This window comes from Lactuca sativa, chromosome 1 (assembly GCF_002870075.4).
Source record: "Lactuca sativa cultivar Salinas chromosome 1, Lsat_Salinas_v11, whole genome shotgun sequence".
NCBI lineage: Eukaryota > Viridiplantae > Streptophyta > Magnoliopsida > Asterales > Asteraceae > Lactuca > Lactuca sativa.
In genome coordinates, this window is record NC_056623.2 from 31,309,537 (window position 1) to 31,453,715 (window position 144,179).

At 35.9% G+C, this 144,179-nt stretch overlaps 12 protein-coding genes and 2 non-coding genes across 18 annotated transcripts; 8 read left to right on the plus strand and 6 right to left on the minus strand.

The window, feature by feature from the left end:
- Positions 1-7,791: 7,791 nt before the first annotated feature.
- Positions 7,792-10,701, plus strand: LOC111913478 (protein EIN6 ENHANCER). Of its 4 annotated transcripts, none has more exons than XM_042899775.2 (4): positions 7,792-8,265; positions 9,365-9,479; positions 9,926-9,993; positions 10,307-10,701. In XM_042899775.2, the coding sequence occupies exons 2-4, from the start codon at positions 9,371-9,373 to the stop codon at positions 10,436-10,438; spliced, it is 309 nt and encodes a 102-aa protein (XP_042755709.1). In that variant the 5' UTR covers positions 7,792-8,265; positions 9,365-9,370; the 3' UTR covers positions 10,439-10,701. The 4 variants fall into 4 exon arrangements, with proteins under 4 accessions (XP_042755709.1, XP_052625273.1, XP_023764947.1 ...); XM_052769313.1 differs by having other exon boundaries at positions 7,799-8,265; positions 9,289-9,479; XM_023909179.3 differs by having other exon boundaries at positions 7,848-8,265; positions 9,305-9,479.
- A 3,936-nt stretch (positions 10,702-14,637) lies between these two features.
- Positions 14,638-18,200, minus strand: LOC111913479 (pentatricopeptide repeat-containing protein At1g71490). 2 transcript variants are annotated; one of them, XM_052769316.1, is made up of 3 exons: positions 17,949-18,085; positions 15,800-17,824; positions 14,638-15,017 (listed from the first exon to the last, which is right to left on the minus strand). In XM_052769316.1, the coding sequence occupies exon 2, from the start codon at positions 17,728-17,730 to the stop codon at positions 16,108-16,110; it is 1,623 nt and encodes a 540-aa protein (XP_052625276.1). In that variant the 5' UTR covers positions 17,731-17,824; positions 17,949-18,085; the 3' UTR covers positions 14,638-15,017; positions 15,800-16,107. The 2 variants fall into 2 exon arrangements, with proteins under 2 accessions (XP_052625276.1, XP_023764949.1); XM_023909181.3 differs by having other exon boundaries at positions 15,800-18,200.
- A 3,884-nt stretch (positions 18,201-22,084) lies between these two features.
- Positions 22,085-25,579, minus strand: LOC111886658 (ferrochelatase-2, chloroplastic). The gene is made up of 9 exons (XM_023882912.3): positions 25,345-25,579; positions 24,549-24,846; positions 24,294-24,437; positions 24,079-24,180; positions 23,833-23,936; positions 23,616-23,742; positions 23,273-23,425; positions 23,067-23,167; positions 22,085-22,704 (listed from the first exon to the last, which is right to left on the minus strand). The coding sequence occupies exons 1-9, from the start codon at positions 25,428-25,430 to the stop codon at positions 22,371-22,373; spliced, it is 1,449 nt and encodes a 482-aa protein (XP_023738680.2). The 5' UTR covers positions 25,431-25,579; the 3' UTR covers positions 22,085-22,370.
- A 23,064-nt stretch (positions 25,580-48,643) lies between these two features.
- On the minus strand, positions 48,644-50,159 carry LOC111913437 (inactive protein RESTRICTED TEV MOVEMENT 2). The gene is made up of 2 exons (XM_023909139.3): positions 49,874-50,159; positions 48,644-49,292 (listed from the first exon to the last, which is right to left on the minus strand). The coding sequence occupies exons 1-2, from the start codon at positions 50,010-50,012 to the stop codon at positions 48,778-48,780; spliced, it is 654 nt and encodes a 217-aa protein (XP_023764907.1). The 5' UTR covers positions 50,013-50,159; the 3' UTR covers positions 48,644-48,777.
- Positions 50,160-64,637: 14,478 nt separating this feature from the next.
- On the plus strand, positions 64,638-66,121 carry LOC111913481 (uncharacterized). The gene is made up of 2 exons (XM_023909183.2): positions 64,638-65,430; positions 65,964-66,121. The coding sequence occupies exon 1, from the start codon at positions 64,739-64,741 to the stop codon at positions 65,408-65,410; it is 672 nt and encodes a 223-aa protein (XP_023764951.1). The 5' UTR covers positions 64,638-64,738; the 3' UTR covers positions 65,411-65,430; positions 65,964-66,121.
- A 20,534-nt stretch (positions 66,122-86,655) lies between these two features.
- On the plus strand, positions 86,656-87,951 carry LOC111913483 (uncharacterized). Its single transcript, XM_023909185.3, has 3 exons — positions 86,656-87,152; positions 87,273-87,533; positions 87,614-87,951. The coding sequence occupies exons 1-3, from the start codon at positions 86,772-86,774 to the stop codon at positions 87,791-87,793; spliced, it is 822 nt and encodes a 273-aa protein (XP_023764953.1). The 5' UTR covers positions 86,656-86,771; the 3' UTR covers positions 87,794-87,951.
- Positions 87,952-88,148: 197 nt separating this feature from the next.
- On the minus strand, positions 88,149-92,599 carry LOC111913482 (11-beta-hydroxysteroid dehydrogenase B). The gene is made up of 6 exons (XM_023909184.3): positions 92,109-92,599; positions 90,197-90,389; positions 89,990-90,075; positions 89,763-89,894; positions 89,492-89,656; positions 88,149-88,592 (listed from the first exon to the last, which is right to left on the minus strand). Exons 1-6 carry the CDS (start codon positions 92,301-92,303, stop codon positions 88,290-88,292), a joined length of 1,074 nt encoding a protein of 357 aa, XP_023764952.1. The 5' UTR covers positions 92,304-92,599; the 3' UTR covers positions 88,149-88,289.
- On the plus strand, positions 91,611-91,683 carry TRNAK-UUU (transfer RNA lysine (anticodon UUU)). Its single transcript has one exon. It is a non-coding gene; the product is annotated as a tRNA-Lys (tRNA).
- On the plus strand, positions 91,784-91,856 carry TRNAK-UUU (transfer RNA lysine (anticodon UUU)). The gene has a single exon. It is a non-coding gene; the product is annotated as a tRNA-Lys (tRNA).
- Positions 92,600-93,377: 778 nt separating the features above from the next.
- LOC111913484 (probable serine/threonine-protein kinase At1g09600) lies at positions 93,378-96,263 on the plus strand. Its single transcript, XM_023909186.3, has 5 exons — positions 93,378-94,295; positions 94,367-94,654; positions 94,721-95,370; positions 95,432-95,750; positions 95,827-96,263. Exons 1-5 carry the CDS (start codon positions 93,963-93,965, stop codon positions 95,971-95,973), a joined length of 1,737 nt encoding a protein of 578 aa, XP_023764954.1. The 5' UTR covers positions 93,378-93,962; the 3' UTR covers positions 95,974-96,263.
- A 301-nt stretch (positions 96,264-96,564) lies between these two features.
- Positions 96,565-99,868, minus strand: LOC111913485 (uncharacterized). The gene is made up of 3 exons (XM_023909187.3): positions 99,362-99,868; positions 97,475-97,611; positions 96,565-97,387 (listed from the first exon to the last, which is right to left on the minus strand). Exons 1-3 carry the CDS (start codon positions 99,600-99,602, stop codon positions 96,713-96,715), a joined length of 1,053 nt encoding a protein of 350 aa, XP_023764955.1. The 5' UTR covers positions 99,603-99,868; the 3' UTR covers positions 96,565-96,712.
- Positions 99,869-102,727: 2,859 nt separating this feature from the next.
- Positions 102,728-104,759, plus strand: LOC111913589 (immune-associated nucleotide-binding protein 9-like). The gene is given in 7 exon segments (XM_023909317.1): positions 102,728-102,944; positions 103,070-103,308; positions 103,310-103,351; positions 103,430-103,594; positions 103,919-104,047; positions 104,177-104,305; positions 104,463-104,759. Coding segments are annotated over 7 exon segments (1,218 nt in total).
- A 573-nt stretch (positions 104,760-105,332) lies between these two features.
- Positions 105,333-108,155, minus strand: LOC111913486 (uncharacterized). Its single transcript, XM_023909188.3, has 11 exons — positions 107,715-108,155; positions 107,371-107,545; positions 107,119-107,277; positions 106,950-107,043; positions 106,750-106,820; positions 106,536-106,587; positions 106,360-106,408; positions 106,156-106,293; positions 105,944-106,063; positions 105,698-105,859; positions 105,333-105,567 (listed from the first exon to the last, which is right to left on the minus strand). The coding sequence occupies exons 1-11, from the start codon at positions 108,023-108,025 to the stop codon at positions 105,561-105,563; spliced, it is 1,338 nt and encodes a 445-aa protein (XP_023764956.1). The 5' UTR covers positions 108,026-108,155; the 3' UTR covers positions 105,333-105,560.
- Positions 108,156-115,301: 7,146 nt separating this feature from the next.
- On the plus strand, positions 115,302-119,027 carry LOC111913438 (purple acid phosphatase 2). The gene is made up of 8 exons (XM_023909140.2): positions 115,302-115,506; positions 115,704-115,904; positions 116,524-116,635; positions 116,733-116,962; positions 117,428-117,566; positions 117,723-117,943; positions 118,515-118,636; positions 118,765-119,027. The coding sequence occupies exons 1-8, from the start codon at positions 115,321-115,323 to the stop codon at positions 118,958-118,960; spliced, it is 1,407 nt and encodes a 468-aa protein (XP_023764908.1). The 5' UTR covers positions 115,302-115,320; the 3' UTR covers positions 118,961-119,027.
- Positions 119,028-144,179: the final 25,152 nt, after the last annotated feature.

Genomic DNA, 144,179 nt, shown 5'->3' on the forward strand with positions numbered 1-144,179 from the left:
CTTTGCACTGAGAGATTAAAGGAGATGTAAATCACTAGAGTAATGAATGTATGTTCTGTTTATGCTTATGTATCTGTATCGGAACATGACATCCCGATGTTTTATTATTTAATGAAAATACATTCTATTTGAGAAATGTTTTGATAAGTTTTTATCATATCTTATTTTGGGAACAAATTCCGCAACCTTTTTCTTTAAACGATTACTCTGATTTTAAAATAAAGCATAAACAAACCGGTCTTTTATGGCCGTGAAATTTAGGGATGTCACACTAGTCAAATGTAAGAGCAAAAGGTTATCTACTCTTGTACATTTGAAATTGGTAAGTTGTGATGTTTTGGATAAAACAAAGACCAACTTAGACCAATTATGTGAAGTGTTTGTCTTGATAAAGAATCCGCACTATCCCTTGAATATGTGACAAGAGAGTCTTATATGTTAAGAGGACAGTGGGAGTCTTAAAGGTCTTGAAAAATCTCAAGGTCTAATAAAATCTGGAATTATTCACTAGCACACGACTTGAGGTGTATAACCTATCGTGTTGACATTTTTGTACCCATTCTAGTTAAAGTTGGCTTTGCATATGAGTTCTTAGAGTCCTCAATTGGTTACACAACTACTTGGAAGCTATGGCAGACTCTTGTGCTGCCAAATGGCAAGAACTTAAGATTGCACGAGTTCAATCCGTATGAGTTTGGATTTGTCACTAACCTTGTCTTGTGATTATGGTTTTGACAAATTCATATGGGTAGGAACTCATACACCATAAAAATCTAAGTGTCATAATGTTTCTCTCCGATTCATGAAAATGATGATGAGGAAACACTTTCACTAAGTAGATTTTTAAGTAGATAGTAATCTTTGCATTCTCAAAGCCGTTAGTAGTGTACACTAACATGGACTTATGAGAAATAGCAAAGGTCTAACCAATTGTGACTATGATTACGACATTCCTTTTCATAGTTTTGAAATTTTTTAGACACACCTGTGGGCTATCTAAGATAAGGTGTATGATTTTGATAAAGTCTTATCAAAGCAATCTAGTATCAGAAATTTGAACTTTGGTAAAAAAAAGTCAATAGCTGATTTCTGAGTACATGTCAAAGCTAGTGGGAGCATAAGTGTTATGCTAATAATCATCATGTTAGTGGGAGCATGATAATTATGATAAGTATTGCAAGTTAACAATGTTAATTATAGAAAACAAAAGTACTGCAGGGGTTGAAAAAGTTATTTTGTTATAATTAAGGGAGAGGAAATTATACTTCATTTCAATTATGAAAAGCTTATATTGAGTTTATAATCATTCTAAAGAGCTTATATTGAGATTTTAATCACCTTTAGTCAAGAATGTATATATATATATATATATATATATATATATATATATATATATATATATATATATATATATATATGAATTTCATGTTGAATTTCATGTTGGATTGGTTCAACTTAAGAAAATTCTATATATTGCGTTCTTAAAATTCGATTATGATTACGACATCCTTTTTCATAGTAAAATTTTGAGAATATGGCAAACAAAAAAAAATTATTATGGCAAAATACTGGTCTAGAACCATGTCTTTATGTGAAACATCATGAATCGTGTCCCATTCACTTTGGGTGCAAGATCGATTACTTGTGCTATAATATTTATTCTTTCTGAATTTTCCAAATGTCTTGGGGTATTAAGGAGGAAAATGTCTAGAATTGGATATGACTAAAGTGATTAAGCCATTGTCGAGGACAATCTAAGGTTTACCAAAGATTGGTTGCTCAAGGACAGTTGGAAGTATAGTGTGAATTTTGGAAGGGCCATATTGACATAGTCTGAAAAGAGGAAACTCTTGTTCAGAAGTAGTAGTCAAAATGGGAATATAGAGTTGTCTCTATAGATAGAAGCAATTTGTGTAAGATTAGAAAGAACTTAGTGCAAGAAGCATGTTCAAATCAATGCATACTTTGAACATAAGGCTTTGTGTCCATGGAGTAGGTCTTCATTGGAATACTCTGTAATGGTTGTTGACAAGTCTTTGTGACTTTGTACACATTCATTGCAAGAGGGTAGTACATTTAAGTTTAAAGCCTAACAAGATTTCGATTTGGGAGTGTGAAATTAGAATCATTGAAAGTTTGGTCAATTGGTTTATTTCACAAAGTAAGGATCGTAGATAAACATAGAGTGCATACTTGGTGTATGACAAAGCTATTGTTTAGAAAAACATAGTGTACATGCTTGGAGCATGGGACAATTAGTGTTTTTAATTCAAGTATAAAGTTAATATAACCGAAACAATGAATAATGAGTAATCGGTATAGTGATAAATAGAAAGTGTTTTATTTATATTCATTGGTTTTGATACCATATTAGATTCATTTATTCGTGTGTTTCACTTTGCATGTTTTGACTTCCATAATAACTAGGTTATTCTTCCGGAATGACTAAGTTATTCAAAACCATCCACACTCGGTCATATGTTGGAAGTAGATATGAATCAAGACTGTCATGGATTGGCTTGTAGAGGTCTAAGTTGGTGGAAAAAGTTGTGCTACAACACTCATGAGTGCTCATAAGTTCTGAGTATTGGATTCAACCCGCGCACATTGGAATCACTTCATGGATTTTATCACGAGTAATCACGAGACGATAATATCTTATATTCTTCAAACCTAGAGATATGAGTTGGTTATACATTGATTGCACGAAAACGCATTAGTAACTCGATGTCATAAAACGTGCCTTTGTGTATGATTCAACAAGTAGTAGAACAATCCATATGAGTCGAAGTTTATCCATTCCTTTTACCTTCAGGATAAAAGCGATATATGTGGGCCCCTCAATGATTTGATGATGATAAATGGAAGTGCTCGGCCGGGCTAGGACTGATTTGATTTGTTCAATTAGTCAGTCGTCATAAATCGGAAATCGGGGAAACAACAAATGGACAGAGAGAATGATTATAATCCATGTCTCAGTCCATACGATATCCAGAATGTAGGAATATATGATCCCTTATCTAATGGACAAGTCATTGACAGAGGTCAGAGTTCATCTACGAGGTCAGAGTTCGACAGAAGCTTTTAAGAGCTACGATTGCCAGTCGGTTCTTGAAGTCACACACAATAATAGTTTTAGACTTATCCAAGTGGGAGATTGTTGGATTAATGTCTAAGTCCATAACTATAATTGATGAGACTTGACCCGTCCCGACATGGTCCATTTGGGTTGCATGGCATCATGCATTTGGATAGACTATAATAAGAGAAATAACACTTAAGGTTGGTTAATATATTATAAGTTCTAATATATTAATAAGATTATTTAATTAGTATTGATCAAGAATTAATCTAGGATTAATTAAGTGATCAAAAGAAGACTAATTAAATATATGGGTTGATTGTGTAAATCATCCATACTTATATAGTGGGCTAATGCTCCATGGATTATCTAGTTGGGCTAAAACCCATATGATGCTTCATGGATGCTCCATGGTGTTTTGTACCCATGGATCATGGAAATGAAAGGCCATGTCAATTAAGGTTTACATGGTGTAACCCTAACTATATATGCATCTTATTCTTGACCAAAATCGGTACTAGTATCATTCTAGAGAAGGGCTAGCCGATTTCAAGTGTTCTACATTTCTCTCAAGGTTATTCCAAAAGCAATTGATGTTGTGTGAACCATTTGAGGTGTCACACTTGGGGCACTAGGCACTCAAGCTTCATGAAGACTTTCTACATCATAGAGGTTTGTATTATATCTTGTTATATTCATTGTTTTGTATGATAGATTAGGATAATACCTTGGAAGTTCATATTTGCATGTATAATAGAGAAAACATAGATCCAAGGTATTTAGGGTTGCATGTACACTTAGGAGTGTTAGAATGCTCAAAACCCAACATTAACTTGGTTAATTAGTTGTTAAATGACTAATTGGTTACATATATGTGTTATTATATGATAAATAGGATCCATGTGTGTGCTCAAGTCTTCACTTGACACTTAGCATCCTATACCATCCGTTCATCCATACCACTCACTACAGGTGAGTTTATACCCCTTAATTAATCTTTGAAATGTTATAAATGTTTTTAAATGCTTTTATGGGGGGGGGGGGGGGAGGGGGAATACAAGTTAAATCATGTTAGTTATTGGATCAATCACATATGATTAATAACTAACATACAAATGGAATTTCTATACTTTAAACTGTTTTACCAACAAATGACTTCAAATTGATTATCAAACTATTTTACATGTCAAACTCTTCATCAATTTCACTTTTTCATACTAAATCTTTCTTTTACAGTTTTCCAACTTTTATATTGTTAAAACCATGTCTACTACATGTATAGTTATATAAATAAGTTTTGAAGGACTTAGGAGAGATAACCCACTTTATTTCTTGTCTTTGTTTGGTTGTGGACTTAAAGTACCCGGTTGTTTGTCCAAGTGTCGTTCAATCCTTACTTATATATTATGTATATATGTATAGATATAAAGACTTTTATCTCAGTTCAGTACATTCAGTCATACAAACAAGCCTTCTAATAAACTATAATAAGTATAGTTTAGAGTTATACTACTTACTACTTCTAGTTCAATGAAGCATATAAGAGTCAGTTCATTCATGAGTCAGTACTTACTACCATGAGAACATATATACAACTATACTATGATGAGTACATATACCACTATACTATGATGAGTACATATACGACTATACTATGATGAGTACATATACGACTATACTATGATGAGTACATATACGACTATACTATGACGAGTACATATACAACTATACTATGATGAGAACATATACAACAATATTATGATGAGAATCAATACATTACATATATAAGTACACTATACCATCAATGTGATCCACTGTATCGGAGCATGCCTTCATGTCATGGCCCGAGTTGTGACCAGAATCTCCTGGAGGGAGAGCGTGAGTTTTCGTATAGATCTATACTGGATTGACTATCCTACACCTTGCTGCCAGCTACAGCGGGACCTATAGGTCTTCGGGTGCCAAATGTCATTACTTTCGACGTCTTACATCGTCGTGTTCATAAATCGATAGTATGGTACAATTAATCACATAATACCTTGATATAAATCTGGTTTAAGGTAGTTAGTACAACAGTAGTTCCTATAATACAACACTACAGTACTACATTAATTTACCATTTACGTTTATTTGGTGATTACTTCACTTAAACATTAATGTACAAACTATATTTTGATAATGATAGTTACACTTGGGAAAATTACACACTTTTATGAGAAACAAACATTCAAAACAGTTGTGCCTTGGTAGAAGGCTACTTTAAGTAGAAAATATAGGATCTTCTAGGAGTTACAAACTTTTACAAACACTTACAAACATTCACATACTTTTACTACAAACGTTTACAAATTCATACATCAAGCACCGTTTCAAACACTTTGATACAAACACAGACACTAAATACTTATGAACTCACCAACTTTAATGCTGATAAACTCTTTCAAAATAACTTGTATTCTCAGGTCATCAGTAGACAGGTACCGATGCCAGATTTTGAGAAGATGGAGCGTTTTCAAGACTCATCTTATATTTTGATTCATATTTTGGTGTCTTATATACTACATAACACACTTGTATTAAAATTATATATTTAATGCAATGGATGATGTTGTTTACTTGTTTACTATTATACTGTGTTGTGATACTGTACATGACGTCCTCCGCCCCAGAACGTTTCCGCCGTTCTTGGTTTTGGGGTGTGACATTGGCCCAAATTGAAGATAACCATAACATCCTCCATAAAATTGATGCCCCCATGACTGTTGTTGCCCTAGGCTTGGCCCGACCCTGATTTTTGATGTGTCACCATCGACTATATCCAACTTCTTCTCTTTTTACTAGCGTCAACCACCTCACCTCCAGCCATCTATGACTTCTTCACATCCCATAATGGAATCTATAAAGAATTTGTAGGAACAAGAGCTAAGTGTTTTCTCAAGTAAGAATATAATGTGGTCTTTACCATTCGTTTTTAACTTTCCCAATTAAGAAGCGATTTCCTTAAGTATTTCAAAGCACTAAAACCAATTTAATAATTTGGTTTAGTTTAACAACCCTATTGTCTTATACATGATTTATTAATTTAGGTCTTTTTTATGACAGTTTGTCAGTCTGTCGATCTTAACTCAATTATTGAAACTTCAATCTTGTCGATTCAAAATTTCACTATAAATAAGTGACTTTATCACATTTTATTTCATCCACACAACCATCTTTCTTATCTATAAAACGAATCATTACAAAAATAATCAAGTTTGAAGATGATTTATCCATTTTGTTAATCGTGCCTACAATAGTCATGCTGTTTCTCATGATCTTTAACCTCCATATGAGGAGTTTTGTATTTTTATAAGTCTATATATAAATGGTGGTTCCACCACTGCTCCTCTGTGCGAATTTAATTGTTGTACTTAAATTTTGGTTTTATTGAGGATGGGGTCGGAGGTTGCAATTTCCGTCTCGTTTGCCTCCGTTGACATCCCTTATATCCTTACGGAAAATTGTCATTTTTGTCCAAAAAAGTTTGAATTAGCAACAGATGTCCAAACTTTTTATTTTATTGCGGTTTTGGTCAAACTTTTTTTAAAATGTTTAAATTGACGGTTTTGCCCTTATTATTTTGATTTTATTTTTCTTTTAGTACAACAGATAAAAAATAAAAAGCAAAAAAGAAAAAATAAACCCCATTCCAACCCCTCCCCATGCTATTACTGTTACTAGACTAGTCTTCCCTATTCTTCACCTTATTGCCCTCCGGTAAACATCACTACCATAAGTCAACATCGTCGCCACCAATCAACTCCTACCAACACCACTGGTTACCACCGCCACCACCCTCGATTTTCCTGCGAAGACCTTTACCGAACCAACACTTCTTTCTCCCTTCATCCCCTATCCTCTCTAACTCAGATCGACGAACACCACCTTCTTCTCCCACTGAGACCGACGAACACCACCTTCCAACGACATTTGAGGTTCGTTATTTACAGATCGACGGAGTACGAGGTCGAGTTGTAGTAGATCTATTCGTCGTGTACGAATCTGAACATGTTTGTCGTTGAAATGAAACCCCTAATCTAATCCATATGATATAGGTGGCAACGCCGATACGGATATGGATCTATTCGTTGTGTACAATCCCCTCAAGAACACAAAGTCACTGGAGCCAGAGTCTCTAAAACCCCAACTCTTCATATCTCGGTAAGTGGTGGCAGAGACGATGAGGGCTGAAGGCGGGGATGAAATTTATGTTACCGTTGAATCTAGAAGGCTTCTTTTCTGATAATATAAATCTAAAAGACGCCGAAGTTGACAAACACTGATTTGTGAGTCGACGAAGGAGACGATCAAGTTAGAGATCACGAAGGAAGGTGTTGGTTTCAATGGTTTCCGATTTAAATGGTGGCTGCAACAGTGGGTTCGATGGTTTCTGTCGAATATGGTGGCAGTAACAATGGTGGTTTCCGATGATGACGGTTGTTTCCGGCAAGACGGTGGTTTTCGGCGAAAATGTAGAGTGAGAGAGAGATAGAGTCTTGTATGTGTGATGGGGGTATTTAGGGGTAGGGTTATATTTTATTTTTTGATTTATTTTTCTTTTTCTTTTAATCAGGAAAAGATAAATAGAAAAACTAAAAAAAAAATATAGGCAAAATCATCGTTATAATAAAGTTTAAAGCAAATTGGATAAACCAACAAGAAAACTAAAAATTTGGATGGCTAGTTAAGCCAAGATAACAATTTTCAGCTAATAGACCATTTTTGCAACAAAACGAAAAATTTGGATGGCTAGTGAAGCCAAGATAACAACTTTCAGCTAATAGACCATTTTTGCAGTGTTGTCAAAGTAAAATAACCAGAATGCCCTCTTGTAACCTATAATCAATATACGGACATCGCTTCTTCGTGCTTCTTCTCCATCGACCTGGCTTGTTCTTCTCCAGCACCGCTGCTTCTCCTAATCTGTTATTCACCGTAGACTCCATCTCCTTTGTCAGTTTGCTTCTACATTGGATTCCTGATTTCGAACTGCAATAATCGATTTTAGGGATAAAAAAATCAAGATTAAAAGGGAGACGCACGGAAAAGAGGAGAAGGCCTGTTATCGTCTTGTTTAGTATTCCAGCTCGCCTCCCTGAGACTTCCTGCGCTGATCAATCCCAAATCCGACACCAAACTCACTAGTAAGTAATTTCAATTTATTGTCTCTAGTACCTGTTGCTGAAGCAATTTATTTCTAGTACCTTTGCTGAACCAATCCGAATTTCTGTTTGTAATTTTCGCTTAAAGAATGCCTGCAAGAAAGGCACACAATCTGTTTGATAAAATGTCCGAGGGAAGTGTCTAGATTTTTGTTTTCCTGTGCTCATTGCTGCTGCTCTATTCATTATAGTTTAAAGTTCTCTGCTATTGTAGAAGGCTTTGGGTTGTTTCCTGTGGCTAGATCATGTTTTAACTAATGCTACTTGAATCTTTCCTTGAACACTCTTGTAGACTGTTAGCTTATAGTGGTGGCAATCTTGAAGGAACTGTTGGCAATTGCTTTCATTTTGGGCTTGCATTTGGTTATGTGGTTTTGCAAGAAGTTTATGATCATGGACATATGTTGTTAAAGATGAATGTGCATGAATATCACATATATCATCTAAATAATTATTGAAGTTAATAAAAATTGTGATGTTATTTATGTAACTTTTTGTCAAAAAGATTATTGTAAATGATTAAAGATAAGGCATTGTATGTAAAAAACAAATATTTCAAAATATATAAAGATTCTTTGGTCATTTTACACATATAAGTGCTTTTTTGGTCATTTTACACATATAAGCACTTTTTACCAAACACTCCAAAAAGTTCTTATAAACTTATAGATTTTTGCCACCACATAAGCCAATTCAAAACACTTTTTTTTTTTTTTTTTTTTTTTTTTTTTTTTAAATTTCATTTTGCTACCACATAAGCTGGTAAGCACTTTTTTCAAAAAAAAATGTTTTTTGTTTTGAAACACAATCCCAAACACTCTCTAGAAATTACTGAAATTTTAGGTTGGCTCTTAGACTTCTTTAGCATCTATTCCATCTTGAATTAGGGTTTGATTGTTGTATCTAACAATAGGGTTTTATAGTATCCCTGGCTGATGCTTTTTCACATATTTCTTTTAAATGAAATTACTTGACAACAGTTGAATTAATCATTTATATTGAGAGAGTTTATTTTTGTAAGATGGAGCAAGAGGTGATAGAATCAGAGATGGTGTTACCTACTCACCTAAGTTTTAAAAAGATTCAGATGTACGAAAAGTACCCAAAAGGTCAAGCTAGAGGGAGGCATTGGAAACATCTCAAGCAGATCATACAAGCTGAAAATTACCAAAATTATCCTGCTGATGAACCAAATTGTGAGTACTTATCAATCTGTATTTTTAAAAACCTGGGATATCCATATGTTTCATATTGCATCAGTTTACACATTTGTGATAATGTGGAGTATTGTCAATAAATTTAGTGAAATAACTATCTAGATTCTTTTACAAATATGATGTTTTTGATGATGATATAGAATTAGGATTTGGCAGTATGTATATCACTGGAATAAACATGAGTACATGTTAGGATATCAAGGGACTAAATTCGTAATAATTCTTTTTTCTAGGATTGTCAACCTTGAGATTAGAGAATTTATCAAAAAGCTTTAACGAAATTGTTTTTTAATCCAAAGAAAGATGCAAACCAACATGTCATTGATTGCCTTTTAGAAGGTGTTCAATGTTTTTTTATTGACATTATACTGTTTGGGGATGTCAATAGTTATCTATTCACTTAGCATGTATGTATCATTTTGCAGATGTTAATATTGAATCTCCACCTTCGATGCACCCTCGGAAGCAAATTTGTGATATAACTGGATTTGAGGTATGTAAATTAGGCATGGGGTTAAATAGCAATATACTTCCATTGATTTGTTTATCATAGCATCTTACTTTCACTTATCCCTATTACAAGATTGTAGTTTGAAACATATACCAACTATAACAACAATGTCATGCAAATAGAAAGCAATTTTCAGTGGTAGAGTTTTTAAAGTATCATGTCCTAATGAAAGGACAATGCTACTACATTTGTGTGGATCTTTCAAAAAACAATATGCCTTAATGATGTAGTAGAAAGTAGAAAGATGTATATGTAGGTTGGTATTTGTGGTAAAATAAAATGTATGATTTTGCAGGGACCATATAGCGACCCAAGAACCCATCTGAGGTATGCAAACACAGAAGTGTTTAAGGTGATCAGATCGCTTCCTAATGAGTATGTGCAAAGATATCTTGCTCTTCGAAATGCAGCAGTTGTTCTCAAGTAATATAAAATTCATTTCATCATTCCATTTAATGTGTCGCTATTTGATCCTTTCGGAGGTTGTTAACATTTGAATGAATATATATATATATATATATATATATATATATATATATATATATATATATATATATATATATATATATTAACCGACTTTCAACTGTTTGAGTTTAACCCAATTCATCTGCTTGATTTTCTAGACAAACTTTTATATGTTATCTAATTCACGGTTTGATGATAAAATATTTCACTCATTTTAAAATTTCATTTCTTTTAATGCTAACATTTTATTTGTATTTAATTCAAATGTTTATTTATCATTTAACTTGGTGGGTGGTGTATCCATGTGGGTTTTGAAATTGATTTATGTGATATTGAATAATTAGAGAATAAGATACTCTGTTGTAAGGAAATGCTTTGCAAGATATGATATTTAGATGTGTTTTTTTCCCTGTTAGTGGTTGATTTAAATTCTATATTAGAAGGCTTTTATTAATCTGATGTTCATCCACATCAGATATTAGTTAAAAAGAATCTTTTATGCATGATCATTTTAATTTGTAAATTGTATAGTCTTCACTGATTTCATAATGATAAAATGAAATAGATACGAACATTGCTTCCAAAAAGTGAATTTATTGTTTAAAAGAATCTTTTACACTGTTGTTAAGGTTTTTGTTGAATGGGAAGGGAAGGAAATGAAGGGATTAGGAAGGAAAAGTTTGTTCTAGAGTTTATTTATTTTATTTTGGAAGGAAAGGGAGGGTAATGAAGAAGGAAACAAGCTAAATCTGTATTCGCTTGTATTTGGGCAGATTGACCAAAGGGCTTGTAGCCTAGCGGTATCAGGTGGTGCCCTTCCTCTTTGAGGTTGAGGGTTCAAGTCTCGTTGTGGACATATGTAGAATAGGTGTTGTTAGCTTAGGAGTAGATTAGATTTGTCTGTTCAAAAAAAAAAAAAAAAAATTGGGCCGATTGGAAAGTAAAGGGAAAAAAGATAGCTGCTTACCCTTACTATTTTTTTTGGTACAACTTACACCTTAAGCTTAATCCTAACTATGGATCAAAATGTCATTTTACATGAAACTTCTTTTCTCTTGCAACTCACGAATGCAGTTAATAAGATTCTCTTTCCATCTTCTTCTCTTTCTTTCCCATCCCATCCCATCCCATCCCTTTCCTTCCTTTTCCTCAAGAACAAGATGTTTAGATATAAATGTTGCATACCTTTAATCCAAATTAGGAATGAAAATGGGGATAGGGAATATGATAGGGTACATCATATTCGAACCCGAAAACAAAAAATGTTCCTATAACCATCCAAAACCGACCAATATTTTATCAAGGTGCCCTATCGGGGCTTAACCCAAATCTTACCTCAATATTAATGGAAGAGGGGCAGATCTTATAAAAAGGAGGAATAAATACCACCAAAATTGTTCATGATCACCTTTCTTATACTAGAAACTTAATTAGAAAAAAAAATCAACTTGCAACCTCTCAAAATTTGAATGTCACTAAAACACTGATTAAAAGTATGAGTTAGGTGGACTCATGTTTCAACAACACTATTATATACTCATACGAATGAGGTGAGGGGTTGTAAGATAATCATCGGATATGAAGACTTTTTTCTTAGAGAACCTCCGAAAAAAAAAAGTCTAAAAATACAAAAAAGGGTAAAATAAATAAAAAAAAGAAATATTATAGTGCGTTCAAGACAAAGATCATTGCATATAAAACATCAGTTCACAATGGAAAAAAAGAAAAAATAATGTACGTTTAAAAAATACGGATAAACGAGATAGGTCTTTAAGTAGGTAGGGAAACTTGGAAGGGTCAATTAGTATACCATAAATCGATAAACAAGTGGTGAAAAACACTAAAGCAAGCAAATAGCATACAATAATAACACTCGTTGAAAGTAGCAAAAAAAACATGAGTAAGTAGGTGAAAACTGACAAGCAAGCGGGGGCACAGGCAATACAGGGATTGATAGGTATGCTGCCCCCCAACATTTTTTATTTTTCTTATATACTATTATTATTTGTAAACCTATTAATTATTTTAAGCCCAAAATTAAATAAAGAAAATAATTCCAAGCCCAACGTCCCCCTTAGCCCACTTTCCTTATTTTTGTGGTGATAACATTTATAATTTGCATTTCAATAACAAATACATCAATTATAATTTTACAAATCTTCGACAATTGACAAAGAGACTAGTGCAAATTACTTTCATGTCACTCTTTTACAAACTTCAATTTGAAGAAGAGGTAATTTCTAATTCTTATTAGTTAATACTTATTTATGTTTTTTTTTTTTTTATTTATTGTTAATATTTTTTTGAACAATATAATTTGTAATTAATGATTGTATTATGATCGGTTAATTTGTTTCTTAATTCTTATAATAATAGGGTAAACCAGAGCAAGAAAATAATTAACTATTTATTTATTATTATTATTATTTTTGCAAACGGAAGAAGATATTAATATATGAGAATCAGTTCTTATGTTCGTTTGAAAAGTTTTGAAGTTTGGTTCTTACAAAAAGCGATGTAGTTCCTATTTGTCAATTATCTTATTCCAATATTTTTTTAATATATATAAGACCCTATATCCTAAAATCCTGGCTCCGCTCTTGGTCACTAGTACTTAGGCATCCTAGTTCAAAGCCTCGATTGTTTCCTATATAAGGTCATGTCCTCTGGTAAGAGCTAATCATTAGTAGTAGTTAACCCCTTCAAGTCCAATCTCACATTGTGTTTCCACTTTCTCTGCGGACGATCTCTCCTCCTCATACCTTCGACTGTAATCGTCTCCACTCTCCTTACCGTTACAGATGTTTGTCTTCTATGTTCATTCCCTTAATTTCTTTATGATCGATGTAAGCCTAATGAAAGTCTCTATGATCGATGCCACACCCAACGATGAGCTCAAGTTTCATGATGAGCACTATTTTTTGGTATTTAAAAAAAGAACTACCTAGTCTACGAATATAAGCCCGTTGATTCATGGGTATAACTTTTTCTAACTTGGAACGAATGCAAAATGCTTGCATGGAACAAAATATTTGGTGATATCATAAATTTCTCGATGTAAAAGCATAACAAGTTGACATATATAAAACCAAAAACACTAATATTTCTTCGGAAACAAGTTCATATACATACGGAAAAAAAAACATTAATATTAACTTCTCTTATTTTCCATGATTCTTTTTTACATATGCGATAACTACTTGGCCGTTTGAGAGATCTACTTATGTTATGGGGCTTGGAATGACTATAACATTAGTTGTGGTGTTGTTTGGTCTAATACCGGATGGTGAGTTGCGTGTGATATTTTGAAAACAATATTATCAAGTCGGACCGGTATAAGTATATCAGTTCTATTAAAAGTTTTCCCAACATGCTTGGCGTATTGTAGAGTCGAATCTACAATAGAATAAGAAGTTTGGCTAGATAGTCTACCCGATTAAAAAGAACCACCGCAATGAAGTAGGAGAAAGATGAATGGAAGGTAATTTATTGACTTATTCCTCTGTTGGTAAATATTCTACAAGTTTTAATCCTATGTACCATTTTGTCTTGATCAAAAGGTAATTCACACAGAACTTTGGTTAATCCAAAATCTATAGAAGACGTTACACATACACACAAAAAAGTTATACAACCCGAACCGCTAGTGATTACTTAGCGAGCCTATTCGCGAGCTAATTCTAAAACTCTAATGTTTGGCACGGAGCTTTTAGAAGCGTTTGTAAGCTTCTAGCTTTTAGCTTTTAACAAAACACTCTAGTTTAAACAAAAAGCTTCGTTTGGTGGTACGAACGTTTAGCTTTTAGTTTAAACAAAACGCTCCAAATCTAAAAGTTACTTCATATAACATTTAACAAAACACTACTGAACTTTTGAAATCAATTTTCATAATTACCCTTAAAAATATATTTATATATTTATTTATTTTTAATCAATTGTCCTTTTATGTAATTTTAAATATTTTAAAAGCTTCCAGCTACTTTTGCCAAACACTCATATAATAAATAAAAGTTACAGCTTTCCACTACCAGCCACCCGCTCCACGCTACCTGCTACCCGTTTCCAGCTAACAACTAACAACTACTTTTGCCAAACACGTCCTAAAACTGATTCGATGTAAAGTAGTTTCAAGAGGAATAAATGTCACGGAGATTTATGATTGTTTATTAACAAAATAAAATTGTGTGGTTTTTGTGTATAATGGACTTCCCATTATGGTCATATTAATAAATAAATCAAGATAAAAAAACTTTAAATCCAAGATAACCCATAATAAATAATAATCTAAATCTAAAACAATCAAATTCTAAGAATCCTCATCACTTACCGACTTTATCAAACTTTTAAAGTTTCACCACGATAAAAATATAACGTAGTCACTGGACCAATAAAACATACCCTGGAAACGGTTTGTGAATGCTTTTATTCAAACTTGAGAGCATCGTACATATCAGCAACATGAACATGAACATGTGTTCTGTATTTCTTATGTGTTCTTCCTCTGCGAACATCTGATTAAGTCCCCCGTTTAATAATAGTATCTATATCATTGAATCAATTGGTTAGACTGGTAACAAAACAAAACTATTAATTATTATGTAACCATCTATCACAACCTTCTGTTATAGGAACAATTTATTTACCTAGTTTCATTCTCTTAATAAGTCTAGTCTCTAATGAGTCCCAGATTAAGAAAACCATAGGTTAATTAAGCTGATTAATATTAGGGGTAAAGGAAAGAAATAGCAATGTAATTTCAAATATTTATTTGTTATGGTACAAAACTGTGCGATTTTATCGACCAATATTATAGCAATAGAATCACAAATTATAGTCCAAATTCACTTTACCAATTATAGCTTTGTACTTTGAAAAAAATCTATCAAACTATAGCATTTTACTTTGAAAACCCTACTCACTTATGGCAGTGAAAATTGGTTTGTTACTTGTATGATATTGCTATAATTGGGTGGATTTTTCAAGGTGGAATGCTGTAAATGTAATAGAAAGAAATGAAATAAGGATAGTATTTTGTTGCATTTAACCCTAAAGTAAAATGCATGGAGCTACATGAAGCAATAACCAACAACAACTGTTTCCTCTTTTTACCACTTCTCCATTGGAATCGAAATAAGAATGTATCATGTACTTATTAAAATAAACAGTATCAACATGATTGATGATACTACAATCATCAGGATATAATTGCAAAACCAACACCAAGAATTTCAATACAAGTCCATATTGAGCTGATGTCATTTTAAGAATGAAACTTATACAGATATTATTTCAAATCTCTTGGAAAAAAAAAACAATATGATACCTGAAAACAAGATTGGGGATGAAATGAAGGACCCTATCTGGTGCATCCATTTTTCATGGGTAATCTTGTATTGTAAACCCTTCCTTTAAAGAATTTGTGTCTACAACAATAGAGGAAAGGAGGTAAAATAGCTATATGTACATGTACTAATGATATTTTGTTTTATCATATGTGCTGATATCATTAAGCAGTGAAGAAAACAGGTCCTCTGGGATTAATGTCAATGGGACAAATTATATGCCCTCTTCATCTTCTTCATCAAAAATAGCCCTAGAACCAGTCTCATCCTTTCATTCATCATCATCATTCTACAACCCCATAACTTCATCTTTATCATCAGACATGAGATAACCAGCTTCTTTCAGTTGTTGACTCAATCCATCCAACAAAGGATATATCTCAAACGCCTTAACATTCTTAGTATCAGCCACCAAAAACCGCATAAACCTCCCTCCTACATCCAACCAAGCACAACCAGGAACCTTACTAACACCCAATTCCCTCATCAAGACTCTAACTTTACCCAATTTCTCCCAACTCCCAGAATCAGCATACATGTTTGCCACCAATACATAATACCCCGAATTCCTTGGACGCAATTCCAACAGTTTTTCAGCAGCCATTTCTCCTAACTCTTTCTTTCCATGAATCCGACAACCTCCAATCACAGTTGCCCACATGGCAGGTGTTGCCTCATAAGGCATCTTTCTCATTGTTTCTTCTGCTTTTCCCAATAAGCCAGCTCTCCCATAAAGATCAACCATACAGGAAAAATGCTCCAAACGAGGCACAATACCATAAACAGAGGACATATTTTCGAATAAAGTTCGACCTTGGTCAACTAGAGCAGAATGACTACAGGCTGAAAGAACAGCAACCATGGTCACATGATCTGGCTTTATGTTACACCTAATCATCTCTTCAAATAAATCAACAGCCGTTTTTCCCTCTCCTTGAATCCCATAACCAGCTATAAGTGAAGTGTATGTCACCTCATCCTTTTTGGGTAATGAATCAAACAGTCTTTTAGCAAGCAAGATTTTCCCAGATCTTGCATACATGTCAATAAGAGAATTGAATAGTAATAAGTAATCTTTGAATCCCTCGTGCCTTGTAATGTAGCAATGGAACTCTTTACCATGTTGTAGATTTGCCACACGTGCACAAAGAGGAAGTATGCTTGCTATTGTCACGTAATTGGGGTCAACACTGGAAAGAAGCATCTCCCGGAATAGAAATGAGGATTCCTCGGAATTGTCCCAGTGTGAGAATCCTGATATTATGGAGTTCCAAGTGATTACACTCTTGTTTTGGACCAAATGGAATACAGTATGTGCATGTTTAAGATCTTTACACCGGGAATACATTGTAATTAATGAACTTTTTACATTATCATAGTCATGACAACATGTTCGAATTGCTACACCATGGATTTCCTTGCCTAGATTCAGTTCTCCAATATGGGAACATGCACCTAAACCATTGATCACAGCCACTGGATCCCATTTACCAGAGGTCCTCAATTGGGAAAGTAACTTTAGTACTTGGATATAGTTTCCTGTCTTCAAATAGCCTCCTGCAATGGTATTCCAGATGATGACATTCACTTCCACATTTTGGTTCTGCATATCGTTGAAAAGCTCAAAGGCTTCTCTCCACATGCCCTGTGATGCGTACCCTGAAATTATGGAGTTCCAAGAAATTTCATCTGTCACAGGCATTTCGTCGAACAGCATTCGTGCAACATTCAAGTCTCCACATTTTCCATACATGAACACCAATGCATTGTGCACGAACAAATTCCATTCCAATCCCGATTTCATAATCGACTCATGAACCTCCCTCCCGACACCCAAATCAAACTCCTCGCCACAAGCCTTGAGAACAGACGGATAAGTAAAATTGTCAGGGATAATTCCCTTCTCCATCATTTTTGTATACACAGATAAACCCTCCTTCCCAAGCCCAGCTCTAACATAGCCAGAAATAAGTACATTCCAAGACAACGGATGCGTAATGTTTGAACTTTCGGTAACGACATATGCATCATTGAAAAGATTAAAATCAACATAGAGCGTGACTAACTTTGGAACCAAAACACGGGATTTTTCAAACCCCGAAGAAACCAAATACGCATGTAGTTGTTTACCTTGTGAAATTGCTTTAACTTGCGAACAACATGCAAGAAGAGAAGCCAATGACTGCAACAAGAAATCAGATGACGAGGCATTGTGGGTTTGTTGTATGATGAGAGAGAAAATGCTGAATGCTTTTGATAACTTGTTCTGACTTGCTGAATCTTTGAGGGAGGAGACAAGCGATGCTAACATGGGTGAAGGATCTGGGTTTGGTCAACCGTGACATTGAGCTGCTGGTCACAGATATTGATTTATTAAAAAATAAATAAAAACCGTCAATGCACAGTTGCACACAATAAAATATTTTGGGTGTTATTCAACCATTAAAAATAGAAGGATTTGGTTAAAAAAACATCTCTAAGGGCTCTAAGGGCTAAGGCCTAAAAGGAAGGGCTAAGAGGAGTGATAACACTTCTAGCATTTTGTTATATTAGTTTTTTGAATGCTACGTCATTTTTTTCCTTTATCATCTAATCTTAACATTTAGTAGGGAGTCGTAACACTCTTAACACTCTATTTTTTCTAATTTATTTGAATTATTTTATTTTAATACACAAACATTTTTTATGCACAAATATTAATCAATTTTTTTTAAACCACCAACAATTAATATAATATAAATCAATTACATAAAAATAAGTATAATATTTAAATGCAGGGTCCTTTTAGTAATTTCAGAAACTTGGTTTGTGAGAGGAATTAAGATGGGGTGTAATGTGTAAATCTGAGATTTTTGGAGGTCCAATTCTATTAAATTCAGATTTTTGTGTCTTGTCCTCCCAGCAGCATTTCGTCGAATACATGGGCTGCATTTCTTATCTCCCCCTTTCTCTGACCCATTTGTGAAATTGTCAAAGATTAAAACATGCCAATTCAGTCCTGTATTTACCTAATTGTTTATCTGGAAGAGAAAGAATAAAGCAAACCAAGTGTGAATCATGAAAAAAAGGAAAGATCCAATCACCTCTCCCATTTATCTCTCTCTCCTCTCCCTAGCTCTTTGGCGAGTTCTTCTCAGCGAGTCATTTAGCATAACCAAAGGGATGGAGTAGCGTATTGGGAGCGAGGGCAGTGGCGAGGCTTAGCGCTTCCCACTCCCTTTAGTCTAATTTTTATATGGACACCTTATTTTGTTTTTTAAAATATTTTTATTGGTTGAATTTTCATTGTTTTCTGAAAAAGTAGTTTATAAATAGTTAATTATAAGTTGATGTTTATTAAAAGTTATTATAGGATGTCTAAACCCAAAATATTGTATTGTGTGCATTGATGGTTTTTATTATTATCATATCATTAGCATATAATTATTATTTTTAGTATTTTTTTTTATCATTACTTCCTTAAATCATAGAGTAATCAATAAAACTTTATTATATAATAATTATATTTTTATTAGTAACTTTTTTTAGTATTAATATTAATAACTTAAAATTTATTTTTTATTAAAATAAAAAATAGTTGTGATTTTTTAAAAGAGAAAAACAAATCTTACGAAAAAAATGGCGTAATTTTTTAAAAACCATTTCTAACTCATACTTTTCGGATAACCTTTTGCTTGATAAAATTTATATTTTTCATTTGTGTCTTTAGTTTTGATGGACATAAATCATTAATTGCATACGAACGTTTTATACCTTTTTAGTAAACATAAATAGTTCTATTGAGTTTATATTAAAAAATAATATAATTTTTAATCATTAGAAAATGCTAACAATAAATAAATATATAAATGAATTGATTATTGTGGAGGCTTGGAGGGAAAATGAGATTAAAAACAAGTCAGCCAAAAAATAAACTATCTATATTTTTTTAGTATAATACTATTTTTATCGAAAGAAAACACATTAAATATTTATTTGCGGAAAAAAAATTATCAATTAATTTATATTAAACAAGTTAAAAAGTAAAACAATAATAAAATAAAACGATGATAAAAACTCAATAAAAAATTAAAACCTCATTGTGTTAAACCAAATATCAATATTCGACATTACAACGGGAATAATATTGTCATGTAATTATCATTTGATTAATTTTTATCATTTTTATTATTACAACGAGAAAAAAAACCACAAACTTAATATACCCTAATATCATTAATTATAAAAAATTATATATATATATATATATATATATATATATATATATATATATATATATATATATATATATATATATATATATATCCGGTAAAAAAAATTTTTTGGTAGGAAGGTAAAAAGTTTTTTTCTACATATTTTTCTGATGAACAAAAGAAATGAATCACTAGATGAATAAAAAATAACATGATTCACCAAAAAAATCTCCAAAAAACACACCAATGATTCATTTATACAATGATTTCGTTGTTATTTACTAAAATTGTCATAAAAGTGAATTTTTTCTTAATTTACTTAAAAATGAAATGATTCATTTATACAATGATTTCGTTGTTATTTACTAAAATTGTCATAAAAGTGAATTTTTTCTTAATTTACTTAAAAATGAATCATGAAGATGTTTTTTTGAGAATTTTTTCTAGTGAATCATCTTAGTTTTGAATCATCTAATGATTCATTTTGTATGTTCGTTAAAAAAATATGTAAAAAAAAAACTTCTTACCTTCCTACAAAAATTTCCCTTCTTATTTGATCTTGACTCTCTCTCTCTCTCTCTCTCTCTCTCTCTCTCTCTCTCTATATATATATATATATATATATATATATATATATATATATATATAAAATATAAAAGAAGTATAAAGCCACAATTTTTTTCTATACCCGTTGATAAGAAAATATTACCTCAAAAAAGTATGTTACAATATATTATAAAGTATAACACAATAATTATAAAAGTCAGACGTCACATGAGAGAGAGACAGAGTAATGGGTGAAATAAAAAAAAACGAAGAGACTCCAGTCAAAAGTAGGTGCAAGTGTTTAAAAACTCTATAAAAGACTATATTAGACTGATGTGTCAATTAGATTAATATGTTAAAAAAACCCCAAAACATATCGTGAGACACATAAAACATCACGCAACAAATGGGTGTCGTGAAATTATCTTGATTAGGGTTCACCAACTGCTTTTGTTTTAAAATGTTTTTGTTTTAAAAAGTCACTTATTTTTTTTATTTATTTATTTTGCATCAAGGGGCATCAACTTCACTTTTGAAAGTGTCATTATTTTTAAACTTTTTGACCGACTATGGACTACAGATGTATGCAAGGGGTATCAATTTTTTTTCACTTTTAAAAGGTCATTATTTTGCATCCAACTATTGCCATACACCCAACTTAGCTCTGCCACTATCGCCATTGACCCATGTATGTTTCCACTACCGCCTTCCTTATTCCTCTAAAATCGTTCATTCACCATCCCATCTGCCATGGACAATCCCGAAATTTGAAGATATTTTTGAAAGGAAATATGGTTTGAAACCTCTCTTGGGCATTCCATCGCCAATTGTACTAATTTTTTACCATGGCATACACAATCAAACACCAAAAAAAAACATGATGATGAAAGAAGTTTGGATCTTCAAGCTAAAGAATTTATGAACATGATTTTGGCGGAATACATGAAATTTGATCTAAAAAATATGTTGAAAATGAGGATTTGTTGTTTTTCGAAGCAATTGTTTAATATGAGAAAAATGATGCAACTAATGTCGACGAGGATACAAATTAATAAAGTTTTTTTTGTCAAGACTAAAGTTGAAATTCGAGTTCAAGATTGCTTTAGATTATTGGTTCGTAATGATTCGGGTCGTGGTCCTAATAGTGATATACGAAGCAAAGCCTCCATAAGCTCAATACATTGATGTGGTTCAGAAATTCAATTCATATGATGATGAATTTGGAATAGATCTGGTTAAATGCTCGTATAACGATGCCAAAAAGGTTGTGGTTCCGATGCTTTGAGAAGCTTCTAAATGATTTGTAATGAATGGCTAAACACAGTCCTTGAATGTATGGACAAAATCATTAATGCATCGGTTGCCAACTTGGTGGCTTCAGTGGTGGCAATGGCTCTACTGTGGAAGAAAGGAAGAAGGTAGTTTAAGGGAATATGGGGATCTGACCGGGAGTGAGAGAAAAAAAGTAACCCATTCGCGTGAGTTTGAATTGGTTTTTATCATTCATGTTAATTTGTTTCACTATAATTTATGAAAGATATCATAATTGACATAACGTAACTTACAAAACTTTTTGTTCAAATATATATGATTAATTACAAGCTTTATCAATTGCGGGTGATACCGATACGCACATGGGAACAACATAACCCTTTCTTCCCATTTCATATCTACATGTCCTGTTTGCAAAAATATCTCACATGTTCCAAAACCCATCCGCAAAATGCAACAAAAGCAAAGTTTCAAAACCCCCCACAAAAAAAAAAGATAATTATTTGCGCATAGCTGATTATTACTCCTCATTCAAACTCTTCTAAACAACAGGCTTCCTGAATGCGGACAGCATTCTGGGAGATAAAAGCAGAATAAACGCCAAAAAGGAACCAACAAATATCTTCATCGCGTATCCAACAGGATCACGCTTAAATTCTTGAGAGCTGCTGCTACTGATTAATGGTGACGAGGATGCTGACATGGCTGTAGCAGAAGGTAACGCTTCAATCACTGCATCCGCCAGGTCAGCAATGAAGGAAGTGGTGCACCCAAGAGCCGGGACCCGACCCCAGTTTTCAACACCTGATTTGAGGGCCAACTCCTTGTACTCCATATCTATTTCTTCCAGTGTCTCTATGTGCTCACTCACAAAGCTAACAATTCAAAATCCCAAACCAAACATCAACATTATTTCATAAATCATTTATGTAGGAACTTGTCTTAATACAAAAATATAGTGGATTTCAATTTATTTCTATTATAGCATTTTAGTTTCTTATTAATGCCTAAATTAGAAATTAATTGAAACTAAGTAAAATGCTATAACAAATAAACAAATCAATTAGAGTACATTGTTGTTTCTTGAAAATATAACTCTTTAACAAACCGATTTTTATTTTAGTCCCTCCGTACTCCTTTGTACTCCATATGAAGTTAGTGATAACACTTTGAGTTTGATTTATGGCTAAGTTTTTAAATTTTACACATTTGACCCTTGAAGATAAAATAAATATACCTAACAGGAACTGCAAGAAGACTCTTGACACCTTGTTGGCCAAGCTGAACAAGAACTTCATCAGTGTAAGGTTTCAACCACTGCACAGGTCCAACTCGACTCTGATAAAGGGAATCAAAACATATTTATATTATTATGGTTTGAAACACTTGTTATATATATAAAAGATCAGAAGAACAAGTATATAAATAATTTGAATTGGTGACCTGATAAGCCAATCTATGATTATTTTCAATTCCTCTTGCTTTAAGTTCCTGCATTATCAAGTCGATGCATTCCTCCATCTGATATTTATATGGATCACCAGCATCCACAACGTACGTCTCTGGCACCCCATGAGCACTGAAGAATATCATTACCTACAATCACAAATCACATAAGCTGTTGGCTGTTGCAACTACAATATCATTACCTACCTAATTATAAAACTGAAGATTGCTTTCTATTTGGATGACATTGCTATTTCTTGGTTCACCCTTTTTATTATACTTCTACTTTGAGATTACAGGGTATTTAATATTTAAAAGCAATCAATAAAGTAGCTTTTACCTCTTGAGGTCTATTAAAACTTAGCAACTCCTCTTCAATCAAGTCAGCCATAGACTTTATATAACCATATCTTTGATACCATGACTGGATAATGGCAACAGGAAGCTTAGACAAAACTTTGTCTTCCCTGCATGTGATTGTGATGTGACTCAAATTAATGCCCTTATCAGAGTTTTAAAATCAAAAACATCATAGAAAATGAAATCAAGCAATTTACCTAAAGATGTTTTGAAGTGCACGTATACTTGATCCGGTTGTTGAAATAGAAAACTGAGGGTAAAGAGGCAACACCACAAGCCTCGTGATCCCATCACTCTTAATCTGTCATGGATAAAAAAAGAAACATCATTATTAACAATCTCAATTGATGATGACTTTATGGTAATCTTTAATGTTACTTTTTTGTGTTGAAATGCCCTGATAGCAGACCAATTATTCTTCAAATTATAATAAGTTAAACTACCTGTTGGGCAGCTTCTTCAGTGAAGGGATGCCAGTAACGCATTGCAATGTAGACATTAGCAGGTAATTTCTTTGCTTCAAGTTCTGATTTTAGAGCACTAGCCTACAACAAACAGCTATAATCATAAATATATACTGAAATGAAATGCAATATAAAAATCAGATGAAAGTCGATTAGACAGCACAAACATCAACAATAGCAATAACATGTCTTACCTGCTCATCTGTTATCTTTCTCAAAGGTGAACCACCTCCAATTGAGGCATATGCTTCCTTACTTTTTCTTGCTCTTAATACAGAAATGATTTGTGCTAAAGGTCGTTGTAGGAAACGAAACAACCTTGGTAGACGGATAATATCCTGTCCCAAACACTAAAACTGTTAGTATGATGAAAACTATTGGAACTAAATTAGCAGTGAATCTTTCTTTAGAGTTTCAAAAAGGAGGATTATTTGTACAAATACACATACCGGATCTGCAAACAGGTTATAGAGAAAGGGTTGAACATCAACAAGTGTCTCTGGGCCTCCAAGATTCAAAAGCAATACTCCAACTTTTTCATCCTCCACATGTGAATCAGATTCAGTTTCACTCAAAGGATGTGTGCATACCCCTACAGAACAAAATCTCTTTCCAGCTAAACCTATGTTCTTAATGGGTTCATCTAATTTTAATTTCTGGAGGTTGCTGACAGTTGAATTGGAGTTCCCAGATGCTTTGCATGTATGGCTGCAGACAGAAACTTGATGTTTTCTATGGAAACACACACTGCAAGTAGAGGAAGTAGGTGGATGTTTTAGTTTAATTATAACAAACAGGAGGCAATTTCATCAAGTGTGTGAACTTTTAAAAGAGCTAAAACATTTTCCGAATAGAATTAATGATCCAACCACAGCTCGTTTATACGTTAGTGACGCCTAACTTAGATTAACAAAGGCATGACTAAATTTCAGAATAATTTCAATACTAACAACCTAAAATTGTAAGATATGAAGCATATACAGGTTATATGAGAATCAAACGCTATGGATTCGACAAATTTTACAGAACCAGATTATAATATAGCTTCTAACGCACGGATCTCCAATAGACTTAGGATTCAATTTCCTTACCGATCCGATTTCAGTTTCATTACCAATCAGGGTTCAAAGGAAGCACACCATTTCATAATTGATCAGGCGAAACTAATAACATAAACTACACAGCATACACTCAATTGAATGGCATCCATGCTTGTACATGGGGATATTCGTATATAAAACTTACACCGAAGAATTGTGGTTGAATTTGGAGGTTGTCAACTCTGGGAGTTTCACGCCGGGCAGAGCATGAGAAGTCGCTGCTGCGTTCATGGCAATGAATAACGCCAAATTTGGTTGTACGTAAACCCTTCAAAACAAGGAAAAATAAATCTGGGTTACGAGAGTTTTGTGAATTCTTTCAAGGGTTTCTTAGGGTTCTTGCAGATTACAAATTAATAAGTGCAAGAGTTCTGAATTAGTAATTACACTGTTAAGAATGGGGAATAAAATTAAGAAAATATATTTTATTATTTTTCAATATTTAATAAAAAATTAGCGATTTGACCAAAATAGTCATGCATCTACCAAAATCTATCATATCAATATATTGACCAAAATAGTCATTTGCATCTACCAAAATCTATCATATCTACAAAAATCGTATGTGACATACCAAAAAATCATTTGAGTATACAGGGGGAAGGGATTTTCATATATGCGAGTGAATTTTCGAAGATGTATATGTGAAATTCTTTGCTATACATCTATGGAAAAATATGTTTCCTCATATGTCATATGCGAACAAATGAGTTTGTGCAGATGCCATATTTTCTTAAAATTTCATTAACGAAAAATACGTTTCTTCGAATCACCATATGCCAAAAAATAAGTTTTCTCATATGCCGTATGCACGAAAATCTGAAAACTATATTTCTTTGTAATTCTTACTATGAAATCACAAATCCTTACTGTGAAAATCTAAAATCTAAACTGCAAAATTTGTATAGTTAATTTAATGGTCATTTTATAAGATGTGCTTTTGATTAAAAAAATTCAATACAACTTTATCTGCCTGCTATTATTTTTCTGAAAAAAAAAAAAAACATGGCTTCAAATTTTCCTTTTTTTTTTTTTTTTTTTTTTTTTTTTGCGGTTCATGACAATTAAAAAATGGTAGGCATTTTGTTAAAAACTATGGGGTAGAAATTTCATAAGATATAAATTATTAGATCTGGTTAAAATGTAGAAAGATTTGAAAAATAGACCTGACATCAATTTATCTTTCCACCACCCATCAATGAAACATGTTGTAAAAATAGTTTTGATAAAAGTGATGTGAAACACTTGAAAAAATATTATTAAAAAAGTTTTAGCAGTTGTATATTTATATCTGGTAGATAATGCTCTGGTGGAAGAGGCTACGACTCTTCAATATAATGCAACAAATCGATCTAACGGAAAAGGCTTTGGTAGCAGAAATGGAAAAGGCTTTGTTAAGAACCGATCTAGTGAAAGAAGTAGTAATAACCAATCATTCATTTTTATCTCATGAAGTGGTCATTAATATCCTCTTGGGTATGTTGTATATTAAACAGAAGTACAACCATAATTACAGTATGACGATTAAGTACAAGCACAAAGTCTTGGATAGTAGAAGTACAACCATAATTACAGTATGACGATTAAGTACAAGCACAAAGTCTTGGATAGTTGTATACCAGACCTAATTTTCAGTTAAAAAAAAATCATTATGTCAATCCATAAACTTATAAGTATGTTAATGATGATGTTGCTACATTTTACAATGTTGTTCCTATAAATGAGAATGATGTTGATATGTTGATACATATGTTGTTAAAGATGATGATGCAGATTACTGAGAAGTACTTTTGTTCGGAGATGATAAGCATCCACTTCCTTATGAGGATCAAGTAGATTTTGTATAATTATCTGACCTTAAGAAAAGGTGATATATAATTAAATGGTCGGATGATGAATACACATTACACAAGAGCACCATTCACCGATATGCATGTTATACCCACCTGTTCAAACCCGGTATACGCTCCAACTCCATTACACAAGCAAAACCCATCATATAGGATAAAAAATCTACAAACATTCAAAGAAAAATAATCTTTTCAACCAAAACTGTGTGCAAATAGTGCTCGTGAAGGATTTTAGTAAAAAAAAAACCAGTATATCAAACAAAAAATATGTTTCAAGCATCTTGTTACCAAAAAATTTATATTTGGCTTATTTCGTATGTTATCAAGTCAAAAAACCTATGGATGAACACACTTGTGTTTCAACATAATTGAACACAACCCATAGCAAAAACAAACAAAAAAGTGTTGAGTTATTTAATTGTCGATGTGTTGAGTAATGATCATAACAGAGCCTACTGTGAAACCAACATCCATCAGGATTTCACTACCAAATAAAAATTAAATAGTTCATACACACAATCATGACGTACGAAACAACATACACTTAAACCTATTAGGGCCCCAAGAGGAATCATTTTCTAGAGCCCCTATGTAGTGTTCCAGTTTGGGGAAGAATAATATTGGAATAGTGACATAAATTCAAATAGATAATCACAAACAATTTGAGTTATTGTTCCTATTGATTGGTTAACAGTAATCTTAGTTTTTATTTTTGTATGTTTATTTGGTATATTTCCACATAATTTGTTAATTAATTTTGAGTGTTTTGTAGATACATGTCTTCCTCAAATGTTGTAGGTGTGCCCGCATGATAGACGCGACTCATCTAATGGGTGATCCATTTCCATTGGGAAGAGAAGACTTTTCTGAACTTCCAATGTTGCCATTGTTAATGTCCATGGAAGTTTGAGAGGTTGATCTACCAGTCAAATTTGCTTGACCAGTGCGCCAAATCATTCCTGATTCAACAACAATAAGCAAATAGGTAAGATCAATGAGGGTCACGTCGTGGTCTATCATATAGTAATCTTTAACGAACTCACTATATGATTTAGGAAGTGATTGAAGAACCAAGTCAACAACCAACTTCCTTGAGACATCGACACCCAACAATCCCAACTTGTCAATATGTAACTTGTCACACCCCAAAACCAGAATGACGGAAACGTTATGGGGTGGAGGACGTCATGTATAGCATCACAACCAATGTATAATAACAATCATAGCAACGCAACCATTACATTAAATACTTAAATAAAAATGTTTACATCAATTTTGAAATTGACTGAAACTTGTTTGGATTACATCATACAGTTCGTATGAATATAAACATTAAACTCTTATTGCTCCAACTCCTCAAAAACCCAGCAGGTACCTGTCTACTGATTTCCGGAGAATACAAGCAGTTTAAAATATCAGCATAAAGCTGGTGAGTTCATAAGCAGTAGTTTGTAATGAAACTTGTTGATGAGCTAGCAGAAATGTTTGTATAGTTTTAAGAAAATCCGAGATTTTCTTTAGTGAAAATGCAGTGTTATCAGTTATGTAGTAAGCCATGAATATCTGTATGTTTCCATGAAAATCCGATTTTTTCTTTAGTGAAAATCTAGCGTTATCGATTCCGTATAAAACCATGAATGTTCGTTACTGAAAACTGTAGTGATATGCGAAAATACTACCTAATGTGACTAGCTAAAGCTAATCATGAAGTATAAGTATTTTGTATGTGAATCCATTGCATAGTTGGTTCTGTTTGAAAACCCTGGCTTTGGCCAGTATACGTAGTGTGTTTTAGTTCTATTTAGTATAAATAAAACCGTTGAAGAGTGTCAGATTGTAAACTAAAGGTGATTTATACATAATGTGAGTCGTATAACCGTACTTGATATGACTAGAGACCTTTCCAACGTTCTTCAGGCGTCGAGTTAAATGACATTTGTCACCTTGGGCATGCCTGCCCAACTGTAGCTAGCAGTTCGGGTGTGGGATTGTCAGTCCCGAATAGATCTATTCACAAATATCACGTTCTCCCTCCAGGAGACTCTGGTTATACTATGATAGGATTTATCCCTGTACACCTAAGGGTACAGTAGTGAAGTAGCGCCTCACATTATCGTACAATCTAGTTTACATGTAGTGTAGTAGCGTTCAACCATAGTGAAAATCCAAATGTATACCGTTCGTAGAGATAATTACAGTAATGAAAACGTGATAAAGTAGTGATGCAAACTGTAAAATACTTTTGTCTTAGTGCATAAGTTTAGTAGTGAAAGTTTCTATACTTGTTATGTTTAGAAAAAAAATCCCAAACCATACCGATTATAGTTTGCATGTATAACGTAGTGAATAGCGAATCCAAAAAAACTATGCAATTTTAGTGAAAAACGACCCTTATGCTCAACACAATACACTAGGGTCAAAGTATGAGAATTTGCATGTGTTTTGAAAACATTTATGTTTAAATTGTATTCCCCCCTGAAAACATTAAAAAAAATACGGAAAATGTAGGGGTATGAACTCACCTTGGGTAAGTGGTTTGATTGAAGGATCGATACGAAGAGTCGGGTGTTCAAGTGAAGCCTTGAACACGATTCAATCCTAATTCACACGCAATGACACATAAACGAGTCAAATGAAGGTATTTCACTACTAAATACCATTGGAATTTACTCTAGGGACTTGAAATTACTTGCACCAAGTGATATGACCTTGTGGGATTGAGTATAGGGGGTGTATGGCCACTTGTAGACTTGTAGGGTGTGTAGCCATGGGTGTGCAACCCATTGGGTGTGAGGTCGTACACTCATGAAACGTGGTGTCTTTGAAGTGCTCTCAAGGTCCATACTCACCTCCACGAAGTGTTCAAGGTCTATACTTAATTGAAGTGCAAGATAGGGGTCCTAGAGGTGGGTTTATGGCTCTAAAATGAGTGTATGGTCGCACACTTGGGTGTGCTGCCACACAAGGGTGTGTGCGGCCGTACACAGGTGTGTGCGGTCGTACACCCCTCAAAATGATGCCCAAATTGTCCATTCCAAGGTGCAACAAGGCTAGGAGCATGTCTACATCAATTATGGAAGTTAAACTCTCACTTTGGAGGGTGTTTTAAGGGTGTGCAGCCACCCTAAGAGAGTGTGAGGCCGTGCACTCACTTCCAAGCACGAAAAACATGACGTTTTTGCACACTTAGAGCTTGGATAGAGTGGTCTTTCATGGATTATAAGCTAGAGGAAGAAGTACTCTCGTTCTTGAAACTTTGGAAGGTTCAAAGTTGGAGAAACTTGAGAGGAAAATGATGTTGTGTGCTGCCAAGGTGCTAAAGGAATGAGAGGAAGGGGGCTACCCTTTATATAGGAGGGTGAGTGCTGTCAAAAGTGAGTGTGCTGCCAAAGGGGTGGGTGTGCGGCCGCACACTCCTCCAAGAGGTGTGTATGGCCCGATTTTCTCACTATTCAATACTCCGACTCATTCCTAAACTCAACCTTGGTTATATACAAGCTTAGAACACTTAAATGACCCCTTAAATAGCACTAGAAATCGACAAAACAAGTTGAATATTGATTGAATTGATTAATTGTAAAAGATTGAAGTTCCGGGTTGTCACATCATCCCCTCATTAGAGGGAATTTCGTCTCGAAATTCAAGGATAAAGCAGAATTATGAACTTGGAAATAGATGGGGGTAATTCTGATTCATTGAATCCTTAGGCTCCCAAGTGAATTCAGGATCCTGCTTGGCATTCCAACAGACCTTCACTATCGGGATGCGACTCTGTTTTGTACGCTTGACTTCCCGATCCATGATTTCGACAGGTTCTTCCACGAAGTGTACACCCTCGTCTAATTCAATCTCGTTGAGAGGAATCACAAATGTCTCATCGGACAGACACTTCTTTAGGTTCGACACGTGGAGGACATGATGGATGTTGTTGAGCTCTCAAGGTAACTGGAGTTTGTATGCTACGAGACTGATCCTAGCAAGGATCTCAAATGGTCCAACGTACCTTGGGTTTAGCTTTCCACGTTTTCCGAAACGTATCATGCCCTTCCAGAGCGAGACCTTCAGAAGAACGCGGTCACCGACTTGGAATTCCAAGGGTTTTCGTCTCTTATCGGCGTAGCTCTTTTGTCTACCCCGAGATTTCAGTCGCTCTTTGATTTGTACGATCTTTTATGTTGTCTCTCAGATGATTTCAGGACCCGTGAGAGTGCTGTCAGGGACTTGACCCTTGACTAACTGCGTATCACTCACTTCATCCCAACACAGAGGGGATATGCACTTGCGGCCATAGAGGGCTTCAAACGGTGCAACCTTGATGCTAGTATAGTAGATGTTGTTGTAGGAAAATTCGACCAAAGGAAGATGAGTGTCCCACGACGCGCCGAAGTCAATGACGCAGGCTCTAAACATATCTTCCAGTGTCTGAATTGTTCTCTCACTTTGTCCATCAGTCTGAGGATGATAAGCTGTGCTCATATCCAACTTAGTTCCAAGTGCCTTCTAAAGCGATTTCCAGAACCTTGAGGTGAACCTGCTATCTCGGTCAGAGATAATGGATATAGGTACCCCATGAAGGCGAACTATTTCTTGAATGTAGATTCGTGTAAGTCTATCCATCTTGAAGTTTTCTTTGATTGACATGAAGTGGGTGGATTTAGTCAACCGATCGACAATCACCCAGATGGCGTCGTGCCCACTCGGGGATCTAGGTAACTTGGTGATAAAATCCACTTCCACTCAGGTATTTCTAGCTGCTGAAGTAAACCTGAGGGCTTCTGATATTCCACCTTCACCTTGGCGCAAGTCAAGCAGTTGCCCACGAAGGTTGCAATCTCCGCTTTCATGTTTGGCCACCAATAGAGCTGTTTGAGATCCATATACATCTTATCTGAATCGAGGTGAACAAAGTATTTCGTCTTGTGAGCCTCATTCATGACAACCTCTCTGTACCCACCGAACTTAAGGGTCCATATCTGGTTCGTGAAATAGTACACTCTGTCTCCCTTAACCTTTAAGTTCTTGTCCATTCCTCTCAATGCTTCATCCGTCACTTTCTCTGGTTTCAAGGCTTCCTGCTGAGCCTCTCTGATTTGTGTGGATAGATGGGAATGAAAGGTCATTGTCAATGCCTTCACCTTTCACCCAGAGTATTCCTTTTGGCTGAGGGCATCTGCTACCACATTGGCCTTGCCGAGATGGTAGCGAATTTAACACTCATAATCTCTGAGTAGCTCTACCCATCGTCACTGTCTCATGTTTAACTCTTTCTAATCAAGGACGTGCTGCAAGCTCTTATGGTCGATGAAGATAGTGCACTTGGTTCCATAAAGATAGTGTCTCCAGATATTCAATGCAAAGACAACTGCTCCCAACTCTAGATCGTGAGTTGTGTAATTGACCTCGTGTGTCTTCAACTGCCTCGAGGCATACACGATGACCTTTCCTCGCTGCATGAGCACACGGCCTAGGCCCTGATTGGATGCATCGCAATAGACCACGAAGTCTTTCGTCCCTTCGGGCAAGGACAAGATAGGTGCGCTACACAAGGCCTGCTTCAATGTCTGAAATGCATTGTATTGCTTGACTCCCCAAACAAAGGTTACACCTTTTGTTTCAGGGTAGTTAAAGGCTTAGTGATTCTGGAGAAGTTCTGAATGAACCTGCGATAATAGCCCGCGAGGCCCAAGAATTGCCGAATTTCTGTGGATGTTTTAGGTGTAGACCAATTCTCTATCGCTTTGATCTTGGAAGGGTCTACGTGAATACCTTCCTTGCTAACCACGTGCCCAAGGAAATTTACCTTCCTGATCCAAAACTCGCACTTCGAAAATTTTGCGTATAGCTTTTCCGCCCTCAATGTTTCCAACACCTGCCTCAAATGATGTTTATGATCGTTCTCACTTTGCAAATAGACAAGTATGTCATCGATGAACACGATCACGAACTTGTCTAGGAAAGAGCAGAACACTCGATTCATCAGTTCCATGAATGCTGCTGGTGCATTGGTCAGACCAAAGGGCATTACTACAAATTCGAAGTGTCCATAGCGAGTTTGGAATGTTGTCTTAGGCACATCATTCTCATGGACTCGCAACTAATGGTACCCTGATCTTAGATCTATCTTTGAGAAATAACTGGCTCCCTGAAGTTGGTCAAAGAGATCGTCGATTCTGGGTAAGGGATATCGGTTCTTGATGGTCAGCTTATTCAACTCTCGGTAGTCAATGTACATCTGAAAGGATCCATCTTTCTTCTTCACGAATAACATCGGAGCTCCCCAGGGTGGGGAACTTGTCCTTATGAAGCCTTTCCTGATCAACTCATTAAGCTGGCTGGATAATTCTTGCATCTCCACTGGCGCTAAACGGTAAGGAGACTTAGCTACAGGAGTAGCTCCGGGGATTAAGTCGATACGAAACTCGACTTGACGTTCAGGAGGAATTCCTGGGAGATCTTCAGGGAAGACATCAGGGAAGTTGCAGACTTCGGGGATGCTTTCGAGGTCTTTAACTTTTTACGTCCCATCAATAACATGAGCTAGAAACACATAGCATTCTTTCCGTAGGTACTTCTGAGCTTTGATGCATGAGATGATACGAAGGTTCGAACTAAGTTTGTTACCATAAATCATGAGGGCTTCGCCAGAGGGAAGGTTGAGGCGAATAGCTTTTTCGAAACAAAGGATATCAACACGATTGGGGCTCAACCAATCCATACCGATAATGACATCGAAATTATTGATAGATACGGGCATAAGATCGATAGGAAAGGAATGATTGCCTAAGGTAAGAGTACATCCTATGAATATGTCGTTCACACTCTCTTTCTCTCCGTTAGCCATCTTGACGGTGAACGTTTCGGTTAAAGGTTTGGATTTACATTTGATTAGGTGTTTGAATGCATGGCTAACAAAACTCCTTTCCGCACCAGAATCGAAAAGAATGCATGCATGAGAGTTGTCAAGGAGAAACATACCCGTAACAACGGTAGGATCAGCGACCGCTTCATTCTGGCCCATTGCCAAAACTCTACCTGTATTGCCACCAGTCGTTGCCTTGGGGCAATTTCTCCTGAAATGCCCAACCTCTCCACATCTATAACAAAGCTTGACCATCACCTGCTCCCACGGTCTGGTTGGTGGGTTGGGCTGGCACCTTGCAGTATCGAGCTGTGTGACCCTTCTTCCCACAGTTGTTGCAACTCAACTCATGGCAGGGTCCGTGATGATGGAAGTTACACTTGTTGCACAAAGGTAGTTTCCCAGCATAAACACTGGTAGGAGTTTGGGTGGTTTAAACAGTAGCTGGGGCAACACTCAACAGCAGGAGCAGTAACAGTATGAACTGCCGCCGTTTGTTGTTTCTTGGAGGGCTCCTGCGAAGATTGACTCTTGCGTTTGTTCCATGATTTCTTCTTCTTCCCACCACTTTCCTTATGTGGCTTAGAAACAACTGCCAATTCATCTAGATCAACCCCATTATCGATTAGAATTTGTGCCAGATCCTTGGCGCTCTCAAATGTAGTCGGTCTAGCGGCCAAGACATTTCCCTTGGTGGGTTGTGTCAGCCCCCAAATGTACCTCTCGATTTTCTTGCTTTCCGGGGTGACCATTCCCGGACAGAGAAATGCCAGATCACAGAATCTAGCAGTGTAAGCAGCAATGTCAGAACCCATCATCTTTAAGTTCCAAAGTTCGTGCTTTAACTTTTGCACCTCGCCCCTCGGGCAGTATTCAGCCAGCATGAGTTCCTTCAGTCTTTCCCAACCCATGTCATTAGCTACTGGCAGGGTTAGGGCTTTGACTCGACCATTCCACCAGGTCAAAGCTTTGTCAGTGAAGGTGCAGGCGACAAACTTCACCTTGTTGGCTTCGAAACAGGCGCAAATTTTGAAGATGGATTCGATCTTCTCGAACCATCGAGTCAGAGCGATGACTCCTCCGTTTCCGTCGAAGGACTTGGGTTTCACGGTCATGAAGTCCTTGTAGGAACATTCCTTTTGTTGTCCCTGACTTCTGTCTTGTCTTTGTGGGTCGGTTCCACCTCCAGCCCCACTAGAGTTCACTTGTGCCATTGTTGCAGTCACGACAGCTGTAACTGTTGCCTGAAACATGACAGGGTCGAACTGAGGGGGTGGTGGTGGCGGAGTGTTGTCGTTTCTTCTGATGGGTCTTGGTCGAGGAGGCATCTTTCTCTAGAAACAATCAGGAAGAAGAGGATGGTAAGTCCTCAAGATATATAAAAGTAATATATATCTCATCCTGATAATGATAGTGTTCTACCCCGCGATAAGCACATAAAGGTAACTAAGTTATCGCTACAAAATAGATAGGTAGTAACACTAAGAATGAATATCCTTACTGAATTTGGCTCTAGTGAAATACTCCAATAGTATTTTCTAGTGAATGTTTTTGGTAAGTTTTAGGCCTGCTGTAACACCACAGTCACTCCCAAGCACATGTTGGTCATGTTTTGACTGAATATAGTTGATCAGGCTATATTCACCCGAAACATGATTACATAACTGCCCAGGTTTGATCGCAGTGTCCCAACATCCAAATACTTTTTGTGTTGTTCCACTTATGACACGAATTCTGTTAGGTACGCATGCTCGTATACTTTTATAAAAATACTTATATTTTTGCAAGTATATTTTTAGTGTAGAGCACTTAGGCCCCTTTAGTGTTTATAGTTGTATACCATGTAAGGTTCGGTATACTAGTTCTCTATAAACAAGGGCTCTGATACCGATCTGTAACACCCCAAAACCAGAATGGCGGAAACGTTCTGGGGTAGAGGACGTCATGTATAGCATCACAACCAATGTATAATAGCAATCATAGCAACGCAACCATTACATTAAATACTTAAATAAAAATGTTTACATCAATTTGGAAATTGACTGAAACTTGTTTGGATTTCATCATACAGTTCATATGAATATAAACATTAAACTCTTATTGCTCCAACTCCTCAAAAACCCAGCAGGTACCTGTCTACTGATTTCCGGAGAATACAAGCAGTTTAAAATATCAGCATAAAGCTGGTGAGTTCATAAGCAGTAGTTTGTAATGAAACTTGTTGATGAGCTAGCAGAAATGTTTGTATAGTTTTAAGAAAATCCGATATTTTCTTTAGTGAAAATGCAGTGTTATCAGTTATGTAGTAAACCATGAATATCTGTATGTTTCCAAGAAAATCCGATTTTTTCTTTAGTGAAAATCTAGCGTTATCGATTCCGTATAAAACCATGAATGTTCGTTACTGAAAACTGTAGTGATATGCGAAAATACTACCTAATGTGACTAGCTAAAGCTAATCATGAAGTATAAGTATTTTGTATGTGAAGCCATTGCATAGTTGGTTCTGTTTGAAAACCCTGGCTTTGGCCAGTATATGTAGTGTGTTTTAGTTCTATTTAGTATAAATAAAACCGTTGAAGAGTGTCAGATTGTAAACTAAAGGTGATTTATACATAATGTGAGTCGTATAACCGTACTTGATATGACTAGAGACCTTTCCAACGTTCTTCAGGCGTCGAGTTAAATGACATTTGTCACCCTGGGCATGCCTGCCCAACTGTAGCTAGCAGTTCGGGTGTGGGATTGTCAGTCCCGAATAGATCTATTCACAAATCTCACGCTCTCCCTCCAGGAGACTCTGGTTATACTATGATAGGATTTATCCCTGTACACCTAAGGGTACAGTAGTGAAGTAGCGCCTCACAATATCGTACAATCTAGTTTACATGTAGTGTAGTAGCGTTCAACCATAGTGAAAATCCAAATGTATACCGTTCGTAGAGATAATTACAGTAATGAAAACGTGATAAAGTAGTGATGCAAACTGTAAAATACTTTTGTCTTAGTGCATAAGTTTAGTAGTGAAAGTTTCTATACTTGTTATGTTTAGAAAAAAAATCCCAAACCATACCGATTATAGTTTGCATGTATAACGTAGTGAATAGCGAATCCAAAAAAACTATGCAATTTTAGTGAAAAACGACCCTTATGCTCAACACAATACACTAGGGTCAAAGTATGAGAATTTGCATGTGTTTTGAAAACATTTATGTTTAAATTGTATTCCCCCCTGAAAACATTAAAAAAAAATACGGAAAATGTAGGGGTATGAACTCACCTTGGGTAAGTGGTTTGATTGAAGGATCGATACGAAGAGTCGGGTGTTCAAGTGAAGCCTTGAACACGATTCGATCCTAATTAACACGTGTGACAACCCAAAATTTCTATTTTGTACAACATATCAAGTCAATAGAAGTCAGAACAGTTGCTGTTAATTTTCAAACTTTTTAGAATAAGTTTGAGTATTTCAGGATTTACACTTTAAGAGATATCAGGAAAGAGGATGCATTAGGGTTTATTGTGCAACACTGTTATTCCAAAACTCCAAGAAATTAGAGTTTACTGCTTGAATAAAATATTTACAGCCAAAAACCCTAAATTTGGGAGTATATATATGACAATTGTCATTATTTTCACTTTTTCCAAAAATCTCAAGATCCAAACCCATTTCTCTCTCAAGTATCATCCAAAAGTTTTTCAAGATCTTCAAACTAGTAAGTGATTCTAGCTTTCTTAAGTGATTATATGGCTTAATCTAGTGTTTTAACACACTTCTAACCGTGAAATCATTTCAAAAGGTCGGTTCTTCCATTTTCACCAAGAACACACACTAGTGTTCTTGGACTTTTAGCTCATTTCAAGCTTCTATATTGTACGTCCTTCTATCCTTGGGTATCACAGAGCTTGATATATATCATTACATCATGAAATCATCCCTAGACCACCAAGAACAAGGTGTTCACGGTCCAAGAAGTTCTTGGACCATAAACACCAGGTAAAGTTGCCAAATTGTGCCTATGTCCTTCACTATCCTTAGAAAAATGTCTAAATCCTTTCCTTGTTGAGAAAATGACTTGAAAACCCCAAAATACCATAAATCATTTGAGTTTACGGTAGTAAACTCAAAGGAAAATGGTTCTGGAACCGTAAACTCCATTTAGGAGTGAAATGGTGCCCTAAATCCCTTCCAAAAATCCATACTCCAAGTAGAAAGGGTTCTAGGGATTTTTATGACTTCAAAACATCAAATGGTCAAAATAGGGGGAGCTTACGGCCGTAAACTCAAGGGTTTATGACCGTAAACTCATTTGTTGGTGTCAATAAAACCGTGAACTCCATGATAGAGTTTTCCTTGAACCCCAAGCACACTAGCCATACCCTACAACATTTAGATGCAATCCTTGGGAATTATAACACTTATATAAGGTGTTTAGCATGTCCTAGGATTTATTAACCTTGTTTATTAGATGTTTAGAGACTAACTGGATACATATATGTGATATTATATGACAACTAGGGTCCTTGTGTGTGTTCAAGACTTCACTTGACACCTAGTAATCCGGTTTCATCAGTTCATCCATACCACTCACTACAGGTGAGTTCATACCCCTTAATCAATGTTTTAAAAGATTTTAAATGCTTTAATGGGGGGGGGAATACAAGTAGAAAACAACATGTTAATGAATCAATCACATGTGATTTATAACTGTGTTTTCATCCAGCTGATTATCACATACTTCAAAATGTGATGCATGAAATGGTTTTCTATCTTAAAAATACTTTGTTATCAAATGTTTTACTTTTGAAATGTTTATAAAAATGGCACCAAGTCATTGTTATTTATTGTTCAGAACTCTTAAATGTCTTACAAAACCTTTTTCATCTTCTTGATCAAAGCTATATCTATACACTTATTATCATATATATATATATACATATATATATATATATATATATATATATATATATATATATATATATATATATATTGTTATGATAACTTTCATCCTTCACTCAGTTCCCACACTCTTGTGTAGCAAAGGTGTATAAACCTTATTGGACATCAATTACGTTCCAGTAAACTATTATAGGGATAGTTTAGGGGATACAAAACATTCTTCCTATTACAAGGAATTACACCAGAGTCAGTTCATTCATGAGTCTATACTAAATGCTATATGAAGAGATACACTTACATGGATACACTTACATGGATACTTGTACCTAGATACTATATGATGAGATACTAGTACATACTATACGTGTAGATTAGTATTGTCTATCCTAGTACAAAAGGATACTATACGAGATTAACCATTCCGGCACCCACTTGTTAGCAACAGAGGTAATGGACATCTATGGATGCCTACGGTTAATACTTATACTAGGGGTACCTTTACGGGACTAACCATTCCTTCGACATGCTGTTAGCTACAGAGGAAAATGAACATCCACGGATATTCAAGGTTGATACCTTTCGGCAGTCGCGATGTCGTGTTTATCCTAATGCAAAAGGATAATACTTATATGGCTATATTTTACCTATTACTTTTATTTTGTGATACATTCACATAAACGATGAGGTAGACTATATATTGTTAATAGTAGTCATACAGGGGAAAGCCCATCTTTGTTACAGCAAAACATTCAAGTCTTGGTAGAAGACTACTTTCAAAACATTCGGGTCTTGGTAGAAGACTACTCTTATACTAGTAGGAAATATGGGATTTTCTAGGGTTTTCATACTTATATCAAATGTTTCATTCAAAGAATTACATGGCATTCATAACAGTTTTCCAAATTAAATAGGGTAATGACACTTAAATACTTATGAATTCACCAACTTTATGCTGATAAACTCTTTCAAAATAACTTGTATTCTCAGGTCACCAGTAGACAGGTACGATGACCAGGTTTTGAGAAGACGGAGCACAAACAAGACTCGTCTTTTATTTTGATTTCATATTTTGGTGTCTTATTACTATAAAAGAACACACATGTATTAAAACTTTACTTTTAATGCAATGGATGATGTTGTTGCTTGTTTACTACTTTACATTGTTATGATACTTCACATGACGTCCTCCACCCCTGAACGTTTCCACCGTTCTTGGTTTTGGGGTGTGACAACACGCAATGACACATAAACGAGTCAAATGAAGGTATTTCACTACTAAATACAATTGGAATTTACTCTAGGGACTTGAAATTACTTGCACCAAGTGATAGGACCTTGTAGGATTGAGTATAGGGGTGTATGGCCACTTGTAGTGTGTGTGCGGCCATGGGTGTGCAGCCCAATGGGTGTGCGGTCGTACACTCATGAAATGTGGCGTCTTTGAAGTGCTCTCAAGGTCCATACTCACCTCCACGAAGTGTTCAAGATCTATACTTAATTGAAGTGCAAGATAAGGGTCCTAGAGGTGGGTTTATGGCTCTAAAATGAGTGTATGGTCGCACACAATAGTGTGTGGTCGCACAAGGGTGTGTGCGGCCATACACCCCTCAAAATGATGCCCAAATTGTCCATTCCATGGTGCAACAAGGCTAGGGGCATGTCTACATCGATTATGGAAGTTAAACTCTCACTTTGGAGGGTGTTTTATGGGTGTGTGACCACCCTAAGAGAGTGTGAGGCCGTGCACTCACTTCCAAGCACGAAGAACATGACGTTTTTGCACACTTAGAACTTGGATAGAGTGGTCTTTCATGGATTATAAGCTATAGGAAGAAGTACTCACGTTCTTGAAGCTTTGGAAGGTTCAAAGTTGGAGAAACTTGAGAGGAAAATGATGTTGTGTGCTGCCAAGGTGCTAAAGGAATGAGAGGAGGGGGGGTACCCTTTATATAGGAGGGTGAGTGCTGTCAAAAGTGAGTGTGCTGCTAAGGGGGTGGGTGTGCGGCCGCACACTCCTCCAAGAGGTGTGTATGGCCCGATTTTCTCACTATTCAATACTCCGACTCATTCCTAAACTCAACATTGGTTATATACAAGCTTAGAACACTTAAATGACCCCTTAAATAGCACTAGAAATCGACAAAACAAGTTGAATATTGATTGAATTGATTAATTGTACAAGATTGAAGTTCCAGGTTGTCACATAACTCCATCTCCAAGACGTGAGAACATATAGACTTTCCATCTTCGTGTTTGCTTGCCAATAAGGCTTGAGTGACCTTGAACTTTTCAAGTTGACGAACATGTGGATCAGGGATAATTATTGGAGGAGGTTGAGGAAGTGAAGCATGATATCCATTTCCACAATCCAATCATGGAACATCATTTTCATGTGGAAAACTTTTTCCAAAGGATTCGGGAAGACCATAGTTGTTAGATTTTGACATCTACCAAACAGGAGAAATACAAGTTAGTTGATTCAATCCTTAATATAACACCCAAATGAAATATTAAGGCTAATATCCAACACAATATTCTACAACTCGGAAGAGGGACGCCGTAATCCAGCTGCAAAATATTTGAAGGTAGGTAAATGACGATTTACCATTTTCCACCATGAAAAACGAAAATTGAAAATTAGGTTTTAGATGGGTTGAAACTCCTATATCTTTTGAGATTCATTGAACTTTTCAATGGCATATTTAATCTCGATTATGCCCTTCAAGTTTGTGACTGGGATGCCGAGGATCACAAACAAGGCTTGGCACTCTCGAAGATGTCTATTAGCTAATCAATGTGTCGGTTAACCACACACACTCCATTGATCTATGATAATCTACGAGCTACCCATTTCCATCCTTCATTGGTCCCATATTAGTGTGTCGGTTAACCACACACGCTCCACTAACGACCAACTGCAATTTCATGGATTAGCACCATCTCCACGTTTTTCCAAAGTAACTAAGATTTAGGAATTTATAAAAGTGTTTAGTTACTTTGTATTTCATGATACTTATAATGGAAGGTTGTGTCCTATCCTACCCATTCGGCCATCGACCCTCCATTAGTCAAGAGTGCGGTGGTTAAGAGTGGATACCCATTCAATCGCCATTTTATAGGCAATTTCCTTAAACACCCTTTATAGACCAACTTCGTGAATGAGGCCTACTAACGGTAAGACTGACTCTTTAACTTATACATATATAATATTAAACTTTTAATTCTATATAGTACAAGGGTGTATTTTATAGTTTTAAAATACTAGGTGGTTTAATAAACCAGACTTTTAATTTGATTAAACTTAAGCCATATACTTATGGATTTATTAATTATCTATTTCAATTAAAAATAAAATTAATTTAATAAAACCATAAGGGTGTAATTTAAACTATTCAAATACTCAGGTTTAAGAATTTAATATTTCAAAATTAAAATTTTTTAATTTCAAAACTTGCCGACAAGCTTTGAAACCTTTCAAAACAAAAAGGTTTAACTACTTAAATTTCAAAAACTAAAACTTTTTTAAGTTCAATTTTAAACTATAAAACCTAAAGGGTGTAATTTGAAACTTTTCAAACTTACTAGGTCAAATATTTGACTCATAATAAACCTATATTATCCATATTAACCAAATCTATTAATTTTGATCAGGATAAACGACTTTTGGTAGTTATCTTCATCAAAATCTGCCCAAAAAACCGAAAATCACAGCAACAACACCATGGACTCGTCGAGTTCATGCAACTCGTCGAGTCCACTGATGGACTCACCGAGTCGGCTTCACAGACAACAAAATTTCGACTTTTTGATCCTTTGGCTTAGGGATGTTATTCGGGTCAGAACCGAACCGAACCGACCCGACCCGAATAAACTGAAAACCGAATAAGGGTAATTGTATGAACCGAAAACCGAACCAAATAAGCAATACGGGTTCGGTTCGCTTCGGGTATTATTCGGTTCGGTTCCGGCCCGAATAACCCAAATAACATGTACAAGATGATTAAGGAGTCGAATAACCTGAATAACCCGAATAACCCGAGTAACCCGAATATTTTGTATTACTTTTGTAGATTATGATTTCATAACAAATCTTTTAAAGAAACAAATTAAACACTGAAAATTAAACATCCAAAACACCCAAAAATCTATCTATAAGTATACAACCCGAATAACTTCATCAATATGGAATGAAATAAGTAAAAGAACATATATGGTTGTTTTCATTAAATTCTCTTATTCAAGGTCAGAGTCCCCATTGCTTGGACTTATAGAAAAAAGTTAACTGTTAACATAGCACATTCAAATTTCAACTGATAACATATATAATAACACATTTAAAGATTGATTAGTAGATTAACACATCCAATTTTCAACGAGTAACATACATAATAACACATTGAAAGATTGAGTAGTAGATTAAGATACAAATTCTTACTTGTGTTTCTTGATTTGAAACCCAATTTTCCATTAACTGAATGGAGTAGAAACTAGAAAACAAGATGAGGAGATAATTCACAGAAGTTTGAAGTACAGAAGTTGATCAAAAACTAATGTCGATCAAAGACTAATGTCGCAAGGAGAAATTGTCGATCAAAAAAATTGTCTGAAGGAGCAATTCGCAATCAACAACTATCGATTAAACAAAATTTTCGCAATCATCAATATGGAAGTAGTTGAATCGATTTGGTGTAATATGATATTCGGTTTGGTGTATTAAGTGGGCAACGATCTTCGATTTGGTTTTTTTGGGATCGATTGTGATGATCACAGAATCGAATACGTAAATTGTGCTAGGGAAAAAAACGACTCTTCATATTCGGTTCGGTTCTTTGGACCGAATAAGCCCTTATTTGGGTAGCCCGGACCGAATAACCTGAAAACCAAATAAGCCTTATATAGATACCCAAAAACCGAATCGAATTGCTTATTCGGGTCAAATTCGGTTCGGTTCGGTTTGGTTCTCGGTTCGGTTCGGGTTTTCGGGCCAAATTCTCATCCTTACTTTGGCTGTTCACTTTTGCTTCTATTCAACTAGAAAAAACGACCTAGGCTTTGATACCACTGATGAGTTTTGAGCATAACATCATTCCTATGGTGTTCATGCAACCCTAATTGCTTTGATCTAGGTTTTCTAATTTGAACATACAACATTGAATACCAAAGCAATAAACCCTAATCTATCATGCTTATTTCGAAATAGACATAATAAATAAGTTAAAATGATTATATCGATTTGTTATGTAGTAATAACAAGAATTCCTTGACCTTTGAAAGCTTAGTGTCTCAAATGTTGCACCTCTAATGGAGTCACAAACACCACTAGCAACAAGAAAGAACAAGAGAGAGAAGAGAGGCTCAAAATCGGCTATAGAATCCTTCTAGGGTTTCTGGTGGCTGATTTTGGCATGCCCAAGGGTTCCATATATAGCTGAGAAATTAGGGTTTCAGTCAAAACCCTAATCCAGTTGGTTAGTCCTTAAGCAGCCCAAAGGAACCTTCCAGAAGGCCCATTGGATGATTTCTATATAGACTCCCATATAGAATTCCTCCATTGCTTCCTTATGGATCCTAAGCCCAACTTTGTAACTATCTTATAATTACAGTATCAGTCCCATTGATTTAATTAATCTCTTTTGACCACAAAACTAATTCCAAATTAATTCTTGATCAATATTAATTAAACCATATGATTTCTCTTTTAATATATTATTCACATAATATATTAATAAATCACAATTAATCCTCTTTCTCCATAATTCATCCTATTGGTTACTAAAGTGAAGGCAACCCAAAAGGACCATGCTCATAATCGGGTCAAGTACATACCAAAATAGTTATGGGCCTAGACACATAATCCAACAATTGTGAGACAACAATATCATATAGTCTTTAAGCCTAGATATATGGTTTAGTTTTTGCAAGTTGGTTGTGCATTGATAATGCATAAACGCATCGGTAACTTGATGTTATAAAACGCATTGTTGTGTATGATTTGATGAGTGAATAGTAAATGCATATAAATCGAAGTTTATTTATTCCTTTTATCCTACGAGGGTAAAAGCGATATCTTAGGCCCCTCAATGATTTGGTTTGACTTATGTGCCAGGCCCGGTCAGGACTGCGTTGACGTGTTCAATTAAGTTCTATGTCAGTCAGATCAGAGATCGAGAAACAAATTGTTGGACAATAAGAATTACTATGTTCCATGTGATTGTCCACATGATATCTTGAGAACGGAGGATTATACGATCCCTTATCTAAAGGGCGTGTCAAAGTTCGACAGAGACTTTTGAGAGCTATGATTGCTAAGTGGATTTTGAAGTCGTACTTGCATCTATAGTTATTAGACTTATCCAAGTGGGAGACTGTTGGATTGGTGTCTAAGTTTATAACTATATTTGGTATGTACTTGACCTAGTTGTAGCATGGTTCTTTTGGGTTGCCTTCACCAGAGCAACTTGATTGGATGATTAATGGAGAAAGAGATTATTATGGTTTATTAATATATTATATGAATAATATATTAAAGGAGAAATCATAGTTGTTTAGTTAATATTGGTCAATAATTAATTTTGTGAACAAAGGAGATTAATTAAACATTGAGGACTAAAGTTGTAATTATTGGATAGTTACAAAGTAGGTTGAGAAACCCTAGGGATAGGGTGGACGAAATCCTTATGGATAGCCCATAAGATTTCGTCCAATATAGGGATCCAGAAGGTTCTTATGGGCTGCTTTGTGGCTAAGTAACCGGATAAGGACTCTGACTAAAACCCTAATCTCACACCTATAGAAAGGACCCCTATGCTTCATATTTTGGCTACCACTGGAACCCTAGAGATCCAAGAGCCAATTTTGAGCCTTTCCACTCTCTCCAAGATCTTCTGACTTGCTTTGGTGTTTGTGATTCATTAGAGGCATCACATTTAAGGTGCTAGGTTCTTATAAGCTAAAGATCTTCAAGCAACAATAAAAGGTAACATTCTTACTAGTTTATTTATGTTGATTCAAAGTTTTGTTGTATGCTAGATTAGGGTTTGCAAGTCTTGGACAATATTGCATGTACAAATAGAAAAAACTAGATCCAAATAATTAGGGTTTGCATGAACACCATAGGAATGTTGTTTTGCTCATAATCCAACAATAACAACCAAAACTTTATTGATGTGTATGGAATATGCAAGAGGGAGTGCATAAATACGTGGGCATGGTTCCTAAAAAGCTACATGATTGATCAGCGACTTGGAACATTTAACCTTAACTTATGAAAGGGCGTCATCGATCGTCGTGTCCATTGCAACTATATTCTTGAATTCACATCATGGCATTTGTGGTAATCATCTTTGACAGAATGTACAAGCTAAGTACATGAAAATCTGAAGACAAAAACGTTGTTCTAAAAGGCAGCCAAAACGTACAAAGTGTATGATTTTGACAATTATTTTGAAACGCTACGTGATATATGAAAAAGAAATTGGAATATCTGCAAATTCAAAAAATGTTTGAATGCATATTTCTATGATCTTCATTATAATCTTATGACATCAAACAATGCAGACCACCAACATGTTATCCAGAGATGCCGATGACGATACTTTTATAGTTCTTCTGCATGAAGTTGCGATACCTGTTTTTTCAACGTCTGAACAAAACAAATATATTTAACATGCATTGACAGTGTTTAGTGAGTTGGTTAATGGAATTGATAGTTTAACAAGGATCTCCCCAAGAGGAGGAATCTACAATCGGGGAAAACTTTATATGTCAATTTCTAAGTTTCGAACATTGATGTTATTGGATTTATGTACATGAAGTAATATTTTAATAATATTTCTAATTATATATGAATGTATGATGTTACATAAAAAACCACAAGACATCTGATTAATAATATTTATATGTGAAAGAGTATTATTATTAATCAATTAAATTAAATAAATAAAAAGTTTATTTAGTATTTATTATCCGAACAATAATAAATAAAATGTTTTTCTATTAAAAATTGAAAATTTATCTACTATTATTAATATTGTTTAAATTATAAAATTGGCTAAGTTAATTATCTCACGTGATTAATTATGGGGATAATCAGTCATTGACTAGTATATCATCAAACTTGTTGTAGGATTAAAGATTTAATCCCATCTTTAGTATCCTCCTTCGTCCCCTAGTCGACGACCTCACTTCCAAAACATTTGGATTTTTCAATTTTCATTAAGGATTACTACGAAAGAGGCGATTTGTTCGTTGATTGGAAGATTAGCATCCAAATGGGTGTCACATGTTTTTTTTTCTGACATCTCTTAGGTCTAAAACTGTAAACAGTCAATTTACTTCAAACCACACTATAGTAGGACCTACGACATAACACCTCGATGATTTTATGTATAAATGATATCATGTTACTCATAAGTGCCTTCAGGATACCTCAAAACACTCGAAAGGTTAACCATTGTCATCAAACAAGAAGCATTTCAAAAATCAGTGAGATCTAATGCCCCAAAAATCAAATTTTCGCATTTGACCTACATTGGGGCCATGGATGATCAAATTGGAACACGTTCTCATGATTTTGGTGGATATAAATAACCAAAACTTATGATTTATCTCTTTATCAAACCTTTTAAGTATGAAATTACTTACAAATAAAATACTTTTTTTGGTTTTTTAAAAGTATTATTACTGCAATTAGTAGAAAACTTATAACTCTCACCAACCTTTGTATCGAATCTCAAACTACATGTATATATTCTCAGGAGATCACTAAACCAACTTTTAGCAGAAGAGATAGTCACAGATTTCGGACAATCTAGTTTTCTCTAGTTTTTGTTATATCAGCCTATCTGTTAAGGCAAATTCATGAACTTATTATTATTATTATTTTTATGAATCATATATATTCAAACCTTAAAGTAGAATATAACTGATGTGTTGTTATTGTTGTAACTCGTGATGTATATTCAATTTGTTTGTGATCCATGAACCCGACATGTTCCGGCGCCTCAGTCGGGGGTGTGACATTTTTTGTGTGGATACCTATGGGGTTGTTCCACTTTCTTTTAACAAAGTTTCTATATTAAAGTGGTCAAGAAACTGCTTAGAAGGTATTTCTTGAAAACTCGTATGATAGATTATTGGCTATTTTGATTGATTCAAATGGATCCATCTTTTGGAAATTTGCTTTTATAAAATTATTTATTATTTTTGCTATGTATTCTGATTGCTTGAAAATATTTCTAGCGGTGATATTACGCCTTGATGCAGGGGTACGAAATGATGCTACCAATACAACTATAGATGATGTCATCGCTAATAAAAAGATTTGATGACAACATTAGCAAATCAACCGAATTTGATTATTTGGTTTGAGGATTAGACGAAATTCGCACAATGGGCCAATTAACAATAATTATTGCTTCGCCATGATGCAAGCTGTTCGCTCGTTTAGAACTGAACGCCATTTTCTATTTTTACGATCCTTTGAATCTCTTATATCATTTATGTTTGATTTAGACAATTGATTAGAGATGTTATCCATATCAATTTTGTGTGATAGAAACTTTTTATGGGTTCTTCGTACAAGTATATGGGATTTTTTTTAACTTTGTTCATGAAGATTCAAATTGGACATCCATTTTCTTTGTTCAAGTAGTCTCACATTACACCTGTATTGATCCTATTGGGATGATGATCTTTTTTATGGTAAAATAAAATGAACTTGTGATCAAGATTACAAATTTAACAATCTAGTAGCAATTATATTTGTTATGAAAGAGATGTAAGAAAACAAGACCTAGGTGTTTGTTTCCCTTATAAAATTAAATTAATCATAAAGTATTTTTTAAAAGATTGTCTTATAAATGTATTCATACTTGTTTGTTTTTGGGTGTTTGTACTCACGAACCATAAATATTTGTCTCATTAAATTTACAAACACACACATATTTCTATCTGCTTAATTGATTCCCTTCATCTGAGGTTCCAATGAAGTACGGAACATAAACCCCAAGATAGCGCTACTAACAATACCATTGCCACCATGTTCACTACCACCATTCTCCCATCATTCATCCCTCCTATGGCTAACATTTTCACTATCATCTTACACCTCTCTAATTTATCCTTTGAATCCATACTTGTCTTTGTCTTTATGATCTTCTCAATTGATGGTTCATTTTCTTTGATTTGGTTTGATTGCTTATGTTCAATTTTTCCTTGATTGTTTGGATTTGTATTGTCACTAGTTACAAACGATGGTTGATGTGGGAAAGTGATGGTGGGTGCATCGGTCATCTTCTTAGGCATGGTAATGCTGAGGATTCCGCCATCGAATTTGGCGCAGATTTTGCTCTTTTCGCATGTTTCAGGAACTGTAAAATATTCCTGAAAACGATTCCATTTGTTTCCAGATACAAGACACTCCCCACGAATTCTAAGGATGTTTGGATTTTCAATTGTAACCTTTATAAACTCCTTTCGGAATCCTACAACACAAATGCAAGTAATCAAATATGAAATTATACATGAAAAATAGTTGGATGGTTGAATGATTTTACAGTTTATTTTGGGTAATAAATAAGAACATCTACAATATAGGTTTTTTTAATTGTTTTTTCAAACCAGAAAGCTCTTGAATTTGAGAAAAAAATATATTAAACTTTTTTGATCAATTTTTTTATTAAGAATATTTATATCTTTGAATTTGATTATTACCAGTAAAATATAAATTAAAATTGCATCTCACTTAGAATTATTAGGGACAAAATGGTCGGGTCGGCCGAGGTCGGTAGTGGATGAGATTGGGTAGACCTACATGCCTTTTTTTTCTTTACAGAAAGATATGTATATCAATAGTATATTAAAAATGATTACATGTTCATATTTAATATGCTAACTTTTAACTTTTTTTTTTTTTTTTTGATAAACTGATTTTGGAGGTTATAAACGAATTAAAATACATTTTTGAGCAACTTGTAAAAACGTTGAGACAAGAATCAAGATGTATGGATATCACACATATGAGTTGAATAATTTGTTTTACTTTCATGTAAACAAGAAAATTTACCAAGAAGATAAACGAGAAGATTATCATGATCATCTTCTTGTTTCCATTCAAAGATAGGCTTGAACTTTTCATAAACGCGCCCGGTGATCACTCGTCTTGGCCGGTTTAGATTGTTAGTTCCACCACCCCCGAGTTTCATCCTAACTTTATTGATCACTCGAGGCTCTTGATTTCGACATATAAACTATTTTTTTTAAACAATAAACCATATATACCAAGAAAGGAATTAAAGTGCTATATGTATGTATGGGTTTGTTGAAAATTAACATGAAATGAGGGTTGAGTTTGCTTGTAGATGAAGAAATTCCAAGGACTTTGCTTGGGGTGAGTGTTTATGGGTTATATTTTGTTTGATATTCTTGAAAAAAAAGCCACGGACTAATACTTTTCTTTTCTACCAAGGAATTAGACGTGATGATTCAATTAACATGTTACATAATGCAACCGATTCCAATATATTTTTTTTTTATCCAAACCAATTTAACATGTTACATAATGCAATTGACTCACTTACGGTAAGGAGATGTGATACATATTTTCTATATTTTATGTTGGACAAAAAAAACACAATTATTATCTATCAACATTCAAAAAAACATTTATATTTTGTTTATATCTAGAAAACCTTATATTTTTAGTTACCTTTCAAATTTACCAAAATATCCGTTTTTTAAAGAAGTTGTCTTTTGCTTTGTAACATAACATTTATCTTATTCGTTTTTAACTTGACATGGAAAAAAACGAAGGATTCACTTATTTTTGCTTGAGTAAATGTGCTTTGAATAAATGATTTGTTTCTCACGTTTTACCTTAGACAAAAGACAACCCTAATTATTTTTGTTTTCATGTTAACGTAAAAACGAAAAAGATAAATGTCATGTCACAAAACAAGTAATTTCAATAAAAAAAATTGAATATTTTGATTAATGCGAAAGATAATGAAAAATATAAAAGTTTTTCCGCATATAAATAAAATGTATTGACAGAGAAATTATAATTGTGTTTCTTTTGTATTTTATCATTTATAAATAAAATGTATTGATAGAGAAATTATAGTTGTGTTTCTTTTGTATTTTGTTCTTTTTCTGTTTGTTATATTGTTATCACATTATTTATTTAAGTCTCCTGTCACCACACTATCTATCTAGGAAATGGTTTATTTCTCTCCTCTTATTTTTTATTTTCATTTTTTAAACAGAGATAAAAATAATATTAATTTACTAAATAAAATATTTAACAAATACATTTAAAATCGAAACATTTTATTAAAAATTAATTATATTGAAAATTGAAAATTCTATTGTTTTATGTTGTGTTCACATGACCAGGGGCGGACATAGGATTTCATAGTAGGGGTTGCACGGGAAGATTAGGGGTTGCACGATAGTAGAAAAAATAAAAATTTTAAAAAATTTTGAAAATTTTTCCACTGCGGCCGGAAAATTTAGGGGTTGCCGGTGCCACCCCGGAACCCCCCTAAATCCGCCCCTGCACATGACACGTTTGAATTAAAACTACCGTTTAATTCACAACGAAACCCAATTTAACTATTTATTAAAAAATTAATTTCTCTTTCTTCTACATATACAACCAACTAACCTCAATTTTTATACCCATTAACAACTTTATCCAACTAAACCCAATCCAATATTTTATATAAAAAAATATATCAATAGTGATATCAATTTGTAGATAATTGTTTTCTACATATTCTAGTATATTTTATTTATTTATATTATGTAATATGCCAAACTCATGATAAATTTTTTTGTTTTCAAACCAGAAGAAACCGTTGTTTTCAAACAAAACTCATAACAAAATTAAGTATAAAATACAAATATCTCAAGATCAGTGTATCATAAATCTCCAAGAACATGTCATAGAAGGATGTATAATGATCATGTCTTCGCATTGTCACAATCATTTAAAGTACCTAAAATATGAAACTGAAAATCGTAAGCCAAAGCTTAGTGAGTTCCCCCCAAAGTACCACCACACAAACATATAACAACATACATACTGGGTCCACAACTAATAGACTGGATTACCCCTGAGTCCACAACATGAGTCTGGTTTGCCTTCCGGCTCACATCTCATGTCTAGTTTACTCTTGAGCCCTCAACATAAGTCTGGCTTGCCTCTCAGACCCACAACTTGTGTCTGGCTTGCTCCCCGGTTTGTTGGTTTCCGCACAAAGCAATATCCCCTCAACCCAACCAAACCATGTCGACATATACATATCACATAACATATATCCAGTAAACAAATAATCATATAACCAGTCAACAAACAAACAGGCAGATCTACAGATCACTATCACATAACAATATCCTATATACCAAGACTCAGTTCTAAAAAATGAATACAACATAACAACATCCTCAAAACCAGGATACATAACTTAGTGGATATAAGAGCCTTGCTTACGCCCCGCGTAGAATGGAGTACGTCCCACGTACTCGGCCAACTCCCCCGTAATCAGTCAATGCGAGGCTTGCGTACACCTCTGGAGTATGCCCCGCGTACTCGCATGGAACAACCATTTTTGAGTTAACTCGGTTGGGTTGACTTAATGGATTTATGGAGTTGACTATGTTTGACCAAGTTTGACTTTTGAGGGTATTTTAGGTATTGTTGAGATTTTGATGGTATTGGTCACTTGGTGGTTGTAGGAATTTGAGTTGAGAGCTGAGATTCGGAATCGAGCCTTATCAATTTTGTGCAGCTTGTGAGGTGAGTTTTCCTCACTATAATTTTTGGTCGAAGGCACCTAGGTTGGCCCTTTAGTTTGATAACATGATATTGTTGATATGTTGAGTATGGAATATATATGCATGCTAGTCTTGATATGTTAGTCTGGTAATTTTGTAGGACTACCTATGATACTGACTGTTTATTTATATATGATATTGTATGTTATATGTCGACATATTGTGTGGGTTGGGTTGAGGTTGTACTGCTCCGTGTTGTAGCAAAAAAACCTTGGAGCCATCCATATATGATTTAAGGGTCGGGAAGGGCATGTCAGCAGGAGGGACGGACTGACGGCAGCCCCTGACATAGTTCCCCTCCTTGACACATTTGTGGCACCCACCTCCTACTCGACAAACTCCCGAATGACCCCTGCCACACTCTCCACAAGTGCGGCTCTGCTGACTCCCAGATCGAGTATCAGTGGTCTTCGACCGCTTAGGCACCGATTGAGACTGTGCCGGTGGCTGACGCTGCTCCTTCAACTACAGCTCTATCTCCAACTCACGCCGCCTCGCGGCTTCCTAAAGATCCAGGAGGGTATCACATCGCTGTGTAGACACAAATTGTCGAATGTCAGTCTTGATCATACTCAGATAACGAGCCATCTGAGACTGCTCTTAAGCAAACTCCGGGCAAAACATAGCACTCTACGTGAACATACGGGTAATCTCCGTCACAGACTCCCCATCCTGTCTCAATGTCAAAAACTCCTGAGCAAGTCGCTCTCGCTCAACGCGTGGAACGTAGTAGGTGCGGAACATATCCCAGAACTGCTCCCAAGTAACACCAGCCTGCTAATCATCAGTATACGACCCTGTTGTCAACCTCCACCAGTCCTTTGCCCCAAGCCTCAGCAGGTTCAGGGCACACCTGACCTTCTGGTCAGCAGGACATGAACACGTGAAGAAACATCCCTCTACATCAGATAACCACCTCATAGCCCTGATCGCATCCTGCGTACCATCAAATGTCGGGAGCTTCATATTATCGAAGTCCCGGTACTGGAAAGCCCTGCTGGCTCCTCCTCCAACCCCTGCCGCAGTTACAACCGAAGTGGCTGCAGCGGCTGCTGTCTCTACCAGAGCTGCATATCGCTCATCAAAATACTCAACCATCGTGGTCTTGATCGACCCAAACATCTCTGGTAGCTGCGCTCGGAAAGCCGCAACGACCTCATTGTGCAGAATCTCCCGGATCATGGCATCCAACTCCTCAGTCCCTATCCGAACCACGTGCTCAGGTGCAACAGGCACCTCTGACCCTTTGTCTCCCGACCCTGACCCTGATCTGGATCCTGATCCTGATTCGAACCCAGCAGCAAAACGTCTCGTCACCACCATACTGAAAGGTACACCCAAGACATCGGATAAACAACATAATATCGGGAGACCAAAACCCACAAATCCTAGGGGTTGTGACTTCCTTGCTACGTGTATGGGTCCTGTTCTTCCAGTAGTACGGGCCCATACTACCTTCCACACCTACCCATATTTGTATCAAGTATCACCACATCGCCCTAATACTATACTCAACATAATGTGCGCTCAACCCTTACTACTAGGGGACATCGCCTATCTCACAACTGATCCCACAGCTCTGCACAACTCACACCTCCATGGAACTTCCATTAGCCCTTGCAGCGCTAGTGTATGCTAGCCGCACATAACGCTGGACCCGATAGACTTTCGAATATCCACTCCTAACCTAAGGTCAAATCAGACATTCTCAGGCTATAAGATCTTGACTATACACAGTCATGATGAATATACTAAACATCTACAATTATGATGTCAATTCCTTATACAAGAAACCCTAGGCTAATAGGTATCATATAATCAGACAAATCTATCATGCGATTCCTGAAGATCCCTAGCCTAGCACTAGCATGCTGTTCTAACATATCAGAATTTCAAATAACTATATGGTATTTTGGGGTTTACTTACAAGCTTCGGCTGATCGTACCCTTTGCATCCTCCATCCTTTATTTTGAAAACCATTTTTAAAACTTACTTTCTGAAAATCTCCTTGATTTGAGACTGGATTCACACGAGTGTTCCTCCAATTCACTCAAACTAAGGCTCTGATACCAACCTGTAACACCCATAAATTTCACGCCAAATTTAAACTTTTTCAAACACACATAAAAATCAAATAGCATTTGTTTACAAAAATGTTCTCAAATTATTATCCATCAGAGTGTCCCAAAATCATATCATAAGGATGAGGAGCGGTACGGTCACGCCTTCGCCTTGCCATGATCTCCTGAATCACCTGAAACAATAAACTGAAACTGTAAGCCCGATGGCTTAGTGAGCTACCCCCAAAATACCAATACCAAACTGACAATGCCATATCAGTAACAATCAATCAATCAACATGCATACTGGGCCATCGGCCTGACTGGACCGCCCTACTGGGCCTACAGTCTATCTGAATCTATCCCGAGCCTTCGGCATGACTAGTCTGCCATGTGGGCCTGTAGTCTCCCCGGACAGCTCATAGGGTATGTTGGCCTTCAGCACAAAGCAGGACTGTCTCAACCCAACGAACAAGCAAATAACCATGTGTGCATAATTATCATATACTGGCATATACAAACATCAAACATATCTATCTCACTGATCAACAATCATAGAATTCTCTCGTAATTAGAGTACCGACCTAGCAGGTCACTAACATACCAATCCTTACGGATCATAAGAGCATAACATATTGTCTACCCTGATTCCGATCTAACAGATCATAACAACATGTAGCATACCATAACAATAACAACTAAAGGGCTGACATTGGTGTCGTAGACCCTATCGATATAGTGAGGATAACTCACCTTGCAGATGTCTAATCGGAAGATAAACTCCAACTCTCGGATCACTTGACACAAGCTCCACCACCTATGATCATAGTACAATATACTCATAAGTCCTTAACTGTAACACCCGTAGATCTGAGCTAGTCAATTTAAAGACGATAGGCGTCAAAAATGAATTTTTGATGAAATATTATTTAGAATGAATAATATTAACTAAGTTATATTATATGTTACAAGGTTTCCATGCATATCAAGAACGCCGAAATCCGAGTTATAACGAAGAAGTTATGACCTGTCGAAGTTTCGCGACAGAACCGGCACGACATAGCGCGACGTAAATAGTGAATTTACATTAGAGCGATATTTAGCCTTATCGATCTAAACGAAAGTCGTAGAGTTCGTTAAACTGTGAGCGTGCATAGAAAGAACGTCCAAATCTGACTTCGTATGAGGAAGTTATGATTTTTCTAAGTTTCAGCTTAGCAGTATGCAGCCCGAATACTTGATTTGAGATCGAGTGGTTTTTAGCCGAAACAATCTAAACGAGAAACAAAGATCTCGTCATTGTAGTGAAACGATAAAAATATAGGCGAAAACGGACGTCGGATGAAGAAGTTATGAATTTATAACGGAGTTTTCCTATCCCGGCCTACTAAAATAATATAATAAAAATAAAGTCAAAATTAGCCGACGGAGTTTAAACAAAAGCTGTAGAGCGTAGTCTCACCTACGCGGGGATATAAAGAACGTCGAAAACGGAGTTTGTATGAGGAAGATATGAGTTTTTGAAGTTTATTAAATATTTTCGATATTTAATTTAAATATAAAATAACCGATATTATCCATGGGGGAGTCAGCGAGCTGATCCACATTACGCCCAGCGTACTCTATGTACGCCCGGCGTACTCATTATGCCCAACGTAATTTCAATTTACGCCCAACGTAAATCGAAGTTCCAGCCCCCTATAAAAGGATGTCAAGGGCAGCCGATTCTTTTGCTCATTTCTTCCCTTTCTCTCGCGTTTTTGCATCGTTTTTCGTGCAAGAATTATCCCGAAGCCCCGTTATCATTCCCGAGACTCGAAGCAAGTCCCGAAGCCCCGAAGATCCCGAGAAGTGAAATTCCCGAGCCGAAATTCTGCCCGCGAGGAACCCGGTTTTTGTGAAGATCTTCCAGATGTACCGAAGAATACTACTTCTACAAGTCGTAGTGCTGTCCGATCATCTTCTAATCAAGTGAGTGTATAGTTACTTTCTTCTAACACATAAATATTAAGTATTTGCTAAGAAATACATGATGTGTGTTTATATATTGTTGTTTATATGTGTGAGTGTGTGATCACTTTCTTCTAACACATAAATATTAAGTATTTGCTATGAAATACGTGTTATGTGTATAATATATTGTTGTTTATTTGAGATGATTGTGGAATGGATGAATTATATAAGTTTTAATGAGTTAAACTATATATGTATTTTGTATCTAAAAATATGTTGGGTAGAACATGAGTAGATGAGGTTGTTGGTAGGTGATAAAATATGGGTTGGACCATGAGATAAAAGAATAAAGAGATAAACTTGTTTTAGATCTGGATGTATGGATCAGATCAGGAGGTTAGTTTTAGATCCGAGAGTATGGATCAAATCAAGAGGTTAGTTTTAGATCCGAGAGTAGGGATCAAATCAAGAGGTTAATTTTAGATGCGGGAGTACGGATTATGTATTTTTGAATTACGTGTTCATTCGATAAGGTATCATGTGTATAGTCCCTTTTAGGAACGTGATTTTAATACGAGAATTGATTAAAGTATGAAATATACATATGTATGTGAAGTATTTGTTATTGTCCGAAATACGTGTTAGATATATTTTATGATAAACAACGTACGAATCAGATATGGTTCAATATGTGTTAAGATGTGTATATATATATATATATATATATATATATATATATATATATATATATATATATATATATATATATATATATATATATGATATTATTACTTAAAACTTTGTGTTAAGTATACACTAGTTAGCATTTTCCTAAACGGAGATAGTATCGGAAATTGATTATAAGTATTGTAGGTTTGCCTAGTGATGGGTTAAGACTTAAATGGGATGTTTAGTTCAATTAAGTTTGGACATTGGGTAGTCTCTTATTAAGATTATGTACGTTGCGAGATTGATGATCGGTGGAGTACGTCCTACGTATAGAAGTACATTTTATGTACGAAGTCCTTTTCAAAGCTCTGTGTCTTGGGTGCTGCTTGTGCCAGGGTACTATTATGTTCTCGGGTACGAGTCTTTCGCATACCAGAGTACTATAATGTTCCAGAAGTACTATCATGTACAAAGTCTTTTTGACAATTTTGTGTGTCGGTTACGGGAGCGTACGGGAGTACTCTAGTAGTATTTCCCCATACTTTTATTTTGAGAGAGCTTTGGAGTCAACGTTTCTTTTATGAAGTGATCAACCGAGCTTCATATGTTAGTGTTTTCTTTCACGAAGTAATTAAGGGAACTTCATAGACTGCCTAATAAAGTGTGTCGGTAATAGACCACTGCTAGGTATGTTTGGTGTTATACTGCTGGATAGGGTGCGTCTGGGGGTTAAATACCTCATGTATTCAGGCCACCGCTAGGCAAAGTTCGATGCTGGGATAGGTAGAATCTGGGGGTATAATACCTCACGATAGTCGGACCATGCCTAGGCATTGCTATCTAGATAACTACCCCTGACTTAACTGTCATGTGGTTCTTTCTTTTACGAACGAAGGTTCGTGGTGAAACTTATTCCATTCCCCTCAATTAATGTCTTTATTGATCATCGTTTGCTGCCAGGGAATTTCCAAAGCAGCTTCGTCAGTTTGTAGTTCATATCGATTCCTTAGGCTAGATCTCGTAAGATCATTGTATAGGGTCAGTATGTGGGGATCGACGGGATGGGATATATTGTTTTAGAAATATAATTTATATGTGTTTATAACATTAGTGGTTTCGCAGGATCGAGATATACTTTATTATCACGTTGTTTGGACTAAGAGCTTTCATTCTCTGTGTTCCTTAGGTGATTGGGTTCACCAGGGATATTCGAACTAAGTGTTCATTAGATATTTGAACTTAGTGTTCATCAGGGATAATTGAACTAAGTGTTCATTAAGTTTTTGTGAACTAGGTGTTCATTAGGTAATATTGGAACTAAGTGTTTATTAGGTGTTCTTGAACTAGGTGTTCATTAATTATTGTGAATTGCGTGTTCACCAGAGGTAATCTAAGAACCTTGGCAGCACTAGACATTGTGCCAGTCCTTAGGGCAATCCTTAGGAATGAATGGGAGAAGGGTAATTAGTTCTTAGGATAAATCTTTAAGAAATAAATGGAGATAATGGGGGTGGGTATTTGAATTGATTGTTTGATAATTAAAAATAATAATTATATTATTGTGGGTTGAAAACCCTATATGCTCACCAGGCTCCCAAGCCTGACCCACTCAGTTTTCTTTGCATTACAGGTAACGACACAAGAGTATAAGTTGGTGGACTTGACGAGAGATTTTGGATTATAGGCCAGTAGTTATGAATAACTGTTGTAAGGTCTATTTTGTTCTGTTTATGCTTTTGGTCTGTATTGAACATGACATACCGAGATTTTGTTATATAATGAAAATACATTTCTTTAAAGAAATGCTTTGATAATTTTTATCATATTTTGTTTTGGGAACAAATTCCGCAACTGTATTCTTTAAAATATTACTCTGATTTTAAAAACAAAGCATAAACAAATCGGTCTTTTATGACCGTGAAATTGGGGATGTCACACTAACCTTATAAGATACTCTATAACCCACTAGTCAACCCCTGATCAAAGTCAAAGTCCTCAGTCAAGTTCAACAGTCCATGTTGACCCAAACCCGCCGAGTACCCTCGGCTACTCGCCGAGTTCCTTGAAGCACATTCCAACTTGCCGAGTCATCGGGGTGACTCGGCGAGTTCCTTCGATTATCGTTCAAACTTTAAGATTACCCATCGAGTTCCCTCCTTGCAACTTGAAGGATACACACGCATACATATCCTAAACTCATCCGACTCGCCGAGTTGTTCTTCAACTCGTCGAGTCTTATGGTAATCTTCATCGGACTCGACTCGTCGAGTTATTCATCCAACTCGTCGAGTTCACGACCATCTTCATGTGACTCGCCGATTCAACCTTGCAACTCGCCGAGTCTATTTAGTCCTTTTTCCATACAGACTTGTTTTGAGCCATGCAACGGCTCCAAATCATAGATCCAAGCTTTTAGGGCATGCTTATCACTTAAAGTTGCAAACTTTACGTGCATGCATGGCTATAAAGGCTCTAAATGCCTATTTTAAGTTCTTATTGGAGCTTTATGCTCAAGAGGGACCTCAATCATGACCAAAACTATAACTTTATGCTTCTAGAATCCAAGGAGCGTCCAGATCTGAAGTTACAACCTCAGATCTAGCCCATAGCTCATCTTTCCAACTTAATATCCCATAAAAACCCTAAAACTCAACCAATAGAAGAGATCCACAAGGAAAAAGGCGATTTGGTTACCTCCAGAAGATGATAACTGAGATAAGTGTTGATTCCCACACTCTACTTGCTCCAATCTCCTTCTCCTCTAAGCCTTCTCCCTCCAAAGATCCTATTTTCAAGCTTTAAACACACAATGGGCACACACATGCGTATTAGGGTTCTCACTGACTCTCTAGAACTGTAAAGAGGCCCATGGGAGGCTAAGGTTCCTTTAAATAGGGTGCAAAACCCCGGAATTTAGGGTTTCATCTGCCAGCTCCTACTCGCCGAGTCCCAATATGGACTCGTCGAGTAGGCCACTTAACTCGAGATCCTACCACGCTGCTACTCGACGAGTAGGGAAACCAACTCGTCGAGTAGGGTCTAACCCAAGAAATCTTATTTAAAACAATACCTGAGAATCGGGGCGTTACAATACTGTTATTTGATATTATGATATGTTAGAACAACATGCTAGCGATAGGCTAGAGATCTTCAGAATTTTGCATGATAGAATTTCCTGATTATATGATACCTGATAGCCTAGGGTTCTTATCTAATGAAATTGACATCATTACTGTAGTATCTTAGTGTATGCATCATGGTCATGCATAACTAAGATTTTATAGTTTGAGAATGTTTGGTTTGACCTTATTTCCTGTTCTTGTTTAATGAAGGGCGTAGGGTAGGATCAAATATTCGACTGTCTATAGGGTCCAGTGTTATGTATGGCTAGCATACACGAGTATTGCAGGGTTGGTGAAAGTTTCATGGATGAGTTGCGTGGGTTCAGTCGGCCAATATCGAGATGTTTAGCCTTTCCTTTAGGGAGTGAGGATTGAGTGCACGATTATGCTATCGAGTATTGTTAAGGTGTTGTGATGATCCTCTGAGGCAAATACGGGTAAGTATGGAAGGTAGTATGGGCCTGTACTACTGAAAGCACAGGACCTGCACGTGTAAAAAGGTTCCCTGTTATGATATGCCTGTACTTCCAAGATCTAAGCTTTATGCACTAAAATGACCAAAAGCTCATACCATCCAAAACTAGATAGATCTAACAAATGCATCATCAAGATTCAAACTTTACACCTCTAGAAAAGAGATCAAGGCGAACAAAGTCTGGATTTACAAGTTCCAATACAAACAACACTTCTCCAGTGAGCTCATTCTTCTCCAACATGCCCCAAGAACACTTCAAAGCACTTAAACACACCTTATTTTTCTCAAAAGGCTCAAACTAAGGTTAGGTTTTTCATGGGAGGGTGTTGGAGAGGTGGAGGCTGAAAATGGAATGAGTTTGGGGAAGCTAAGGAGCTTAAATGGGGATTAAACCATGAAAATAGGGTTTGGGCGCTAATTGCGTACGCCTAACGTACTCATGATGCCCTAGTATGCCCAACGTACGCGACTTAACCCAAAACTGTCCAAATTTCAAACGGTCGTAACTTCTTCGTTTCAACTCCGATTTCAACGATCTTTATATCCACGAAAAGGTATTGCGGAGCTCTACAACCCTATCTAATTAATTTTGACTTAAAACACATCGAAATAAAATCCATAATTCATAAACGAAGTCTAAAACATTACTTTTCCCATTTTACCCCTTGACTCCAAAGCGCAAACCGAACTCTTGGATCATATAATCTACATTGCCCACATCTAAATGGGTATAAACCTCTCTTTCCCAAAGTCCGAAGCCTTATGATACTTGATCTTTGGGTCTCGACCCCAAACTATGAAACGACTCGAAACAGGGTGTTACATCAATCGTTGTAGTTGTTGTCCATTAAAACATCGTTTACTTGCATCTGCTTAGGATATTATGAGAAGTGGATGTAGTATGGTGAATTGGAGTCGATGTTATTGGCCGCTCCATCCTTCGATGACTCTTGTTTGTCTCCCACCATTTATGGAACGTGATTTTCTAAAGCGGGTGTGAGACCTGCTCTGATAACATAAACAAATTGATTATCAGAAAAGCTCTCTTTCATTTATTCACAAAAAAGATATATATAAAAACCAGTAAGCATAATCGTCATTCTAAATAAACTCTGACCAAAATCTTATAAAATAGGAAAAGATAAACGAAAACAAATTATAGTAATCTTCTATGATAATAACAAGATTTCTTTATTCACATGTTAAATTTATACGAATCATACAAGCTTTTTTACATTCAGTGGAAAGAAATGAACAACCAAATATCAATCTAACATAATAACTTAATAAAAAAAATTGAAAAAAAAAGGTTTCCAACGACGTATATTGACTATATTCTATTAATTCATAAATAATTTTTTTATATATATATATATATATATATATATATATATATATATATATATATATATATATATATATATATATATATATATATATATATATATATATAGACAAGTAGGTTCATGCGAAAACATAAATATCTTACGAAAACGCGAAAACAGATTTTATCTTATAAAAATCAAACACAAGTACTATAAAATTTAAATTTATTAACAATAAATTAAAGATAATAAGTTTACATTGGATTGTGTTATGATTATATAGATTTAAAGACGGTTTTAACAACTATTTTTTTCACGTCCTTAACCACTGTTAAATTCAAGTTTTCACAACAAAAATGTCAAAAATCATGCTTTGTTAATATGAAAAAATTTCTTATGTATCATCGATTATCATCATGTAGTTCAAAGTTTGGATGGATTGTACAAAATATAAGGTTGAGGTGACACAATCTCATAGTTTTCTCTTGTTTTCGCGTTTTCGCAAATTATTTGCATTTTCGCATCAATCCTCCATATATATATATATATATATATATATATATATATATATATATATATATATATATATATATATATATATATATATATATATATATATATATATATATAGTCGGTTTGACGGGTTGACCCGTGAACCCATAAATGTAAGTCAACCCAACCCATCAAATAAATGGATTGGAGGGTTGGCTGGTTAGAATTTTTAACCCAAACCCGTTTATTTTCATGTCGGGTTACGGGCTGGGTCAAAACTTGCCACCCCTATAATCAAGTTCATTTTAGTAATTGCCAACACTATTTGACTTCCCGTTAGATCAAAGAGACGATGTGAATAACTATATGGACGATGGATGATAATCATCAAACATGGTATGATGATGATTTTAGTGTTACTAACAATTTGGTGTAATTGTAATAAACACAAGTATCCAAAGGCTTTTAATTTATGATTTAATACAAATTAGGAGGTGCGGAGTGTAGACTTGTATATATATAAGACTGGTTTAATCACATTTACTACAAAGTACAACGGTCAAGACGCGTCGGAGTTTCCATAAGAAAGAAACACATGCAAACATATCGACTAACCTGTGGGAAAGAAGATCAACACTTAGACCGACCGACATTTTGTGTTTTTTTTTCGATGGATAAGTGGGAAACATGGATGTATGGATCTAATAGGAGTTTCCCCTCTCGTGGGCTTGATGAGTATATGATTCATTGTGGAAGAAACTGTTTTAAAAGTTGTTTCATACAAAGTAACAAAACAAAAGAAAGCTTGCATGGATAATCAACATATATGTATACCTTTCACATTTGTATTTGATACTTTTACTTTCTAGCGCTAGATGTTGTTGATCTTGTTGGTGATTTTAATAATACCAACATATTTTAGTGTAGTTATTATTAATTTTGAGATAAGTTGAGTATATTTACTCGCTAAGACTGGAGGTAGAGGTGCACACTTAAAGTGATAATTGTGAACTCAAGAATACATGGTTCAAAGGTAGCACCCTGGTGTACAAGGTTCCAAGGGGCATCGCCCCTTGTGGGGTCCAAGGGATAAAAGCCCTTGGTACTCCTAAACATAAATGGATTTTTATAATAGGAAATAGTCCAGTCATGTATTTTCCCACCAAAAAAGGTTGTGACATCACATCATTGTGACGTAAGAATTTGTTATGCCTTATAACCACTTGTTTTGGTGCCATTTGGTATGTAACCAACTTATAACCGTCATCTTTCTTGTATAAAAGGAAGATAGATGTTCTAGTAAATGGTTAACACTTTTGATACAAGAAATTAATCATATGTTCTCATCTATCTCACCAAAAATGCAAAACATCAAGGTATTTTTTGTGTTTCGAATCTGAAAGTGGCATGACTTCTAAATTGTCATATTTGGATTATTGCAAATCAGATTTTGTGATACCCCGAGTTATAGGGTCGAAATCATAAATTCTAAAAAATGACTACATTCACTATTCTAAAATTATCCTAATTTATATTGATTTTCTTAGACTAAAAACTAATAGACTTTTTAATAGAATGTAAGAGTTATACGTAGTAATATTATGACTTCAAAGATATATGAACTTTGTTTAAAAAAAAGGTTTGCAATTCAAAAACTTGTTTTCGGGTTGTCTTTTATCTCAGTATAATTTACAATATTATTTAATCATGATTAATTAATATACAATTTGAAACAATTTTATAAAGTAGTTCCTCACTTTGTTGTTATATTTAACTTTAATATATCAAAATACAAAATAAAATGTAAAAGTACATAATGAAAACGACACAACAGTGAAAATAGGAACCCAAAAAAATAATATTTTTTTAGAAGGGTTTGACTGACAGGCTTTACAAACAACCCTCGCTCTGTGCCTCTCATTTCCAAAGCACACGCTTCTTTGTTTGCCTGCTCTGCTCTGCTCTTCTCTCCCCCACCATCTTTCTCTGAAACAACAATGTCGAACTCGAACAGATCAAAATCAAATAAGAGCTTCTTCATGCCACTATTTTGTCGAGCCTCCATAAACGACACCGTCAAACCCGCCAAATTCTCCGAAACCCCCGCCACAGATCCTTCATCACCAAAACTCAGCTGTATAGGCCAAATCAAGAAGAGATCCACCACCACCACCACCACCAACAGCAACAACAACACCAACCGTTTCCTCGCCTGCAGATTCTCCGCTTCCACCAACGCGAAATCCTCCGTCTATTCCAGCTTCAGTTACACTAAACTCCACAGACTCTTCTCCGGCAAAAACCTAATTTCTCCAGCTATTGACACTGCTTCTATCAACAACTGTAGCAGTAAATGTATTACGAATCGAAGCAACAGTTGCAACAGCAGAGGAAGAAGAGGTGTTAACACGAAGAAATATTACATGACTAGTAGTGATGATCCGGTTCTAATGAGAGTTATGGTGGCGGAAGAATTAGATCCGCCGTTGCCTGTAGTGAAATGTGGCCGCCGAGATCAGGAAACGAACGTAAATCTATGGAAGAGACGTGGAATCGAAATGAAAACACTCCAGATTCAGCCGATTCAATTGTCCATGGATCATCATAATACTAACAATAACAATGTCAATCGCAATTTTTCACTTCAAACATCCGCAAAAACCTTTTGATGAACGGATGAATCGATAAGGTAATTATTAATTATCCCCAAGATTCGAGAGGATATTTGAATATTGAAACTTTTATTAAATTATTGCTTCTTTTTTGGTTTTTTCTGTGGATGACACCACACTTTCGCTCTGTTTTCACGTGTTCATGTATTCAAACTTTGGAACATAGCTTGTGGTCAGGTTATTACTCGATTTTCTTTTTGTGGCTGGCTAGATTCCAAAAATGTTCTAATCACACACCACACAGGGCAAAAAAGATCAATTTTTGGCAAATTTTCCTTTGAAAATTTATCATCACACTCGAGGTTTTATGGTAACTTTAGTTTCATTATTTTCGTTCAGTTCAAGTCATATTACATGACATAAATCACTTAAACACTTTCGATAATGTATATATAATCAAACTATTCATCTTTTTGATCCAGATTAAACTATTTACATTAATTGATTTTTATAAAAAACGATATAATTGATATTGTTATTATTACAAATATACAGTGGCATGTTTATTTGTCGTGTCTTATTGATCATCAATATTGGTGTTCCATCTCAGGTAGAAGCTCGAAGTATCTTCTATGTTTCGAAGGAATATGCATGTTATGTAATTAATAATAATTATTATTGTTTAAATATGCAATAAATAATAGTGTGAAACCATTATGAACATTTTGTTTATCCGCAAACTTGAAACGAATTATTTTTGTTTTTTCACGAACCATACAAATCGTATAATATTTGGTGATATGATTAATTTGGTTTGAAGACGAATGTCAACATCAATAATGGTGATATGATGTTTTTTTGCCATATATAATATTATAAGAGTTAGATCTTTGATTCTTCTGGAATTAATAGAATAGAAAGATACAAGTTGATATAGGTAGTATAAATACATGTTTTGAAGACGCCATCGACTGCACTTATTGCTTATTACATCTTGATTTGCTACATGAAAAAACTGAGCTTAAAAATGAGGTGAGACTTAAGAATCAACAAATTTTAACTCATATGCAAGTTTTGAACATGTTGACCGGGATGTTGCTCCACAAATTTTAACTCAATACTAGTTTATATCTCGTGAGAACTTAGTAAAAATTAAAGATTAGTAATCAATTATTTCTAATAAATTATTAATTAAGAGATATTTTTTTTAGTTATATAAAATTATCATCGTTGATTTAAATAAATACATAAAATTATATTTTCTTATAATATATATTAATTATATTTTATTTTTTATGCAAATGTGATTAATTTAATATAATTAGAGTGACAAATTTAAAATTTCAAATAAAAAATTAATAGGTTGACATATGACATATAATATTAATGAGAATTTCTAATATTGTGACACTTGTCAATAGGAAAATAAACTCATTTATTTATTAAAATAGAAATGTCACTTTTATTCTCTTTTATTAATGTAATTTTTATTTGTAATAAATGTAAGTTTTATAGAATTTATAAAAGTTTTTTTTTTAATTTTTTCTAATGATTTATTTAAATAATATAAAGATAAGAGTGATATAAATGATATTGAGTGAAGAGTATTTTCTTCGATATGTAATTGTAATGATGAGTATTTCTTTGGTATATGGTATAAAAGTTGTGTTATGATTTGATGTTGATGTGACAATATTTTTGGCATGGTGTGAATGTGGTAATACCCACGATCGTAAGTTTCATTATGTTTGGCCGATTAAGATTTCTATCCACATAATTTTATTGTTTAAGTAATATTAGTAATATTTGGCTGATTAAAGGTTGTAATTATGTCAATATATTATATAAAAGATGCAAATATGTAATGAGGAAAATCCCCAATAAGATTCTATATTTTTCATTAAGGATGAGGATGTTGATGCATATATATTCGTGATGTGGTTGACGACGAAGATAGGGATGAAGACCAGGATCCTTGTATCTCCATCCCCTCGTTGCCATCTTTACTCACATAATTAGAACTTATTCAAAAAAAGTGTTTAAGAAACTCAAGTATTTTTCAAAATAGTCTTTTCATTACCTTCAAATAGGAGATTTTAAAAACCATGTAAAAATTGATCTTTTAGAACTTTTTTAGCTTTTTAACTAGATAGCTGCTTTGGAGGGAGATTTTAAGTCAAATATTTTTTAGACAAAATTACATAAATGGTCCTCGAGGTTCACAACATCGACCAATTATGGTCCTTATGACGAATTCTTTACACAGATGGTCCCTGTAGTTTCTAAATCTTGCAGAGACAGTCCTTTGGGCTAATGACGTTAACTTTTTTAGTTAAGTTCCATATGAAATGACATATTTGTCCTTCCAGCATAGGGACCATTTATGTAATTTGTTCTTGCCACATGGATCATTTATGTAACTCTATCTATTATTTATTATTGTTCTTACTTAATTTATTTATATATTTTTAAGGTTTTGTTTGATTATATTGTTTAATGTTTTTTCTTTTATAATTTTTTCGCTAATATTTTTTAAAGTTTTGTTCAAATTTTTATTTTTTTCTTATTTTTTTGACGTTTTTTTAAATATATTTATTGATGTTTTATGATGTTCTATTGGAATAATTTTTTATAATTCTTTTACTTTTTGTTCTAATATATTTTTTAATGTTTTTATTAGGCTTTATTTTTTTTTTAAATATTTCTAGAAGAATTTATAGTCACTCTAATTATAATTCGTAACTTACTTCACTTACAATCATGTTTTTTTTTTTAAATATAGATAAGGTTATATACTTATTATTTTTTATTCATATATTTAACTATATAAAACATATAATGTTGTATGAGTATTATTTTTATAAAGTATTTTATGAACGTTTTTTGTAAAAAAAAAAGTGTAAAAATGTTTGTTAAAATTGAATAGGATTAATATATATATAAGTTAATTGGAATACATATGATAATCGAAATTCAAAACAGGTCTCAGGTTATACATAGGCTAATCGAAATTTGTATAACTTAAAAATGCACAAAATGTCTAAAAACATAAACAAAAAAATAAAATAACTCGAAAACGTTACATTTAAATCCAATATGAAACGACCTGGTCGTTCTTGGTAAGGTTGTCAGGCGGTCTCATTTTTGGCATATGTCTACCTAATCTATATTAATCACTAGACGAATACCCGTGCGTTGCGCAGAAACACCTATATAGTTGAAGTCTTTATGAATATATGTTTTATTTTTATTATAACAATAACATTGTTGTTAAATTTGATATAATAATTCGTATACTAAATTGATAATATATATATATATATATATATATATATATATATATATATATATATATATATATATTGATTATTTTGAATTATATGATAATATATACATCTATTATAATTGAATAATCTCAATCATTTGAATGACTTCTACCCGCAAGTTACATATAAATAAAATTATATATATATATGGTTTAAGGCTATTTATAGTTGTTGTTATTGTTAATTAATTTTTTAAAATTTATTTGCTTAATGTTTTAATTTTTGTCATTATAATTATTTAAAACATCAAACATTGTTTTTTAATTTTAAATGTAATAATATAATCATTTATACAGAGTTATTTTTAACTGTTATTATTATAAGTTATTTTAAGCTACTTATTTGAAAACTTTTAACGATTATAAAAATATCTTTAGGAAATATTTTAGTTAAATTAAGGTTACAATTTAGTTTTAGCATTTATCACTACAATTTATCACTTTTAACTACAAAATATTCTTTTGTTTTTTAAGTGCGAAATTTATATTTAAGTTGACACTGTAATGTTATATTCAGATTAACAATTTAAGTATTTTTTCCAAACTGTTCAAAAGTTGCAGCTTTAAACTGATAATGGTTTACAGACAACAACATTTTAAATCTAATAAATTTAGTATAATATGTTAAAAGTAAAAGACATAACACTATAAGTAGAAGTAAAGATATTATTTTAAAATTGAAATTTAGTTTATTTATGATTGCACTTTAGGTTTAATATTTATTTAACCTTATTAACCAACTTATAATCATTATTAGAAAGACACTACAATTTATCACTTTTAACTATTTATAAAATATTTTTAGGGTTGTTTAAGTTAAAGTAAAATTTATATTTAAGTTGACCCTGTAATGTTATACTTAAATTAATAATTTAAGTATTTTATACAAATTGTTCCAAAATTGTATCTTGAAAATGATAATGGTTTACATCCAACAATATTTTAAAACTAACTAATTAAGTATGATATATTAAAAGTTAACAAACATAACTTTATAAGTAGAAGTAAAGATATTATTTTAATATTGAAATTTAGTTTATATATGATTACACTTTAGGTTTGATATTTATTTAACCTTATTAAACAACTTATAATTATTATTAGAAAGAAATTGAAAAGTCATGGGAGTTTCAAATGAATGTGGTGAAAGGAAAAATGCATGAGAGTTTCAAATAAATGTGGTGAAATGAAAAATGATTCCTTTATAAGTATATAAAGATAAAGATATTCACGTTTAACAAACATTTTACACTTTTTTTTATAAACAATATTTATAAAAAAGTTTACAAAAAGAATAATTATACAACCTTATATAGTTAAATAATTGAATTAAAAAATAATAATTATACACCTGATAAAAGGAAAAAGAAAAATGAAAATTTGATTGAAAGTGAATTAAATTATGAATTATAATTACAATAGTCATGCAATCCTTTAACAAATATAAACATACTAAATATTGAAAATGTATTCGAACATAACGATAAAAAATATCCAATAAATCGTCAAAATAAAAGACTTTAATAAATGTACTTGAAGAAAGCGTCAAAAAGATTTAAAAAAAATAATTTAAGCAAAACATTAAAAAAAATGTTATCAAATATATATATATATATATATATATATATATATATATATATATATATATATATATATATATATATATATCATTAAATAATATATTAAACAGATCTTAAAAAAATCTAAATCCTTAAATATATAATTAAATTAAATTAAAAATAATAATAAATAGTAGAGAAAATTACATAAATGGTCCCTATGGTAGTAACAAATTACATAAATTGTCCCTATGTAGGAAGGGTAAGTATGTCAATTTACATAGGACTTAACTGAAAAAGTTAACACCGTTAGTCAAAAGGATTGCCTTTGCAAGATTTTGAAACCACAGGGACCATCTGTGTAAATAATTCATCATAAGGACCATAATATGTCGATTTTGTCAACCACTAGGACCATTTATGTAATTTTGTCTATTTTTTAATTTATTATTTTATTGATTTTTTCATCACAAAAGATAATCTAAACATTTTTTTTAATTCATTTTGCATCACCATATATGAATAAAAACTTTTGTCCAAATACTCTTTTAAAGTTAAAAAACAATCATATACACCCCTTATAACCAAAAGACCATTTATGTAATTTATATATAGATTAATTTTATGTTCCTTTAGGAACTGGAAATGGTTCCTATTGGATCACTATTAATTTTTTTTTTTAACCCTTTCATATTTAATACATGTTTGATACGTGTTGTTACCTACATATAATCCATTTGCTTAGTCACCCTTACACGTATTTTGTACCTACTTCCTCCACCGCTTTTATTAGCTAAGATGTTCCCGATTTTTATCTTGAAAATTTGGTCTATTTTCTTTAATTCTCCTTCTCATGCCATCGGTTCATGCTCTACCTAATTACCCCCGCATTCGGTTATACTCTCTCAAATTCATCTCCGAAGGTTTACTCTCTCCACCGTTATCGGTCTCCAATGCTTCTCATCTGCTTTGGTGATGACTGGCGAAGGAGTCCACTACGAACAGTCGGCTAATTGCCACGGACCTAGCAAGTTTTCAATCGAAGAAATTTAGGGTTTCTTGCTTTCTTCCCCAATTCTATTTCAATATCCACGTACCACAAAGATAAGAGATAAGAGACTGGAGGAAGCACACACTTAAGAATTTTGAGTCAGGTACTCAACAATTTCAACAATTTTACATCGGTCTCCAATTCTTCTCAATATTTCTGTTTCTTCAAAATTCGTTCTATTTCAACTTTTAATTATTTGGTTTGAAGATGCAGGCAACAGTCGATCTGAGGTGTTCACCTATTATCTCATACAGTTGATCAGAGGAATAATATTTGGTATAATGACGGCTTCGTTCTGGTAACTCGACTGGACAAGGTTTGTCATTGAGATAAAAGGGCTCTTCACAAACAGCTTAACATACCTTCACAGAGGTTCAATGGCGGAGTATTGCCTTTTAACCCTAATTCCAACGCCAACTCTGTTCCATCGTCATCTTCAACACCGATGAGGTAAAAAAACACATAACGTATACTTTTAATTTGAAGTGATTCATATCAATTTATTATTATCGTATGATTAGCCAAGCCATGAAACCTTTTGTCGATTGTTTTTGAACAAGAAATACAATTGATGACGACGTCCAAAAATCATAGAAGATTTTGTGTTTTTTGTTGTGTTTTCCATTTTTGATAATAACCAAAACCTCAAATGATTCTTCTTGAACTATTTCTGATTTCTAATTTGCAATTTGGAGATGGGATTTTATCGTTCATTTACTAATTGACAGGGTTCTTTTATATGTTCTTTTTCATCTTTTAGCATCCATACAAGTCAATTTAGTCATGTATAATTCTAAATAAACTATGGAGTTTTAGTTTTACTTAAAAGTGCATTGGATATGTCTCTCTTCTACTTGAGCACATGAATGATTCAATAAAGACATTTCCAAAAGCAAGGCATGAGGTATTGGATTTTGAAAATGGCATTCTTTCTTATGTTTTCTAATTGAAGCCCACTAAATTTGCCTTGAATATCATGTCCACCAGGTGCTCGATGCAATGTCACTCTTAAGAATCACTCTACAAATATTTTTCTAAAGGTTCTTGATGCATGAAAGGAAATAGCCGGTGTCTTTTGGTCTTTTCAAGAAAACCAAGCAAAAAGGTAAACATAATAGCGTATGTTATCTTTAAATTGATCAGATTGTGAATGTTCATGTAACATCCAAGATTTTTCCAGGTAAAATGATTAAATACCTTAAGTAAATAATGGAATTGTGAGGTTGGGCCTTAGCTTTTAGGCCTTGCAAATGGGCTGAGTGAGACGCGTACGCGGGGTGTACATTTCCATGTACGCCCAGTGTACACGTGAGGAGGAAACGTGGATGCCTTGCACGTACGCCCAACGTACCAGGAGTACGCGTAGAGTACGTGTGCAAGTCATTAAACCCTAAAATTTAGGGTTTACTCCCTATATAAAGAGCATAAACTCTGTTGGTTCAGCCTCCCTTCACCCTTATACAGCCTCCACGAAAACCCTAGCCCATTTTGAGTGCAGTTGTGCTCTAGAAGCATTTTGAGAGTGTTGTGTGTGTGGTGTTAGTGAGGAAAGAAGAAAGGAGTTTGAAGAAGAAGCAAGGATCCATCAAGAGCTTGTATATCCAGAGGATTGGCATCATTCCTGGTCCTTTTGAGGTATCAAGTTCCTTTCTTGATCATAGCATACTTAGATTTGTTATTTTTGGGACTTTAGGTCACCTTTAGACCCCATTGTTGAGAATACTTGGGTATTAATGGGTCCAAAGCTTAAGAGCTATCATTTTTTACTCTTGGAGGCATTTAAGGTCATACAAATTGGATCTTGATGGTTAAGCAACAACCATGAAAGTGCTAGTTAGTCTCGAAGCTTGTTAGATGGACTAAGATCATGTTTTGACCTCAAGCATGCATGCAAGCACATAAAGTTTGTGACTTTATGGCTTAGGAGGTCTTAAAGGACCTGTATCTATATTTTGGACGAAAAGACTTAAGGGATTAAGCCATAAATGAAGTCTTAGAGAAACTGACCAGTACATTGGGCGTACTCCCTAGTACGTCGTGCGTACTAGGTCAACACCCCATTTTAGTCAAGGCCAGCGTACGTGCTAGGTACGCCGTACGTACACATGCAGATTGGGAAAATTGGGCTTTTGGGCTCTAAGATAATGGGCCTGGACTTTTGGGCCTCATGGCCCACTGTGAAGCATCATTTTGAACTTAGGAATCTGAAACTTGAGTATTGGGCCTTTTTGGGCCAAGATTGGGCCCTTGGGAGCTATGATATTGGAATTGGGAAATTTTGGGCTCGTGTGGGGAAGTAGTATCCAATTCAAAATTGGAATATGAGTGGGCCCTTAGGGAATCCTTAATGGGCCATAGGAGAGCTGAGCTTAATAAGCTAGAATTGGGATTTAAGTGCGTCCCAATTGGGCCGAAGGGTAAAATGGTCATTTTACCCTGAGTGGTGTTATAGATTCTGATTAAGTGTTATGTATCTATGATAGCCGGGAGTTATCGGAGTAGCTGTTTGAGATTCCCCTGCGAGGTTGGACATGCACTTTACGAGGAGAGTTACCTTCCAGTAGAAGTGGGTCTAAGTCCATAATGTCGGCCCACTAGTAGGAGTTGTATGATAGATGATAGTCTTTGTGATAATCATATAGGTTGCTACTACATGATATGTTTTGTGTTAGCATGGTATGATATTATGTGATAGTGGTAGTAGAATAGAGGAATAATCCTCAAGTTCGGTTGTTAGGACCGAAGGGTAGGTCGGACACCCTAGTATGTCTGACAGGGGAAGGTTGAGTACCCTAGTATGCTCAGCAGGGTAGGTCGGGTGTAACGCCCGCAGATCCGGGCTAGTCAAGTTAGAGGCAATAACGGAATCGGCACGACACCGGGAAGCGTAAATAGTGAATTTACGATAGAGCGAGTTTTAGCCTTAGCGATATAAATGAAAATCGTAGAGTATGTTAAACTAAGAACATCGATAAAAAGAATGCCCAAATCTGACTTCGTATGAAGAAGTTATGATTTTTCGAAGTTTCGGATTAGCGGTGTACAACCCGAAATTCGAATATTAGATCGAGTGATTTTTAGCCAACACGACCTAAACGAGAATTGAATATCTCGTTAAGAGTAGCGTAACGAGAAAAATATGGGCAAAAACGGACGTCGGATGAAGAAGTTATGAGGATTTAACGGACTAATCCTGTCCCGGCTTGTTAATAATATAAAATTTAAAGTAAAGTTAAAATTAGCTGACGGAGTCAAAAAGACAGTTGTAGAGTACATTCCCACCTTCGCTTGGATATAAAGAACATCGAAAACGGAGCTCGTACGCGAATGTTACGAATTTTTAAAGTTTAAACTCGAATTTGCGAAGCTGTTGCTAGATGCGATGACATGGCCAAATCTCAGCCGTCGCTTGCTGAGCATGCCTCGCTTCGGATGGGTGACACCTGTCCTCGCATACGCCCTGCATAATCCGAAGACGCCCAACGTCCGAGTACGCCTTGCGTGCGAAGTCCCTACGCTCCGCGTTCTAGCCTTCCTCGGTCCAGGAGAAGCCACGTCGCACCACCGAGCCTTCGCCACCTGGTCTTCTTATCTGAAGTTACGCCCCGCGTAACCTTCTGAATGCCCCGCGTAGTGCGAAGCCTCGCACCTGTAAAAGGGGTGCAAGGGCAGCCAGTTTTTCACACCAAAATCACTTCTCTCTCTAGTTTCTTTCTCTCTCTAAGGTCCCATGTGACATCCCCAAAATCTCGGCCAAAAAAGACCGATTTTCATTTATGCTTTTAAAATAATTTCAGAGTAAATCCTTTTGATTTGAAAGAGTTGCGGAATTTGTTCCCAAAAACAAAGCGTGATAAAACGATGTTTACCAAAGCATTCCATAAAAGAAATGTATTTTCATTATATAATCAAAACTCAGGATGTCATGTTCCGATACAGACCATTAAAGCATAAACGATAACATTACAAGTCATTCAACAAATATATACATATACAGACTTGTATACAAAACAACTTGATGGTTCATCCATCTTATGCCCTTGCGCCACTTCCTGTAATACAAATAAAACTGAGTGGGTCAGGCTTGGGAGCCTGGTGAGCATATAGGGTTTTCAACCCACAATAAATAATTATATTTAATTCCACCAACCAACAATAACCCAATTACCCATTCCCATTATTCTCACTTTATGTCCCTAAAATAACTAACACAAGGGACCTAGTCTAAGAATATTTCATCGGGGCGACAACACATGCTTCGGGGTTCCTCAGCAATATAAGTCAAATAAGGCAACCATGAGGGGGATGGAGTACAGCGAATGAACACCCAAGTTCATTAACACCTACAGGTGGCGAGCCTGCTAATGTTCCACATGACTATCTAGAAAAGTCTGTGGTCGTCATCTAAACTCCGTTAGATGACTAAATCAAACAACGAGGCCTCTCATCTGTTTATTACACACCAACTATCTACCCATGTTCTACCCAACATATTAGTAGATAAAAATATACATTTTTATACATAGTTTAAAAACCTGTATAGCATGCTTTAATCAATACATATTCCACATAACAAATGAGGCACACAAACACATAACACGTATTTCATAGAGAATAAATTATATCTATGAGATAGAAGAAAGTGAATACACATTCACACACATAACCACAAAATATACACATAATACGTATTCCGTATAAAATACTTCATAATTATGCGTTAGAAGAAAGTAACTACACACTCGCACATATAAACAACAATATACTTAATACACTCAAACCATACTTGTATTATTATCGTGTTTATGAAAGGTAGTATACACTCACTTGATCAGAAGATGATCAGACAACACTACGGCTTCTAGAAGTAGTATCTCTCCGCAGATCTGGAAGATCTTCACAAAAATCGAACTTCTCGCGGACAGAGCTTCGGCTCGGGAATCGCACTTCTCGGGATCTTCGGGATCTCGGGACTTGCTTCGGGACTCGGGAATATTACCGGGGCTTCGGGGTACTTCTGGCACGCAAATCGAGGTAAAACGGGAGAGAGAAGAGAGAAAGATAGCAAAGGAGTCGGCTGCCTTCGGATCCTATTTATAGAGGCTGGAACCTCGGAGTACGCGGGGCGTACGAGGGTACGCGGGGCGTACGCCTCGGATCGTCATGGCTTACGTATCCGAAATACTCGAGTGCGAATGTCGACATACCTCGGTGTACGCGGGGCGTAGGCTAGTACGCGGGGCGTACTTCGGATGAGTCCGATGACTCGTCTTCGGATAATACCAGGATTTAATAATTAAATTTAATTATTAATTATTTAATAAACTTCGAAAATTTATATCTTCTTCATACGAACTCCGTTTTCGACGTTCTTTATATCCACGCGAAGGTGAGACTACGTTCTACAACTTTCGTTTAGACTCCGTCGGCTAATTTTGACTTTATTTTTATTATTTATTTTTAGTAGGCCCGGACAGGAAAACTTCGTTATAAATTCATAACTTCTTTGTTTGACGTCCGTTCTCGCCTAACTTTTCATCGCTTCGATACCAACAACGAGATCTTCGATTCTCGTTTAGATTGATTCGACTAAAAACTGCTCGATCTCAAATCGAGTATTTCGGGCTGCATACCGCTAAGTCGAAACTTCAATCAATCATAACTTCCTCATACGAAGTTAGATTTGGGCGTTCTATATATATTTGGAAACCTCGTTTCAACTACTACAACATTATCCAAAGATATCAAGTTTATTTTACACTTAAATTTTTACGATCATTTTATTCTTAATTAATCAAATCACTTAATTAAGCAATTAAGCACAAAACACATAATACTCAAATAATATACTTCTATTATTTCAAAATGGGTTACAAAGGTTAACCTAGACTATTACATCAACGAAAATGCCTAGCCTGGAAACGAGGGCGTTACATCCCAAACCAACCTTAAGCCCTAGGAAAAATACCTAGCACCTAAAGGAAGCCCCGAGGCTTCCGGAGTCCCGAGAAAAAGTGTCTTTCGGTTTCGAAACGCTGCTCCGAGCAAAGCCCGGTTTTCTTTAAAATCAGTTGTAAGTGAGCTACGCTTACGCAATTTTTAATATAGCTTCCAAATAATTATAGTAATGTTATTAGGTCCTTAAAGTAATTATTTGGGCTATTATTATGAGTTATATTGAGTGTTATTTAACGTTTATATAACAGTAATAATAGTCAGACTATTAATTTGTCGCGGTTATCGTTAGACTAAACCCTAGTGGTATTGATAGTAGGTTTTATCGAAGGAAAATTGTTTTGAGATTATCAAAGCGCTGTCCGAGTGCTGAGTCACCACCTTTCAAGTGACCGCATAGTTACTTTCAGCTTACACATAGATATGAAGTATTTTATATAAATTACGTGCTATGTGTGCATATTATCTGAATACTTGCTATCTATGCTGGGTGAACGATTTTATACACGTTTTAAATGATTTAAAATGTATATGTATTTTATATCTATGAAAATGTTGGGGTAAGACATGGGTAGATGTAATAGATGACATATGAGTTTGATGATAAGTTGAGAGGTGAAATAGACCGTGAGGTGAGGGTGAAAGGTGGACGATGTGAGAAGCCTTTTTCCCAAATGATGGCTCCGTCATTCAGCAGAGTATGGATGACAACCACAGACTATTCTAGACAGTCCAGTGGAACACTAGCAGGCTCGCAACCTGTAGGTATTGTGAACGACGTGTTCACCGGTGTACTCTAAAAACCCATTGACATGTATTGCGAGTGGACTCTCGAAAACGATACTGTCAATAAAACCCTGGCAGATGCACCTAAAGGACTCTACCGGCAAAAGCGCCTAATAAAGAACCTCATAACCCCGACAGATGCGCCTAAAGGACTATTCTGGCAGATGCGCCCCATAGAGAATGTCACAATTTTGGCAGCCGCACCTAAGTGACAGAACTAGCAGTTGTGCTAGATGTGTCATTTACAACGATGAAATTTGTACCTATTCCTTAGGATACTCCTTAGGAATGAATGAACAAGAAATAGTTTATTCTTAGGGTAGATCATTAAGAATAAAGAAGATAATGGGGATGGGTAATTGGGTTAACTGTTTGATGATTAAACATAATAATTATATTATTGTGGGTTGAAAACCCTATGTAGTCACCAGGTTTTCCAACCTGACCCACTCAGTTTATTTATATCACATGTGTCGATATGATGTGACATTACACTGAGAGATTAAAGAGATGTAGATCACTAGTAAGTTATGTTTATGCTTATGTTTATGTATTGACGATGACATCCCAAACGTTTTAAAATAAATAAAATACGTTTCTTCGAAAATGTTTTAATAACGTATTTATCATGTTTTTTTGGGAACAAATTCCGCAACATTTTTATGAAAAGAAATACTCTGTTTTTTATAAAGCATAAACAAAATCGGTCTTTTCTGGCCGTGAAAATGGGGATGTCACATCAGACACCCAGATTTGCGTGGCATTGGGTAGGTCGGGCACCCATGTATGCCTGACAATATGTGTTTCGTACGGTATGCGCTATGATGGGGGAACTCACTAAGCTTTGTGCTTACGGTTTTTTCAGGTATGTCTTCCTCACGAGGAAAAGAGCCGGCTTGACGGCAGCGCATTACACACACATGCATGATGTAACGCCCGTAGATCCGGGCTAGTCAATTTAAAGATAATAGGGGTCGAAAACGACTTTTTGACAACAGATTATTTAGAGTAAATAATCTTAACCAAGTTGTAGTACATGTTAGAAGGGTTCCGTACATATAAAGAACGCCGAAATCCGAGTTATAACGAAGAAGTTATGACATGTCGAAGTTTCGCGACGGAACCGACACGACACCCGGAAGCGTAAATAGTGAATTTACGATGAAGCGATATTCAGCCTTACCGATCTAAATGAAAGTCGTAGAATTCGTTAAACCGAGAGCGTCCATAAAAAGAATGCTCAAATCTGACTTCGTATGAGGAAGTTATGATTTTTCGAAGTTTCAGCTTAGCAGTGTACAACCCGAAATCCGAATATTAGATCGAACGGCTTTTAGCCGATACAACCTAAACGAGAATCGAAGATCTCGTTAAAAGTAGCGTAACGATAAAAAGATGGACGAAAGCGGACGTCGGATGAAAGAGTTATGAATTTTTAACGGACCAATCTTGTCCCGGCCTGTTAAAAATATAAAATTTGAAATAAAGTCAAAATTAGCCGACGGAGTCTAAACGAAAGTTGTAGAGTATGTTACCACATACGCGTGGATATAAAGAACGTCGAAAACGGAGTTCGTATGCGAAAGTTATGATTTTAGAAGTTAAGAGTGCAATTTGCAAAGCTGATGATGACGTGGCATGATCCTAGCCTTCCATTGCTCCCCACGGTCTCGCATCAGATGAACGACGCATCACCCTCGCAGTATGCCCCACGTACGAGATCCGGAACGCCCCGCGTTCCCTCGGTTCTTATCCGGTCCTAAGTGCAAGACAGTTGGACACAGCTGGCAGCCTCATTCGAAGAACATGCCGCGTACCACTGAAGTTTCGCCCCTATAAATAGCATGCGAATTGTTCTGAAAATCTCACACCTTTCTCTCATTTTACCTTCACTACTTTCTCTCTCTAAGGGTTTTAACCCCCCTTAAAGTCTAGGTGAACCCCTAACACCCGAGGGAAGCCCCGAGGCTCCCAGAGTCCCGAGAAAAAGGGTCTTTCGGTTCGGAAACGCTGCTCCGAGTAAGGCCCGGTTTTCTTTAAAACCCGATGTAAGTGAGCTACGCCTACGCAATTTTTAATATAGCTTCTAAATAATTATAGTAACATTATTAGGACCTTAAAATAATTGTTTGGGCTATTATTATGAGTTATATAGGGTTGTTTAATGCTTATATAATAATAATAATAGCTAGACTATTAATTAGTCTCGGTGAATATTAAACTAAACCCTAGTGGTAATGATACTGGGTTTTGTCGAAGGAAATTGTTTAAAGTGTAACGGAGCGCTGTGCGAGTACCAAGTCACCACCTTATCAGGTGAGTGCATAGTCCCTTTCATAAACATGATTTTAATACAAGTATTGATTGAATGTATTAAATATATGTTTATGTGCGAATTATTTAATGTTGTTTGAATTACGTTTTAAAGAACATACTTGGTTATTTATAATGATTTAGGTTAATGAGTAAACCTAAAATTTGTTATGAGGGTCATTGGGTAGTATCTCCTTATGAGTACGAGTGAGATATATACGGGGAATAGAACCCTTAAACATATCATTGATCCAGAAGCACGGATTAGACATAGTCATTCGTCCCTAGTCCGAGAGTATGGATTGGACTCAGTCAACTTTCGTTAATATGGGAGTATGGATTAAGACATAGTCAGTTGTCCTTAGTCCGGAAGTATGGACAGGACATAGTCATATGTCATTAATCCGGGAGTATGGATCTAGACACAGACCAATTGTCCCTCATCCGAGAGTATGAAATATGTACAATTAAGGACTTGAGAGCATAGATTAGATCCGGAGTAAGAGGTAAAATTTAAGGTCCGTGAGTATGGATAGTCTCGTTGTGAGGATTGACGGGGTGGGGTAAGAGTTGATTATATACATGGGGAAATCGTATATTGTGTGAGTTTATATATACATATATATATATATATATATATATATATATATATATATATATATATATATATATATATATATATATATATATATATATATGCTATAACATTGTGGGATTGAAATCCCAATGTACTCACCAGGTTTCCCAACCTGACTGTCACACCCCCGAACCAGACGGCGGAAACGTCCGGGGGCTGTCGTGACTCAATTGAATACCATAACATTGAATATATATGAAACATAACAACATTCGTCACCATTCATTAACATAGTACAACCAGCAGTGTTTACATGTCATACATTGTTTAAACATTACATTCCCAAAAATTAAGTTGTTTGATTCATACATAAATAAACTGCAACCGTCACTGAATATGATTTCCCTTGATTCACTGGTTCCCTGAGAATACAAGTATTTTGAAAAACGTCAACATATGAAATGTTGGTGAGTTCATAAGTAGTGTTTGAAATCGAATGTTTGTATTGTTTGAGAAACCACCAGAAAATCCGATATTTTCTGAAAAGAAAGCTTTTGAAAACGTTTGTGAAGATCCATAGGTATGCTTGTTTGTTTCTATACTTGTAAAAAAAAATGTTCATTGAAGATGTATGCATTTCAAATCTGTATGTATTGAAAACCCTAGGAAAACCCGATGTTCTCCTAGTTCCTTGAATTACATGAAGTTACATTGAAACCATTGCATAGCGTATAGAGTCAGTCCCAGGCGATGTTGGAAGGTTCTCGAGCAGGATTATTTACTACAAACCCGCGTTACACAAACGCCCAGTTTATAGTTATACTAACGACCCCGAAGGTGTCGTCAGTACTAATCGCGTTATCCAATCGCCCTGACTAGGTGTCGTCCCGCATCCGAAGAGTAAGAGGACACGAAGGCCTCGATAACTCCATTAATCGGTTGGGGATAATATGCGTGCGAGGGGTCCCCGACCCGCCTCGTAAAATATGCAGACTCTTCTAGCAATACCAAGGACCCTTGGGGACTAGTGGTATACAAGCCATTGAAAGTCACTCTACGTTGTGCCAAGTCGGTGAAACTCAACACCTCGTAGAAAAATATGCGTCTTCGGGCCTTAAGATCAGGTCATTGGGCTAGCTAGGCTCAACGAACAAGATTTTACACTTGTGGGGCCCAAAGATGGTGCGTAGACGTCTGTGCACACTCGTATGTATATGTATTACCAAACGTTACTTGTATGAATCGTAGTGTCGTAGAGTTAGTAGTTGTAGATTTCTATTGGCTCGAGACCGAGCCAATTCGTTTAACAACGATTTTTGGTATTGTAATGAGTTGTATTTCGTCGATAGTCGCGGTGCCATTATTTGATCAAATTGTACATATTGAATTAGCCTTGAAATATTTCTGTTTTTCAGCCCCTCATTGTTTGTAAAATTTACATTTTCAACCCTTTTATTAAATACTTCCCGGTTTGGTCCTTAAACTATTTTTCTTGACATTTTAACACCAAAAATTATTGAAATTAATATTTTTTCAGCATATTTTTCATAGAAAACAGTTTAAGTCCCTGAAAATGCAGTTTTCTCGGTTTTAACCCTTCTTTTCGCAATTTTGACAATTTTGGCCCAAATTGGAAAATTTTTGCAACTTTGGTCCTTTTTAAATTTAAAAAGCATTTTAAACCTTTGAAAAGGATTTGGGACACTTATAGTCCACTGTTTGACAGAAAATTACAGTTTTGGCCCTCCAAAACAGAAAAATTCGCATAATGGGCCTCATTGGGCCGAAATTTTCATTTTTAGCCCATTAAGCTTGAAATTTATGTTTTTAATCCTATAATTGAGTATAATTCCAGAAATAGTTCTATGGAAACTGTTTTGGCACACTTCATCCATCAGAATCTGTGAAATGTCAATTTGGGCCCTTAATTTTGTATTTTTCACATTTTAGGCCCAAAATTTGTGTTTTTAACCCAAAGAAAATTATTACTAAACCACTTAGCCATTTTTCTTGAAACACTTTGTGTGTAGAAATATATTTGAAGCTAAGATCATAAAACATAAGTTATATCTCGGTTTTGAGGGGTTTTATGGCTAGATCCAACATTAAAACACATAGAAGCATACATATAAGCATGGAAATCATACAAATACAAACACATATAGATCTACACTTTCACTTGTATTCCCCCCCCCCCCCCCCCCCACAAAACTCATAAAAACAGAAAATAGGGGGTATGAAGCTCACCTTGGGTGTGGGGGCTCGGTTTTGCAAAGAAAATGGAAGGAAAATGAAGTGTTTTTGGCCTTAGCTCCCTTCCTTGGTAGATCTCGAGTTTGAGATGGTTCTAGGGTGCAAGATCACGATTTTTGCATGGATTAGGAAGAGATTTTTGATAAATAAGGAATACAAGTCATAGATCCAAACAAAACCTTACCTTAGATGATGATTTTTGTGGAAGAACTTCCTTGAATGCTTCCTATTTTTCGAGACTTTGGATGGAGAAGAAGGGAGTGTTCTTGAGAGAGTTGAGAGATTTTTGTGAGTTTGTGTGTGTGAGTATGGCCGAGAGTGAGAGAGGAGAGAAGAAGAAATGATATTTGAGGTGATGTTTGCATGGAGATATGAGTTTCTTGCATGGAAGTCCTTTGGTTAATAGTGAGGTGGCATGAGAAAGTCAAACCTTTCTCTTGGGCTTGATTTGGGCCGAAAATGTTGGAGGAAAAAGAGAATGTTTGGGCTTTAAATACTTAAGCCCAATTTTCATGGTTAAGTTGAGTGATTTTTGGTCCAAATAAATTTAAAGGTGATTTTTATGACTAGTTAGGGTCAAATTAGGTTAATTATGGTTCATAGTCATTAATTTATTTCATTCTAGGCCCAATATGGCCCAAAATGTTGAAATAATTTAGTGTGGGTCCAATTAGAGCCCAATTAGGGTTCTAAGCCCTTGATAGTCCAACTGGAAGCTTATTGGTCCACTTGGATCCAATAAGGAAGTTCTAGTCCAAAATAGACTTAACAAGAACTTCTAGGGTTTTCCAATTGTTTGATGACTACTTGTGGTACTTGCATAATGTATTTGATTGAAGTTTTTGATTCACATTAACTTGAATGTTTAGATTACATGACACAAAATTTCCAGTTGTGACACTGACCCACTCAACTTATTTATATCTCAGGTGTTGATATGAAGTCACATTGCACTGATAGATTAAGGAGATATAAATCACTAGTGATAATGAATGTAAGTTCTGTTTATGCTTATGTTTCTGTATTGACGATGACATCCCAAATGTTTTAAAATGAATAAAAATACATTTCTTCGGAAATGCCTTGATAATGTAATTATCATGTTTTTATGGGAACAAATTCCGCAACGTTTTTCTTAAAAGAGATACTCTGATTTTTATAAAGCATAAACAAAATCGGTCTTTTCTGACTGTGAAAATGGGGATGTCACACATGATTTCCGCTCCATGTGGATCTTGGTATTGTACTCTGCCATTATATTTCCTTATGACATGTTTCACGACTTTTGGCCTATGGGCTATGGATTTTATGTGAAATCGATGATGTTTCCTATAAATAAATTTATCACTATCTAATTAAAAATGAAATTTTTGGTCATGATTTTTGGGATGTTACAGTTCATGAGATGAATAATACTTGGGAAGGACCTGTAGCTACCCTTACAGGCTGTCCTTTTTATCATAAGATCTAATGAGGTTCCGAATATTGATATATGGATGTGTTAGGCAGAAATGAATCAAAGACCAGTATAAATGTACATATTCTTTTGTAGGCATTTGCCATTAAGTCCCCTGGTTGTGGAGAAAACCAGAAGTCAAACTTGTAGGACCTTGTAGCTTTAACCAAAGAGGAGGTGAGTCTCATTTGTTCCATAACTTATTTTTCTCTGTTGGTTGTATTCTGATTTATAATATTTCTATTCATGAATTTGTTGTAGGTCACAAGTGACGAGCTTTACATAAATCTTGATAAAATAGCTCCAGAAATGATAGGTACTTGTGAAAGGGTAAGCCTTTCCTACCACTTATCTTCCTTACTCAAATATGGTGTGAAATATATGATAATGTTTCATAAATTTAGTTTACAGTATCATGTTTTTAGGCTATTTATTTTTCTAACACTATTTTTTCTATATTTTCTTATTTAAATAATGATTTTACTTTGTGTTTGGAAATTTGGGACAAATGGAGTTGTATTTTCATCTAACCATTCAGTTTGTATGTGTGACCAGAGGAGTTTGGTTTATGATGGATTTAGATCTCATGTTCATACGTTTGAAGATTACAGAGCTCCTGTTCTTTGTCTGTTCTTTGTCTTAAGGTAGTATTCAATTGTTTTCTTGGTGTTGTGCAAATTTACTCTTTTGGTCTTTCTTTTCAAATTATAAGCTTTGGTGCTTTATATTTAGATGGATTTGTATGTTGTAGTGGTGTCCCGACAAGCGTTGTCTGTTTGCGATTTCAACAAAGGTACATTGCTTTTTCGTGGATGAAACTCTTTTTTTGTTTTGTTTTGGTTTATGTTGACTTTATATATATTTCGCATTATATTATGATTCTTGAAGGTTTGTCAAAAAATAGAACGTGGGAGAAGATTTGCAAACTATGCTTCATGGTTGTTCTTTAAACACTGCGGACAAAGGTTTCTATTTTCCATGTTCTTTTTACTAACATGTTAACTTAATTCGATTACAAAAACTAATTATTATATATAATTCAGTGACAAAATGGTGGACTTACATTGGAATACTTTGAACCATAGGCTGTTGGGAGTGTATTATCCTAATACTTTTTTTATAATCAGTTTGATTTGTTGGCAACTTGCACGTCCTCTTAATAAATAATACGTAAAAGTTGATGCCATATTTATTTATTTCTTGGTTATCACTTTTTGAGCACAATCAAATTAGAATCTGACATAGCCAATGATTAAAACAAGTTGAATTTAGCTTCAATAAACCTCATAAGTTGATTTTTTGTTAAAATATAACAAAATATTTTTACATAAATTCTGATTGTTTACCCTTCTGTTACAGTTGGATTGTATACAAATTTGATTTTATTATGTACATTTGTCGTCCTACTGTAAACGATTTGTGATTCTATTTTATATATGTTCCTTTTTAAACTTGTATGTTTTCTTATGTTTTTGTACTATATAGAAATAGTATTATAAATTACATTTTCGATCCCATTGTTAGAAAATTTGTATCCATGTATAGGTATAAAAATTGAACTGATTAATGAGTTTTTTGATTTTTTTTTTCAAAATAGGTATCAGTATCCGGTCTCATTTCTTTATACAAAGAAAGAAATTGTTAAATGAAGTTGGGAAGGATGGTTTACTCGACCAAGTGTAGTTTTGTTGATTCTCCACATCGGATTTTCAAATAACTTTATCAAATTTAGAGATAAAATCTCAGGAAAACACCACGAAGATATGGAGGTGAAGGAATATGCAAGTGTAATCCAACCACCTCAGTAATCAACGATTCCATTCTCCCTTCCGACCCGACAACGCCTGGAAACCCTCACTGGTTTATTATAATATTTGTTTTAGCACAAGGGCTTTTCTAACTTAATAATTTATCTTAATAGATATTGAAAAATATACTTTTTTTTTTAACCTAAAGTATATAAAATATTGGGTTATCCAGTTTATGTGGCTATGGTACCTGTACGTATGGCAAGGGAGACCAGTCCACTCTTTCTTCTCTTTTGGATAATATGCCAATGCAAATCCATTCATCCACTCAATTTCCAGTTTTCCATTCTCCTCCGTCAAACGCCCACTGCCCATAACCGTCGCAACAATCAATTATGGCCGCTACGGCCGCCGCCAAGCTCGCTTCTGGCCTCCTTTCCTCCCCTTACACCCAACACCACCGCCGGAAACTACCACGTCTACCATTGCATCATCAGTATAGCCAACCAGGAAAGCATGTAACTCTGGCCCTCCGGAGAAATGGGATAACGTGCAAGGCAGCAGATGTGTCGTCCTCAGGCGTTTCTGAAGATACAAGGAATTGGATACCGGTGGTGCCAGTATCGGCGCTTCCGAAAGGTGAAAGGAGAGTGATAATACAAAATGGAGAGGAGATTCTCCTATTGTGGTATAAAGATGAGGTGTTTGCTATCGAGAATAGATCACCTGCCGAGGGTGCGTATAGTGAAGGCTTGATCAATGCTAAGCTCACCCAGGTTTTGCTTTCCCCTAATTTCCCCCAAAATTTCTAGGTCGATTTCGAAATCGATGAATGTACTAGTTTAACAACATCAATTGTTCTTCCATCTGTGAGTGATGTTAAGAATGTTGTGCAGGAGGGATGCATCGTGTGCCCAGCAACTGATAGCACATTCGATTTGCGAAATGGTTCCATCAAAGAGTGGTTTCCTAAGAATCCTGTGTTAAGAGTGCTGACACCCGCTTTAAGTAATTTATTTGTTTATCCAGTAAAAGTTGATGGTGAAAATATCTACATAAGCATGGGACGATCAGCACCATCGGTTGCATCTGCAGAAATCGTGTTTAGTGGAAAGGCTCAACCTGGTATAACCGCTACTGATGTCAACGTGGATGAGGTAACTAACTTTGTTTCCAACCACCAATTATAGCATTGTACTTCTAACAACTTTTCCACTATATCTGTTTTGGTGTTCAGGTAAGAATGGTGGTTGATGAAGGGTCTGGAGGATTTGGTTTTACAAATAAAAACGAATTGATAAATGGAAAAGCAGCCATTATCGGGTTCCTGTTGCTTTTGGATTTTGAACTTTTGACTGGTAAAGGGATCCTTAAGGGGACAGGCTTCTTGGATTTTCTTTATTCCAACATCAAGTAAACATTGTTACCGAGCCAGTGTGAAAACAAACTGACAGGTAAACTTGTAAGGTATACATCCGTTTTGTTGTGTTTCCAACAGTTTCACAAAGTTTGTGATTGAGTTATATATGTTGGTTTGAACATAAATATAAGCAATGTACTTCATTTTTATTATTATTTTTTTTTACCTACAAGCAAGCTATATATGGAAAAGATGTCTTGAATCCCAATTTTTGCAAAAAATAGTTGTTCTTCATGTCATATGTATAAATCACACAAATTGGTTTGCATAAAATCCTAATGTCCACGAATAGCTCAATCTACATTGGAATTAAAATCTTACGCTGCGGCTGCTAAGACTTAGAAATATTGTAGGAGTGAAATCGTTACGACTTATTATGCATTTAAAATCCTTATGCTGAGGTAGAAAATATGATAAAAGAACATTACATCAAAATCACTACAAACAACCTGACCATGATTATTCAAAACATCATTTACAAACACAAACTGCCCTATTCGTCCAATTGCCTTAGCTGAAGTCGAGGAGACGTACGAGATTCTCCTCCAGTGAGAAGTCGTTTTGGTGGTGATGAGGCTTCTAGAAGAGGTCTCCCCGTACCCATAAAAGACGTTGCCCTTACCCCTTGGTTTGACAAAAGGAACCGAAATGTCCACGTCAATACATCCGGTGCAAACACCCTATACAGAAGGAATACATCGTACCAGCTTGGGTATTTAACATTAGCACTCCCCCGCACTGCAGCCGATACAATTAACCTTGCAAACTCTTCCACAGGACTACCCGCAGCTTGCACCTTGTCGATCATAAAAAACAAACACAAATTGTAAAAATAGACACTTTCAGACAAAACTGGATTATAGACCGAACAAGCTTTCAATGGTAACATCTAGGCCTGGCAATCGTGTCGTGTTCGGGTTGGCATGTCGCATGTTGGCGGGTTGGCGGGTCAAAATATGTCAACCCAAACACGACCCATTTAAATATACAGGTCACGGGTTGGCGGGTTTGAAACATAAACTCATATATGACCCACCAACCCATTTATTTATACGGGTTCACAAGTTGGCGGGTTCGTGGGTCAGATTTGGGTTCATGGGTCCGAATTTTAGATATTTAATTCTTAAACATCCAAATGAAAATTGAAAACATTCATAGAAACATGTTACAAACTTAGCCTTATAGGTTACGACTTATGACATTAGACCATCCAACACGAGTCATAATGTCGAAACATTCAAATGGTCTATGAATAAATGGTATATATTATGTAATACTTATTAAATATTAATACTTGATACATAAATACATTTAAAAATAAAATAGTTTTTTTATTAACAATATAAACGGGTTGACGGGTCAACCCGTTTATTTTTTGAGAAACCCATATATGACCCGTTTAATAAACGGGTTGGCAGGTTGGCGGGTTAGCGGGTTGGTGGGTTAAAAACTCAACCCAAACCCGTTTATTTCGTGTCGTGTCGCGTGTCGTGTCGAGAATTGTCAGCCTTAGTAACATCTTTTGCACAGACAAGAGATCATGGGCAAGTCCTTGTGCAATTACTTTACAATTTTTTGGGTGGGACAAAAAGTTGCGGTTTTTATCTGGGGACATTAATCACAACCCTAAAGAAGTTGGTAATAGTCATAAGGGTATCACTAATATACTATAAGCTAGCATTTTAAGTAACTTACTTCTCGTTCTTCCTTCCATTGCATCTCGGCGCCTTCTTCCAACATGAATTTCCCCCGGGCCATTTCGGCACCAATCCAGCCGTGGGTAGCAATTGTGATTCCGACATCACCGTTCAATTCCAACCTCAAAGTCTCATAGAAGTTCACTAGAGCAGCTTTAGCTGCCTGGTCAAGCAAAAGGTAATATAACTAGAGTTAAAAAGTGGTCCCCGTTCCTAAAAATTGAAAAAAAAAAGGAACATAATCGGTTTGTCAACCGGAATGCACTCACGGAATATATACTCATCCTTGGTAGAGGTAACCAGTTCTCAACCGCAGCATTAACAACAATCCGCCCGTGATTCTGTCGGAGGTATGGAAGAGCCACATACGTAGGATAAACATTCCCCCAAAAATTGATATCCTGAAATTTAGCAATAAGTGTATGATGTCCATCAAGTAAGAAGTTAGATAATATTCATTCATCGGAATGTCACTAAAGCCGAGTTTGAGTTATACCAACAAAATAGGGAACACCGAAGCATCATTTGCTTCCTCAAAATAGAAGGTATGCCCTAAGCTTGCCGTGTTTACCAGATGATCAACTGCAAACAATAAAAAACAAAATGAAATATCTCTTTTCTCTTTCTATTAAGGACTGTTTATATAAAGTGTTGTTGTATGGATAAATAATGTTTATGCACAAATAATGGAGGAATAGATTACTTCGTCCAAAAACACTGATGGTCTCGTTGACGAATCTCCTACACTCGTCTTCTTTGACAACATCTGCAGCCACTATTAAGACTTGCGGTGCACCCAGCCGTTTAGCATTCTCGCTGATTCCATGCAGTCGGTGATCTCTCCGTGCCACTAATACCAGATTTGCTCTCTTCTTTGCATATTCATACGCGATTTGCTGATAACAATGAAAAACTCAACATATTTGAAACTCAGTGTGCTTAATTATTGAGTTATTGGTGAGCTATGTTTCTTAATTTACCCCAAACCAGATACTAGAGGTGTTAAGATTACATATACAGACACCACCAACTTATTATTAAAGTCATTTTCATTTTGCTAGGATGCCTCTCATCTTCTACAATAGATTTCAATTAGTTTTATTTAGCAAAAATCTATTATTATAAACAATTCCATTGGTCGACTCTTTTTCTTAAAAAAAAACTTTTCCTAAATTAACCAATTCATGCAATTGTATGTATTTGATGAAACCCATAATCTAATTTGTTACATTTAATATATCAAATGCCACAAACAAGCAAAACTAAAAAGATAACTATATCCACTCCTTTTTATTGAAAAGATATAAATGATAAAATTATTATATATTTTATAGAAATAAATAATAATAATAATACAAATATTATACAAACGTTACAAACCTAATGAGATAAATTAGCAGGAAAAGTTATAATTATTTGAAGTTACAATAGAATTAGAGGAGTATAATAAAAATATTATTAACTGAACGGTAAATTATATACAAAAACAATAATAACATTTAGTAAATAGCACATGTGATAAAACAAGAGCAAAAATATTATTTCCAATGATAAAATTGGTTATGTTATTAAAGGTTATTTTAAATGAACCTCCACTATACTCACATACTATTGTTCAAACACTCATTATTAATCGTTGAAAAAACCTGATGATGAATTTGCAACTACTCACATCAACTCAATTATGATTATTCGATCTGTTTTACTAGAAAGGATCATCTGCATTTGATGACTCCTTATATCCCATAATCATCTAAAATCCTACATTCAAACACCCTTTAGGCTTTAAGCCACCAACTACTTGTTTGATATGAGTGAATTTTACGATTTGCAGAATCAAAATAGTCCATATGAACCCACTGTATGTTTGATTAGGGTTTATTTTTTTTCTTCAGCCGACCACTGCTTGAGTCTATAAAAACTATCATGGTTTCGAATTTATTCTATTTAATTGCTTTTTATCAAATAATCATGGTTAACTAGAAAAATAATCTTCAGTTTGTTTTCAGTACCGGTAAAATCAGTTGTTTTTGAGAAAAAAGAAAATGGTAGTTGTTAACGCCGGTAATCATGTTCGTTTTCGTTTAACAAATTATAATGGTTATTCATTACAACAAGCCGTTCTAGCTCAGTTGGTAGAGCGCGTGGCTTTTAACCACGTGGTCGTGGGTTCGAGTCCCACGGATGGCGTCCTAAGAATTTTTTTGATGATGTTCGACTTTTTGAGTGTTCTGCTTAATGCTTATGGTTTGTGATATATGAGTCATATGATTCAAAACATACCAAACATGCCGTTCTAGCTCAGTTGGTAGAGCGCGTGGCTTTTAACCACGTGGTCGTGGGTTCGAGTCCCACGGATGGCGATGTGATTCTTACGTTTTTTTTTCGTATGTGGTTTATTTATTTACACGTCATAACACTAATCCCTTTAACTGAAAGCAATCTCATAAATGACTTCCAAGATCGAAATTGGGTTCATATAAATTTTCGGCTCCAAAATTCTTCATCCAGTGCAATAATATAATATGACTACATATGGTGAATCTTAAACTAGATTTTGAATAAAACAGCAGTTAATTGTTAAACGAATAGGTAGGTAAGAACTGATAGCATACCTCGCCGATTCCAGAAGAAGCTCCGGTGACGATCACAACTTTGTTATACATATCTTCATGATAAAGGTAAGAATAGTAAAGCCATTCACAGGTGTTGATGAAAGTAAGTGCCGGCCATGAGAAGGCGAGCATCACTAGACTTGCAGGTGGTACAACCCAATTAAGCACAGAATTGATCGTATCCATCATCACCATATGTCACCACCACCAAAACAAACACCTTACAAATTAAGATATGCTTTGCTGAGTGAGAGGAAATAGAGAAGATCGAGTGGATGGTTGGATAGATAATAAACAATTTCAATGATTATGAAAAATTAAAGCGGCGAGTGACGACGAATCCAGAGGAGAAACGAGCTGCCTGCTGCTGTTGCTACTGGCACTAAGGTGGTGGTGGTCATGCATGCGAGGAACACGTGTTGCCTTCTCAGGCTGGTGTCGTGACGGAGTGATATGTTGGATGATGCCACCGGCACCGTCCCCAAGACAGATTATTGTCAATTTGTCATGTTATAAAACCTAAAAGCATTTTACGACACATTTGATAATTTTAGAAAGACTTTTTTAATGAAAATTCCGACTTAATTCTCTATGTAAAATACTTTATAAAAATCTTCATCAATTTTGTCATTAATTTCCTAAAGACATGTCAAATTTTTAAAAGAAATCTTTCTTGACAATAATAAATAAAAATATTCTAGAATATTTATATTAACCTCAATTAATTAGTCAATATAATAAACATTTGAAGTTCAAGTATAATTAATAGAGTAAAATGATTGTTTAATAAATTTGGTAAGCAGCACAAAACCAAAAAAAAAAAAAAAAAAAAAAAAAAAACTCTAAGCAGAAGGAATATTGGTGAGAATACAAGGACTAAAATAAGAAAAGTTTAGAATTAAAGGACTAACTCTGTAAATCTAACAGGTATTTAAACTAGAAGTATTTGTTCCCGCCATAAAAACCGTTCCTCACAAATACAATCTATCTGCAAAAGAAAATCTTTGGTTGAGCAGATTTCAAGGCTTTCAATTCAGCTGTTTTACAATGGCTTTAATTTCGGAACCTAGTTTTCCATGTTTTTCTGTAAGTAATTAAACTATTATCCAGTTTTATTTAACTAACATGTATGTATGCTCTTAATTTCTGTATATCATAATGGATGGGTATCCTATAATGCTGTTGTATTTGTTTATAAGTTTTCCATTTTTGGCCTTTCAGAAAAATGCTTTCGTCAAATCTGTTATAAAATTCAGATACGAAGCAAAATCCAGCAAGGGAAAAGCTTTTGGAACCCCCAAATCACCTTCTGGGTTATCTCACAGAAACGACCAGAAATCCAATCATCAGATTTCACATACAAATTATTCATATACATATTTATATGATTTAATTTGTGTGGATCTGATGCAAGATTTCTGGTTTGTGTTCTGAACATATCTTCCCTTCCCTTATTAATTTCTTCTTTTTTTGTTGATTGTAATCAATCAATCTGTTTTCATCCCTGGTAGCACTGATCTTCAAATCATTCAAAATGGTATGTTGTTAATTATTACACCAAAAGCTTGAAAATTTCGGTATAATCTTTCAGTTTCTTGAGATTTTTTGTTAAAAAACATATAGAAAAGAAAACCCACGTTTCCTTTGGGGTAAAAAAAAAAGCCTGGAATTGTAAATTCTGGGAAAGTGGGAAGCTCAAAAAGCTTCTTGCATTTTGTTTTCCCCAAAAGAGCTTCATGAAAGCTGTAAGAAAACACAAAGGTCTAATCCTGGAAGTTTTCAACACTTGGGTTATTGAAAATTGATTCTCAATCGAGATAAACCCTTGAATCTATTTAAAAAAAAAAGAGCAAAATGGGTGGGATTTGCTCAAAATCAAGCTGCGGAAGGGATAGAAATGATTGTGAAGAAGAGGAAAGCAAATATTCTGATGTACAGGTGGCTGCACCTTCGAAGAGACAGGGTGTTTCACAACATGGTAAAAATGAGACAAAAGATTGCCATAAACAATCACTATCTGAAAGGGTACTTGGTTCAAAAAGAATGCAAAAGATTAAAAGCATAGTAGGTGGCACCCAAGGTGCACAAAAATCAGCCCAATGGCCCTCATGGCTAACCTCAGTTGCTCCAGAAGCCGTACACGGATGGACCCCACGCAGTGCTGACTCATATGAGATGCTAAACAAAGTTAGTACTCATTTTATTTACTCATATTTCATGCTTCATGCCGAATAACCTTAGTAATCTTTTGAATACAGATTGGTCAAGGCACATATAGTAGTGTTTACAAAGCACGTGATTTGCAAAATGATAGAATCGTTGCTATAAAGAAAGTACGTTTTGTTAATATGGATCCAGAAAGTGTCCGTTTTATGGCCAGGGAGATTAGTATCCTGCGTAGGTTAGACCACCCGAATGTCATGAAGCTTCAAGCTTTGGTTACTTCAAAGTTTTCAGGGAGTTTGTATCTTGTTTTTGATTATATGGAGCATGATCTTGCTGGGCTTTTAACATCTGCAAGAGTCAAAAAGTTCACAGAGCCACAGGTTTGTACTTCCTTTTCTTGATTTCTTCATATTCTATAATCAAAATCTTTGTATTTACGTGTATAGATTAAATGTTATATGCAACAACTTCTTCGTGGAATGGAGCACTGCCATAATCGTGGTGTTTTGCATCGAGATTTAAAGGGTTCAAATATTTTACTTGACAACAATGGAATTCTCAAGATTGGAGATTTTGGTTTGGCTGCAAGATTTGAGCCTGGTCAAAAAGAACCGTTGACTAGCCGTGTTGTAACTTTATGGTATAGAGCTCCTGAACTTTTGTTCGGCTCGACATCATATGGTGTCGCCATTGATATGTGGAGTGCAGGCTGCATCCTTGCAGAGCTCTACACAGGAAGGCCTATCATGCCAGGAAGAACAGAGGTTGAACAAATACATAAGATCTTCAAGCTTTGTGGTTCACCTTCAGACGAATATTGGATGAAATCAAGATTACCTCATGCGACTAGTTTTAAACCTAAACATCCTTACGATCGTCGAGTTTCTGAGATATTTCAACAGCATATGCCTCCTTCTGCTTTGGCTCTTTTGGATACCCTCCTTGCAATCGATCCAGAAAAACGTGGTACTGCAACTTCCGCACTCGCTAGTGAGTTCTTCACGACGAGCCCTCTTCCTTGTGATCCATCGGAATTACCAGAATACCCTCCAAGCAAAGAATTTGATGCTAGGTATCGAGCAGAGGAAGCTAGAAGGTAAATATCTCATGGATTTGTCCGATTTCTGTTGTATACGAACCTAATTTTGGATTTTCAGGCGGAAAGCTGAAGCGATGAAAGGACATGTGCCTGAATCTGTTAGGGTTGGTGTTGTCGAATGGAAAGCACAATCTAAAGCACAGGTGGCGATGAATGCGAGAAACTTCAATGCTCAAGGGGAGAATCGAAACGTGAAGAAAGGATTCTCGTATTCCAACTCAGAGATCCATCAAAGTGCAGTTGCGGGATATTCTAAGAATATAAACGATGATGCTTGTACAAGTTTAAGGATGGGGCCTTTACGGATTGATCCTGCTATGAAGCGACCGATGTCTAACACCCATCAAGCAGCAGATCCCATGAAGCTCGATAACCCTGTAATTTTTCTTTACCATGTTTTTGCAGTAGCATTTTATGTGAAGAGCATTTGATCAGATTATGAGTTGTTTTCAGGGGCAAGGAAAGAGGGTAAACAGAGAATATTCTGGACCGTTGATGCCAGGTGGAAGGACGGAGGACATGCTGAAAGAACACGAAAGACATGTTCAAGCTGCAGTCCGAAGAGCACGAGCAGATAAGAACAAAAGTAGAATGGCATGATAAAATTGTAGTTTCATGGGAGTCAAAATGATGATATGTTTGAACGTGAAGAAGTGCGGCTGTTGTGAAACATAAGGCAAAACAGAACGAAGATACAAAGGGGTGAAGCTGCGGGTTTCATGGTGGAATCGGTGGTGATGTTTGTTGTTGTGTGGCTGGAAGGAATTATTCAGGCTTAAAACAATAAATAAGTAAAGCATACCATTGTAAAAAACACAAGTTGAAATGTTTGAAATAGAGATACAGTCGCTTTCTGGTTTACATAATAATGATTCCTCGTGTTATAGCAACATGTTGATGTTAAGTGTAGTGAACATGACGACCTTACACTTTGTTTAAGGTATGTTGGACTGAGACTAATATCAATTGGATAAAACTTCCAAATCTTTGTCTTACCCAACCAGGGGGGAGTTAAACAGGTTAAGTAGGGCTACATAGCAATATATTGTCATTTTTAACCAAAACAAGCAACATACTTTTGTATCCATAATAACAACCAACTTACATTTTTCTACCAATTCAGACAACATGCAACCTAGAAACCTTAAAATGCCAACCCCTATTTACCCAAGTATAATATTACAAGTTAAATGCACAAAACATTATTATAAGTTAATAACTACAAGTAGCATAAAAAAGTTTAAAGAAAAAGTTTTCTACATTGACCCATTCTGTACAATTCGAGACTACACATAAAATAGTTCCTTTCATTTTATTTCAACTCACAATACATTCCAATTTAAAAATCCTGCTTTGGCTTCCGACTAAGCTCCGAGTAACTTCCTCCCATAAGCTGCAAAATCTCCTCCCACAACCCATCAGAAGAAGAAGACAAAGAACTCTGGGTCCCACCAAATATCAAATTGGAACTACATGCGGCCACATGCCATAAACCCGCATCAATCTCTTCCTTCAACTGATCAATTTGCCACCCTGCATACCCAACAAAAAATCTAAAATCCTGCGGTTTTAGCACCCCGGATTTCACCAAACCCGAAGCTTCATCCAAACTGTTTCGAGAACCAAAGGACAAATTCGGAATAACTTCTTCGAAATCAAGAACGGTTTTTTTGGGCCCGGATCTCAACAGGAATATGCTGGCTTCAAGGGGCCCACCGAAATGCAACAAACAGTCGGAAAATGTTGTTGCTAAATGGAGATTTGTGGGTTTCATGTTTTTGATCTTTTTGTGGAGGGGACGGTTTATGATTACGCCAAACGGGCCTTCTTGTGGGTGGCGGGTCCCGGATCCAAGTAGGAAGACAACGGATCTTTCAAATGTTTGAACCCCATCGAGCTTTTCTGTTGCCACAAGGACACAGCCGGTTTCTGGGGCGCTTAGGGGGTGGGCCCATTTTGACCCTAGACTTTTAGACTCATGAACTACCCCTTCATCTTGTTTGTTAAGCATTGACTGCATAGTAAAAAGTAAAAAGTCAATTCTAGTGTTTGGTGTTGATATTTTAGGTAAGGAAAATGGAGTGTGATTTGGAAATGTTACCTGCTGATTGAGGTAGAGGACTGCTCTAAATTCTCTCCAATCTGTGGCTTTATACTGTGATTTTTTATTGCTTTCAGGCTCAGGGGGATTGTTTCCTTTCAGGCCCTCACCTTCTGGAATAGATTGATCCCCATTGCCTGGATTTATGTATATATAATATAACACTTACAAATGAATACATATGTGAATGTACATATACATTTAGGTATATATACATATGAGTGTATATGCATATGTGTGTTTGTAACTTTGTATACATAATATATATAAACAAACAAGGTATGTATGTATGTATGCAGCAACTACAAGACGAAAATTTAAAGTATGTTGCTATATTGTGTAGACAATCATACATTGCCTAAAAATGGACCAAAACTATAATTTGTTACTACTGTGTGTAATAAATATATTAACCAAATTAAAAATTGGTTGATAATACTATTCTTATTATGTGTATTCAATCCTTATAATAATAGTACATATAACCAGACTTTTCCCCATTAAACTATCACCAAAACTTTTAATTTATTTGTTAAATTGACATTTTTCGGTTGACTCATTAGACTATATTTGCATTTTTATTTGACTCACAGCCTTGCTAGTTGAATATAACGGGTTAATTGAAAATTAGATGATAGTTTGAAACAAAAAGAGAGGGCATACCTAACAATAAAGGCAAATTGCACAGAAAAGAAATGTATTTCAGTCAAATTGCTGTGTAACTTATAAGTTTATAATCAGATAAGGGACCCACCAAATCCTAATCACTTAAAACAGAAATTGACTTATTGGTAACTGAGTGTTGATTTGGTAACCAGGTCCATTATAAAAGAGGTCCAATATCAAAATCAAGTGGGGTCAACTAGATTTTATGCAACTTTATCAACTGAGCTATAGATCCCAATTTGATATAATTATCTAGATAATACCATAGTAAAAGTTTCCATGGTTGGAAAAGTCAATGTGTGAAATGATGGATAACAGATTTCAGTTAAAGAAGACAGATTAAAAGGAAGAAAAAAAAAGGTGGAAGAGAGAGGATGCAGATGAAATTTATAGAAACATAGGGAATGGTAAGGAATTTGTTTGCTTACTGGTGAAAGAGGAAGATATATAGAAGTCCAACTTTTTGTTCACATTCATGAACTTTCGATGATTGTTCGTTTTATTATTTGAATTATCTATTTGGATCATCTGTCAACACTTGTTTAGAATTGAGATTTTCAGATAATGCCTTTTAGGTTATGATTGTTTTTAAAGTCTAAAGTTGCAGCATATTACTTTGGTTTTATGTGATCATTTAACTGTTTGCGAATGTGTTCTCTTCATTAATGCATCCTCGGTCTTTTGTCCACACAAATGGACTCATGCAGATCAAATTTCAGTTACAGTCTGCAACTTAAACGATTCCACTATGGATAGATTCATCCAAGAAGTATATTCATCAAGTAAAAAATTAGGTGACATGCAGCCACATCCAAAACATTGATTATTTTAATCTTATAATTGTCTGTGTTTAACGTATTTCACATTGTGATTGAAAATGACTCGTAGTACAGATAATCTGTCAGATAACTTTATCCTTCTTAAGGTTATTAGACAATTCAAACATGCATCAATCTTAGTGGAAATCAACAAAAACTCTGAAAAATTAAGAACTCAAACATGTTCAATTTGTTACCATAAGCTCGGTCGTTTCTGGTTATGTTATAAATGCACTATCTTTCATGTAGTTATAATCATCAGAAACCAATTTAATTAGAAAACAGCTACATATTTTATAAAAAAAATGGGTAATCCCAAAAACATATTTTACAAAACAAGCGGTATTCAGAAGAAGATGAATTAGAAAACCCTAAATTATTGAAGAAAAAAATATAAACGCACCTGCAGAAGATGATGAATCAGAGTTATTCTGCGAATTCTTCTTTCCCATAGCTCGCACGACGAAGGATTGATGGGAAGAAACAGTTCCTCTTGGTACCCTGATCTCGCATACCTTTCCAACATCGAAAGAAGCCATCTTTCTTGATTTCCATGACGCAATAGGTTTATCGCACAAGTGATTAGTCTTCGATATATAAGGGCATCGAGCTGCAGTTTTGATCTGTACGGCGCACAGATCCATCAAGATCCTCTTCTCTAGCTTTTTCTTGATAATTACGATCGGTAAGATTGGGATTTTTATAAGTTGAATTGGAGAGTTTTTTAGTTTGATTTCGCAGAAATCATGGTAATGTCAGATGAGGTCATCGTAAAGGATGATAAAGGAGGACCGAGTGAGGAATTCAGTGGTAATTAATGCGGATGTGCGAGATAGAGAGTAACGAAGATGAAAGGGAAAGGGAGAGGAACGTGTCTGTGTGTGTGTGTGTGAGAGAGAGAGAGAGAGAGAGAGAGAGAGAGAGAGAATATGCCAATATATAAACCGTTTTTTTATTGGTAAAGAGTCTAAAACGACTGGGTTGGCTACTTCCATTTTAATCCATCCATTATCTGTTGCAAAATATTAGAAAATCATTAACCACACTATCGTTTTGACATTTTTTTTTGTTTTAACCATCTAACTAATACTTTTCTGATTTATTCCTTTGGACTTTGATTTTTATTTCTTCCTAAAAAACCATTCTAACCGAATTTCATAGGTTTTCCAGGTCAGAGTGATGATATGGTTTTCTTCAATAAAAAACTTGAATTATGTGGGCATTTTAATCAAAAGTTGTGGACAATTTCATTTAAAAAAATTAGATGTCCAGCCTAGCTCCTTCATTTATCGAATGTCATATATTTTTTTTAAATGAATCTCATGTCTCTTTTTATTATTATGATGTCTTTTATTTTACTTGTTAACGAATGAAATATTTGTATTTAGATTGACTATGGTGGGTATTTCTAGCTAAGTGGTGCCAATGTGGTGTCATTGAAGTGGCCGAAATTTTGGATGGTGGAGGGAGACCATGCCACGTAGCCTAACTAGGATATAAAAGAAAATTATGAAAGGATAATTACGAATAACAATAAGCCTAACTGATCTCTTAACATCTTGTGAGACGTATGTATCCTTAATTAATGATAAAACCGGTACTTTCCTTCTCTCTTCAAGCATGTTTTGTGTTTATTAAATTTTTTATTCTTCATTAACAGCAAACCCTAGAGATCTTTCGCTTTCAAGCAGTGACGGATCCTTCTTGGGGCCACAGGGGGCCATGGCCCCCCTGATGTTAAACTTATTTATACCTTTATACATATATTACATGTAATTAGTCGTTAAAAAATCCCTTGGAGGCCCCTCTCGTTTTATAGACTTACTGATAACATCTATATGTGCGATTTAGTTAGAAAAAATCACAAAAAGTCTAATTAATCAAGAAAATAAGTAACCCATTAACAAAATCTTAGAAAATCACTGATTAAAAGTCAAAACGATTGGTATTTTAATAGGAAACTAAGTAAAATTTAGGATACTACATAACTCTATAAAATACCAAAACACTAATCTAATTTACAACCTTTTCAACTCAATCTTTGAGAAAAAATTAAACACCAAAAAAGTATGTTTGTTGCTGGAAAAAAGATGTTCCAAATCTCATGGGAAGAATAAAACCCCTGCCGGACTGGTAATCTCCTTCGCCGATCGACAAACTGCATGTGGTGTGCTCTCTTTATGTCGTCTGCACTGGTGCCTGAGTGCTCAACGCCCTTCATGTGTACAACCTCTTTATGCCTCTGTCGGTGCTTCATCTCTTCAGTGCGCTTCACCCTTTTAATACTTGGTAATTCTTTGCATACTTATCCATTGTTTTAGCGAGGTAATATAGATGAACAGAAAAAAAGTAGGGAAGCAAAACACAGTACCCAATGCAATCTAGATACCTATTGATATAATTAAAAACAACATAATAAAAACAGTGAAACCGATTTAATACTAAAGGCTGTGATAATTTAATGTCAATGTTTTGTTATTTAATTTATACTATATCACAATGATTTCTATTATGATGTTATTGTTATTAATATATAAGAAATCAATTGTTAGGTTTGTTAATTAGAGGCGATAAGAAAGTAATTTGTGAATTTTTTTGTTAGTGGCTGATCACATTAAATCCATGGTATATGTTTAGCTGAAATATAGAGTGGATAAACAGACGATAAATTGGGTTGATTGGAGTATTTCTTCATTTCTATATTTGTAATTGTACTCAATTTAACTTCTCTTGTACTGTTTCTTTGCCCCTCAGTTGGCTAGTTTCTTACTAGTCTCGGGCTTTTTTTTTTATATATTATATTTGCCGTTTAAAAAAAAAAATCGTTTTGATTATGAACAAGTGACCCGCAACTATCTTTCGTACTATATGTTTTATTTTTGTATATCTTTTAATTATTTATAATTATTACTTGTGTTATTCTTTTAATATAATCTATAATTATTACTTGTGCTATTCTTTTGTTGTTAAGGATAAACAATATTAGCGTCAAATTATTTCAAATAGGTCGTTAGTTGCTAAAATGTGATCTCAAGCTTTTTTTTTTTCTACACATTTTTTAGATCAACTATTAATTATATATTATATATATAACATGTTCAAAAATTGTCGAATTAAAAATAAGGGTTCATGATATTAATGGTTAATATAAATTTGTTTATATGGTTTTGTTTTGAAAATTTGATTACGGCCCCCTAACTTTTTTGTCTGAGTTCCGCCCCTGCTTTCAAGTATTTGTTTTGTACTTTTTGCATGATTAATTCTAGCGCTTTGAATTGCCTTCAAAATGTTGAGCGCTTTAATGATCTTTTTTGCAATCAAATCACAATACTATTGACTATTGTTGCTCTAGGCTTGTACATCAACCTTGTTCACATTGTTAGTATATGGCAAACAATTGTAATTTTAACAGTTATATAGGCATGCGTCTGTATTCTATTTCAGTAGAGAAAGGGATTGAGGAAGAGTACACATGACACTTTCTCGATTCTAGTTGTAATGTACATATTTTTTAAGCTTAATGCAATATATGATCGGGAATCATGCTATTAATTGTAGGCAAATGTAAATTAAGTTATGTATTTGGTCATTTCTCTCTCACCAAGTACACGCTTATGGAACAATTGGTACTAGTTTGTTGTGTTGTGCATCTGATATACGTGTAAAAGACAATTTATCTTATGGTGGCATTGATATACACTTTTCTCATCACAATCATGCCATTTAAACTGATTTGGAAATTGTTTATGATAGATATTCAATTTGTATGATGGGGGGATATCCGTTTGAAGAAGATTGTGAGTTTATATGGCCTCACACTCTTGTTTTGGTTGGAAAGACTGGAAATGGGAAAAGTGCTACTGGGAATAGCATCCTTGGAATGCAGATGTTCAAATCAAAGCGCAATTCATCTGCTGTAACAACTACTTCTGAATCGAAAACAATTGCATTGGAAGATGGCCAAACTCTTAATGTGATTGACACTCCTGGTATATACATTGACTAAGCCACTTAATTATGACAAGTCTAGTATTAATTTGCAACTACTTTGATATTCTATTTAGTGTTATATTGTTTGTTTATATATAGACTGTTAACACTGACACTCTGGCTGGATTGTTCAACTCTTCTCTTGATATTGATTTTGTTGGGAAGGAGATTCTCAAGTGCATCAGTATGGCTAGGGATGGTATTGATGCCTTTCTTGTTGTCATCTCAGTTTGTTGTCTCTTTGTAGAAGATGAAAAAGCTGCTATAAGTCGATTGCTCACTTTGTTTGGAACAAAATTTTACGATTACATGATAATAGTTTTCACTGGTGGAGATGAACTTGAAGATGATGATGAAAGCTTAATTAGAAGAGTTTTTACGAGACTCTCCCAAAGCATTACAGGTCACATAGCCCAACAAATTTTATTGCATAAATTCCTATGTTTGTCTTTGCTTAATCAACAATTGTTTATTATTTCAGAAAACCCTTAACTTGTGTGGGAATCGGTGTGTTCTCTTTGACAACAAGACAAAAGATCCAACTAAGAAATCAAATCAAGTGCAAAAGCTTCTTTCTCTTGTAAACACGGTTTCAAAAAATAATGGAGGAAAGCCATATACCAACGAGATGTTTACTGAACTGAAGGTGAAACTTTATTGTTATTAATTTATTGCAAATCTACACTTGACCTGTAATTATGACACCACGTTGCAGTCATCACACCAATAATATTTGTTTTACAGAAGTGTACCCAGGAACGTGATGAGCAGCAGATATCAATGTTCGCGAATATATGAAATGGTATTCTAACACAGTGCATTATTTCAAATTTTAATAGATTTACATATGTATCTATCAAATGACATTTGCTAAATATCATAGCATGTTTTGAAATGTTTGTGGTAGGATTCAAAATAGTCATGCCTACTTTGTAAAAAAAGATTAAGCATATATGTTGCTGGTCGACAGGTTCAGTCAAAGCTGAAGGAGACAGCTATGAGGCATGAACAAGTAATGGCAGAAGAGCAGACTGCTCGATTGAAGGCTGTAGAGAATACTACAACTGCTCAAAAGAACTTAGAAAAAATGTTACAGAAGGTGAGCAACTTTTGACTGAAGAACGGATGTTATGATATGTTTGTGGTTAATTAGTTCAAGTAGTCCATACCTATTCTTAAAAATGAAAATGATTATGTACATGTATCTGAGAGTGTTATTGGTTGACAGGTTGACTCGGAAATCAAGGAGAAAACTTGGACGCTTGAACAACTATTGACTGAAGAACGGATTCCTCGGCTGAAGTCGGAAGAGAATGCTAAAATTGCTCAAAAGAAATCAGATGAGGAGATTCAGAAGGTCAAACTTATTATATTGTTCATTAGTTGTTATTTCAGATTTACACTTGACATATCATTACAAGACCTTGTAATATTAACAATGTTACACAATTTAAGTATGAGATACTTATTATTAAATAAGATAAGATTAGGCATGTGATGTTATTGGTTGACAGGTTGAATCAACGTTCAAAGAGACAACTTTGAAGCTTGAACAACTATATGAAAAAATGTTGACAGAAGTTCTTGATTTGACTGAAGAAGACTTGAGTGAGAAGTTTGCTAATGGTGTCTCCATGGTCACATCTCTAGCTTTAGCCATCCATCATCCAACCATGGCAGCTGCTCCTCACATGCTCATCAATGGTTACATGAATGCTTTGTCCATTGCTGTTGCAACGAATTACTCAGAGAAGAAGGAAGTGCCAGAAGTGGAGTCCGATGATGACATGGGCTTTGGTCTGTTCGATTAGATGATTGATGTTTGAGAGTTCATACTTTATGGTTTTTTACACAAGATTCTGTGTTTGTTTTGGTTTAGAAAGATTGTGTGGTGTTTATGCTTTTTCAGTAATCGTACTTACTTGAATGTTGGGTTATTTTTACCTTTTATCTTAATAACATTTTTCATTAAAAAATAATAAATAAATAAAAATACACACGACACTTGTTATTTCTCTTGAAGCTTGGTATACAACATCTACTGAACGAAGCCTCTATTTATAGTAAGAGGCTTGGTGTTAATGACATCATTGCTTCATATATGTGACAGTCCTTTCCATTTAGACGACATGCATTCAACATCAAGGGTAAGCTAAATATCATGAGCAGTTTGTAAACCAGGGGTTTCAAACATAGCTTCTTCAGTGAATAAGAATAATAACTCGTTGATAATATCTTATGTCCTTAAGAACACAATTATAAGGATTAAATTAAGTTGAGGATCATGTTACTTCAAGTGATTTGGAAGAGCAATAAACAAACATGTCAGACAGTTACTCACCTCAAGGCTCAACATCTCATTTCCACCCATTTACTAATTCATGTTGACAATTAAGAAGTATTTGTTGAAGGCATTTAGTAAAAATACAATTTTAGTTAAATATAACAATTAATTACTAAACTATGTGTGTTTAATCCAAAATTTTATCTTTCAAGTCAACTAACAAACTCATCCAAAATTTCTATATTTCAAGTCCATCCATTAACAGTAATCTTGATCTCATGATCCCCACGTCAGCTACAAAACAAACATTTCCATTTTCCAAAGATCACTAGGCCCTGAAAATTACCACAAACAGATCCAATTTTAACTTGGTAAAAGAAGCTTCTAATCATACTTTTACTTTAAAATAAGGTCATAAACTAGAAAACAACAGGGTAAGAGTTAGTTGATCATAAACAAACCTACCTTAACCTTACTGGAGTTTCTAATTCACAAGCGCTCAGTGAAGCTGCCAAAAGATGATCACGCCTCTTCTCAATGAAATTCTGCCTTAACTCTTCAAATCTCCCTTCTGTAATTGCTTCTCTAATAACCCCAAAGAAGGACAAATAGTGATGTGTATTATGTCTGCAAAAACAACAACAAAAAAAAAAGTTCAAAAAATATATTGGGAATAACAAAAGTTATAAATTGAAAGGATATGTTTTTTACATTTCAAGAAGAATATGAGCCAACATCTCATGGACATTAAGCAAATGATTGATGTATGCTTTGGTATGGTTCTGGCATGTGTAGCAGATGCACCCATCAACAATCCGTGATGCATCTTTCCTGCACCAAAATAATAAGTTATTATTAATGTTTTTCTATCATATAATAATAACTAATTACTAATAAATGATACATGTCAAGTAATAATATACCTATAAATGGTTGCTTTTAGATTTATCTTTGTGCCATCACTAGCCATAGCACTTACCCCGGGGTCGGACACATGTTTACACTTTCCATCAAGTGGGAAGACAAGCGCAAAGCCTCCAAGGGTAAGATGGTAAATATACCTGTTCAAACACTTGTATCAGCTTACAGTCAACAAAAGGTCAAAGCAGTTATTGAAACCTACTTACGTGGAGTCAAAGAGGTCAATGCCTGCAGCAATACCCTGCAATACCTCCTCTGCATTCATGGAAGAAAGATTCTTTGGTTAATAAAAGAACAAAATGTTCGCTATATTACTTTCATGCTTCATGAATAATAAAAAAAAAATTATAAGATATGTAGACAAATGTGGTAAAAATAATACCTGGAAGTCCAAGGCCACAAACATGGCGAGGCTTTTCTTTTGGTAACAAGTCCTGAAAACAACCATTACATCAATATTTCTTTCCATAATTACATAAAACTAGTATTAAAAATGCAGAGTGTTAATTAATACATTTTCCATATAATTACATTACATGGAATTCTATAAATGTAAGTGTTTCTGATAACAGATAGACTATAGTAATAGTACCTACCGTAACAGCATGCAAAAGTGTAGCCCGTTCATCAACACTATCTCCAAGCCCAAAACCGCCAATATAGAAACCTGGAATGCCACATAAAAGTGATTACTTTAATTACAATTTTCTTTTACAAAATGGAATCTATAGTTTTTATTCAATAGCTTGAGGATTTAGTTTGCTTTCTCTATAAATCACTTAAGAGCACAGCATACCGGATACGTTTCTCTTAGCTACCTCTTGAGTACAGCGTTGGCGTTCTTCAATACTGCATCCTCCAACAATGGATCCAAAAAGAGCTCCATCTGTCTACATTCCACAAATTATTACAAGAAATATTTCGCAAGGAATAATGGTGTTCATATGAAAAGTAAGATGGATTACTGATTTTAGAGAAATGCAATCATCAAGCCATTTGATAGTTCGGTCAACAGAAGCTTTATTCCTCTTTGTTGTAACTGAAGCATGTACTTCATCAGCTAAACTGACCCACAAGTCTGGTTTCATTGAAGAGATCATCTTCATGTACTCCACAGGTTTCACCTGAAAAGATACAAAGCATTATGAGTATAATGGTAATGGAATAGAAGACCAGGTATAGATGATATGAAATCAAGGGAGGTGTAAGGGAATTACCAGGAAACGCCCACATGGAGTCTCGAATGATGCTCCATTCTTATTACTACTATTACATTCTGGAAGAGATAGAATGGAATCCCTTGGAACAGCAACAAATCCATATTCATGCAAACCAAGAAGCTGATGCACTCCTCCAATAGCTGATATTGTCTTCGAATTAGGACCCTCCATACTGCAAGATAGAACAAATGACAGGGGGATGGTCAAAGAGAACAATATATTCCTATCAAATTGATTATTTAACCCCTCAATTTTACAATTTCACGATCCATGAAACACATCCAGATCCAACAGATATTAAAAACCTATTTTTGGGGAATGAAAAGTTATGGATTACTTACAAGTGCATGGGGCTAAACTGAAGGAGACGAGAATCGGGATTTGGAAGGGATGAAAGGTGGTCAGGGGATATGAAAGCAGGCAAGCCTTTGCGAGTTGTGAGGAGAAGAGCTGGTGTCTCTATCTCTATCTCTTTCGCCGGTGGTCCTCCTTGCGCAAAGCTACTGCTGGTACTGCTTAATTGGAGAAGGCCCACCCTTGCCCGCCCGCTTTTGCTCCACGCCTTCACCGCAAACTTCATCTTCTGAGTCTCGCGTATGCTCTCTTGCAGTATGCCGTCGAGGATGTGTTCTCGCCGTTCCGCCTGTGGCATCGATTTTTTAGTCTGTCGCCGCCGCCTGCAAAACTTTGTAATTTTGGCGGAAGGTTTTGGGTTTAGCAACCAAAGTCGAGGCAAAAACACATTTTTTAACGGGTTTTTTCCATAAAAAAAAAAAAAAAAAAAAAAAAAAAAAAAAACTTTTTTTTTCTTTTTAGACCTAAAAGTTTTAGTTTTTCCGAAAAAGACCCAAAGTTTACCGTAAACTTGTTATTTCGGACCCTAACAAGCCATCAACAAGTAAACTAATTGATTTTTTTTTCATAAAAGACCCCACATTTTGTATTTTTTTTGGTTTAGACCCAAAATGTGTGTGTGTGTTTTTTCAAATTTATCTCAAATATTATAGTTTTTGCTTTATCAAGTTGTCTCCATGAAATGTTATGTGCTCATTAAAAGCCGTATTTCATTGTATTTTGATGATCATTTCGATTATCTGTTGGAGTTATGTCATTTGTCTAATTTTTTTATGGTTCAAAGAATCAATAATTCGAACCCTCATCGCTATGGTCCTAAGTAACATCTATGAACTAAATTGGTACATTTCTCATTAACTAGACATATTGGGGATTAAGACTCAATAATAAAAGATTTAAAAATGCATTATTTATAGCAACTTTCTAGAAAACATTTATCGATGTAGTAGTGTCGTTGTTAATGTAATATAATTTAATTAAAAACTTCATTTTAAAATAAATTAGATGAGGTAAGAATATAAATTAAATAATAGAGAAAGTATCTTTTCAAAAACATCATGATATGATCAAAACAGGTAAATCACCTACACTCTTCGAGCGAGTGCCGACAGAAGAAAGAGAGAAGATGATGACTTAATTTTCCAAAACCTTTCTTAACAAAATTATCTACCTCTTTAATAAAAGAATCATTTATAGTCACGTGTCACTTTTCTAAACTCATTAAATGTCACATGTCATTCTCATATGACCCCTCAATCTTTATTTTCGGCTCATATTCATCATCTCAATCTCAATTTGGATACAAGTTTTATCCCGAAAAATCAGCGAACAAATTTGAATTTCATTTATATTAGTTATTCAAAAAACGTAGAATCCTAATTTCAAATTCAAACAAAGTTAGAGTGATTTAGAACTCTCTCTATTCATATCATGATGTTTCTGAAAGGGTACTATCTCTATTCTTACCTCATCTAATTTATTTTAAAATGAAGTTTTAATTATATTATATTACATTAACAATGTCACTACTTCATCGATAAATATTTTCTAGAAAGTTGTTATAAATGATGTGTTTTTAAATCTTTTATTATTGAGTCTTAATTCATGATATGTCTGTTAATGAGAAATGTACAAATCTAGTTCATAGATGTTACTTAGGAGTTAGGACCATAGCGAGGAGGGTTCGAATTCTTGATTCATCGAACCGTAAAAAATTTAGACAAATGACATAACTCCAATAGATAATCGAAATGATCATCCAAATCCAATGAAATACGGCTTTTAATGTGCACATAACATTTCATGGAGACAAGTGACAACTTGATAAAGCAAAAACAATAGTATTTGAGATTCATTTGAAAAAAAAAACATTTTAGGTCTAAATCGGAAACAAATACAAAATGTAGGGTCTTTTATGAAAAAAAAATCAGTTACTTTACATGTTGGTGACCTGGTAGGGTCCGAAATAACAAGTTTCCGGTAAACTTTGGATCTTTTTCGAAAAAACTATAGTTTTAGGTCTAAAAAGAAAAAAACCAAAATATAAGGTTTTTTATGGAAAAAAACCCTTTTTTAACTTCTATTCTTTTTGTCTTAATAAACAAACAAATAGGCCTGTGGACATTTATTATAGGTTTTTAAAAAAGTAGGTCAATCTGAATAAAATTTTAATAATTTTTTTTATATTTTTAAATATATTAACATGGTTGCAGAAAGGTGATTAGGTCCGACTTTGACCTGCATTGACCAAACCCGATTATGTCCGATTAAGCCCGATTATGTCCGATTAATTCCGACTTTGACCTGTATTGACCAAACCCGATTTTAGTGACCGATTAGCAATAAATCTCATCGGTGGAGGTCCGATTAGCAATTAATCGGCCGATTATGCCGATTTCTAATTAATACAGTTTATACTTTATATTAAGTCTGATTAATACAGTTTAAGCTTTATATTAGGATAGGATACTCGATACCATTGACCATTTGACTTTTGGCGTTTGCCCTAAATAATCTCGGTGTCTCACAAACAAAATCGAATAAGCCCTCTTTCACTTTCCCCTCTATGATGAACGACAGAACAAACTCACAAAGAATGATGGCATGGATGATTGAATCATTATCGAACGAAGTCGGCGCCTGAACGTGAACGATGAACGCACAACGCAATAGGCAATCGATTTGCTGCGATCCAACACACGAATACACGAACCCAAATCTGACATACGAACCTGCCAATTTGTGAACCCGTGTAAATAAGTGGGTTGACAAGTTATATATAGGTTTATGTTCCAAACCCGCCAACCCGAGCATGACACGATTGTTATGCCTGCAAACAAACAAATTGACCCTAATATTGTCACAATTATATTTTTTAGATAACTAAACTCAAAATCTAGGCTTTGAACACTTCTTTTATACATTTATATTCTTTTATTTATTTATATTTTTTGTAAAAACTCGAAATCAAAATGTGAGGATATTTGAGATTTCATTTTGAACTTTTAGAGAAATTGATTTATTGGCTTATGGTGGTGAAAAAAAATGGATTATCTTTTGTGGTGACAAAAAATCAATAAATCAATTAGTTATTTTTTTAAGTGTTTGTCTTAACTTATACATGTTTTAAGATATATTTGTTTTTATAATACAAAAAGTCATAAGTAGTATTAAAAAGTTAAAAGAATTTAACTTATTGAAATTTCTTTTTTGAAAGGTCGATGAAAAATTATTTTAATTTTTTTTCATATTATCAAACATTTTTTTTTAATTTATTGACTTTTTAAAATGTCGATATTGTTTTTAAATAAATAGGAAATATGTTAACATTTTTGTAACACCGTTAATATAATTAGGGATGAGCATAAGCGGGTACCCGCCTCATTTGGCAAGAACCGGAACCGGCGGTTCTCAGAAAGTTAGAATCGGAACCGGAACCGGAACCGGAACCGCTTTAGGCAGTTCTTAAATGCTTGGAACCAGTCCCGGAGGCGGTTCCGGTTTCGGGAGCGGGTAACCCAGTTACGTTCATTTTTTTTTTTATCTTTTTGTCGATAAAATTGCAATTTAGTTCGATCCAAATCAAATCAATTCGGACCAAAGACAAACAAAATCGGACCAATACAATAATATATTGTAAACCGCTCTAAGTAACACACATATTCATGTGAAATAATAATATATATATACCAGTTTCGGCGGGTACCCAACGGGTAACGGTTCCAAAAAAACGAGAATCGGAACCGGAACCGCTTAAGGCGGTTCCAGTTTCAAAACCGGCAGTTCCGAGACGGTTCCGGTTCCAAAAACGGGTACCCGATTTCAATGCTCGTCCCTAAATATAATATATTGCATAATATTGACAATTTGGTTGATTTTTAACATTTTGGTTGCATAGACCTTTTAAATAATATATGGGTCACATGTCACGCATGATGGCATGATGGACACAAAATATTATCACAGATTTTAGGTTCAAACCTCAAACATAACCATCATTATTATTATTATTATTTTACTTTGAGACATCAAATTTTATCTTCTTTATATTGTCATGAATTAATATCGAAAGCATAAATATAATATTCACTATACACCTTTTGCAAGCAAGTATCACTTAAAATAAACAAATATGAGTATATGACCTAACACGAAATACGTAAATGAAACTCAACATTTTCCGAATAAGAAAACAATATTCTCTATCGATTTAAAACTCAAAAGTCAAAGCTAACACCAACCCATGAACCCCCGAGGGTATAACTACCGTATCAAACATTATTTAAAAATTTAATATCTATTTTATATTATTTAAACCTATAAATACCAGAGGCATTTTACTTATATTTAAATACACAAAACTTCCTTTATTGTTTTGTTAAAATGAATAATTCATAATAATAAAAAAATATTATTGTTGCAATCATCTTTAATACATTAATAATTTTTTATTTAAAAAAAATCTTTACAAATAAACTCCATCAATATTTTGACTTGTATTAAACTCAGTAAACCAATCACATCTCCCACATAATAGTAAGCACCCAAACACTCCTTAGGCTATGGTGAGTGGGGATTGATAGAGTTGAGTCTACTCCGCAAACACTGCGTCATCAACTCGGCATCATGAGCGTGTACTAACTTGACAATTGCGTGAAGATAAGAGAGTACCGCTCTTCTCCCACTAGCCACTATCACTTTCTTCTTCCTCTCTTCTTTACCGCTTCCTAACAATGACAAAAGTTTTCTCCATTATGGGTAGGTTGAGATGGAGCTTAGTGAGCTTAAAACTACTCTGGTCCCCCAACCTTAAATAACATTGTAGTCTTCGATTCTATAGTCTCTAAAATTTTGTGTTTTTAATGTAAAACTAGAGGGTATGCCCTCGCGTTGCTAGGGTCGGGGATTTTTTTTTATTGTTTTATTGGTTGTTTCAGATTTTATAGTTCGTGTTTGTTTATGAAACCATTTTTTAGAATATACATAAGGGACGAAAGTTGACAAAATATAGAAACTATGGTAGTTAGATGTTGAAAAACAAAAATTAATATTAGAGAAGGGACCAAAACTGTCAAGTTGTAGAAAATATTATGGCTTACTGTAATTAATATTAGAGAATGGACTAAAATTGCCAAGTTGTAGAAAATAGACGAAACTTGACAAAATATAGAAACTATGGTGGTTAGATGTTGTAAAACGAAAATTAATATTAGAGAAGGGACCAAAACTGTCAAGTTATAGAAAATATTATGGCTTATTGTAATAACAAAATTGCAAAAATGGTCCCTGTGGTATGCATTTTTTTGGGGTTTCAGTCCAAACCTCAACTTTTTTGGATTCATGGTCCTTTTGGCCTAGTTTGTATGCAGAATTAGTCCCCCGACTTAACTTCTGTTAAGTTGTTTCTGTAACTCCCTCATGTGCCTCCCACATAAGGGTATATTTGTCTTTTCACTTCTAAGGGATCATTTTTGCACCTGAAAAAAATATATCCTCCTTTTTTAAAAAAATAATACCTATCTATTTATTTTAATACTTAAAAAATAAAAGAGGTCTCTCTCTCTCTCTCTCTCTCTCTCTCTCTCTATTTTCTTCAAGTCCATTTTCATCATCTTTAATGTCTTCATCTTTCAAGCATATCACACAAACCACCGCCATACACCACCTTTCAACCACCATCTCCAACCCTGGTTTTCAGATTTGTAATAAATATGGTTTGCAGATCGAGTAAGGAAAGAAACGGGCGAGGAGGACGATTGGAGTCTTCGGCAATGGCTGGCGATAGTGAGGAACGGTGGCGTCGATCTCCGACGAGCCCTCCTTCACTGTTCCTTTTCCCGATCCGGCATCAAAACACACATGGGAGGGAGGTAGTTGCAGTCGCCGATCAAAGGGAGTGTCACAGGTGCTCAATCGGACCGATGAAGGAAGAATAAGACCGGAAGCAACAATGGCTGCTTAAGCATTGATCTTCGAAGGAGAAGGTAGGAAGGAAGATCCAAGGGAAACAAGTAAGTTGCGACAGCAACTTCGGTGAGGAAATGTGCGAAAGGGGAAAGATGCGATGAACAAACGAAGGAGGTGGCGAGGCTGCTCCCCAGCGAGCCTCATCGTGGTTTATTTCTCATCATCGATAGCAACGATTCAGAAGGGAATCAGAGCAGCTGCAGTAACAACGATTGAGGTGGGGTGTTTGGGATTGTGCTTTTTCGACTGTAAGAGGGTTGCGGAGGTGTTGAACATCGATTTCAGTCATTGAGAGGGTTGTAGCTCCTCTTGATCTCGCCGGAAACAACCATCCAAGGGTGTGTTTTTTTGTTTGATACTCGACATGGGATTTTGGGTGATGCTTCTTCAACAATGGTGTTTGGGAAGAAGAAAAGGGAAGAGAGAAAGAGAGATAGAAAGAGAGAGAGAGAGAGAGAGAGAGAGAGAGAGAGAGACCTCTTTTATTTTTTAATTATTAAAATAAATAAATAGGTATTAATTTTTTTTTAAATGGGGATATATTTTTCAGGTGCAAAAATGGTCCCTTATAAGTGAAAAGGCAAATATACCCTCATGTGGGAGGCACATGAGGGAGTTAACAACAACAACTTAACGGAAGTTAAGTCGGGAGACTAATTCTACGTACAAACTATGTCAAAAGGACCATGAATCCAAAAAAGTCGAGGTTTTGACCGAAACCCCAAAAAAATACATACCACAGGGACCATTTTTGCAGTTTTGTCTATTGTAATTAATATTATATGGACCAAAATTGCAAAGTTGTAGAAATTATTGTAGCCAAATGGTGTAACATTAATATAAATGAGTAAAGGACCAAAATTAGCCAAATTATTGTAACCAAGTTATTGTAGCCAAATGGTTAACATCTCAAATTATTGTAGCCAAATGGTGTAACATTAAAGAATAAATAACCAAAAGTGTTAACATCTCAAACAATTGTTGTCAAAGTTTAAAAAAAGAAAACTTTACTATTAAAAAAAAGGGTCCAATAGAAAACATTATTGTTCCTAGAGGAACCCTCTATTAATCTATACATAAATATAAATGAGTAATAGTATGACTTCAAATTTAAATTGGAAGTGTACTATGCAAAATTAGTAAGTATTTTGCAACATTTGGACTCCATTTGGCCGGCAGCGGCAACCCACTAGTTGCCGAGCTCTAAAAGCACATCCAAGTGGGGGAAAAAAAAGTACATCCAAGTGAAACAAACAATTTGATTGTTTTTTGTATGTGAGTTGTTTATGTATACAAGAAAGACGATCCAAGTAAATTAAAAATTTTGAAAAATTCTTTGATTATAAAAATATAAAATGAGTTTGTTTACGTTTAATTCATATAATATATAATTTACATTTGTATCAACTTCCACTCTCATGAGTCATGCTGCTAATATTTAAGAAACACAACATAGTAAAACGAAAAATGGTATAATTCTTTTCTCATTGATATCATCGGATGTCTTACATATCAATACTTAATTTTCGGATATTCCCACATTTCACAAAATCCTATAAGTACTCCCATATATTTATGAGAGTATTCAAAATACACCATCTGGTGTGTGCTCTTTTCTTGAGAGAAATGATATCTTATAGGTGTTATTCGATTGCAATTTTATGGTTTTTAGCATTGAATAATGGAGGTTTGTTGTTGCTCTCTAATGGAGGAACTACAAGTTCTTTTATTAGAAATGAAGAAAAAAGCATAGACATGCCTTTTGATAGTGATGTCTTTCATGCCCCTTCCGGCTATAATGCACCTCAGCAGGTATTTTTGTCAACACCAGATATCGTTGAGCTATAAGCCCTATGATTTAGAAGTACTATTTTTGTTTTTTTTTCCAGCTTAATGTACTACTTTTCACACATGATATTTATGCAAAACACATAATTTTATAGAGTTTCTTTTTGTAATATAGCTTATGTTAAAATGACAAAAATTTGTGTATTTTTGTGTTTTGAAAGGTTCATATAACACAAGGTGATCATGTGGGAAAAGCTGTGATAGTGTCATGGGTAACGATGGATGAACCGGGTTCAGATACGGTTTTTTATTGGCCCCAAGATAGTACCCAAAAAAACCAAACCAAAGGCCAAATGTACACTTACAAGTACTACAACTACACTTCTGGTTACATCCATCATTGCACCCTCAAAAACTTAGAGGTACGGTTTAAAGTTTAAACCCTTCCATTAAATTCCTACTTTTTTTTTAAAAAAGTTCTAATTGAAAAAATATATAATAACCAAGAGGTTTCTAGCCTAACAAAATTCAATGTTGTCTTCACTCTTTAAGGTTGAGGGTTCAAATCATGTAAATAGATATAAGGTTTTTTTTTCAAAAAAATAAAAAGATTTTTGACCACTAAACAAGGTAAAAATGCAAAAACAAAGAAAATAGGCCAGTCTTTTGATTTAGATGGTAATAAAAATACATCCAAGTCTTAAATGGAAAATAGTAACAAATACATCTAAGTTTTATGACATCGCACACACTACGTAATTTTTCTTTTCCATTGGTTGTTTTAAGTAACTATGTTGCAAAATGGTAGTCAATATTCAATAGAATGGTCAGAAAGCGATTTCAGTTATTAAAGTTATTTCCTAAGAGTCTATATTATAAAATAAGTTATTATTTGTAATTTTTCTTAAGAAAAGGTAATTATTTTGTGATATGACATCTAACATTTTGGTGATTTTAACCTTGTATCTTATTTTATTTTATTCGTATTCTATTTATATTATTCATCCCTCGTCTTATATTAATAAAAATCTTGCATGACAGTTTAATACTAAATACTATTATGAGGTTGGCGTCGGGCACACGACAAGAACATTTTGGTTTGTGACACCTCCGGAAGTCGGTCTCGATGTGCCCTACACTTTTGGAATCATTGGTATGTTTTAGAGTTATTTTTCATTCTTTGTGAATTGTGATGTTATAACTTATGACATTGCATTGCGTGTTTAAATAAGGTGAATGACTGTTTGTAGGGGATCTTGGTCAAACATACGATTCAAATCGCACACTTACACATTATGAAATGAACCCTGTGAAAGGGGAGACGGTGTTGTATGTTGGTGATTTGTCTTATGCTGATCATTATGAGTTCCATGATAACCGAAGATGGGATACTTGGGGAAGGTTTGTCGAAAGAAGCGTAGCATATCAACCTTGGATTTGGACAGCTGGAAACCATGAGCTTGATTATAGTCCCCCCATAGTAAGTAATACTGTACAAAATAATATAAATTGTCACAATTTTAAAAACAATTGATATTTTGATCATTTTTTTAGTATTTGTTGCTTACACATAATGTTTGTGACTTCATAAAAAAAAAAAAAACTACAATTTTGTCCCTAAAAATTGTAAGGTTTTACAAAATTTTCCCTTTCGACTTTAATTAATACACCAAGGAGAAGATACGTTGCTTTATCCACCAAATTATAAGGTTTTACAAATTTTCCTTCCTTTTTTTTTCCCAAGTTGTGTCATCATTTTCTCTAATAGGTTTTCGATATTATATATCCAAATAAAATTTTGTCCCTAAAAGATACAAGGCAATCATTTCTTATATTAAACTACCACACAGGAGGTATATGACGATACACTTTGGACTTTTGAGTAATTAGATGAACCGACATAATTTGGTACTACACAACTTAAAATTTCATTGTTTCTATACAGGGTGAAAAGAAGCCATTTAAGCCTTTTCTCCATCGATATCATGTCCCCTTTGAAGCATCTGGGAGCACAGAACCCCTTTGGTACTCAATCAAGAGAGCTTCGGCATATATCATTGTATTATCTTCATATTCAGCATATGGTAAAACTTGTTAACTTCATTATTTTGGTAAAAAAATCCGACACAAGAACAAACATAATAGTAAAAAAATAATAATAAAGTGCACCATCTTAGTGACTCACAAACATAACAATATATAATTAACATAATTAAACCGGATTCATGTGGTGTATATAGGCACATACACTCCACAGTACATGTGGCTCATTGAGGAACTACCGAAGGTTAATAGAAGCGAAACTCCATGGTTGATTGTTCTTATGCATTCTCCATGGTACAATAGCAACACGTACCATTACATGGAAGGCGAAACCATGCGAGTTATGTTTGAATCATGGTTTGTTAAATACAAGGTGGATGTTGTATTTGCCGGTCATGTTCATGCATATGAACGTTCGGTAAGTTGGATACCATTTGAACATAAATTACATAGATCGTATGAGGTCCCTTCATGTTTGCCAATTAGTTGTAAGGATTTAAGAATGTGTAAGTGAGGTTTTAGGTTCAGGTTTGAGCATTACTTTCCTTAATGTAGGGACTTCCTGACTTTCTTATTATTATTTTTTTTTTATGTGACACGTAAAGGGTGATATTTACTCTTTAATGTATTTAATGGAATGGTTGAATTAGATGGAGTACATAATTAATATTCAAGGAATTAAACTCAACTAAACTTTTTTAATGAACAAATAGATGATTTTCAAAAATTAAGTTTTATTAAAAGTTGTAGACTTTAATGTATTGTAGAAAAATAATAATAAAATTGAATGAAAATAAAATAATGATGTCAATCAATTAAACTTTATAGAGCTCATTTATACATTATAGATATTTTGTGTATGAACTATCTATTTAATATAATTAGTTGAACTTAGTCCAAAATACATTAGTAAGGTGAGGTTTGCAAATCCGTAGATTAGGGATAACATTGGAATTTCTCACATTTATTTGTCAAATTATTTCACACAGGAACGCATATCCAACATTGCTTATAACATTGTGAATGGGGAATGCACTCCTGTCCACGACCAAAATGCCCCTGTGTACATCACAATCGGAGATGGAGGGAACATCGAAGGACTAGCAACCTAGTAAGAATAATTCTTTTTTCTTTTTGATCCCTTTTCTTATTTAAAAAAAAAAAAAAAAAATAGGATCCAAAAAAAAAATGACAACTGACATCAAAGATTGATTCTAATGTATTTTTTTACATCCACAGTATGATGGAGCCACAACCAAAATATTCTGCATTTAGAGAAGCTAGTTTTGGTCATGCAACATTTGAGATTAAAAATCGAACACATGCTTATTACAGTTGGCATCGCAATGTTGACGGGTATGCTGTTAAATCGGATTCCATGGTGTTTTTCAATAGACATTGGTATCCAAAGAATGAATCTATATGTCAAACTTAAAGCGAAGTGGTGGTTCCTTTTTGATTTTTCGGTACATAAACAATAAGTTTGGGTGTTTGAATTATGAATTGATATGCATATGTGACTTTGTTATAATGCTTTGATGAAATAGTTTTTTTTTTTTTAATCTCGTTCTATCTTTAATTAAAGACTTGTTTTAAATTCGAATTCGACAAAAGTTAATCTTCTTTTATGAAATTGAAAAAATAAAAATATTGATCTTGTAAGTCTTGTAACTAAAATCAGCGGTTTACTCCTAAATTGTAACATCCAAACTTTTCTTACCATTTTAAAAACAATATTTGTTTACGATCGGGTTTCAAAACATTTCAATTTGGTCCCAATTAAAGTTTTTCTCAATAGTGGGGAACATATTTCATGGAGATTACAAACCAACATGCATAACCATAAGAAAGCATAAAAATACAACTAAATATTACATTAAATGTAAATATGATGCGAGTGAAATTAAGTTATCACATTTGTCTTTAATACTAGATTACATGTATCTTAAAATAAAATAAGTAAGACTTTCGTCACGTGAGATACATAAATTTTTACATCAAACATATATACATTTCATTGCACAAACAATTTCCAAAAACATAATACAGTTCTATTTTATAATATGAAATATGATATCCATGCATGATCCAAACATACACAAGTTTCGGAAAATCTGCTTTTGTGTCCTCGTGTGAGACTCCACGTCGTTTGCTATTTAGGATGAGCGTATCAATTCTTCATGGCCTTGTTCTTCCGGCAGTCACAAACTACAAGGCATAATTAGCATCATCATGCCAATATATTGCTAATATATATAGGATATGATTCGTCAATTTTCAAACAAAATTTTCATTTAAAATCACATAATTCTCATAACATATTTCACAAAAAATCTCATTTACTTAATTTACAAATCGCAACCTTATAATTGTTAGATTAAAATCAAAGATCCTCAAAACATAACTCTTTCACTGGTGTGTACAGTCGAGCCGGTGCCTTCCCGCGATCATGAGAAAAACCTGAAACACATAACACAATAACACGATAAGCGCGAAGCTTAGTAAGTTCCCCAAAATACCACCCATATCTCAATAGCCTCTCATGGCTATACTCGGGGGGGAACTCAGACAAAAAAGTTAGGGGGGCCGTAATCAAATTTTCAAAACAAAACCATATAAACAAATTTATATTAACCATTAATATCACGAACCCTTATTTTTAATTCGAAAATTTTTTAACATGTTATATATATATAATATATAATTAATAGTTGATCTAAAAAATGTGTAGAAAAAAAAAGCTTGAGATCACATTTTAGCAACTAACGACCTATTTGAAATAATTTGACGCTAATATTGTTTATCCTTAACAACAAAAGAATAGCACAAGTAATAATTATAGATTATATCAAAAGAATAACACAAGTAATAATTATAAATAATTAAAAGATATACAAAAATAAAATATATAGTACGAAAGATAGTTGCGGGTCACTTGTTCATAATCAAAACGATTTTTTTTAAACGGCAAATATGATATATAAAAAAAAGCCCGAGACTAGTAAGAAACTAGCCAATTGAGGGGCAAAGAAACAGTACAAGAGAAGTTAAATTGAGTATAGTTACAAATATAGAAATGAAGAAATACTCCAATCAACCCAATTTATCGTCTGTTTATCCACTCTATATTTCAGCTAAACATATACCATGGATTTAATGTGATCAGCCACTAACAAAAAAATTCACAAATTACTTTCTTATCGCCTCTAATTAACAAACCTAACAATTGATTTCTTATATATTAATAACAATAACATCTTAATAGAAATCATTGTGATATAGTATAAATTAAATAACAAAACCTTGACATTAAATTATCACAGCCTTTAATATTAAATCGGTTTCACTGTTTTTATTATGTTTTTTTTTAATTATATCAACAGGTATCTAGATTGCATTGGGTACTGTGTTTTTCTTCCCTACTTTTTTTCTGTTCATCTATATTACCTCGCTAAAACAATGGATAAGTATGCAAAAAATTACCAAGTATTAATGAAACGACCCAAAAATACGACCCAAAAATTTCGTTTTTCAACATAACCAAAAACCATAATCTGAGTGTCATATCATAAACCATACATGATGTATCTCAAAATAATAATAAAACACTGTGCGGAAAACTGTATCATATCCATGTCATATAAAAATCAAGAATCACATCAACTCCCAGGATAAAAGCTGAAGCTGTGGTGTGTGCGATGCCATCATCCCGAGCTCTTCCCTCTACATGCGGAAGTACCTGAAACCAAAACTGAAACTGTAAGCACGAAGCTTAGTGAGCTCCCCCAAACTACCACATACCATACAATACATATAAATCACATACTGGGCCTTGCCCACTGCATCAGACCGAGGTCTGGAACTAGCTGCATCGGACCGAAGTCCGGAACTGACTGGGACCTTGTCCCCTGCATCGGACCAGAGTCCGGAACTAACTGCATCGGACCGAAGTCTGGAACTAACTGCATCGGACCGAAATCCGGAACTGACTGCATCGGACCGAAGTCCGGAACTAACTGCATCGGACCGAAGTCCGGAACTGACTGATCATGACATAGCATAACACATAACAACTATTATAATCACACATACTGCATACTACATCGGACCGAAGTCCGGAACACATACACGAATATGCTTGAATCACAAAGACATCAAGCACTCTAGCTACTACATCAGACTAAAGACCAGAACTACTGATAATTACACGGGCCGGCATTGCGGCCGTAGACCCGTTCCTACTGAAGGGAAACTCACCTCGTGAACTGGCTGCTGAGTGTATGGCTCTGGAAGCTAGCTGCTGCTGCTCCGGTATCTCCCCGGCTACAAGTCCATAAACACACTCAATCAAATACTAAACACTACACTGGGTAAAATGACTCTTTTACCCTTGGTCAAAGTCAACTCTCAGACAAAGTCAACTCTCGGTCAAAGTCAACCCATAGTTGACCTGACTCGCCAAGTTGGGCCGCCAACTCGCCGAGTCCCTATTCTCACTCCTCGACTCAACTCGCTGCTACTCGTCGAGTATGGCATCGACTCGACGAGTACTCTCCCGATCCAAGAACTCAGACAATCTTCATCCGACTCGCCGAGTCCTATGAACAACTCGATGAGTTGTTCTTGAGCTTAAGAAGATTGCCTTGGACTCGCCGAGTTGTATGAACAACTCGCCGAGTCCCCCGATTACTGAGTCTACCTTCAAACTCGCTGAGTCCACTCCCTTACTCACTGGTCCCACTCGATACCGCTCGAAAGGAAGAAATCGGGGACTCGCGACTAGACTCGCCGAGTCGTTCTTCCGACTCGCCGAGTCACCGCCATGCAACTATTCTACACTCGATTCTGATCGAATCCAGTACATACAAATGATAGATCTGAGTCCAATAAGCTGATTTACCACGTAAAGTTTCCAACTTTACGTGTACAAACGCATGAACAAGGGAATAAAGGCTAAAAGATGCTTAAAAGGGGTAGATCTAGGGTTAATGTGCAAAATAGCTCCATAAAGGCAATAGATCTAGGCTCTACAACTCCTAAATGAACAGATCTAAGGTTATCTCGGCATAAGAGAGCTTCCATATCAACATAAGGCTTTAGAAAGGCATAAACAAGATCTAGAAAGGGTTTCAAAGCATAAAAGGGAAGGAAATCTGAAGAATACCTCAAAGAGCTGTTGCTTTCCCTTGAATCTCTGCTCTACAATCCTTCTCCTTGCTCCTTTCTTCTTCTCTTTCTTCAAGCCTTCACAATTAGCACACAAAATCACTTAGAATCACTCAAGAACGAATTAGGGTTTTCTCACAGCTTTAGAGGGTGAAGGAGGCGAGATTGGGGGCTATAAGGTGGCTTAAATAGTGGGCAACCCGGGGATTTAGGGTTTCTCCCAGACGGGCAGACTCGCCGAGTCCAGAATATGGACTCGCCGAGTCGCCAGCTAATCACGTGCTCGAAATCCCGACCCTACTCGGCGAGTCAGGCTATGAACTCGCCGAGTCCCTCTTGCAAAACTTCAAAATAAATACCAAGGAATTACCATACCGGAGACGGGTCGTTACAATTCTCCCCCACTTATCTCAGACTTCGTCCTCGAAGTCTGCTACGGCTGAATCTGCAAATATCTCTGGGTAGTGCTCCCTCATCTCCTCCTCAGCCTCCCACGTCCACTCAGACCCCTTCCGGTGCTGCCACTGCACCTTTACTAACTGAATTTCCTTGTTCCTCAAGGTCTTGGTCTTCCGGTCCAGAATTGCGACCGGTCTCTCAATATAATTCAGGCTGCTATCAACCTGAATATCCTCTTGGGGAACGACTGCTGACTCATCCACCAGACACTTCCTCAACTGAGACACATGGAAAGTGTTGTGGATCTGACTAAGCTCCTTAGGAAGATCTAACCGATAAGCAACCCGACCCACCCGGGCCAAAACCCTGAAAGGACCAATAAATCTGGGGCCCAACTTGCCCCTCTTCCGGAACCTGATGACACCCTTCCAAGGTGAGACCTTCAGAAGGACCATATCCCCCACCTGGAACTCCAAGTCCGAACGCCTCTTATCGGCGTAACTTTTTTGCCGACTCTGAGCAGTCTGCAGTCTACTACGGACCTGCTGGATCAACTCGGTCGTCTTGAGCACCACCTCTGTGCTCCCAATGACTCGCTGACCGACCTCGCCCCAACAAATCGGGGTCCTACACTTCCTCCCATACAGCATCTCAAAGGGAGGTCGATCAATGCTCGCATGATAACTGTTGTTATACGAGAATTCCGCTAACGGAAGATACGTATCCCAACTGCCACCGAAATCTAGGACACACGCCCTTAGCATGTCCTCGAGAGTCTGAATCGTCCTCTCGCTCTGCCCGTCTGTCTGAGGGTGGAAAGCGGTGCTGAAATGGAGACGAGTACCCATCTCGTCGTGGAACCGCTTCCAAAACCTGGATGTGAAACGGACATCTCGGTCTGACACCACCGATACCGGCACTCCATGACGTGCCACAATCTCACGCACATAGATATCGGCTAACTTCTCCGCCGATATACTCTCCTGGATCGGGATAAAATGGGCACTCTTCGTCAACCGATCCACTACTACCCATATTGAATCCACTCCACGTGCGGTCCGGGGAAGCTTGGTGACAAAATCCATGGTAATGTCCTCCCATTTCCACACGGGAATGTCTAACGGCTGCATCCTGCCGTGAGGTCTCTGGTGCTCCGCCTTGACCTTCCGGCAGGTCAAACATCTCTCGACGTACCAGGCGACGTCCCGCTTCATGCAGGGCCACCAATAATCAGGTCGAAGATCTCGATACATCTTCGTTGCCCCTGGGTGGATAGAAAACCGAGACTTATGAGCCTCATCCATCAACACTTGCCGTACTCCACCCCAGTACGGTACCCACACTCTCCCGTGAAGCGTCAGCAAACCACGACTATCATAATCAAACGAGGCTACTCGGCCCACGATCCTCTCACACTTCTGTCTCTCCTCCTTGAGACCCTCTACCTGAGCCTCCTTGATCCGCTCCAACAACGGAGTGATCACTGTCATCCTCAAACATAGATCCCTGATAGGGGCCGCCGACACCTTGCGGCTCAGGGCATCGGCCACCACATTGGCCTTCCCTAGATGGTATAGGATCTCACAGTCGTAATCCTTTAGCACATCCAACCACCTCCTCTGCCTCATATTCAGACTCGACTGATCCATAAGATACCTCAAACTCTTGTGATCCGTGTAAATAGTATAACGAACCCCATAAAGGTAATGCCTCCAAATCTTGAGGGCAAACACAACTGCCCCCAGCTCCAAATCATGGGTAGGATAATTAGCCTCGTGAGGCTTCAACTGTCTCGAGGCATAAGCTATCACATGGCCTCGCTGCATCAAAACTGCTCCCATACCTGTGGTCGAGGCATCACAATAGACTACAAAGTCCTCTACTCCCTCTGGCAAGGTAAGGATCGGAGCCTCGCACAATCTCTGCCTGAGGGTCTCAAACGCTGACTGCTGCTCAGGACCCCAACGAAATACCACTGACTTCCTGGTCAGTCGGGTGAGCGGCACTGCTATCTTGGAGAAATCCTGAATAAATCTCCGATAATACCCTGCCAACCCCAGGAAGCTCCGAATCTCAGATGGAGACTTCGGGGCCTCCCACTGCATCACGGCCTCAATCTTGGCCAGATCTACCAAAATACCCTTCTGGTTGACGAGGTGACCAAGGAACTGCACCTCGCGCAACCAGAACTCACATTTGGAGAACTTTGCGAAAAGTCTCTCCCTCCTCAAAGCCTCCAGCACCTCCCGCAGGTGCTCCTCGTGCTGCTCCTGCGTCTTGGAATATACCAAGATATCGTCTATGAACACTATAACCGACCGATCCAGCATCGGCCTACACACGCGGTTCATGAGATCCATGAACGCGGCTGGAGCATCGGTGAGCCCAAATGGCATCACCACAAACTCATAATGACCATACCTGGTCCTGAAAGCAGTCTTCTGTACATCTTCTTCTCTAACCCGCATCTGATGATAACCGGAGCATAGATCGATCTTGGAGAACCAAGACGCTCCTTGAAGCTGATCAAACAAATCATCTATCCTCGAAAGTGGGTAACGGTTCTTCACCGTTACCTTATTCAACTCCCGATAATCAATACACATACGATGCGACCCATCCTTCTTCCTCACAAACAGGATCGGCGCTCCCCAAGGCGAACTGCTCGGCCGAATGAACCCCTTGTCTAACAGCTCCTGCAGCTGTGTAGACAACTCCTGCATCTCAAGGGGAGCTAATCGATACGGTGCTTTGGCTATCGGAGCTGCACCAGGAATTAGGTCGATCCCGAACTCAACCTGTCTCTCAGGAGGTATCCCCGGCAAATCCTCGGGAAACACGTCCGGGTAGTCTCGAACAATAGGAACATCATCAACTGTCATCTTGCCCTTCTCCCGGGCATCCAAGACGTAAGCTACAAAGCCGGCGCAACCCTGCTGAACATAGCGCCTCGCCCTTGCGGCGGAACAAAAGGTCGGTCCCCGCTGTGGCTTCTCGCCCTGAATCACTAACTCTCCCCCACTGGGACTGCGGACCCTCACTAGCTGAAGCTCACAATCAATCACCGCCCCATTGGGGCTTAGCCAATCCATGCCCACAATAACCTTATTCCCTCGCAGAGGAATAGGTACCAGATCCACTGAAAACTGCTCGTCAAATAATTGAAGAGAACACCCTCTATGCACCCTGTCGACCCTCACGGTCCTATCATCTGCTATCTCAACCTCTAATGGACCATCCAGCTCCCCTGGAGCCCTACTAAATCTCTTGCTAAGCGCAAGTGATACGAATGATCGGGTAGCCCCCGAATCGAATAATACCAAAGCAGAAATGCCGTTCACAGAGAACGACCCCGAATAAAACATACAATCATAAGCAATATTCAATCAATAATAATAAAGAGATAAAGGGAAGATACATACCCGTCACCACATCAGGAGTCGCTCGCGCCTCCTCTGCTGTCATCTGAAACGCCCTACTCTTCGCCACTGGCGCATCAGCTCGGCCCTGCCGGCCATCTGTAATCCTCAAGGTAGCAAGGGCAGGTGCAGCCACCTTCCCTGCTGCAGCTAAACTCGGACACTGGGACTTTTTATGTCCCCTCTGATTGCACTGAAAGCAAATCAGATCTGATGCTGCGACGGCAGTAGCAGGGGTCGTACAATCCCTACTCAAATGCCCAATCCGACCGCACTTGTAGCAGCCGGAACTCCCTGCCTTGCACGCTCCCTCGTGCAATCTCCCACACTTGCCACATCGACCGTGGCTCTGCTGACTCCTAGATCTGTGATCCGAAACCTTGGGCTTTTTGCCCGAACCGCCTGAACCCGAAACCGCCTCCGGTTTCCTCTTCTTCTCCATCTCGAGATCAATCTCCCTCTCCCGAGCCCTAGCAATCATATCTTCCAGCGTTTTACAGCTGGACCGGCTCACAAACTGGCGGATATCGCTCCGCAACATCTCATGATAACGGGCCTTCTTCATTTCCTCATCAGCCACGTACTGAGGAACGAGAAGAGCCCTCTCCCTGAACTTGGCGGTGATCTCCGCCACTGTCTCTGTAGTCTGGGTGAGGTCCTGAAACTCCCTAGCCAACTGCTGCACCTCAATAACCGGTGCAAACTCCGCCCTGAACCTGGTAGAGAAATCAGCCCAAGTCATGGCGTCCAATGCTGCGTCATCTCCAATGGAATGTCCGACCTCCTCCCACCAGTCCCGTGCCATGTCCTTCAGAAGACAGGATGCCAATCTGACCTTGTCCCCCTCGGGACACCTGCTAGTGCGGAAAGCGTTGGCCACATCCGCCAACCATCTGGTACTCACTATGGGGTCCCGCGCCCCATGATAGTCCGGAGCTCCACATGCCCTGAACTCCCTGAATGTAAGGGTGCGCGACCCCATCATGGCCGCCACCTCGGCACGGAAGGTGCCCAATCTCTCATCCATCAGCTCTAGAATCCCCTCCTTGATCGAACCGAAGATCACAGGAGTCTGCTCTATAATGATACGCGTAATCTCCGAAGAAAGAAACTCTCGGGTCTGCTCATCCATGCGCTCATCCCCCGAGCCTGAACCTGATTCTTCCCCGGCACCTCCGCTGCCGGCTGCTGGTCTCGAACGCAAAACCACCATTCTGAAACACATCACAACTACATCAGAAAACGGAAATATCTCAAGGGATCATTGATACTACAACTAGCTTCCTGGTCTTGTCTCAGCCTTTCTTGATTCGAGTACGGATCCTCTGCTTTCAGTAGTACGGGCCCATACTACCTTCCACATCTATCCGTACTTTCTTCAAGAACTGCTTTGGCTCCACCAAGTCACTTTTACTACTACTGTTCTCTGCTACTCTCATCCTAGGCTTGCCCTAGGGAAATCTCAGACTCAACTCAACTAGTCCTCAGCTGCTAAGAGTCTCCTTATAATGCTAATTAACCACCACCTGAACACCATCACATGTGACGAAGGTTAGATAATCCTTCAAGTAAAGGACCCGTCCCTATAACGGTTGGACTCAAACAAGAGCTGCGCAATAGGGCCAGTTCCAGCACTCTGGGATTATTCAACCCTGATCACATGTGGTGTGACGTGTTCACCTAATGGCTAACTTCCATCACTCAGAACTCCCACAAAGCACGAAGCAAGCAGCATTCGGATAAAGGAAACATATTCAGGCAAAACTATTCTCAAAACGAGAAACTGTACTAGCATACAATGCTAAGCTCACACTATCAGGCATAACCTAAACAGGCTATCCTACTGCTATCTACTCAATACTAGCATGCAATACTCATAAAGCTGTAACACATAAAGCAGGCACATAAGGCATCCTCCTAGATCCTTAGTCCTATACCAGCATGTTGTTCTACTGAAGCTGGAACAATTAATCATAATAATAAAACTTGTATTGGTAATTTGGGAGTACTTACTTGAGCTCGGCTGATCGCATGCACCACACCCTTATCTCGTTTTAAAAATTTTCTTTCTTTCTAAGTGCTTTCAAAATTCTTTTAGAAACATTTTTCTTTTAAAAATCTTTTTATTTCCCCTTAGTTTGAGTTCAGATACACCCGGAAGTGTATCCGAATCCCTCAAACCAGGGCTCTGATACCAACTTGAAACGACCCAAAATTTTCGTTTTTCAACATAACCAAAAACCATAATCTGAGTGTCATATCATAAACCATACATGATGTATCTCAAAATAATAATAAAACATTGTGCGGAAAACTGTATCATATCCATGTCATATAAAAATCAAGAATCACATCAACTCCCAGGATAAAAGCTGAAACTGTGGTGTGTGCGATGCCATCATCCCGAGCTCTTCCCTCTACATGCGGAAGTACCTGAAACCAAAACTGAAACTGTAAGCACGAAGCTTAGTGAGCTCCCCAAACTACCACATACCATACAATACATATAAATCACATACTGGGCCTTGCCCACTGCATCAGACCGAGGTCTGGAACTAGCTGCATCGGACCGAAGTCCGGAACTGACTGGGACCTTGTCCCCTGCATCGGACCAGAGTCCGGAACTAACTGCATCGGACCGAAGTCTGGAACTAAATGCATCGGACCGAAATCCGGAACTGACTGCATCAGACTGAAGTCCGGAACTAACTGCATCGGACCGAAGTCCGGAACTGACTGATCATGACATAGCATAACACATAACAACTATTATAATCACACATACTGCATACTGCATCGGACCGAAGTCCGTAACACATACACGAATATGCTTGAATCACAAAGACATCAAGCACTCTAGCTACTGCATCAGACTAAAGACCAGAACTACTGATAATTACACGGGCCGACATTGCGGCCGTAGACCCGTTCCTACTGAAGGGAAACTCACCTCGTGAACTGGCTGCTGAGTGTATGGCTCTGGAAGCTAGTTGCTGCTGCTCCGGTATCTCCCCGACTACAAGTCCATAAACACACTCAATCAAATACTAAACACTACACTGGGTAAAATGACTCTTTTACCCTTGGTCAAAGTCAACTCTCAGACAAAGTCAACTCTCGGTCAAAGTCAACCCATAGTTGACCTGACTCGCCAAGTTGGGCCGCCAACTCGCCGAGTCCCTATTCTCACTCCTCGACTCAACTCGCTGCTACTCGTCGAGTATGGCATCGACTCGACGAGTACTCTCCCGATCCAAGAACTCAGACAATCTTCATCCGACTCGCCAAGTCCTATGAACAACTCGACGAGTTGTTCTTGAGCTTAAGAAGATTGCCTTGGACTCGCCGAGTTGTATGAACAACTCGTCGAGTCCCCCGATTACTGAGTCTACCTTCAAACTCGCTGAGTCCACTCCCTTACTCACTGGTCCCACTCGATACCGCTCGAAAGGAAGAAATCGGGGACTCGCGACTAGACTCGCTGAGTCGTTCTTCCGACTCGCCGAGACACCGCCATGCAACTATTCTACATTCGATTCTGATCGAATCCAGTACATACAAATGATAGATCTGAGTCCAATAAGCTGATTTACCACGTAAAGTTTCCAACTTTACGTGTACAAATGCATGAACAAGGGAATAAAGGCTAAAAGATGCTTAAAAGGGGTAGATCTAGGGTTAATGTGCAAAATAGCTCCATAAAGGCAATAGATCTGGGCTCTACAACTCCTAAATGAACAGATCTAAGGTTATCTCGGCATAAGAGAGCTTTCATATCAACATAAGGCTTTAGAAAGGCATAAACAAGATCTAGAAAGGGTTTCAAAGCATAAAAGGGAAGGAAATCTGAAGAATACCTCAAAGAGCTGTTGCTTTCCCTTGAATCTCTGCTCTACAATCCTTCTCCTTGCTCCTTTCTTCTTCTCCTTCTTCAACCCTTCACAATTAGCACACAAAATCACTTAGAATCACTCAAGAACGAATTAGGGTTTTCTCACAGCTTTAGAGGGTGAAGGAGGCGAGATTGGGGGCTATAAGGTGGCTTAAATAGTGGGCAACCCGGGGATTTAGGGTTTCTCCCAGACGGGCAGACTCGCCGAGTCCAGAATATGGACTCGCCGAGTCGCCAGCTAATCACGTGCTCAAAATCCCGACCCTACTCGGCGAGTCAGGCTATGAACTCGCCGAGTCCCTCTTTCAAAACTTCAAAATAAATACCAAGGAATTACCATACCGGAGACGGGTCGTTACAATTAAAAGGGTGAAGCGCACTGAAGAGATGAAGCACCGACAGAGGCATAAAGAGGTTATACACAGGAAGGGCGTTGAGCACTCAGGCACCAGTGCAGACGACATAAAGAGAGCACACCACATGCAGTTTGTTGATCGGCGAAGGAGATTACCAGTCCGGCAGGGGTTTTATTCTTCCCATGAGATTTGGAACATCTTTTTTCCAGCAACAAACATACTTTTTTGGTGTTTAATTTTTTCTCAAAGATTGAGTTGAAAAGGTTGTAAATTAGATTAGTGTTTTGGTATTTTATAGAGTTATGTAGTATCCTAAATTTTACTTAGTTTCCTATTAAAATACCAATCGTTTTGACTTTTAATTAGTGATTTTCTAAGATTTTGTTAATGGGTTACTTATTTTCTTGATTAATTAGACTTTTTGTGATTTTTTCTAACTAAATCGCACATATAGGTGTTATCAGTAAGTCTATAAAACGAGAGGGGCCTCCAAGGGATTTTTTAACGACTAATTACATGTAATATATGTATAAAGGTATAAATAAGTTTAACATCAGGGGGGCCATGGCCCCCTCTGGCCCCAAGAAGGATCCGCCACTGGCTATACTCAGATAAGACCCTCCGGTCAATGTGTCTCAATGGGACCCACCGCTCCCAAAACTCGGGTGGACCCTCCGGTCCTAACTCAATAAGCTCATAATAATAATACTCGACATAAATCACAAAAACATAATTCAGAATATCACAATACACAGGTAGGAACATAAGACATCTCAGTCACACAAAGATACCACTCATGGTAAGTATAGTGAGAAGACTCATATCGGATGATGAACAGCCCCTATAAACGTTGTTGCTGTGCACCGACCTCTATCTCTGAACCAAACCCACAATTAACCCAATTAGGAACTAAGTCCAAACTCTCACTCATTAGGTCTAAAGATAGCCCACTAACCAGCCCATCAATAAACTAAAACCCATTTGGCCCACCAAGGCCCAATAATAAATGGGCTCTCCTAAGGCCCAACTCTCAAATCTAATGGCAAGCCCAACCTAAGGGCCCAAAGCACACACACACACACACACACACACACACACATATATATATATATATATATATATATATATATATATTCCTTTGATCCAAAACTCTAGTACAACAAGCCTAGACTCCAGGCCCAACACTCAAGGCCCAAAATGAGACTTAGCTCAAAAGTCCAGAGTAAGGTTACGCGGGGCTTACCTCCCTTGGTACGCTCAACGAACTCACGAATCCAGATTGGCCATCGGGGACATTTGGTCAGTACACGGGGTGTACTAGAATTACGCTCAGCGTACGACCATGATTGTTTTCCTACTCTTTTGGTCTTAACCCGTTAAGACATTAACTCAAACCCTAGATCTGGACTCCCTAATGGCTCTTACTCCATAAAGTTAGTGACTTTAAGCCTTTGCATGGCTAATAAGGTCACCAACACACAAAACTCTCACTCTTCTATCACAAAATGCTCATATCTCATGCATGACTTGATTCCAACGTCCAAGTCTTGATTTTTGTGACATTACACCACTAAATACACTCAAAGGGGTTGATCAAAGTCTCTTGAGCTCAATATCTTATAAAGTCTCCAACTTTTGGGACAAAACCCTAAAATACTCTACTAAGATGCACAAATCAAAAGAGTGAGAAAGCTTGAAGCTTTTATACCTCTATGTGAAGCTCCCAACATAGATATGCTCAGATCCAAGGGCTTGGACTCTCACTCCTTCTTCTCCAAAGCTTATTCTTCACTCCAAGAACATACAAAAACACTCAAATGCACTCACAAGCTCCATGAACGAAGGTTTAGGGTTTAAGAGGGTTCGAAATCTGAGGATGGTGACCATGAATGATGCCATCTCACTCTTTATATAGGGACCCACCCAAAATTAGGGTTTTCATTATATGCCTAGTACGCCCAACGTACTAGGTGGCTCCGCTTAAAAATCATGCACATGAGTACGCCAAGCATACACACACGTACGCCCAGCGTACTCAGTTGCCACCTTTCTCAAATAAGGGATTATTTCTACCAAAACTTCAAACTTCCATTGTTTCCTCGATATAACTATGTTTCCAATGAACCTCATATCCACGGAAATGTGACAAGATGCCCTACGCTTCTAGCAACTCTTCGCAACCCCGAGACTTCCTCATGCCCGGGTTGCAGCCCACGAACCCTAATCAAGGACATTCTGAAACAGGATGTTACTGATGTGTTTTAGGTAAAACAAATAAACTAGAAAACAATTCCTAAGTTCACATGCAGCCTACTTTGGATCCATGTTTTATCTATTGAACATACAACTTTGAATTGCAAAACAAGAACCCTAGAGGAGAGAGGCTATAATCGAATTTTACAACCTAGGGTTTAGTAATTACATACCTTTCAATTGTTATAGTAAACAATTGATAATTCCATTGATCTTGATCTTGATCTTCTTGGAAGCTTAGCACCACAAGTGTAATGCCTCTAATGGAATCACACCCAAACTAGCAAGAAGGAAAGTAGAGGAGAGAGGGGAGAGGGAGTATGCAAAATTTCGTCCCTTAGGGTTTCTTCAAAAGAAAAGAGTGACCAAAACATGAACCAGGAGGCTCCTTATATAGATGAGGGATCTAGGGTTTAGGGGAAACCCTAGTTATCCTTTGCTTAGGGCCTAAGCAAACCCAAGGGCCTTATCCAAGCCCCTATGGACGAAATTATTAGGGTTTACCCTAAAGATTTCGTCCACCCTTATCCAAGGGGTTTCTAGAGCCTTCCACTCAACTATTAGATAATTGCAAACTAGTCCCTGCACCTTATAATCAATTCTTTTAACCCCAAAATTAATTCTAATTAATTTCTGGCTAACAATTAATTAAACAAAATGATTTCTTATTAATATATTAATCTTTTAACATATTAATAAATTCATTTATATTAATTTATTAATCTTATAATAAATTAATATCTCTCCTTTCATAATTTCCTTGTCTGATTGTAGGTTTGAAGGCAACCCAAAAGGACTGTGCTGCTATCAATTCAAGTACATACAAATTATAGTTATGGGCTTAGACACCTAATCCAACAGTCTCCCACTTGGATAAGTCTGTAACTATAATTGCTAGTATGCCTTCTAAATTTGACCAGCAAATTGTAGCTTCCAAAAAGTTGTTGCCGAACTCTGACCCAGTCAGTTACGTGTCCTAAGATAAGTGATCATATAATCCTTCGTTCTGCTAGATATCCGTAGACAAAAGACATGGAATGCAATCAACCTCTTTGTCCAGAATCTATGTTTCCCGATTCCTAATTTGTGATGATGTAGGACTTTTAATTGAACACATCAATTTAGTCCTGGTTGGGCCCAGCACACAAGTCAACACCAAATCATCGAGGGGCCCACAGATATCGCTTTTCCCGTTAGGGCAAAAGGAACAAATAAACATTGAATCATATGCTTGTATCTTTTACTCATCAAACCATACATGATAATACGTTTTATAACACCAAGTTACTGATGCGTTTTCGTATCACCAATGCATAGCCGACTTGCAAATCACAACTCATATATCTCTGTTTCAAGATTATAAGATATTATCGTCTCAGTATTACTCGTGATGAATTCCATGAAGTAATACTCTGAGCGAGGGTTTATCCAATACTCAAATCTCAATTTCTGAGTACTCATGAACGTTGCAGCGAATACATTGCCATGTCTATCCTTAGACAATCTACAATCCAGTTCATGACAGTCTTGATTCACTACTTACTTCCAAAAGTACGAGCGACTGTGGAGTTTGAATAATCTTATTATTCGGGAAGTAAAACATGCAAAAATGAAACACAATAATAAACAATTGACAAAAGGTAGAACCCAAACTTATAAATAATACTTTATTATTTAATCACCAAAAGTCAATTACATTTACTTTGTTACAAGTTTCAGAAAACTAATCTAACTACTAAAACTAATATCATCTTTCAGTCCTATGCTCCGAGCATGCTGAATATGCTTAGCCCTACTCAGACCCTTTGTGAGGGGATCTGCTGGGTTATCTTCATATGACACCCTCTTCACTATAAGATGGCCTTCTTCTACTCTATGTCTGATGAAATGGTACTTTCTGTCGATATGTCTGGTTTACCATGATCTCTCGGTTCCTTTGTCAAGGCAACCGCTCCTTCATTATCGCAGAACAGTTCCATAGGCTCCTGGATGGTTGGAACAACTCCGAGATCCCCGATGAAGTTCCTCAACCAAGCTGCTTCTTTCGACGCTTCACTTGCTGCTATGTAATCTGATTTACAAGTAGAATCAGCCATCGTATCTTGCTTGGAACTCTTCCAAGTAACTGCTCCTCCATTTAATAAGAATACCCAGCCTGACTGAGAATGGAAGTTATCTCTATCCGTCTGAAAGCTGGCATCACTGCAACCATCTACTCTCAAAGTATCATTGCCACCAAGTACAAGGACCCAGTCCTTTGTTCTTCGCAAATACTTGAGTATATTCTTCACGGATATCCAATGAGCTCTACCTGGGTTTCCCTGATAGCGACTGACCATGCTCAAAGAAAATGCCACGTCAGGGCAAGTACATGTCATAGCGTACATGATCGATCCGACAGCGGAAGCATAAGGTACACGACTCATGTCATCTATTTCCTCATCTGTACTCGGGCATTGCGTCTTACTCAATTTGGTATTGCTCTGGATAGGTAGCTCTCCCTTCTTGGAATTTTCCATACTAAACCTCTTTAGTACCTTATCCAAGTATGTGCTTTGACTAAGTCCAATTAGTCTCTTCTTTCTATCTCTCAATATTCTAATCCCAAGAATATAGGCGGCTTCTCCTAGGTCTTTCATGGCAAAACACTTTCCAAGCCAAGACTTAACTTCATTCAAGGTTGGAACGTCGTTACCAATGAGTAATATGTCATCGACATATAACACCAGAAAAGTTACTATACTCCCACTAGCCTTGATATACACACAAAACTCATCTTCACTTCTAGAGAAACCAAATTCTTTGACTTTCTCATGGAAGCAAAGATTCCAGCTGCGAGATGCTTGTTTCAATCCATAAATGGATTTCTCAAGCTTGCATACTCTATTGGGAAACTTTGCATCAATAAAACCCTCTGGCTGACTCATGTAAACATCCTCAGCCAACTTCCCGTTAAGGAAGGCAGTCTTGACATCCATCTGCCAGATTTCATAGTCATGAAAGGCAGCTATGGCGAGCAATATCCTAATAGATTTAATCTTAGCCACCGGCGAAAAAGTCTCATCATAGTCAACCCCTGGGGTTTGAGTGAAGCCTTTTGCAACCAGTCGAGCCTTGAACGTATGCACATTCCCATCCATGTCTGTCTTCTTCTTGAAGATCCATTTGCACCCAACTGTCTTCCGACCTGGTGCACTATCAACCAAATTCCAAACTTGGTTGTCATATATGGACTTAATCTCGCTGTCCATTGCCTCTTTCCACTTGGAAGACTCTGGGCCTGCCATTGCTTCCTTATAAGTGACTGGTTCATCTAAGTTTACCAGTGTTCTGTCACTTATGAATGTGTCACCATCTGAAGTAATATGAAAACCATACAACTCAGGTGGCACACTCACCCTAGTGGATCTTCGAAGAGGTAATGATTTATCAATCGGTTCAACAGGAACTGTTTCCTCTGGTTGAGTGCTAGTGTCATATAAGGTTCCTTCATTGGTTGACTCCTGAATCTCTTCAAGGTCAATGGTACTCCCACTGTCCTCTTTGAATATGAGCTCTCTTTCTAGAAAGACTCCTCTTCGAGCTACAAACACCACATTTTCACTAGGTCTGTAGAACAAATATCCAAAAGACTGCTTTGGGTAACCAATGAAAACACATTTCTCACTTCTAGCTGCTAGCTTGTCGTGAGTCTCTCGTCTTACGAAAGCTTCACAACCCCAGACTTTAACATGTGCTAACGAGGGAACTTTCCCTATCCACATTTCGTGAGGTGTTTTGGCAACCTTCTTTGTAGGGACAAGATTGAGGATGTGGGCGGCTGTCTCTAAGGCATACCCCCAGAAGTGAATAGGAAGCGAGGCACGACTCATCATAGAACGAACCATGTCTAACAAGGTTCGATTATGCCTCTCAGCTACACCATTTAATTGTGGTGTCCTAGGAGGAGTCAATTGTGAGACTATCCCACATTCTTTCAGATAGTCGTTGAACTCGGTACTAAGATACTCCCCGCCTCTATCGGATCTAAGTATCTTGATCTTTCTGCCCTATTGATTTTCGACTTCATGCTTAAACTCTTTGAACTTTTCAAAGGTTTCTGACTTATGTTTGATCAAGTAGATGTAACCATATCTGCTATAATCGTCAGTGAAAGTCACATAGAATCGATTAGCATCCCTTGTGGTTGATCTGAAGGGCCCACAAAAATTTGTGTGTATGAGATCCAATAGACCTTCACCTCTTTCACAAGACCCCGTGAATGGTGATTTTGACATCTTTCCCAAAAGACATGATTCACACATATCATCTGATTTTAGGTCAAATGATTCCAACACTCCATCCTTTTGGAGTTGGGCTATGCGTTTCTTGTTAATGTGTCCAAGACGACAATGCCACAAGCATGCCTTGTCTACACTATTAGACAAGTCAATATTAAGTACACTATTTCCTAAGCTATCAACACAAGTCACTGTTTCATACACACCATCACAAGGTAAAGCTTCAAACACAAAAACACCATTCTTATAAACAGAAATTGAACCATTCAAATCATTAAAAGAATATTTAAAACCTTGTCTGAACAATGCATGAAATGAAATAATGTTTCTCGTCATCTTAGACGAATAGCAACAATTTATTAAATCTAATCTAACATCATTACTGAGCAAAAGTTGATAAACTCCGATCTTGGTAACTGGTGAAGACTTTATGTTCCCTATGATCAAGTTTATTCTCCCATGCTCTATTTCCTCACTTTCCCTTAGCCCCTGCAAATCAGAACAGATATGAAATCCACATCCTGTATCAAGGACCCATGAACGAGAAGATAATGAGTTATTAGCAGAAATAGTGTAAATACCTGCCGAGGATGGCTTCACTTTGCCATCCTTGATATCTTGCAGATATTGTGGGCAAGATCTCTTCCAATGCCCCTTTTGATTGTAGTAAAAGCAAATGGCCTCTTTTGGATCAGAAACATGGGGAGTGGAACCATTGGGCTTAGCCTTCGGGCCATTACTAGATGACACAGCTTGAGCCTTGCTCTTCCAGTTTTGCTTGGGAGGACCTTTCCTCTTCTTCCCCTTTCCCTGTCCAATGGCCAAGACAGGGGCACTTGCAGGTGTGGAGGGTATACTTTTACCCTTCATCCCTGCTTCAGCTGTCTGCAACAAGTTGTGCAATTGGGCCAAAGTCTGCTCAGTGTTGTTCAAATGGTAAGTTAAGATAAACTGACCATAACAATCAGGCAACTAGTTCAAGACCATGTCAATGGCCAATTCCTCATCGAAGTGAATGTTGAGCTTGACCAAACACTCTATGTAGCGTTGCATTCTTTGCACATGAGATACAACTGATTCCCCCTCTTTCATCTTGCAAGCCATGAGTGACTTGACTACCTCAAACTTTTCTTGACGAGCTCGCTTATGGTACTTTTCCATAATGTCCTTGTTCATCTCAAAAGGCCAGTAGTCCTCATAGTACCTCTGCAATTCTGGGGACATGGTTGCAACCATGATGCATGCCACTTTGGTAGCATCATCATAGTGTTTCTTGTAGGCAGCATACTCTTCGGGAGTGGCTTTTGACTCATCAAGTTCTTTGAGCTCCTTTTCAAGGAAATACTCTTTGTCCTTGAATCTAAGCGCCATCTTGATGTTAGGCATCCAATCGTTATAGTTGGAGCCATCCATAATGACTTTGGAGCAGATGTTTAGTAGAGAGAAGTTGTGGCTGGAGGATGATGAAGCAGAGGTGTTTCTAGGAGTAAACATCTGAAAAGAAAGATAGTTTTAGTTAGATTCCAAGACACCTCAATATAATAACCCAAAGATATCATATCAAGGTTAGGACCCAACTATGACGATTTACAACTTAGAAATGGGATGCCGAGATCCAAGTTCAAATCTCATAAAGGTAGGTGAATGACGATTCACCAATTCCACCATTAGACAAAATAAACGAAGTGAAATTCCTAATTCTTTTGAGATACATTAAAACTATTTAATGGCATGTTTTAATCTCGGATTATGCTCTACTATTTGTGACTGGGATACCGAGGATCACAAACTAGATGTGAATAACCATGCAAATGTGCTTGGTAACCTTATTGTCTTTATCATTAACTATTGATGTGCCGGTAAACCACACACGCTCCATCAAAATGATAATTATAAGATACCCATTACTACTCTTTATTAGTGTCTTTTAGTGTGTCGGTTAACCACACACGCTCCACTAATGACCAATAAAGCATAATGTGCAATTTCATGGATTAGCATACTTTTCACATTTTTCCTAAAGTAACTAGAGTTGGGATTTTGAAAAATAGTGTTCTAGTACTTTCTTTAATAGCATTATACTTTTAATGGGAAGTAGTTGTCCTATCAAATCCGTTCTGCTAACGACCCTCCACTAATCAAGGAAGCGGTGGATGAGAGTGGACACCCATTCAACTACCATTTTATAGGCAGTTTCCTTGTACCCCCCTTATAGACTAGCTTCGTGAATGAGGCATACTAGCGATTTGACTGACCATATTCTTATACATATATAATATTTAACTTTTAATTAATATATATATATATATATATATATATATATATATATATAAGGTGTGTTTTAATAACATTTTAAAACTTCAAGGGTTTATATAAATTTTTTTCGAAATTTAAACTATTAAATTTTAAATTTAAATAAACCAATTAATTAGATTTAATATTTATCTATTAATTAACTTTTAATTAATTTATTAAATCTTGTAAGGATTATCTAATTAAATTAAACAATTAATTTAATCCTAATCCATATCCCTTCTAGATTTCGAAAATATGGGGATAGGATATTTTCCTTATTTTTCTTAATTATCCAATAAGGCAACTATTATCCAAAACAAAGAAACCCTAATCTTTATAGCATATTTCTAAATTTTCAAGGGAGGAGGCTAGGGTGTTCAAAACCCTAACCCTAATTTCGATTAGGGTTCTTTGGAGGCTAGGGTTTTCAAAAACCCTTTGATCCACAACCCTAAAATCGAAAAAAATGGCCTTTAGGGTTTAATAGCTATAAACCCTAATTTGCAATTCAACAATTATAACAATTCAATTTAAAACAAACAATGGCTCTGATACCACTGATGTGTTTTAGGTAAAACAAATAAACTAGAAAACAATTTCTAAGTTCACATGCAGCCTACTTTGGATCTATGTTTTATCTATTGAACATACAACTTTGAATTGCAAAACAAGAACCCTAGAGGAGAGAGGCTATAATCGAAATTTACAACCTAGGGTTTAGTAATTACATACCTTTCAATTGTTATAGTAAACAATTGATAATTCCCTTGATCTTGATCTTGATCTTCTTGGAAGCTTAGCACCACAAGTGTAATGCCTCTAATGGAATCACACCCAAACTAGCAAGAAGGAAAGTAGAGGAGAGAGGGGAGAGGGAGTATGCAAAATTTCAGCCCTTAGGGTTTCTTCAAAAGAAAAGAGTGACACCTAATTTATTAATCTTTTAACATATTACTAAATTCATTTATATTAATTTATTAATCTTATAATAAATTAATATCTCTCCTTTCATAATTTCCTTGTCCGGTTTCTAGGTTTGAGGGCAACCCAAAAGGACTGTGTTGCTATCAATTCAAGTACATACCAATTATAGTTATGGGCTTAGACACCTAATCCAACAGTTACAATTCTCCCCTACTTGAATTAGAATTCGCCCTCCAAATTGCTCCTTATCACACATAGATCGAACCCAATAACCCGAGAAGTACCACCGAAAGGACCTCATAACATACAACAATTTCTTCCAATGACACCTGCTCCAACAAATCTACAGATTACTGATGGATGCCAAGTCAAGGTGGATGTGCCTGTTGGTAGGAGTAGTGCTTTTCAGCTAACAACAGAGGAGGCTTGCGCAACACCTGATCTGGTTACAGGTATGTATCTTCTCCTTATCTCTTTATTTATATTTATTTGTCTACTTATATTTATTTGTTTTATTTTAGGATTGTTCCTCATGAACGGTACTTCTGCATTGATATTGTTTGATTTAGGGGCTACCCGATCTTTTGTATCACTTGCGCTTAGCAAAAAGTTTGTTGGAGCTCAGGGGGAGCTGGATTGTTGATGTGTCTAAAATGCACTAGTTTTAATCCTACTTTTTAAATATGATTTAGACACACAAAAGGCAGTGTACCTGTTAATTGGTGGTATAGTTGAGTAAGCAGGGTAAACTTCTGTTTAGGTTCAACTTATTTATTCATATGGTTGATTTTATGGCATGTGCAATGGATTAATTGTTATTGGCTAGCGATTAAGGTGATTAGGTTCACATTCGCTATTACTAATCCTTAGAAAACAAATCTATTCAAGCAGTGATCAAATGATTAAACTAATAAATTTCCTAGTTTATTGATTCGGGTTAAGTAAGACTTGTAGTTAGCTAATGAAAAAACTAATTTAATTAACTTCTTGTATGATGGTTCGACACACAAACTCACACATTAACTTACCTATTTTCTAGTTAAACCTAGTTTCACGTTCGCTATTCCTAGGCACATAACAATGTTTTCACATAAATCATATGAGATAAGCAATTAAGAGATGTTCATGCAGCTTAATATACTTGTTAATTAACAGAAAATAGTTGTTGTTAACACATAAGGTTCTTCTACAAACTTAACAAAATAAAACTCACCAAATTCAATTAATCCAACCACAAAATCAAATCTTAGTCATAAATTCGTCTACCCTAAATAAAAGATATGAGTTTTAGCTCATGATTACAGCAGAAAGTAGCTCAAAAACAAAATCTAATAGTTCAAACAAAAGATTAAGTAAAGTGTAGACTTAGGCCCCGTTTGATAATTGTTGGCTGAAAAAGTGCTGACTGAGAAAAGTCTATCTAAGTAAGAAATTCTGACTGAGTAAGAAATCATGTTGTTTGATTGGAAATCTGACTGAATGTGCTGACCAATGCAAAATGACCATCTTACCCCGATGCTCTACGTTCTACACGTTTCTATGCAATATTATAATAATAACAACAACAAACAACAATAATAATAAAAAACAACAGTAATATTAACAACAATTACATGAAGGCTTCAAAATTCTCACAAATACCAAATATGCTTATTTTCTAACCATTCATTTAAAATCTCAGCTTCTTGTCCAACTTCTTGTCCACTGGGAAATGCAAGAATTATTGAAGCAAATACAGACTTCAAAGATTGCCATATTTCACCCATTTTAACTACTAAACACTCATTTTCATCAATTGTTAAAGAATCAAACAAAGGCTTCAAAATTCTCACAAATGGAAGCCAAATTTTCACCACAAAATCTTTTAAAATTTGTAATTTGGTTAATATTTGACAAGCCCATGACATATCTACTAAAAAGTATTGAAACTGATGCATTTATGCATCCCTTGTTTCACAAGCTAGGTTGACTGCATTGTTGAATCTGGTTTAAAATCCCTTGAAGTATTGTTTGACTTTGGATTTTACCTCTTGTTTATTTTATTCCATTTGTTTTGATGGGGAAAGAATTCAAAAGCCATTAACCATGGACTGTACATTAACAATATTCTGAACAATACATGAAAATATAAGCACCCAACTACACAAGATTATATTGAAAAAATATGGGTACAAAACAAAGCAAGAATAACAGAAATAGACGAAAACAGGGGAAACAGATTACGATTACAAAAGAATTGTTGCTAACTATATATTAACAACTAATTTGCAAATTGACCAAAACAACAAACATCAACATAACAGCAAACAAAAAACAATAACAGAACACCAAAACTCTGAAATTCAAACAGCAAAAATATGACCCAATCAGTCTTAAGGAACTATACATTAGCAGCAAACAATAACACAACAACAAACAACAAAAATCGGCTATATAATAGCAAAAATCGGAACACCAAATAGGAAAAGAACAACAAAAAAAGATAAAAAAAAAATGAATCTTTAAACAAGAAAAGAAGTTACCTGATAAGAAGAGGAACAAAAAATCGGACCTTCAAATCGACGATTCTTGTTGTTCAAATCAGAACATAAAAATCGAAACTTCAAATCGAGGATCTTGTTGTTCTATGAAGAAGAAAAACGTGTTGAAAGAGGAGAAAAAAACGAAGGGGATGGAGGCGCTGATAGTTCTACAAAGGCAAGGGTAAAATTGGAAAGGTAGAAACCCTTTCTCGCTCAGCTCCTTTTTTCTTCTAACCCACTCAGATATTTCTTTGTGAGTCAGATAACCAAAATTAATCTATCAAACACCTACATTTGACCGAGTCAGCCAAAAACGTCTGACTCAACTCGGTCAGACACAAATTAAACAGAGCCTTAAATTCCCTTTGATCTTCTCAAAATTGAAAGTCAGGGTTGTTCCACGAGTTCCAAAGCTCCAGCTGTACTTCCTCATACGAAGTCATATTTTGGCGTTCTTTTTATCAAAATTCTCGGTTTAACGAATACTACAACTTTCATTTAGATCACTAAGGCTAAAAAGTAGTTTATCAAAAACTCACTTTTTACGTCATTCGGCACCGTGCCGGTTTTGTCGCGGATCTTCGATTGGTCATAACTTCTTCGTTATAACTCGGATTTCGATGAGGTTTTCGCCTAAATGTTTCTAACGAGATTATCTACAACTTTCAATAATAAAATTTTACTTCTTTCAAATTTTATATTTTCGTTAAATTTCGATATTTTAACTTTTAATTGGAATCTCACAAGACTTCCAATATTTTCCAAGTGATTCTAAACATAGTTTTACCTTATTTCTAGTAAAAACTATCTATTAGAACTCAATACTCGATATCACATAATATTTCATAATATTATTTACATAAAACATGATTTATGGGCTTCATCTAAAATCAACTCTTTAATCCAGGCCACCAATAATCAACTCTTACATCATAGTACATTTTACTTGTACCAGGATGTATTGACATTTTAGATTTATAGGCTTCATCTAAAATCTTCTGTCTTAATCCACCAATCTTTGGAATCCATAGCCGATTCTTGAATACCTTTAATCCTCGTAGATCATCAAGTAAAGCATCATTATAATGTATCTTCCTTTCTTTCTTCACATTTTCTGGTTTTAGGGTCTCTTCTTGTCATTTCTCTAG

What these genes read in the sequence shown, in the direction of transcription:
- LOC111913478 (XM_052769313.1), top strand. Translation starts at nt 9,305, where the DNA reads ATGGAGCAAGAGGTGATAGAATCAGAGATGGTGTTACCTACTCACCTA. An exon ending in TCCTGCTGATGAACCAAATT is followed by an intron (nt 9,480 to 9,925) that starts GTGAGTACTTAT and finishes ATCATTTTGCAG; the next exon opens with ATGTTAATATTGAATCTCCA. An exon ending in GTGATATAACTGGATTTGAG is followed by an intron (nt 9,994 to 10,306) that starts GTATGTAAATTA and finishes ATGATTTTGCAG; the next exon opens with GGACCATATAGCGACCCAAG.
- LOC111913479 (XM_023909181.3), bottom strand. Translation starts at nt 18,129, where the DNA reads ATGTTAGCATCGCTTGTCTCCTCCCTCAAAGATTCAGCAAGTCAGAAC.
- LOC111886658 (XM_023882912.3), bottom strand. Translation starts at nt 25,430, where the DNA reads ATGAACGCAGCAGCGACTTCTCATGCTCTGCCCGGCGTGAAACTCCCA. An exon ending in CTGAAGAAGCTGCCCAACAG is followed by an intron (nt 23,937 to 24,078) that starts GTAGTTTAACTT and finishes TATCCATGACAG; the next exon opens with ATTAAGAGTGATGGGATCAC. An exon ending in GTTTTAATAGACCTCAAGAG is followed by an intron (nt 23,426 to 23,615) that starts GTAAAAGCTACT and finishes TTGTGATTGTAG; the next exon opens with GTAATGATATTCTTCAGTGC.
- LOC111913437 (XM_023909139.3), bottom strand. Translation starts at nt 50,012, where the DNA reads ATGAAACTCGGGGGTGGTGGAACTAACAATCTAAACCGGCCAAGACGA. An exon ending in TCTTCTCGTTTATCTTCTTG is followed by an intron (nt 49,293 to 49,873) that starts GTAAATTTTCTT and finishes TTTGTGTTGTAG; the next exon opens with GATTCCGAAAGGAGTTTATA.
- LOC111913481 (XM_023909183.2), top strand. Translation starts at nt 64,739, where the DNA reads ATGTCGAACTCGAACAGATCAAAATCAAATAAGAGCTTCTTCATGCCA.
- LOC111913483 (XM_023909185.3), top strand. Translation starts at nt 86,772, where the DNA reads ATGGCCGCTACGGCCGCCGCCAAGCTCGCTTCTGGCCTCCTTTCCTCC. An exon ending in TCAATGCTAAGCTCACCCAG is followed by an intron (nt 87,153 to 87,272) that starts GTTTTGCTTTCC and finishes AATGTTGTGCAG; the next exon opens with GAGGGATGCATCGTGTGCCC. An exon ending in CTGATGTCAACGTGGATGAG is followed by an intron (nt 87,534 to 87,613) that starts GTAACTAACTTT and finishes TTTGGTGTTCAG; the next exon opens with GTAAGAATGGTGGTTGATGA.
- LOC111913482 (XM_023909184.3), bottom strand. Translation starts at nt 92,303, where the DNA reads ATGGTGATGATGGATACGATCAATTCTGTGCTTAATTGGGTTGTACCA. An exon ending in CTTCTTCTGGAATCGGCGAG is followed by an intron (nt 90,390 to 92,108) that starts GTATGCTATCAG and finishes CATTGTTATCAG; the next exon opens with CAAATCGCGTATGAATATGC. An exon ending in AATGGAAGGAAGAACGAGAA is followed by an intron (nt 88,593 to 89,491) that starts GTAAGTTACTTA and finishes ATGATCGACAAG; the next exon opens with GTGCAAGCTGCGGGTAGTCC.
- LOC111913484 (XM_023909186.3), top strand. Translation starts at nt 93,963, where the DNA reads ATGGGTGGGATTTGCTCAAAATCAAGCTGCGGAAGGGATAGAAATGAT. An exon ending in CATATGAGATGCTAAACAAA is followed by an intron (nt 94,296 to 94,366) that starts GTTAGTACTCAT and finishes TTTTGAATACAG; the next exon opens with ATTGGTCAAGGCACATATAG. An exon ending in AAAAGTTCACAGAGCCACAG is followed by an intron (nt 94,655 to 94,720) that starts GTTTGTACTTCC and finishes TTACGTGTATAG; the next exon opens with ATTAAATGTTATATGCAACA.
- LOC111913485 (XM_023909187.3), bottom strand. Translation starts at nt 99,602, where the DNA reads ATGGATCTGTGCGCCGTACAGATCAAAACTGCAGCTCGATGCCCTTAT. An exon ending in TGATTCATCATCTTCTGCAG is followed by an intron (nt 97,612 to 99,361) that starts GTGCGTTTATAT and finishes ACATAAATCCAG; the next exon opens with GCAATGGGGATCAATCTATT. An exon ending in TCCTCTACCTCAATCAGCAG is followed by an intron (nt 97,388 to 97,474) that starts GTAACATTTCCA and finishes TTTACTATGCAG; the next exon opens with TCAATGCTTAACAAACAAGA.
- LOC111913486 (XM_023909188.3), bottom strand. Translation starts at nt 108,025, where the DNA reads ATGCCACAGGCGGAACGGCGAGAACACATCCTCGACGGCATACTGCAA. An exon ending in ATTGCATTTCTCTAAAATCA is followed by an intron (nt 107,044 to 107,118) that starts GTAATCCATCTT and finishes TGTGGAATGTAG; the next exon opens with ACAGATGGAGCTCTTTTTGG. An exon ending in CTAAAAGCAACCATTTATAG is followed by an intron (nt 106,064 to 106,155) that starts GTATATTATTAC and finishes ATTTTGGTGCAG; the next exon opens with GAAAGATGCATCACGGATTG.
- LOC111913438 (XM_023909140.2), top strand. Translation starts at nt 115,321, where the DNA reads ATGATATCTTATAGGTGTTATTCGATTGCAATTTTATGGTTTTTAGCA. An exon ending in GCTATAATGCACCTCAGCAG is followed by an intron (nt 115,507 to 115,703) that starts GTATTTTTGTCA and finishes GTGTTTTGAAAG; the next exon opens with GTTCATATAACACAAGGTGA. An exon ending in ATCTTCATATTCAGCATATG is followed by an intron (nt 117,567 to 117,722) that starts GTAAAACTTGTT and finishes TGGTGTATATAG; the next exon opens with GCACATACACTCCACAGTAC.